Below are 114,602 nucleotides of genomic sequence, written 5' to 3' on the forward strand. Positions count from 1 at the left end.
TTTATACTGATAATGATCATTTTCCAGTAAATTTATACTGATAATGATCATTTTCCAGTCAATTTATACTGATAATGATCATTTTCCAGTAAATTTATACTGATAATGATCATTTTCCAGTCAGTTTATACTGATAATGATCATTTTCCAGTCAGTTTATACTGATATAGATCATTTTCCAGTCAGTTCATACTGATAATGATCATTTTCCAGTCAATTTATACTGATAATGATCATTTTCCTGTCAATTTATACTGATAATGATCATTTTCCACTCAATTTATACTGATAATGATCATTTTCCAGTCAATTTATACTGATAATGATCATTTTCCTGTCAATTTATACTGATAATGATCATTTTCCAGTCAATTTATACTGATAATGATCATTTTCCTGTCAATTTATACTGATAATGATCATTTTCCTGTCAATTTATACTGATAATGATCATTTTCCTGTCAATTTATACTGATAATGATCATTTTCTGTCACTGATAATGATCATTTTTATACTGATAATGATCATTTTCCAGTAAATGTCAATTTATACTGATAATGATCATTTTCCAGTCAATTTATACTGATAATGATCATTTTCCAGTCAGTCAATTTATACTGATAATGATCATTTTTCCAGTCAATTTATACTGATAATGATCATTTTCCAGTTATACTGATAATGATCATTTTCCAGTCAATTTATACTGATAATGATCATTTTCCAGTCAATTTATACTGATAATGATCATTTTCCAGTCAATTTATACTGATAATGATCATTTTCCAGTCAATTTATACTGATAATGATCATTTTCCAGTCAATTTATACTGATAATGATCATTTTCCAGTCAATTTATACTGATAATGATCATTTTCCAGTCAATTTATACTGATAATGATCATTTTCCAGTCAATTTATACTGATAATGATCATTTTCCAGTCAATTTATACTGATAATGATCATTTTCCAGTCAATTTATACTGATAATGATCATTTTCCAGTCAATTTATACTGATAATGATCATTTTCCAGTCAATTTATACTGATAATGATCATTTTCCCAATTTATACTGATAATGTCAATTTATACTGATAATGAGTCAATTTATATGATAATGATCATTTTCCAGTCAATTTATACTGATAATGATCATTTTCCAGATAATGATCATTTTCAATTTATACTGATAATGATCATTTTCCAGTCAATTTATACTGATAATGATCATTTTCCAGTCAGTTTATACTGATAATGATCATTTTCCAGTCAATTTATACTGATAATGATCATTTTCCTGTCAATTTATACTGATAATGATCATTTTCCAGTCAGTTTATACTGATAATGATCATTTTCCAGTCAATTTATACTGATTTATACTGATAATGATCATTTTCCAGTCAGTTTATACTGATAATGATCATTTTCCAGTCAATTTATACTGATAATGACCATTTTCCAGTCAATTTATACTGATAATGACCATTTTCCACTCAATTTATACTGATAATGACCATTTTCCAGTCAATTTAAACTGATAATGATCATTTTCCAGTCATTTTATACTGATAATGATCATTTTGATAATTTGATCATTTTCCACTCAATTTATACTGATAATGATCATTTTCCAGTCAGTTTATACTGATAATGATCATTTTCCAGTCAGTTTATACTGATAATGATCATTTTCCACTCAATTTATACTGATAATGATCATTTTCCAGTAAATGTATACTGATAATGATCATTTTCCAGTCAGTTTATACTGATAATGATCATTTTCCAGTCAATTTATACTGATAATGACCATTTTCCAGTCAATTTATACTGATAATGACCATTTTCCAGTCAATTTAAACTGATAATGATCATTTTCCAGTAAATGTATACTGATAATGATCATTTTCCAGTCAGTTTATACTGATAATGATCATTTTCCAGTCAATTTATACTGATAATGACCATTTTCCAGTCAATTTATACTGATAATGATCATTTTCCAGTCAATTTATACTGATATATGATAATCATTTTCCAGTCAGTTCATACTGATAATGATCATTTTCCAGTAAATGTATACTGATAATGATCATTTTCCAGTCAGTTTATACTGATAATGATCATTTTCCAGTCAATTTATACTGATAATGACCATTTTCCAGTCAGTTCATACTGATAATGATCATTTTCCAGTCAGTTTATACTGATATAGATCATTTTCCAGTCAATTTATACTGATAATGATAATTTTTTCGATATATTTATACTGAGAATGATCATTACTGACATATTTATACAGATATGGAGTATTACTCATACTTATACAGATATTATAATTTGGAACTGGAGCAGATATGTCTATCCTTTTGTTTGCAAGCTTAACTCAGAAGGCACACTTACTTAATTTATTTCCAACTTTATATTGACTACAAAATTTGACTTGCAAATCTTTACTTGGCCAAAACAGCTTAATGGCCTGTAGTTAAAATACAAAGTTATAGCTCTTTGCATGTTATGTGTTTTAATTCATTTGTTTGTATCTCAAGAATCATGTGTTAAGATTTTGGACAAATTTGTTAAAATCTTTAAACAACTTCTCATGAACTAAAAGGCCTAGAGGCACGATATTTAGCTGGTATGTTCCTTGGATGAAGCTTAAAAAATTTGCAATGAAAATGACCTTGACCTGTGTTTAAGGTAACAGAGGTCAACAGATTTGCTAAAAACTTTTTAACATCTGCCTAGAGGAATATTTAGCTGGTATGTTCCTTGGATGAAGCTTAAAAAATTTGCAATGAAAATGACCTTGACCTGTGTTTAAGGTCACAGAGGTCAACAGATTTGCTAAAAACTTTTTAACATCTGCCTAGAGGAATATTTAGCTGGTATGTTCCTTGGATGAAGCTTAAAAAATTTGCAATGAAAATGACCTTGACCTATGTTTAAGGTCACAGAGGTCAACAGATTTGCTAAAAACTTTTTAACATCTGCCTAGAGGAATATTTGGCTGGTATGTTCCTAGGATGAAGCGCGACAAAGTTTGCCAACAAAAATTACCTTGAATTATATTCAAGGCCACATCCTTTAACAGGCCTAGAAGCATGATATTTGGCTGGTATATATATATACCAGGTAAGTGCTGCAGGCCTGTTGGGCCTCTTGTTAAACTGAAACTGTTAAGAATTTTTTGCCATTAATTTACATAGGTCTTCAAACATTTTCAATTCTGTCAAAATCTATCGTTAGTGAAGATGGGTGAATGCTTTTTTTTATGAGGTACATGCCTATACTGTATGTTAAATTTGCAACTTTGTAATTTTAATCATATGATGCAAAAGTGTACAAAATTTTAATAATGAATAAAGTAATGTGTTATATGCTTCTAGTCAGTCTGTTTATTTTCAATCAGATAGCGTTGTCTTCTCTTATCAGCCTTTTTCATCCATATTGTCCAAAGAAGTACTTAACTCAAATTCCAATCTTTTTGTTTGTTTACGTCCAATGGCAAGAGGGAATTGTAGTGGACTCAGAGACTTTAATAACATGCTAAAATTTGAGAATTTTCAGGCCGACAATCGCTGAGGTTAGTAAATTATTTCTTGCCCGATATATTTCAATTCTCTATCTGAAAGACTGAAACTTAACCCAACAATTAAATACTGGATTTTGTTTTTCCACTACATACAAACATTATTGCAAAGTTAGAACTCTTAAATACAACTAAAATATAAAGAAATGGTGATAATTGTCAATCTTCTGTATATCAGAAATTTCTCCAAGAGAAATTGCTTTTATTTTAGGCTGTACTGCTCGGCAATGCTAGCATGTTGATGTATACTATTTACATTTAAAGAACCATTTCTATGTTTGGATGTAGGAACTACCCGACATGCCAGCTTTCTGTACTTCAATTTTTCTCTTCTCGCTTTCCTATTCTTAGTTCTGATCATTTTCCTCTTCCCGAAGTTTGATAAAAATTTTCAAGGATTAAATCCACTTCGCAACATTGACCTTGACCTTACAACCCTTTAAACTCAGACTTGTCCACAATATTATAATCCTTTAAAGGAATATGAAGTTTGATAGAATTCCCTTAAGGAATGACACTGCTCTAGAGCTGACAAGGATTTTCTAGGCCAGGAAAGAATAAAACAAAAGAATTTTACCAATTTGTATGTCTGCAATTTATTTCAAAGGAGATATTTCTAAGTTGATAGTGAATAGTAAATAAATCCCTTATTCTATCCTTCAGACAAAGATATTTAACATAAAAATATTAAATGTACATGTCAATTCAAAATTCTTTTTTACATACTTGATTGATGACAATTTAGGATCAAATAGCACATGCCGAATAACATTATGATAAAGATATACAACAAAAATATCATCAATGTATAAATTATTTACACAATCACAGTTTGATGTACATTTCTGTAATGTACAAGTATTTGAAATCCTGAACAATCTTTTTAACTTTTTACCAGAACTTAAATTGGTTGTGTGTTCAGTTTCAGGAACATACCAAGGTCCATGGACAGAATGGATACTTCATATTTGTTATAAGCACAATGTAAACAAACTAAACCTGTACCCAGGGCATCCTAAATTTAGATGTGCAGGAATACTCAGATTTTTCCAATTTCCAATACTGCATTCTAATGCAGAGAAAGCTCAGTATCAGGAATATAGTATGGTCCATTTTGTGTTTGTATTTTAGCACAATTCCTTGGTGAGACCTTTATCGAGTCAGCTTATCCTAAATTCAGACCTAATTTCGATTTCAGAATTATTCAGTCTGTACTGAACAGTCTGGAGAGGAAGGCTGTCCAGTAGGAGCACATTAAATTATTTGTTCTTTATTAACAAGGTCATAATTCTTTCATCATTTCACACACTTTGAATGATCACTTTCCTCTTGGAGTCACGAGAGAATCGGTTCGATTTGAAGATGTCACTGTCATAAAAGGATGCCAGGTTGCTGATGTTAATCTGTCGAGCCTGGAAAACGATAGCAAATTTGGCGATTAATGTATGTCTCGTACAAATTTCTCTTCTTCATGATCACACCTTTTGAAGTACTTGCATTGAATTTTAGTCAAAACAGGTTTATTATCAATAATTTTAGAAAACTTTTGCCAGTCAAAAGAATCTGTTTTCAATGATTTCCGTGGGTTGATGACATTAACTGAACTAGTAATTTGAGTGATTACTGAGGAGTATGGCTTTAATAGTAATAGCTGGTATACTAACCTTATCCTGAAGATCTTTCTCTGAGATTTCAATTGACTCTTGCTCCATACCAAACCTATTCCTGTTAAATGACATCTGGTCAGCAGCCAGCTGAGTGAGAATGAAGAGAAGGAGCTCATTGTTGTCCTTTCTGAAGGCAAGGTAGCGACTGAATGTCTGCAACAAAATAAAAATAGTGTTACTCAAGTTAGTGACTGAAAGTTGAAAACAATATCGTTATGCAGTGTTAGATTTACTCAAAATAACAACTGAGATAAAGTTCACTCATTGTAATGAATGAACATCTGCAAATAAATAGTGTTACTTTGGATAGTTACAGATTGTCTTACACAAAATAGTTACTAGATGATTACAATAAGATACATTACTCTTTGAAGCAACTAACTTCTGTGACAATTATCATTACTCAGAAATACAAACAGTATACAAGTCACTCAACATCTAAAACATCAATAGTATCAACTTCTGACAACATACATTTCTTCTAGATAAACCATTTCACACGAGACAATGTGACATGACCTTCAACCAATAAGTCTGTAAGAAAATTGGGGTCAAAGGGTAGTGGTGATCAATCACAACAGGCAGGAGAGGTCGGATTCATAGATTTTATTGTCTATCGGTTTCGCCCTACTTGGGCTTCATCAGGACACAAATTGGGGTCAGTGATGTTAACTGATCACGATCAATAAATGACATTTCATACCTTCCTCATGGTCCTGGTGATGCTGAATTTCTGGGTACTGATGAAACTCTCCAACATGATTCGGATTGCCATGTTTACATCATCTTCGTTGACATAATCTCGGAGATGCATTTTGGCATGACCCTCAGCCATTCTGATCATGGACTCTATGTGACGAACTGTGATGGGAATACTTCCCGTAGACTGTAAAATACAACATGGACTCAAGGTGAAGGACTGTTGTATACATGTGGACAGCAATAGATAACATGGACTCAAGGCGAAGGACTGTTGTATACATGTGGACAGTAAAAGATAACATGGACTCAAGGTGAAGGACTGTTGTATACATGTGGACAGCAACAGATAACATGGACTCAAGGTGAAGGACTGTCGTATACATGTGGACAGTATAAGATAACATGGACCCAAGGTGAAGGACTGTTGTATACATGTGGACAGCAACAGATAACATGGACTCAAGGTGAAGGACTGTTGTATACATGTGGACAGCAACAGATAACATGGACTCAAGATGAAGGACTGTCGTATACATGAGGACAGTATAAGATAACATTTTGCTTTCTTGGACAAATTTTTGAAAATCAAATCTGTCACTATGATTGTTTTTCAGAAGCCTCAAATCCATTCCTTAAACAACCACTGTAACCATATAAACTTAGTCAAGTCACCCAAACGTTTATATCAAACTGGAAAGTCAATGGACATTCTCCCCTTAAAAACTATGCTCTTGTTCAATCTGCGAGCTGAAAAAAAAGCAAACTTTTAAATTGCTAAATGAAACTTATTTTTTCCTGACTTACCATGGACTCCCTTCTGAGTTCTGCATACATCTTGGCTATTTTATCTTGGTCCATCTGGTGAAGTTTGGGATGAACCTTCTCCTTGCAGTAGGTTATATATTTCCTAAGCAGTTCCTGAGGAATTGGCTCCACAGAGGAACTTGTGTTCAGCATGTTCTGTACAAAAATACATTATAGCATTTAAGACATATTTTCTTTCTCAGTCAAGAAATTATTTGGTCCAGTTCATTACTGAACAGCTTTCAAAAGAAATTATAGCGAGCTAAACAGAAGAGTATTTATATGAGGGAGTTTATCTTTCATCTGTAAATACTATTTTACACTTACCAGATTTTCATCTGCCTGTGTCTCGCCAGCATCTGGGTGGTGTTTCATGTGGCTACCGGTAACAAACCTGGCAAGTCTCTCATCTTGGATCGGATCCACAGTATCCCTCACCACACACAAAATATCAAATCGGGACACAATTGGTTCTGTCAGATCAACATTCTCCGAAAATGTGAGTGAAGGGTCATATCGACCACCAATAGGGTTGGCTGCTGCTATCACAGCACACCTGGCCTGAAGGGAGGTTACTATACCAGCCTTGGAAATGGAGATGGTCTGCTGTTCCATGGCTTCATGTATACTTGTTCTATCAGCATCATTCATCTAATAGGGAAGAAAATCAATTAAAAGTTGTCACACATTACAAGGTACCAATTAAAAAGAGCTTTAAATTTCTAAGTTTTTCAACATTTCTCCTATCAGTCAGGAGGTTACTTTTCATATTTTCTACACCTTATATTACACCTTGTTTTTAATGAACAATGACCCTTCCAGCAAAATTTATGAATCCTTGATTGAATGAAAACTTCAGACCAAAGAGCTAGAGAACATCCCATACAACAAGTGCAATAGAAGAAAACACAGCCATACTAACATTACAGTTTGCTTTAAATCCTCTGCTATTGAAAAAACTTCCTAAGTTATTAATTTGTGCAATAAACTTTCTGGAACAGATCTTAGTATACTACATCAGTCGTTCTTTAAATGTTTTACCTTATCAAACTCATCAATCACACATATTCCTTTGTCTGCCAGCACTAGAGCTCCTGCCTCTAAAGTCCATTCTTTGGAAATTGGGTTTCTCTGGACATAAGCTGTCAAACCGACAGCTGAGGCACCTTGACCAGTTGTAAACACTACCCGTGGTGCCGTCTTCTCCACATATTTCAGAAACTGGGATTTGGCTGTGCCAGGGTCTCCACAGCATAAAACATTAATGTCACCTCGCACTTTATGTTTACCACCAGGGTTTTTAGGTTCTCCACCAAATATAGAAAGAGCCAGTGCACGCTTAATATCTTCATGACCATATATGGATGGCGCCATACTTGCAAAGATCTAAAAACAAATATTTGTGAAAATATGTAATGAAAATCTATTTTCACCTTCACATGAAGCGTTTTAAACTGTTGTGATAAACCATCTGACTGTTATATTCAATCAATTCCATTGCCATAATTATCATTCATCTGAGAGAGACTTTACTTTTGAAATCACATGAAAAACCCCATAAATATTAAAACATCCTAAATCCCAATTGTGAATGACATTGGAACCAAATTTTTCCAAGATTTGAAATACGTACCCGTTCTCCAATTCTTTCATCTTTAGATAACTGAATGATGGCTTTGATGTCTTCATCTGTCAAGCAGCTTGCAGCCATTTTGTCATCTTTCTTTGTGATGTGGTTGGCTTGAATAACTGTGGCAAATACTGGGAAACCGTTGGCAATGTTGAGAGACCCATCATAATTATTGTGATAGATACCTGTCAGTTCCTGCAACAATGAGTATCGATGTTGATTGTACATGGAATAATATAAAAATCATAATTCAAAAAATACATAAATACACATATCTTCTTAAGTTTCTGTTAAGCAAATATTTATACAATATTTCAACAGAAATATCTTTCAATGATAACAAAATATATGTTACAACAGATAATTATTCTTAAGACATAATTGAAATGCTACGAAGTTTTATAGCCTATTCAAAACTTTCTAAATGTACTTCGTACTCCCACAATTTAAGCTAATGACATTAACCTTCTTTATATACTTTAAACTTTCTTTTTACATTGGAGTAAAGAAAGAAGAAACTTGACATACTATTTCATCGCCAGGTTTACACATGTCTACTTGATCGTCAAGTAAAATGGCATCCTTAGACCGTGGTAATCGTCCTGCAGGAACCTTCCCTGGACTTTCTTGTAATGTGATTCTCTGATAATTTTTGTAAATGGTCTGAAAGACAAAGACATTTGTAAGGAATACTGATGTCGTACAAACACAACAAACTTGTATCAATAATTTGAACATCACAGTATGATCCTGGAGTTAAGAATTACCATTCAACACAAGATAAGCATAGATTAGATATTCAGGTTGAACTATGTGTATCCAAACACTTTTTCAAAGAAAATTAAGATTTCAAAAGAGTCATTTTGTAACTTTTATTTGTTTTCTCAACATTTTTCATCAATTACGTTTATTGCATTATTTATCAGTCAATCTTCACTTATAACTGATAGCCTTAAAATCATTCCAAAAGAAGGGATATGAAACAAGCATGTTAGTGCTGATTGATAGGACAGAAGATTTCTAATTCAGGTACAAAGTATTCAGGACTGGTCATAATAGAAGCAATATTCATGGACACTTGGTATCTGAATTTGACAACAACAATAAAATCTCGACAACAATCAAACCAAACAAACTTACCTGTTCCATATTGATTTCAAACGGTCCTGTGGACTGACACTCCGGACACGATCCTGGTTTCACCTCATTGTTTTGAGACTGGTAAAATGGACCAAGGATAAAGTTACATTTGTTACAATCATATTTGATGACACTCAGCTGAGGAAGCACACCAGTAGAGCTTGTCACAACACCACTAGTTCTGATCAGCTGGTTCAAATGAAGTTGACGTAAAGAACGAAGTTCTTCTATCAAAGGCAACTCCCCAATCCGTACATGGATCTCTTTGACGATCTTCTCATAATTGGGGTACATGCTTAACACCACTTCCTTTGCAGCCTGAAACAATCCATTTTACAAATCAAACAGAAGCAAATATTAGTACAGTAGTTTCAGAACAAAATTAATTCAAGTACAATTTTTCTCCAAATACACTCTAATAAACCATTTAAAATGTTTTGATAATAAATAAATCTTAACACTTTTGTTATATACCATTAAAACAGAAATCTATTTCAATAAAGCAAAACTCGTGATAACATTATGTAATATTGTAACACGGTAGATTGTGTAACCAGTGTCAATGTAAAAGGGATATGATTTTAGTCATCGATCTTACCTCGTCAAAGTTCTGTAACATTTCTGTTGGTGCCTCTGGCAAGAAATAGGCCAACACTTGTTCTACCGAAGCTAACATGTTATAGTCAATGATGAGACTTTCTCTGTTGGCTAAAAAGATAACAAAACCTCCATTAAACATTAAAACAATTGAAAAGTGATTTATAAAATTATAAATTGGCTCCTTTTAACCTAGTGCAACGAATAATTTTTAACACAAAAAAAGTCACGAAAGGTGATGATTGAATTACAAATTGGCTCCTTTTCCAAGTACAGCAAATAATTTTTAACAAAACTTCATCCCAAAGTCAATCAAAAATAGTCATTTCTGAATAGCATGAAGGGTAAACAATCTTAAAAGAAAGTAATGCACAATTCCATATTGATATTAAAGATAAAGTAAATGTTGGATATAAATAATATGAGCCGTGTCAGCAGGATTTCAACAAGTCTACCAAAGAGGCTAGTTGTCTCTTTATAAAATCATACACTTATCATAGCTAAACTTCACTCAAGAATAAAAAGTTTGCAAATTGTGCTATAATAAGACACTGAAAAGAACATTGTCACTTGTGTCTTAAGGATTAAAAGATAAATGTTATATGGATATACCTTCAACCATTTGTCGTATTTTTTCTCTGTACACATTATGCCCCTTTGAGTCGACAAACGTCCGCAGAAAGTTCTTAAATCGGTTTTTGATTTCTGTCTTGGGTCCTAACATAGATACCCATTCTCTGACGGTGTGTCCTTTCATGTCTTCAAGGTTCTCAATACTTTCAATCATCTGCAGAAAAAACGAAGTAGGAATAGAAATGTATTCGATAATCAAAACTGATGAGCATTGGAAGTGAAATGTATTTATCCACAATTCAATAACAGATTTTGTTATAATATAAAATAGAATTAATCTATGGTAAGTTTTCTAAAGTGGATATATTATGAGATATGTTTGAAAAGAATGGCCAAAACAGTTTCCAAAATAGTAGATAGCAAGCAGCTTTTAAATGTGGCCGATCAATGGCCAAAACCTCTGGTACTATAATATTTATCATTACCTCATCGTCCTCCATTTCCCCTTCTGCAGCTCGCTCAGCTCTTCGTCTCTTTCGAGGAGCTGCTTCATCCTCCTCATCAGACTCTTCTGTAAATTTGAAATTTTACCAGACTTTATTCAAAACTTTGAAAAAAGGAGTCTACTCTAAAACATCTATTATGTCTTACATTTTAATTAATCAGTAATTATGCCAAAATTGAACAATCTTTAAGAGTTAAGAATGAGATCCATATTTGATTCCCTTACCATACATTAAACCTCTCCTCATGCGACCTGTAAGAATTCCTTCCTCTCGCTCCCTCTGACGCATCTCTCGTTCCGCAGCATGCCTGGCTGTTTCGGACAAATCTGAAAAGTCTCCTTCATCGTCCATGCCATCCTGATCATACACATCCAGTGCTGGTATCGCTCGATAGTCTCTGCAAACAAACCACCATCAACCTGTATTGCTTTGATTTAAAATTTTACCATCATTTAGAAGCAATCACCATGATTTGTGATTCATTTAATCTGGCTGATAATGTCATCAAATCTGGGCTAAATCTCTTTTAAGTATCAATGGTTATTTGTTCGTGAAATGATCTATTTATTCAGAGCTTAACCTTTTTATATGAACAATCAAAATGATAAACTTCTCTTGCTAGTTCTGACATGGCTAAGTGTGCTAAAAGAACAAATACCAACCCATAAGCATTTCAAATTAATTTTAAAGCATGTATATTATACTGACTGTTCAAGTTGATCACCAAAGAGTTCCTCTCCATCTTGTTCTTCTTCCTCTCCAGCTGGATCTCCCAGGAGTTCGGACTCATCCTCGAACGGAGGAAGATCACGACCTGGACTTGATGTGATTGGGTCAATTCTCCTCCCTCCCCTGCCTCTCGATGAGGGTCTGGAGGGGCTGGTAGCAGTGGAAAATGGGTCTGAAGATGTTTCTTCCTGGGAAACAAATATTTTATTTATGCATCAGTTTACATTTGTCTGGAGCTTATTGTGGTTTATTTTGGCCAATACCCCGTAGAAATCGTATACAAAAACCCCACTAGAATCATAGATTTGAGATACATTTTTTTTTCATGCGTGTTTTGTCTAAAAATTTCAAATGGAAAAACATTGGTGACTTACATCAATTTAATTACATAAAAAGTCTCCAGCTCATCTTTTACGTGTGTATTATCATTGCAAAGTGTCCAATCGTGACATTGTTGGACAGCATAAACCATTATATTTTGAACGATACAATGAAAATGTCGGGAGTGTAGCAAAATGGCGTGGCCCAACAAACATCGGACTATTTTCTAATTTAGATCTATTTCAATAAATAAAACATTTTCCCATAGATATCAGTGCATATCAAACAATAAGCTCAAATCAAAAATGAAACACATGCACGACAGATCCATGTTTTTCTGAGAAAATATTATACTCACTGCCATCCTGTTTATTGTGTCCTCCCAAACAACGTGATCGTAAAGCGCGGGAAATAAGGGTTCATGACCCAGAGTTCAAGGGTGAAATGACATTCGGAACTAACACTTAAACGTCTCGGATTTTTACATCACTACACCATTATCAGAATAAAGAGTCCGCACACAAATCTGACTCAGAATTTCTTCAGTTTTAAGAAGAGTTTTTCATATGCTCAGCATTAAACACGCCGGGTATATCTGCTTTCATGTACAAATATCTTTTGCGTGGGACAAACGCTTTGCAATTTGGCACCGAATCCCCTCTGATACAATAGCTAAAATTTCGGGCAAACAGTCCTTACATTAAAAAGAAAATATCACGATAGTTCACAGAGGCGTAGCAATAATGTATGCTTTGTATGCTTAAACATACACTCGAATTCCATTGAGATATATTTGCCCTACTTTTTTAAAAAGAAAATATACACTCTTAAAAATGTTTTGCTACGCCACTGGTTCATAATTCATATTGTTTTTTTTTAACAATTGGTTTCCTTGTCCCGTCTACGCTGTGCATGTATTTGGCATTGTGCTACACTTATTGTATTAATTGTTAATCGCAATTATAAGCTTATTAAGACATTTTTTGCAGCAAATTTTGTGTTAATTACCATAAGCAAATTATTACAATAAGGCTTCCAACATAGTACGTACTGACGGTCACATTTGTAGACTTTCGAACCACATATTAGTTCAAATGTTAGAGGCACCAATACATTGACAAAACTGTAAAAATCTAGTACAATTAATTCTACTTGTTATAATGTTATACTTTAATTCAGGAATATGATGCGTTCCAGCCTACCATTTCTGTCACATTATAAACAGACGTGTCAAAACAGTGATTCCTACTTTCTATTATTTACGTCAAACGTTTATATTTTACATTTGATATTTAGATACTAGTCAACCATTTCTATCACATATACTTCCTGTCGGGGGACTTTACAGAATTAACTGGATAAGACCACGTCTTAAAAGAGTATACAATGACGTCCATGAATTGTCAGACAAAACCAAATTTGGCAAACATTTTATTCTCTTTAAACATCTCAAAGTTTCAGATGACTAAATGCTCAAATCTCTCTCTCTCTCTCTCTCTCTCTCTCTCTCTCTCTCTCTCTCTCTCTCTCTCTCTCTTCACTCTGCGTCGCGTATCATAGCAACCAATGAAGTTGAAACCAATATGATACTTTGACGTGGATTAACGATTATCATATCCTGAACAAAGTAGCCCATTTGACACTCGGCAATAAACAATGATACACTGGTAAGCCCGTTGTTACATGGCACATTGGCATTGTATCGCGTCCGCAATGGATTTGGTGTTTAAGCTGCTGATGATAGGTCAGGAAGCCCAAAAGATATTGCCATAAAACTTGTACTCCTGTTGGTCTAAAAACTTCGGAAATGCTTAGTGCAAAGTATCATATAATGTTTTCATTTTCTTCCGAAAGAGAATACAGTCAAGAATGCGATCACGTGATAAACTCACGTCATCTACGACGTCAGATATCAACACGTGTATTGATGTATATTTACAGCCTATGTTGACGCATTTTTATCACATGATTCTGACATTTTTACATCCTCACAGCAGCCGAAGTCCTATTTCGCAGACGATTTGGTAATTCGATACAATTTTTTAGTGTCATCACTCTGAAATATCAACATTGAACTATTTCCGGTCATCTTAAACCGGGAAAAATGACATAAAGAAATTAATAGTATTTAATTCTTTATTTAATATAGATATACATTACAACAAGAAGCACATTGATATATGTATATATATATATATATATCTATCTATATATAGATATATACATATATCATAAATTATTTTGTTTGTATGTAACAAAACACATGTTCGAAGTATGTATTTTGGTATGATCAAAGTGAGTTTTAAAATAGATGAAAATTAAGAACAAATATGATAAATAACACGCTTCACAAGATGTTAGAACATACAGATAAATTACATCAAAATTACAACGCTATTCTGGATCTTAGCACAAAGGGAAATGTCCCAAAATACAGGAAACTCTAGTAAAGTAACGTTAAACATATATAATAACACAATGAGGTATTACTACTCCATCCATCTCCAAACCTCTCTACTATCACTTCATTTTTACTCTTTCTAATAAATTTTCTATCTTTTCCCGTCTGACTAACGACCATTTTAGCAGGCACAAATAATGAATTAGAAAAAAATACCGTAACAATCTTACAAAATTTTAAAAAGACATTTATAGAAGGAAATACAATGATGTTTAATTTTTAAAGCAAATTTGACGCTCAAAATATATCGATTTTAACGGTCTCAACATACCTACTGCTGTGTAATACGGAGGTACAGAGGGAACATCCAAGTATATGTATATACGTTTAACGGTACCGATAATCCTCATAGATATCACATAACATTAGCACATTAAACTCTGCTTGGTATATCGGATAATTTTACAGGGCTATATATTGATTATGGTGTTTATGGAGAGCATTAATCCTCACTGTTTATCGTGTCATGTAATCATACGTGTTAAATAATATTAAAGATCAGAAGGGTTAATCTCAGTTTGCAAGTTGTTTATTCACGGGCTAAATGCTATGCTGTATGGAGCAGCGTCCGTAGTCTGTATGTCGTCAAAATATTTCTTCAAAGTTTATTTTTCTATAACCAAGATGTCAAGAACTATGTTTCACTGATAGTTTCTCGGATGGAAGCCCAACAAAGTTTTGACAATACATGTACATGTATATGACTTTGGCCCATTTTCAATGTCGCAGGGATAAGCTTTGTCACAAAAACAAAAACAAAAACAAAAAACAATGCCTCTGATCAGAAGGTATAGAAATTTTGTAAAAGTCTGATTAATCACATGACCTTATCGAGAAAAAAATAAAGTGTATGGGAAAAAACCCTTCGAATTGAGAAACACATTTACGCAGCCATGTCCATTGTTCTAAGGAATCAGTTCTACAAAAATCCTAATATTAGTTACGGTGAAATGTTATAAAATGTTACATAGTAAGTTCACATTGCAAAATCTCTCAAAAATTAAATGTACCACGCATAAAAAAAATGCACGCCTCCCGAAACGATTTATTCATTGGCAAGGTAGACTGGTATCAGTTTGGGTGCTGGTGAGCTCGTGACTACAGATGGTACGTACGTTGATGACAGACACCGTCTGCTCGGCTGTTTCCGGTCTTGATGGCGGCTCGTGGACGGCTGGCGTAGATTCTAATACTACATCAGATGGTAGGAAACCCTCTACGCGACGATTCTGCCGCGAACTTCTGTCAGTTGTATCGAGGAATGGAGCAATAAGCTGTTTCTTTTTGTACTTAATTCGTCGTGACAATGTTTTATTCCACCAACAAACGACAACCAAGAGAGAAAGTCGACACTCAGTGAACCGTAACGTGTACAACAAAGGGTTTACAATACCTGTACACGACATTATTACTACAGAAATTTGTCTGAAAATGTTCAACGAATCCACTTCAACTGGTCTGGTAACCCAGATTAAACGATGCACTTCAATAGGAAAAAGCATGGCCTGGTACAAGCATGCAATGAGTAAAAGTTTGAACGTGTTAACGAACTCTCCTTTCACTGAGGGAATTCTGTTGCGAATAGCACATATCTTGAGTAAGGTTCCAAGAGAAAACAGCAGAGTGAGTAAACGCACCAACATGAAACAACATACAAGTGTTATTTCTACGCGTGACGTTATGGTTTGGGAAGGTGCAATATTGATTTCGCGTGGACTCACGCGCATAAAGGTCGAAACGGTTATGAAGATCCATCCAATTAAATATATCGTTCGCACCCGTTTTTTCGTTACATACATGAGGTAGGATGTCTCAAAGTATAGGCATATGCATCTGTCTATAGACAGAAAAAATATCACTGTAGATGATAAAGTTATGGAGAAGAACAACAGAAATTGAAGAGCAAAACAACGCTGACGGCTGAAATCAATGATTAAAACTACAGACAAAGCGACACCGATCAAGAAATCGCCGACACACAAGTTCAGTAATGGCATTCTTATTTGTTCGGTGATCGACTTTGATAGGCACATTCCGACAAAAACACTTAAATTGAGACACATGGTTATGACTCCAGTCACTACGAAAAATGCCGGGTGAACGCCCACACCAGGAAAGCACACACTCGAAAAATTAACAGATAGGTTCATCATGGCTGTTATAAATTGTTACGTTTCCTTTAGGTGTGTCTGTTTTTATGGTAAAAGCCAGCGCTTGTCACACTATATCAGTTTACATTACTGATTCTGATATTCATCAACGATTATTGATATGTTACTAAAACCTGATTTTCGGATTAAGTTATTTTATCTTCCCCTATACATCACGAGACTAAACATCACTTCCGGTTTTAGTGGGGTTTTTTTACCGGTAATGACTTGTCCCATGTCAGCATCATGTCGCTGGACCCATCATCCACGGACACCGTCTTAATATGTCCTTACTGTTGTAACATCATGGCAACCTTGCCACAGATTACCCTTTATTTTGTTCGATTTAAACTTAAAAACCGAAATTTAATTAACACGTCATTATTTTTGTCTACCTAATTTCTAATGTGACAACATGCAGATTGGTAAACAATGAGTATGTTGTTCGTACATTAACAAAAAACAGCAAAGGAGCAAAAAATGAACAAATGAAAGATTCACATAGAAATTCCTGAAAAATAAAACTAAGAATACGAATCCGGAAGAGAAAGCGCACTCTACTTCATCGACTGGGAACATGCCCTTGAATTTCGAATCAGCTGCGACATAAGATTGGGATGCAGGAATGAAGGCATTAAAAATGGAGTATTCACAATAGATGAATTGAAATCATCACACTTTCACAACTTGGTTGAGAACTGTCTATGTTGGTTTCGTTGCAGGAAAATATCGAGATAAGCGGCATACAAAGACGAGTGTGACGTGACCGTGATTTCTCATTCTGTAGGATGGACGTGGTAAACGACTCTCTTGTTATTTATAAACAAGACGTCATCTATATATATATGAAAGTGACATTGTAGGACTTTGAACGGTCTTTGGGACCTGTTTGATAAGCTCTTCGATAAAGAATTTCTCGAACATAAAAAGAGAAACAGGACAAACATGGCAGAAATTCCATAGATATGCGAATAGCCTTGTTGGAAGTTCTTTCAACCAAACTCGACGAAGATGTTGTCAACCAGTCAGCCAGAAACGATCATTTTGACGATTTCGTCCTTAGTGTATTTCTTTTTTGATTTAGACGTATTTTTAACAACAATGTGTTTGTACCGTTTACCGTTCTTGGAGAAGCAAGTTCTCATAACAAGAAAACAAAGACGTTCTTTCAATTGAGAATAGGTTATGTTGGTATAGAATGTTGAAAAGAAGAAATTGTAAATGTATCTAAAATAATGTCTTGAACATAAGTCAGATCTCTGTAGAGTTGTTTAAACCCACATAATATTAATTCCACTTCTTGGATAAACAGTATCAAATAAGACTGTAATCCAGATAGTGCTTAAAATAGCAGTTAGAAATTTTGACCAAGATTAGGTTGACCAGCCAGACTAGCCAGCAATAAAACGTTGTTTAGATGAATTCTTGTGAAGTTTAGGAATCCAATACAAAAGTGGGAGGTCCGTATCCTGATCATTAATAGTCAATCTAAATTATTGCAATACCAAAGTATGATTGGCCAGTATTTAGTCTTTGGAAAGATTGCATAATACATATGTTGGATTTATTTCGTTATCAAGCAAACCTTTTTGTATAAAGGAAATGTAATAATGTCTGCAGACAAGGATCAAGTTATTGGAAGCCTTGTCTGCAGACACAATAACGTATCTGTCATGTAAAAATTAAAATGTGGATTTGACTTCAGGATCGAGGAACGATGACCTGTTTTTTGTTTTCATTTTAAATTTCAAGCTGCGCATTCTTTAAAGAATTATGGACCAAATGGATTTAACCCAATCAGAAAGTGAATACAACTGATTATGTTCTCGTTTCACCACTTCTCTGGTATAGTCTTCAACAGAATCCATAAGCACATTGAAATTCATATTCTGATTAACGGGCTGAGCTTCACGATATTCAGGACCCTTTATGAAAAGCTCTCTAAGCTTGGCATCTCAAATAATGCTTAGATCGTCAGGTACTATATGTCCAGTTGGACCATAGTGATAGGTAGAGGTACAACAAGGAGAAGATAAATTTATCGGTAGCCTTATCTGCTGGCACATTTCCATATCTGTCATGTAAATCGTTAAGTGGGTACGTTCCAGAAGAGTAAGCGTATTCTGCTTCATCGATGACACTCGCCATGCCAATCCAAGTAAGTAATGTCACGTTCTCAAATGAGAACAAGGTATACAACAACGGAACCAACAGGCAAACTAACGAGCATCAAATACGTTTAGCTTCATATCGCACAAAGAAATAGAAGGTTTCTCAATGGGATATCTATGATGACTATAGATCCGACCGACACTCGTTAGCTCGTGATATATGAACACATGTTTTGATCTGTACTTACACCTCATGTTTATATACTGTAATGATTTGATGATATGATTCTCGCATGTTGACATCCTCACAGCAGTCAAAGTCCTATTTCACAGCTTCAATCAGATATAGGTGGAGGTCAAAACACGTGTAAACGGCATGCTTTACATATTTATGCTGTGCAAAGAGAGATCGTATTCAGTCCTACATTCCATTTTCGTTGATTCCATGAAATCTTACTTGGTGCATTTCTAATTGATTTAATTTATTGAAATTTTAATCCCGTTTTTGCAACCATACACATTTTGTATTGCATTTGCCACGGCAGTTATATGAAGATCGCTGGTTAGATGTTGAGAGATAGACCACAAGTGTACATCACGCTTGCTTATCAAATTTAGATTACGTCATTCATATAACGTGGATAATAATTCATATCTTACTTACAATAGTGGTGAACTCCTACTTAACATTACACTAGATATAAAGGAGAGATGTGAAAGTACGCTTAAAAGTGATCTTAACCTCCCTTGTCCGGATTACACAACTAACTAACATGTTCATTTCTTTAGATTAAATATCATTCTTCTACAATAGATACAACTTATAATCATTTGATTATGGAGAATTTACCTTAATAATTGTATAATAAAATATATTCTTGTTAAAATGTTACCTTGACCTTTGACCAGGTGATCAAGTTAATTCCCCTTTGATTTTTGAAGATATATACTGAAGTGCAAAAGTAAATATACATTGGAGTTTAGGAAAGAATCGTTCTAAGGCAGAAATCTCAAACCAAAACATATTATGTATCTTTGGAAACTTCTTTAATTAGTGAATCATACTGTATGAAGCGTTAGGTTACGTTCGGTACACTGACGTCAGTTACCTGACAATGTGGTGAGGGGTCATTAATGGAAACGTCCAAAACAAAGTATATTTAATATCACGTGTGACCACTATTAATCACAGCGTTGATTCTTCTCCTGATGGACCTGGTATGTCGTAGGATAGTGTTCCTAGGAATGATTCGCCATTCCTCGTGGAGAACCTGCTCAAGTTCTGCCAAAGTTGTTGGTGGGTTTTGGCGTCGACATACACGGCGGTTTATGAAATTACAAATGTGATCTATCGGATTTAAATCCGGGGATTTTGATGGGCACGGCAGTGTGCGGGGTGGCGTTGTCATGCATTAACGTTAAATTTGGGCCATGACGTCTGAAATATGGTAAAACCTCTCGGTTCAGTACCTCAGCGCAGTACTTTGCTGCAGTAAGATTTCCCGGAATCGTGATCAGATCAGTTTTGTCATTATGTCTGTTTCCTCCCCACACTTACCCCTCCCCCAACGGCCGAACAGTTATCGTGAGAACGTTCTCCACGACATCGCCATACTCTACAGCATCCATCGCTCAAGCTGAGACAAAATCTCGAGTCGTCTGTGAAAACTACACGATTCCAGACCCACTCGTGTTGAAATTGACGTTGGCGAGCCCACTGAAGACGTTAACGTCGATGACGTTGTGACAGAACAAAACCTTTATATGGCTGCCGAGCTTTCAACGAAAAAGATTTCAGCCGTTTTCGAATTGTCCATGGACTGACACGATTCCGAAAATAACGTCGCACCGTCCGTGTCGACGTCAAATAACCATCCCTGAGATGACAAGGGCGGATATATCAGTCCTCTCTGGCGGACGTTTCACGCGGTCGACCACTTCTTGGAAGATATTTTGTGTTCTGTGAATCCTACACTTTCTCCACAATTTAACGATTGTCAGTCGGGTCACGTTGAACGTTCGGCAACGTCAGTGTGTCTGACGTTGACTAGGAACATTCTGGTAGACTGTAAATCCTCTAACCAATCCAAATGTGTTTATGTTCACGTGTAATGTTACTGAGCACGAGGACTGCAATTATATGTGAAACATAAAAAGAAGCTAGCTGGCAGTAATATCACATTCTATACCTAAAGAATTTCATGCATGCTTACACACAATAATAAGAAAGGTAGGTGACTGAATGCTATAAAGCATTTCATTTGAAGCAAATATTTGAATGGCAGCCATATTGTATTGCGACTGTTGGAATGAACCAGAATTAGGTGTCTTATATGTAAAATAAGAGTTCCTCGGAACTGTATGTGTCACCTGTATAAAGTGTCATGGTCACCCAGATATCGAACTGGATGTTCAACCATAAAGTTATAATACCAAATTTCATTTCTATAACTCGAAGCATAAAGGGAAAACTGCGCAAGGCAAAGAATGCAGTGAATCAAACCTTATCTGTAATGTTCGACCATGAAGCCATTTCTCATATTTCATTTCGAAAACTCTAAACATAATCAAGAAAAGTACAAAAAACCATATTCTTAGAGAATTTTCGAAAAGGCATAACTCTGCAAGGAAGGTGTCACAGACAGTCAATAATCACAACTGATCTGTACCCTTCGAACAAGAAGCAATATACCAAATTGCATTTCTATAACTCGAAGCACAACCAAAGAAGTCCAGAAAACAATATTCCCAGAGAAGTTCAAAGGGGCATTACTCTACCAAGAAGGGTCACAGACAGCGGAAATCAAACTTAATCTGTACCCTTCCAACAAGAAGACATATTCTAAATTTCACCTCGATTACTCAAAGCATAACCGAAAAAAGTCCGGAAAACTTTCATACGGATGCCGCCTACTTTTGACGACGGACAAAGTGATCCCTAAGTCAGCTCTGCAGGCGACACAAAAACTACCTTATATGATGATCGCAGTTAAGCTTACTCTGGATTCTAACAGCAAACATTAATTTTCATTCAAAAACCAACAAAAGGTTTTATTATAGCACCACAATTTATTTCTTTACATGTACAACAAATCACTACATGTAGGTTTAAACAATCTAACAAAATATTTCAGACTTAAACAACTTCAAGAATAAAATTTCATCTACAGACGAACTGGATTAAGTTTAGTTGAAGATTTTGACATTGACTTCATAAGTGAACTGTATCACAAAACACTAGTGTTACACAGCACTTCAATTATACTAGACATTATATTAATCAAAATATAATAATATAACGACAATAATCACTGTGACTGGAAAATTTATGTACTATGAAATCATACAAATTACTATTTGGATAAAATTTTACAGCCATTCTAAGGAATACTAATTTGTTTGCACATGAGTCTGTAGTACAGTATTCACAAAATCCAGCTGTACTGAAAAATGTCCATGCAAATTTTAAACTGTTTATAATTTCATGGACAGATAAATGCATGGATTAAGATTACTCACAAAATCCACCAAAATAACACTTCCACAAAAAATTGTGATTTTGCAGTGAATGATTTCACTTGTCATACCTCATTACATTTAACACAATCTACGGTTTTCTTATGTCCTGAATCAAACAATACCTTAATTGGTCAGATGTCATTATAGAGTAGAAACTGCAATTATCAAAATGTACCAAGTAATGCTTCTATAATGCTGATGTAGTAAGGGTTAGAGCATGATTAAGCTGTTGAGTCTTGGTACTGAAAATCATTCTATAAAGGTACTGTAATTGGTTCTGTAAAGGTTCTGTAATTTTTTCTGTAAAGGTTCTGTAATTTGTTCTGTAAAGGTATTGTAATTTGTTCTGTAAAGGTTCTCTAATTTGTTCTGTTAAGGTTCTGTAACTGGTTCTGTAAAGGAACAGTAATTTGTTCTGTTAAGGTACTGTAAATTTGTTCTGTTAAGGTTCTGTAATTTGTTCTGTAATTGGTTCTGTAATTTGTTCTGTAAAGGTTCTGTAATTTGTTCTGTAAAGGTTCTGTAATTTGTTCTGTTAAGGTTCTGTAATTTGTTCTGTTAAGGTTCTGTAATTTGTTCTGTAATTGGTTCTGTAATTTGTTCTGTAAAGCTTCTGTAATTTGTTCTGTAAAGGTTCTGTAATTTGTTCTGTAATTGGTTCTGTAATTTGTTCTGTTAAGGTATTGTAATTTGTTCTGTTAAGGTTCTGTAATTTGTTCTGTTAAGGTACTGTAATTTGTTCTGTAAAGGTACTGTAATTTGTTCTGTAAAGGTTCTGTAATTTGTTCTGTAAAGGTTCTGTAATTGGTTCTGTAAAGGTACTGTAATTTGTTCTGTAAAGGTTCTGTAATTTGTTCTGTTAAGGTTCTGTAATTGGTTCTGTAAAGGTTCTGTAATTTGTTCTGTAAAGGTTCTGTAATTGGTTCTGTTAAGGTTCTGTAATTTGTTCTGTAATTGGTTCTGTAATTTGTTCTGTAAAGGTACAGTAATTTGTTCTGTTAAGGTACTGTAAATTTGTTCTGTTAAGGTTCTGTAATTTGTTCTGTTAAGGTATTGTAATTTGTTCTGTAAAGGTATTGTAATTTGTTGTGTTAAGGTATTGTAATTTGTTCTGTAAAGGTACTGTAATTGGTTCTGTTAAAGTACTGTAATTTGTTCTGTAAAAGTATTGTAATTTTTTCTGTTAAGGTACTGTAATTTGTTCTGTAAAGGTACTGTAATTTGTTCTGTAAAAGTATTGTAATTTGTTCTGTAAAGGTACTGTAATTTGTTCTGTAATTGGTTCTGTAATTTGTTCTGTAAAGGTTCTGTAATTTGTTCTGTAAAGGTACTGTAATTTGTTCTGTAAAGGTTCTGTAATTGGTTCTGTTAAGGTTCTGTAATTTGTTCTGTTAAGGTATTGTAATTTGTTCTATAAAGGTATTGTAATTTGTTCTGTAAAAGTATTGTAATTTGTTCTGTAAAGGTACTGTAATTTTCTGTAAAGGAACTGTTTTTCATATGTTGGGGTATACATAATAAAATATTAAGATACAAGCCTCTGGATAGTTGATATGTTGAAATAACATGAATTATAAGCAAATGCAACAATTTCTTCAATTAAGTTCAAGTTTCAAAATGTGTTTCATATAAAGTACAGATATCTTAATTGGGAATGTTTCCTTATATTAACTATGTAGCCATACAATAAACATTTATACTAGTTCTGGAATTTATCATTAGCCAACTGTCACCATCAATTATCTCTTATTTGGAAATACACAATATCTTGCTAATGCAAAACATCAATAAATTTGATAACATATACGCAAAGACAACATTAGGGAGGATCACAAACAATTTTTCCTTCGGCAACACCAAAAGCATTACCAATATAACCTAGAACATATGACAGGTATAAAATATGATTTAACATTTATAAGGAAATATATAAACAAATGTAAAACTTTAATGAGACATTTTTCCAGCCACCACATCCAAACTTAATAAATTTAATCATAAGATCTTATTTACAGGAGTAACCATGACAAACCACATCAAATCTGTTACAAACATTACAATCAAACACTGAGTACTTATTAAATGGATTTCATCAAGTATGGTATAAATTTCATCCCGTTGTTCACTATTGTATTTATGTTAGGGCTGTGAAAGCTTTGATGTTGACCTACAGAGCCCCAGGTGAGGATTCAATGTCATGTGTGTAGTTCTATACTTCCTTCACCTGGCAGTTTTGGTACCTCGGGATGCGGAGTAACGGACAAGTCTATGCTGACTTAGTTGTGTCCATGGTCAAGTTACTCTAGCCTTATTATGCTGGATGGCACATAATGGGCCTCCAGTATACTGTTCAGCAAGGTAGCCACATGCTATAACTACTAAAAGGACACCCTGCCTCATAATGACTCTAAGTTCATCCAACAAATCCAGCAAACAAACAAATGTGTAGGTAAGAAGAATATTACTTACAATGTAGACAATATTCTCTGTCAAATTATCAAGGTGATCTGCCCCTTTACAAAAGAAAAATGCATTAGCCATCAAAATAATAGTGTCAGTCTGACATTCAAAGTTTAACATTTGAAACGTGACTATCTTTGGCCTTATGCAGAGGAAGGTTATGGAAATAAACAAAAATTGAAATGACCTAGAGGAATATAGGTGCTACCATTGTTTTGATCTTCATTTGTCCTTTCTCTTCTGTCCTCTTCTCTTTTAATGACAAGAAATTTCAGAATTCTTAACAAACAATAACAATAATTTTGAATTGTCAAATCAAAGATGATTGCCTGTATGCAATTTTGTTTTTCTGGTCAGTTACAAACTAAAAAATGCACAACTAGGAATCAAGGTACTTTCTCATGAAATTTGAAAAATATCTATCCGGTATTTCTCAGGAAATTGAGCTAACAAACTTTCATTGTCAAAATCAAAGATGGCCATCTGTCAGCCATTTTATTTTTCCAATCCATCCCAAAATCAACAGGACACAATAAGGCACCAAGGGGAACCTATTACATTTATATATGAAATCTGAGGCTGATCCATCCAATATTTCTCAATAAATAGTAGTAAGAATCTTTCATTGACAAAATTCAAGATGGTCTTGTGGCAGCAATTTTGCTTTTTTGAACAGTCCCAAAATCAAAAGGCTAAAACTAGGAACCAAGAGGAATGATTAATATGAATTTTGAGAAAGATCCAATCAGTACTAACAGCTGTTAAAGAAGAGAGAGAGAGACTAATGATTGTGGGCTAATAAAACATCTGAACACATATAATGAACTGTGGGATTGTAATCAGTATGCTCAATGTCATTTTGGGAGACACTATTTCCTCAGATATTGATAGTTAACAGTGAGTATAACTTTTTGAGTAAGTGTAAGTGAACAGGTGTGATCATCTGGAGACAAAATTATCAACATACTGCAAACAGAACATATCATGTGCACAGTTATTGTAGTTTTGTAAAAGCAAATTTTTGTACAAAGTAAATTCAATTAGACAACAGCCAGTTCCAATTACAATTACACCATATATCTAACAACAATCACATAGCAACTTTAACACTTAGGAGAGCCTATCATTTTCTCTAAAAAAACCCACAGATTTCTACATAATCTTACACATTATTCAATGTTGTATACAGAACTGCATGCAAAGCAGTAAAAATAAGGATGAATTTTGCCATTTACATGGAAACAAATACAATATCTTAAAATCACCATGTCGCCTGCTCTTGAAACTGTTCTTTTCACTGTTTCAAAAGATAAAAACAGTATATATCATTTATTTAAATGATGTCATGAACCAAAATAATACTTAACATATGACTAGACCAACCTTAGCTTCCTTTTAAAAACAAAATCTGTGTAAACTATATACAAAATAATTGCAGTTAAAATGTAAAACTAAAAAAAAACAACAACGTAAAATACAAGCTAGCGTACACAACATATTGAAATAAGGAAGTGTTTACCTGATGTTTGGCTGAATGTTTAAATATAAACATCAAACTATTTAAACAGTTTCACTGGTTATAGGAAGGACTAGTATACATGTATGCCTGAGGCTGGGACAGTGAGACACAAATCATTCATAAAAAAATTTAAACTCTGGTCATATTAAATACTTATTATAACCATGGACATTTTGGCGGGGGTTAATTTCACGATTTCTATGGTAATCTATACATGAGGAAGGTTATTTTCCCCATTAATTTTCATTTTATTTCGTCTATAAAATTCAAGCACATCACAAAATATTACTGCAGGGGAAATTTTCGCGATCTATCGACCTTTGCTTAATTAGCATAAATTTTGCCCCATCTTGAAAATTTCTCTGTTTACAGTGCTACAATACATCACTTGACTAAGGAATTTCTTTTCACCATTGTTAGTTGAGGATCAATGTTATCTAAAAAATCATACTCAATGTACACCAAATTGTACAGCTAACAAGGTTACAAAGAGACACTTTTTCAACAAATCTGACAGCACAAGTGACAAATTAAAAAGTAACTTTAAAACCAAATCAGTCAGATATTGATAATTGTCTCTAGGAATTTCATCCAGATCAGTTTAACAGCTGCACTTGGTCCTACATTTTCAATTTTTAGCTTTTATTTTTCATTATTTATAACACCCAATGAATTAAGACGAATATAGTGTATGTCTACCAAAGTGAGTGTTTTCTACAATATTAACATGTTTTATGTATATATTTACAGTTAAACCAACCATTAAAATTGAAATACTCTCCCTGTAAATGCATGCTTCAAGTTCCAATATTGAAATTAAAGTCTTGGTTTCATATATACTAAAATAAATGAACTAAATTCAAGTATAGAAAACAAATTTATAACGAAAACTTCAAATAATGATAATTATAAAATAACGGAATGTAAAATTTCAAAATATAGAAAAAAATATTGGAAAATGTAAAGATGATATCTAAACCACTGTAGGTAATTATCATATAACATGGTTTTGTTATCAAGCATATACATATAAGTATCTTTCTTATCTAAAACAGTAAATCATAATTACTTATATATCACATGACACTGTAGAAATTAATATAACAGTTGCTGGGAATTTAAAAAAAGTTTGTCAATGGAAATGCGTAGAAAACCTACTTTGAAATGCCACAATTCTTTAGAGATTTGAAATCATCTATTGATTCACATTAAAACTTTGGTTTCAAATTAAACATCAGACAGGCAGAGTGTCCACATCTTGACCTCCCGGGTACTTATGCTTATATTCAGGTAGACTGACTGCTCTGCCACCATAGAATGCATTACTTCGGTAAGAATGGGGTACAGTTGTAGTGGCTTGCATCTCTGGATCGACTTGTACATTTCCAGATCCAGGACTTGGTGAAACTTTTGAAGATATTGGACGGATTCTCAAACTACCAAGACTTAAACTTCGCTTTGTGACCCATGCAGCCAGGGACTCTTCCTTTGGTCTCTGCTCCAAGGTCTGTCGAATACATGCCCTCATTATTCGAGACAACTCACTTGGCTTGGGTTCATTAAATAACGCATCACGAAACAGATTCAGAACTTTGCCAGTTTCCTCTGGTTTAACCTGATAACACAAACCCTCAAGTTCTAGTCGTTCCAGTTGTGGAATTTCGTAATATTTAGTTGGAGCACTAATCAACCAGCTGTAATCTACTCCAGTTTCTCTGCGTTGTTTTTCTTGATCATTTTCCCTTTCTAACTTCTCCAACTCTTTGATTTGAAAGTCCAACTCATTCATGAGGCTATCGCTGACTTGAGACTGTTGATTTCTCTCAGGAGGTCGATTTGGATCAGCTGTTAATTTATTCCACACTGACTTAAGCGGAATCATCTTTAACTCATCTCTTGAAACCTGACCAAAATGAAAAATAAGTGTATGATAATTCTGTATCCAAAGTATGTGACAGCGGCACAATGTCAAATTAATATCAATGTACTTACTTGTAGTCTATAATTCATCAACAAGTACATATTACATACTAACAAGAAGAAGGAAAAACATGAACTGATAAAAATATCCCTGGTTTCACTTCATAGGCAACATCTTCATTAATCAAAAATGTTTTTATCATAAACAGAATCTTGTCACTTGATATACTGCACAAGAGATGATGGGATGTTTTAACTTCCCAATCTGAAGTCATTTTAGAGCCATACAGCTGATCTAGATCTAGTTTTATGATTTTTATGTCATAATAACAATTTTTTGATGAAATGAATGTAGTGTATCTGCATATACCTAGAAATTGACCTCCAAGAAAAGGACTTTCATCATGCATTCATGCTCAAGCTTTGACATTTCCATGATGATGTTTTATCCTCATGTGGTTTAATTCAGAGCTGTTCAGACTGAGATATATTCTTTCAAATGAGAAAAATCTGTTGATAATTGCAATCCCTTTCTTTGGAAGCAGTCAATTACCTGTAACCATTTTTTTCAATATCATTGCTAGCAAATATCACATTCCTGAATACAATGTAGTTTGGAATGGTCTGCTATGTACTGTTTATAAGCCTACCTTCAAAACAGACACAAATGACAAACTGTGATAAACAACAGGTGCTTGTAATCATGTGTCAATTTACCCAACACAACCAAATAACATACATTGATTTACTGAATACAAATCAATAAAGTCTAATACAAGAATACAAGAGTCGATTAACCCAATACTTCCCAATACAAATTAATCTAATCCGATGCAAGTAACCATAATGTTACTCGGTACAGTGTGCTTTTTTTGGGGGCAATATAGACATTTGGTTGTCATGCATGATATGGACCAGAAAACAAACAAATTCACATCTACAAACTAAAGTGTACACATGTCTATAATGATATTTCTTAATCTAGAAGCAATATCTGCCAGGCAAAAAAACTGTTTTATTTCTAATATCATTGTTGCTTTTTCTTTCTTTTTTCCAAATTTATATACCGGTACCGTAAATGTCTATTCCTCTAAACTATCAAATATACTAATTGACTGTTAATTATAATAAGAACTACAAATAATTTAAGAGCTCTGGTCAATATTTATGTCATTCCACTTTTCTGCTAACATCAAGCAATCCTAACATGTTTATGTAATAACACAGTACGTCTTTCGTAAAGCCAACGGAGATCATTATGTGACACATCTTTACACAACTAGTTCATTTAGTGACACAGTGTGATTATGTCAACATTTGATAGGATGGCTAACTAAGCAGCATGACGTGACTTTCGCATGTACGTGTAATTAATATATATTAGATATGGCTTTGGCCACTGTGATATGAACCCATTTTATACAGGTGATGCTTGCTAGATGAGATAACAACTTTGATATTTCTTAACAAATTTACAATTGTCTTTATTTCCATCTAATAATGGATCGCTATCACTATTTTTAGTATTCTCATTTCATGAACCAATAAACAAATCCACAACACTGAAATAATTTGCATGTAAAAGATTGACATAAATAAAGGCATATACATAATTTTCCTTCAAAATCAAATCACTGATATCATGGTTTGTGGAAGAAAAGTTCAGTCTGTAGAGTATTCAACAAAACAAGAGATACCAGACGGATCTTGGTGCCCATCATTGTTTGATCATTATTTGCTCTTTGTTGTTGGATCTGTCCCTGCTTTTCTCTACCCTGTTTTTGCTCTTAATGATAAGAAATTTGAACATTCCCTTGCAAAAATAGCAATAATATTATTTACCTGTCAAAACCAAGATGATTTCCTAAAAGCCATGATTGCTTCTGATCAGTCCCAAATCAAATGGACACAAGTAAAGATCAAAGAAACATACATATAAAATTTGGGAAAGATGCATTCTGAAGAAATAGGGACAACAATCTTTACTGGCAAAATCAAGATGGCTGCCTGTTGGCCATTAAATTTTTGTATTAGTCTCCAAATCAGATAGGCACAACTTTAGACCAAGAGGAATCTTTACATGAAATCTGATAAAGATTTATGCAGTATTTCTCAAGAAATAGCAATAACAAACTTTTGAAGTCAAAATCAAAGATGTCTGCCTGTTGGTCATTTTCTTTTTCTGGTCAGTACCAAAATCAGACAGGCACAACTAGAGAATAAGGGAAGCAAACACATGAAATTTGAGAAACATTTTTGTTGTAGTTTTCAAGAAATAGCAATAACAAACTTGTAAAGTCAAAATCCAAGATGGCTGTCTGTTGGCCATTTTGTTTTTCTCATCATACCCAAAATCAAACTAGGGACCAAGGGGAACCCATATATGAAATTTAAGAAAGATCCATCAAGTACTTCTCAGGAAATAGTGATAACTGGGAGAAACAGTAATTCATCTAATATTATTTAATGATAATTATAAAGAATATATGTATCCTTAGCACAATACATTCGGACCCCTTGTATTAATTTTTCGCTAGCTTTGCTATGTTGATGAACTGCCAACAAACAAATACATAAATGAATTAAAATGTGTTCATACTAGAAGATCTATTTAAAAACTGGTCAGTGAAATACCAATTTTTTTCTAAACAAGAGGCCTAGTAGCCTTGATGGTCATCTGAGATAAGCAATATTGAATATAAATGTTAAAGGGAAAGTAGCTTTCAAGTGTCATGAAAAAGGAATTATTACATTGGTGATACTAAGCCAGTGTCAATACATGCATACCATCAAAACTGTTATTCTATACTAATAAATCTTACGAAGTTATTTCCAGTGGGAAATTAACACTGTTATGCGAAAAAATTATTTTTTTTTTAATAAAAATTACAGCAATCTTAACCTCCTCTCCAGGAGCAAATGTGAATCTATTTTGATAACTAAAGCTCCTCTTACCTGGGTGTTTAAAAGAATATTTTTGAAATTTAAGTAAATTTGACCCCTTTTGGCCCTCCATAACAGCCCCTGGAGGCCAGTCAAGATCAATCCATTCATACCATCTCGCCATCATCCTTCATTCATAATTCTAACCAAGTTTGAAATATTGCTATGAAAATTAAACAAGTTATACTTAAAAATATATTTTTCATATATAAACTACAGTAAACTTTACCCCCTCCCCACAGGGAAATGTGAGACCCTTGGGCCATGAAATTCACAATTTTTTTTAAACCACCTAAGACACTTCAATCCATGAAGAGCAATTGATTCTATCATACCTGGGTATTGAAAAGAAGATTTTTGAAATTTGAATAAAACTGACCTGTTTGGTCCTGCCCCTCAGGCCGCCATGAGGTGTGGACCATATAAATCACTATTATGTTTTATCTTAGGCCTGGGAAGGTTTCTACAAAATTTTATTGAAATCTGTTAGGGACATTTTGAGAAGACAAAAAAGTTAAATTGTTTAAGGATGCATGATGCTGGATGAAGGTGATTGCAATAGGTTACCATGTGACTTTGTCTCAGGTGACCTGGAAATAACCACAGATATGATCTCAAATTTGCTCACCTGAAGTGATCAAAATGTGTATTGGGCAGGTGACTGCACTTCCATTTCTGATGACATCACTAAATCACAGAAATGCTGGAGTTAGCATAGTGTAACCCAGAAGTATACACGTATTACATAAAATCAGAATTTGAGCAGGAATGACATTTTGATGAAAATAAAAATCAAAATTCATTCATGGTGCGAAAGTGGTGGATAACTATGTTTATTTGTGCACCTTTTCTAAAGGGTTAAATTCAAGTTTTTATCATTAGATCTTTTCTTTCTAAAATGAGCCATATTTCTTGGTAAACTTCTTTTTCACAACACAAACTACTTAAGTAAAGCTGATTTTTCATCTCTGTGTACAACTACATATGTAGCTATTTAAGTAAAATCAGAAATGAGTCATCGAAAGTGATAATTTATAAAGGATCATTTTTTCAATTTTCAATATAAGGCGTGCAAGTTTGGACTTCTGTAGCCAAAGAATTGCGAGAAGGTGTGGCATTTTAATCATGGTCGATTTTGATTTACATAACAGACTACAGACTTCATCATAACTGGGAGGATGTTTGACATGTAAAAATGTGGAAAAATTACACAAATCTATCAATGGAATATATAGTCATAATATTTATGATGAATGGTTTAAATCGTCTTTCATTGTTCTTTCTGGAAGCGTGTAATGTTAAAACAACAAAAATTATCAAAATATCGAAAGTCAATTGTTTATGTGACACGGCTCGACAAATATATATAAATACGTAACAGCCTGGAACTGACGTCCAGACGATATCATAAAATATCATCGATTAATTCAGAAATAAGGTTGAAAGTTTCTTCTGTTGTCTTTTTTTAAGGAACCATAAGAATCCCATAGCGGGAAAAATTCAATTTGTTACACGTTAGCCCGATAAACATCTTCACTCTGTATGCATAGTGTGATTATTTGGCATATATCAGTTGTGTTATTGTGTAAATCGGCTGACCTGCTTATAATGATGAAAACTCTTTGGGCAATTTTCATTATTTTCCCTATCTCTAAACAGTATATTTTCATATTCTTATTAAATGTCAATCGTGCTTTTGATTGTCTTACCTTTCTATAACACCATAAACACTCACTGAAGGAGTTTTTTGCAAATTCTGTGGCTGCGTGATGATTTGTTCCGGTTTTTCAGTAAATAGTGTAAACACAAACAAAAGTCCTTTTCATTGGTTTATTTATTATATCTGACCAATCAGAGGTAGCGTTTCAAATTCAGTCACGGAAGCTATTGACATTTGACAAGATGGCGCATACGCAAGGTGCCCAAAAACCTATTCAGCAAGATTGGGCAAATAGAGAATACATCGAGGTTATCACTGGCAGCATTAAGAAGATATCTGACTTCCTCAATTCCTTCGGTAATATTAACAATAGCAATTCCGAAGCCAGATATATCGGAGACAATCGTCTCATTCTTAGCCCAAGCTAGTTAACACTGATAACAGAACATTTCAGAGTGAAAGCCAAAACAATACGTTTATTTACTTGATTGCTGGTATTTTTCTCATGTGAACAGCCAGGAACGTTTTGAGTCAATGATCTAATATGGTAGTATACGTCACTGAACATCATGCTGGAGGTCCTTCACATGATGATCAGAGCTAGTCAACAGCAAGATGAAGATGGGTAAAGAGCATTGCCAATGAACACCACAACCACTAAACACATAAATTACTAGAAGTGAAAGTAAGCATGAAATTAGTGTTTTAGAGTTAGAAATTTCCGGTGTGTTAGGAATATCACTTGACGTTATTGATAGAGCTAGACAAGTTAGATGGTTATATGATTGTTTATTTAAATTCTGTTGGTGATGCACCACTTACAAAGTGGTCCAGTAACCATCGTCAGGGATGTTTGTAGAGGATTTTTAAAAATGTGGCTTGCTCATGGTGGCCTGAAAATCACACAAGTGAACTCAAACTCGCACTGGTACCCTTCTATATGTTAAAGGAATATTCTCATCTGCCATAGGTAGTAATCTGCGTCCTGTAACCACCAATCTTACAGTAGTACATAGTAATTCTGGCACTGTTTATGTTGTCATGAAGATTTAGAGAGGGTTCTGACAAAAATGTCTCCAATGGCCAGAGTAAAATTGTGTAGAGGTGCTAAAAAATTGTCATAGTTGTCACATAGATATAAAGTGTCATTGTGCTGAGTGTGGTGGGACATAGCTAGATATAAAGTGTCATTGTGCTGAGTGTGGTGGGATATAGCTAGATATAAAGTGTCGTTGTGCAGAGTGTGGTGGGACATAGCTAGATATAAAGTGTCATTGTGCTGAGTGTGGTGGGACATAGCTAGATATAAAGTGTCATTGTGCTGAGTGTGGTGGGACATAGCTAGATATAAAGTGTCATTGTGCTGAGTGTGGTGGGACATAGCTAGATATAAAGTGTCATTGTGCTGGGACATAGCTAGATATAGTGTCATTGTGCTGAGCGTGGTTGGACATAGCTAGATATAAAGTGTCATTGTGCTGAGTATGGTAGGAAATAGCTAGATATATAGTGTCATTGTGCTGGGTGTGGTGGGACATAGCTAGATTTTAAGTGCCGTTGTGCTGAGTGTGGTGGGACATAGCTAGATATAAAGTATCATTGTGCTGGGTGTGGTGGGACATAGCTAGATATATAGTGTCATTGTGCTGAGTGTGGTGGGACATAGCTAGATATAAAGTGTCATTGTGCTAGGACTAAGGAAAAGCTCGCCATCGCACATTTGTTATTAGTTGTTATGTGTGTTTGTTAGAGCCGTTCGGTGAAAACAAAATCATAATGAATGGTTGTTTCTTAGCTTTTCTTGTTTTGACCATGTGTAATTCATTCTCGTCGATGCTAAAGAGAATTGCTGAAATAAGATAAAGAATTAAATACAAAACTTTACTTTGTAGAAGGGTTTGAAGTCAATATTATTTGGACATTGTTTAGTTTACAAACACCTGGATATTGTGAGATCAGTCTCGGTTTACACAAAATACACGAATTATATTTATTAAAAAAAATAATCTTACAAATTGTGATAATAGTTTTGGTCCCTGTTTGTTGAAACTTTTATTACATTTGACGTTTTGTTTGATATATTTTAGATACATCATGCAGATCACGACTTGCCAATCTAAATGAAAAACTCACAGTTTTGGAGAAGAGGGTTGAATACATAGAAGCAAGAGTAAGTACATCTCTGATTGTTTAATGTTGCTAAAATCAAATGGAATTTCAATATAGATCACAGTGGTGTAAGTGGTCAAAATGTATAGAAGGGCTGAATTTGCAAGAGAAATCCCAGGTACAGATCCATACCAAGGCTAGCCTTCAGAATATTTGGCACAAACAGTTTGAGGGATCCAGCCATACCCAGCTGAATACCTTAACTTTTCAGAATTTCAGCATAGAGCAGAGTCAGTGCAAACACATATTTCAAGAAATTAAGCTAAAAAGCAGTCTTAGCTTTACATATATCAGTTCCAACATCTGATAAAGGTGAATTGTATGTATGATAGAATAATTCCGTGCCACCTAAACTGTTTTAACTGAGTTATTTAAAAGTGATCCTAGTTTCACAGGCTAAGTGTACGCTGATGAATGAAGAGACTTCTGATTTAAGCTGATGAGTTTTACTGAGTGTAAGCCAGCAAACTAATTTCTCATTTGTCATTTCAACATATTTTATTGTCATGACAAATGGAATCGGGAAACACACAGACAAAAACCTGACACAACAAGGATGAACAGGATATTTACTTAAAAAAGATGTCTGGTATCAGTAAGGAATCTCTGAATCAACTCAAGAATGGAATTATTTGTAACTACATCTAGCTCATGGCAATCATTTAGAAATGTTTTAATGTTTAGAAGAATATGATCGCTCAGGTCAGAAAGAGAGGTAAAAAGGAGTTGTGTTTGGTTTGTGAACAATAACGAAAGAAGTGAGAACATTCTTCAGTTGCACTAGTTTAGGGTGGGTGTATCCCTGAATGAGATTGAGGTATCAGTTCCCACACCAAGACTGGAAAAGTTTTAAGCTAGATGAAGTAATCTTAAGACGATTTAGCTTTAACTTATAAATATATTTGCCCCAGATTGTCATCAGAGGTGGATAATGAGTGTGATACTGAAATCCTGAAAAAGCCCGATGTAATCATTGAAACTGGTCAACAAACTAATGAACTTGGCCTCTCTGCCTGTTGTGATTGATATAGAATATTATTAATTTACATTTTTACTAATTACAGTAAATTGTTATTTAGTCATATAATTATTATTAATATTGCATACATGTTTATGATTTCAGGTAACAAAAGGAGAGACACGACCCTAGCTAAATAGAAATGTGCTGATCAACAGAAAACATGAAACATTTGAGCAAGACGCCTCTGTTGACCAGAAATGAGAGTGTACAGACTCCATTTTTGATGATCTAGAGGTGATGCCAGGAAAGATGAAAACTAATTCATATTTATTTCTATGGAATTTTATTCTGTGTAAAGGTTTCATTCTGGAAAATACTTAACACTTTACAGATCTGATTACAGCCAAACAGATACTACAATAAGGATGAAAGGATCTGAACTTGTGAATGAAAAATAATTGATGTAACACATTTCGATTGGATCAAGTGACCATAAGATTAGTGTGATCATTGGTAAAGTAACTGTAGGCATCATCAGTGTTTTATACATCAAATCGTTAGTCTATCATTTATCATGATAAAATCGAATACCTGACAAAGTCCAGTAACACAAGCTTTATTTACTAGTAAACAGATTGAGGTATCTAATATTGCTTAGTTCATGAATGGATTTGAGACGATCACTGTCAAAGAGATTTTCATTTTATGTAATAGATTTGTTCATAAGTTAATTTATAGCATGCTCTGTATTTACCAATAATGGACATTCTGTTTATTTTGTTCTGTATGAGAGTTCATCACTGTGAAAGGAGGTAAAAATGTTTGAAAGTGTGTGAAATTGGAACAAGCTATATTTTGTTAAATGCAAAATGAATGCCTTTCCCCCCGCCCCCTCCCCACTCCAAATAATGAAAAGAATTTCTTCCTGCTACATTTTCAAATTTGAGGGTGTGAGTCAGAATCTGTTATAGTCATCATTAACAGTTCAAATCTTTTATTGTAAACTAAGTTTAATTTGTTGAGGTACATGTAAAGACTTCTTGCAGAAGTATCACATGTATGATTGTAATTCTGTTTGACATTTCGTTGCTCTCGGCTAACTTGGAAGGATACTAAGGTGTCTTGGGTACCAGACCCTTACTGACAAAATTTAACCGTGCTATATGTAGAGTGAAAGGTATATACTGTGTCATTTATGATTAAATAAACAAGAATAAATATAAACCAAGTTTTATTCAGAATTTCCAACTTAAGGTCCACATGCTGAAATGGTCATCTGGCATTAAAGATGACATGGCAATGAAAAGTATAGATACTGAAAATATGTATCAGCAACATCAAACAATAAATAAAGCAATTCTTGGTCAACATATACTAGTCTGATGCTCAACCAATCCTGCTAAAGAGATCTTCTCTCGAGTTCATTCAGTTGAGCATCAGACTAGTAAGCCAGGCGTACCGGGTCCGAATCCTAGCAAAGGCATTGAAATAAATTATGACCTCTGTTACAAGATATTAAAGTAGATATGTTGGCCAACAAATGCTCTAGTGCTTTATGTTGCTTAAAATGTGCATCAGGAAATTTCCTCTTCTGATCTGTGTTCTGGAAGTCATACTAACTTCATTTATACAAAATAAGTTTATCTCATTCCAGTGGTGTTTCAGACCAAATGTAGATGTTTGGTTCTCTTCAGTAGAAAGTAAATTTTAAAGCAAAATGTTCAATTAATCCTATTTTCCCCAATCTGATGGCCCTGAATTTCATATCATGTTTCAATATACCCAGTATTTTTATTGAAATAGAATTTTAAGGCAAAATGTCCTATTTCCCTATAGGATCCCACCCTCATGGCTGTAAAGGTCATACCAGCTTCATTGCCACTTCTTGTCCCAGTGATGTTGATTGTGAAGCGGGTCTTTTTATCACTGCCTAATTTCCCCTGTTGGCCTTCAGAGTCAGGCTTAGATAATACAAAATGTATTTCTCCTCCATTTGTATTTTAGATGGAAATATTCTGAGATTTCTTAGTGATTCTAGAAGATGATGAAGATTATGATGATGATGCTGGATTTTTGTCTCTGTTGACTCTTTAGGAGTAGATATAGGCTTGTATTGCTCAAGTTCACAAGCAGCAAAAGGTGATACATTATGCTAGATTATCCGGACTCTGAGGTCAGTTTTGGGCCTCTTGATATATAATCAAAGTTTCAAATTCAGAAATGGTTTACCAGATAATAATATGTGAAGTTTAGTATCTTGGTGATTCAATGGCACACTGTACCACGGAGTACCATGTTGTCGTAGTCCATACTTCATTCATCTGTTATCAACATCAGGAAACTGATATTGTCAACCATATTTTGACACTTTGTTTAAGTTGAAATTCGGAAAAGTCTAAACAGTTTTCCAGCTCCCTTGAATTTCGAGACAACATGCTTCAACTGTATTTAAACCACATGATTTACAAACAATTCTGACAACAGTTTACTTTTCTAGACATTTTAATGCGAAAAAAAGCATGAAAAAATTCAAATACATTATAATCTTACTTTCTACTCTATTTGATTACGAAGCTCTTTATAAAACACAAGACAAATGATACATATTCCCCATCTGTTTATATAGAATCTCCATACACTCGCACATAAAGCTGTCTTTTGACACATTAGAAACAGTAAAACGAGAGAACTTCCCATGAAACCATTCTAAAAATTGTTAGGATTAAGGATGGAAACATTGTTTTTATCCTGCGATAAACCCAAGGGACTAACACATAACTTCTAAACCTCAACGTAGTAATTACAAATCATACAGAATTCAATATTTCTGCTGATGGGGATGGGCTTAATGCCAGACATGGGTTTATTGAGGGATAGGACAACAATATCACAGCGATAAATCCTCATAGCATTAAAAATTGAAAAACCAGATGGTGAATATATGTACATCATATCTTACAACAATAAGGTTTTGAAAGATAGAATTCTCTAACAGTAAAAATAGAAGTGTAGACAACATCAATATCACATATTTTATGGACGGAAATGAAAATTAATGTGTTAATAGGAATGGATTTACATCATTTTCAAAACATATTCTTTGTTAAAATTAAACTTAATTGTATTTATTTAGAGTAATGCCTCTAGCAAATAAGTTTTATCAACAAAACCAAAATGTTAATTAACGTAATGATTCAACTTGTTGTGCAATATCATGTGGTGTACCTTTGGCTATTACAACCTAATACTTTATTTTCATCTTCAAATCTGTGAGGTCAAATGATTTTTTAAAGTTTGTGTCTAGATCAAATAAACTTCATACAAAACAAATTGTAATCAAGCATTGAAAAAGCATCTTCAGAAGAACAAGATGGAGCGAAGAAGAATAAAATCATGTCGGCAAAAATAATGCTAATGAATATTCATCAAGTGTTTCCTTATTGAATTCATAAGCAACGTTGATGTTTATTCATTAACCCGTTTTGTTTTTTTAGTGTAATACACAAATTTAATGGAAAGTTGTTTTTAAAAATTGATAATTTATTCATAATAGAACAAATTTGAAATCAATGTTCCTACATTGTTAAATTTTTTGATTGCAAGCAATTTTAGAATCGAAATTTTTGAAACTTTTGGAAATAAATTCTAAAGTACCCTGCCTTTTAATATAAATCTACACAATATATATATGTTAAGTGTATTATATCCATGCATGAATCAGTTCAACATAAGTAAAATCTAAGGTATACAAATATCACAGGTATACATGTTATTTTCTATTTCATTTTAAATCCCTCCTTTAACAACCAAACAAAATACTAGTAGATGTATTATAACAGTAATATCACAGCCACATTTATGTACACTATAAACAATGGACGGTAAAAGTCCAGCATATCAGAAATAATATGACTAAAGATGATCTTAACAACAAAACGTGTTAATAAGTTAACCTTGCTGTAGTTGAAACATTCACATAACTACAGACTGATTAAAAAAAATCACTTTCAACAGCAGAAATTCACATATCTAAATTTTTCATTTGTTTAAATATCAATCACAGGACTAATTAAATATACACAAGTTATATTTTCCTAACTAGACAGGTACTCTAGTGACATTGAAACACTCCCACAACCTCTCACAACAAACATCACACATGTATCTGTACCTACTATGTCTCGCCAATTTTCACATTTATAAAATTACTACTATGGCACAAAAATATCTACGACCAGTTCATGTGTTACTACCAAAGATAGTAGCATATTCATAAAATAATTCTTTTAATTTGTTTTTAATATATTAGTCAAATAAACAGCAGATTTTAATATATATATATTATCAGTAGTGAAATGACTCCTTGTAATTCAGCAATTTTTACTGCTGGCAAAGTACCACATTTTGTCCGAGACATTTGTCATGTAAAGGAGCCAATCAAAAAACACAACTGAACACTTTTTTTGAACTTTTTACCATGTAAAAGACAAAATACTTCTTTATAAATAAAAAGATCAAAAACAATGTATGTTTATATGTATATATATTAAGTTCTATTTTGCTGAATATACACAAAAGCCCATCACCTTTTTTCATATAACTGTATTAATATGATGATGTTTTATGATATGAATTTATTCTTTTCAGAAATACAACAAGAAATATATATGTAATGGTTGGATTGTGTTAATATCTCTCAGGAATTTGTTGGTTAAGTTTAACAATAACACTTGGTGGTCAAAACCAACCTTTAAAAAGAAATCCTATGGTTACTGGAAAGCGGTTCTTCAAAGAATTAGTACCAGGTACCTGGTAGGTAGTCTCGTGTTCCTAACATAAACATCAGCTAGTAAAAGAAAACAGGTTTTTGTATACTTGGCACTGTGTATTACAACATTCTGTCGAGTAAGCATTGATGAAATGCGATGACAGGGATGAATCCATCTGTTAAGAGACAATTTGTCCATAAAAAATCTTCGGTACAGTTGACTCCTTACGGAAACAAAATTTCCTTTTGAAAGAAAACAGAGACATTTTCTTACAGAGAGGTTGCCTATATTTATCATATCTCATAAGGTTTTAGAGTTTTTGATTTGAGAACTACTGGCGGGCTCCACTAGCACTGTTGGGCCTCAGCATTCTATTGAGGACCTTGGGAGAAGGCACAACCTGCTGCATGTAAGGACTTTTAAGAAGCTGCACGTATGTGGAGGCTGAGTAAGGTCGGCTGTTGACTGTTATCTGAGAGGAACGTTTCTTCTTGCTGCGGCCCTTTGGACTCGGCTTGCGTTTGAAAAATATCTGTTCTGGACTGTTCTCCATGATATTAGAAGAATCTTCTGTTCTGAAGAACTCCTCAGGCATACGCTGAATGGGGACATTCTTGACAGGTATATCATGTACCAGCAGTAACACTTGTTCTGTAAACAAAACATCAATCACGGTAGTGAATATACTGTAGGTATTTTTCAAACAAAAAAACGTTTTGGTGTAAAAGAATTATCAAAAATTGTTCTTACTTCTCATTGGACATAATTTAAACAAAAAGTGATGGAAAAAGATTTTTTAAAATTTTATGTATCATTTCTATTTTGTAATGTTTCATTCAAATACAAAATTGTATGATGTTGAAATTTACAATAGATCTGAAAAAAACCCAACAGTTTTCTCTTACCTATAGTCTGATCATCAATGTTAAGGTCATTTTGACAGCTGTCACATTTGAACACAGAACAAGCAGTTCCTGTCACTTCACAGAAAGTGTGTCGCATGAAGGCGGAGTAAGCAGCATAGTCAAACGCACTGTAGCGTCCATGCCATGCAATGTAACCTGTTGACATATTATATCATTACTAAGAATGTCTCTTGATTTGTTAATTTTATCAGGAGAAAATTTTCAAAATCAATTTCAATCAATGAACACAAATTTCAATTTGTAATCAATAAATTCTAATTAAAAATATGTTCATTATTTCCATTTCTAAATATTTTATTTTTCTAATATATGCTTCAGCAGTCTTTTGTGTCTCTATGGGAATAATTAAAAATCCTTTTGTCTTTATGGTAACACTTAATTATCCTTGTCTCCATGGTAACACTTTATAATTCTTTTCTCTATGGTAAAACTTTATAATCCTCTTGTGTCTACAGTAATACTTTATAATCCTTTTGTCTCTATGGTAACACTTTATTATCCTTTTGTCTCTATGGTAACACTTTATAATTCTTTGTCTCTATGGTAACAGTGTATTATCCTTCAGTCTCTATGGTAACACTTTATAATCCTCTATCACTTGTACAGTAGCCATTGACTAAGCATAGTAAACTGACCTTCAGGATGAACAAAAAGAAGAGTTGGCACACCAGCAATGCCAAGTATCTCTGTCAGGTCCACCAACTTATGGTTCCCCTCGTCATATTTCCTGGAGTGACCTAGAGAAAGAATATGGACTTAATAATTGCCATATTACAAATATTGCAATATTGGTAATCATCTCAAAAGACATTAATTGTAAAATGACATTAAGACATTTAAAAGTATTTTGCTTGGGACATAATCAACCAAACCATTTGCCAAGATATGCCTTTTCTTTGTCCAAAAACTGGCACTTATCTACACTTATTTGGAGTTTAGCCTGTCAATTCCATTGTTTCTGATATGTGATACATGCAGAAACAATTTGACATTCATTATTTTAAATTGTAGTGCCATCATCCTGAATATCAAACCATATGACAGATCTAAAAAAAAAAAAAAAAGTTTGGACAGGATACTGACCAGCAATGGAGTTACTAGTGGCCTCATGAATGGAGGAGGCACATTGACTGGTACAATGCCACAGGACATTGTCGGCACGGTAACCATTGGTGGTGATCTGGTGGATTAGAGCCTTCCTCTCAGTGGCACCCATAGCGTCCACACCACAGGTCACAGCTATGTAGTTGTACTGAAAGGTCAAGGTCACAATTTATAGTTTTAATGAAAAGTCAAGGTCATTGTAAGCAATGGAACATTACTATCCTTCAGTAGGTTTCCTGACTAGAGAATGTAACAGAGAAAATTCTATTACCGGTACATTTTTATTTGATTTTCAATTTTTTTTTAAAGATGTATCATAGATTTTTAAAAAAGCATGAAGTTATATTCATTATTATATAGATTGTAAATGGTACACCATGTACCTGGTATAATTACTTGGTAATTGGGAAGGTATGATTTCTTTGGGAATATAAACAGACTCACCTCCGTGGAGAATTCCCGAGCAAACCTGACAAAATTGGCCATCATCCTTTGAGAAGACAAACACCTGTAAAATAAAGATAGAAATTAATATTTTTCCTGGCGAATGTAACAACAAATGAACACACAATGGTAACGAATACCTAATCTTCTATACAGAGTAGATGCAAACGTGATACTATGATACCTGTTTTAGTGGTCAATTTATACACATATGCGGCACACACACTTACCAAGGTGTCCAGAACAGAACAACAGTGGGGAATTGTTTGTTGTGTGTCCCCATGAAGGGTTTGTATTCTCCATCAAACACGTCGAGCAGACTACAGGATGGTGGGGGAACCTTCTTCTTCAGGAGTCCCTGGTTGGCTAATTTCTTGGCAAGTTGTCTTTCATAATTGATAGAATCTAGATATTTACAGCATCCAGTGCTGGGCCATCTGTAAACAAGAGGAGAAAGACATGTCTACAGATATTTACAGACAGTTGCATTCATCAGTTCTTCTGACTATGAACATCAACAGATACATATCCTCTTGATCTTGTACAGGAAACATTCCTACCACAAACCCAGTATAAAATCTCCCTCTACAGACAACAATCTACAACACTAGACTAGTATGAAGAGGTCAAAAGATATTTTTCCTGTATGAAACCCTGGCTTTACTAACACGTTTATTGTCAGGAAGATTTATCCCGGCATGTATGATATTGGTAAAAGCAAGTTTAATATCATTATACTCAGTTATCAACCGAGAAATGAAACTATGTTGCTTTTAAAATTCTCCCAAATGTATCATCAAATGACAAACCTTCTTAAACGATAGATACACTTTTGACTGACAGGTAATGGATCAAACGGTCCATTTGATGTTTTTATGGTGAAAATGAAGAGTTTATTGTTGATATTCAACTAGACACATGAGATTTCTATCCTGGATACTGTTGGAGAAATCTGAGGATGATACAGGAAGGAAATACAGAGAAAGATATCTGATGTTTATAAGGTGGGAGTCAATGAAGACACATTATCTTTGTAAGGGAGATACCTAAGAAGGCACAGGAGATTTATAATATAGATGCCAATGAAGACACTTACAGAGAAAGACACAATTTGTTTATTGGGTAGGTAGACTTACCTGATGTTTTTCTGATGGATACTGTGGTAGCAGTAGAAGGCAAAAGGACGGAAGTTTTCTGACAGCAGTTCTATAGAGTTGGATTCTTCACTAGTTGCGTGTGGCTTTTCTGTCATCGATACCATGCTCAGTCTGTACTTGGGCTGGTCTACTGGCAACTGTCAGGGGCACATAAACCACAAGTTAAAACTTTGACAGATATTTCTTAATTTTTAATCCCTTATCCCATGCTAACATTCATTTATCATTAATACAAAATTGATTTAATAAGCAGATAAATGTAATCCATTGTTTTCTTTTATGTTTTTCAGTTTTTGATATTACTATAAAAATTAACAAAATCAATTGAACATTTATTTCCATTTCAACAAAATTGTTCCCTTTTTACAAAAATTCTTAATATCCAGTGTAGTATGATACACCTGTTACTGAGAAGAAAGTCATAATTTGAAGCAACATGTATAAACTTCCAATCTGACCTCACTCTGACCCCATTTGACCTTCCTGACCCCTGTTGTTCCTACATCACCTCTATACCTTGTTCAGTATACTTACACTAATCCTGATGGAGCGGACACCATCATGCATTGGACTGCCATATTGTTTACCATCGATAAGGACCTTGTATCCAGCAATTTGGAAGTCCGGTCTGGACTGAGGACACTGCCAGCTGATGTGAGCTGTGAGCTGACCTGTAACATAATCAACCACATAATTGGGACTGGGTTTTGTTTCCAATTTGTTCAATCCATCCTTTATGACAGACAGATTGTTTCACTTCAATTGAAATCGTGGGGTGCTGGAGTCTATTGGTGATTGGGCATCACTGGTTTATTTCATACGAGTGCTTGAACAGTGAATCATGTTAATAGTGAGAGATAGTGAGAGATAGTGAGAGATTCCTTAAAGATATATCACCATTACAGTTTTAAGGTAGATGATAAATATGAATTTCCCTTTTCAGGGATGTGTGATATATACCTGTGAAGTGTTCCATGGCTTGGAAACACTGCTCGAGATATTCCTCTACCCTTGTCAAAGTGTGGGCACCCTCTATCACTTCACGGTTCTTTTCTGCCCTCAAGGGGTGGGAGAGAGCACCAATCTCCTTCAGCTTGTGACCAACCTTCCTTATCAGCCTGCAATTATATATCAATTTTTTTACAATGGTTTTATTTTTTACCAGAAATGGTTGATAATTAACATGTACTTTGGTTTGTGTCTTGTATAAAACAGATTCACTAAATATAGCCTGGTTGATATCTATAAATTTAAGACTTAATACATGCATTACTCTTCCTAAAGCCTAGTCCTCATCTGTTGTAAGTAAGTGATGTTTGTTTGATGAAGACAGCTTTGACTTACCTGTCTCTCTTGTTGACAAGATCACAGGTGACTTTCTCCAGTTGTCTCCTCTCATCCAGTCCCACCACTGTCACTGTGACCCGGGGTGGATCAGGGGCTGGAGCGGGCTGAACCCTAAGTATATCAGACCGGATCACATCATTGGTTCCATACAACTGTGCGAATAGAAATATATATATAATACACAGAAAGGTGGGAATAGACATATATGCTATACGCAGAAATGTATATGTATGTACATTTATTCATGCCTTTGGTAAAAAATTTTACAACTTCAGGTGATTTTCTGTCAGTGTAAATGGTAAGTATTGAAAAGTTGATGCATTGTGTTTTATTTGTCGTTATTTACTGAATCTGATGGTAAAAAAATTGGTAAGATTGACATTATGGGATAGGATAAGAGGGCATAATTCACAATAATCCTGATTTGAATTTCATCTGATCTACCCTTATATGATAAGGCAATCTGAAATTTTAAATGCTTTCCAAAGTGGAAACACAATTAAACTTTGGGTTTTTCTGAATAAGATATTTGCAGGAAAAATATACTGATGGCTTGATAATTGGAGCATGTAACCACCAAAGACAAGATCAATGTTTAACATGTCACTACTTTCCTAAACAACTGTTCCACTCCTTTTCTCCCCAAAATATGTGTTTACTTACATGTACTTCCAAGAGAATAGTGTATACTCTGTTCTTGAGGTTGTTGAACTCAACTTCACGACTTTCTGGATGGATTGGGAAGTCATACACCACTTTATTTGTAGCCTCCTCAGTACATATACCCTGTAATATATATTTAATCCTTTAATTACTGTTTCAACTGCACACAGCTTTCTTAAAATCTTTTTTAAAAAGTCAAAATTCAGATAAAACCTAACATACAAATAAATTTCTGAATTATCTTAAGTTAAGATCACTAGTCTCAGTAAAGCTTAGGACTCTCACCCTGAAATGTTTGACTTTGGCCCCGTCGGACATGTTGAGGTCGTCCCAGCCAATACGTATGACAGAACTGCTGTGTGTGGGCAGTCGGTGGAGATGTGGACTCATGGCGCCTGGCCAGACGATCGTCAATGGTTCAGACACCTTACTATTTAGGCGTTCTATCGCTGTCAGAGCCTACAATAGGAAGAAGCAAGATTACTAAATGGAAATTACATAAAAAACTATTTATCAAGTAACAAAATCCCTGGATCTTCCACCTGTGTAAGTATCACCACCTTTGTAATTTACAACCATAATGAATTGCGAAATTAACAAGATACATAGATACAGTTAAGAAAAATTTGAATTAATCTACAAAATGATCCATAGATATAGAGGTCAGGATCCAGATCTGAGATAGAAAGTATATGAAATCTAATCAACCGGCAGATATAAAAGTAGACTATGTATCAAGGTACCATGTCTAGGGTGGTACCAATATTTGTTACTCAAAGAAACAGAAAGATGGCAACGTCAAGATTTCTGCATCAATATTATTTTTATTCTAAATGAAAATATAAAGGTATGTATGCCATCTATATTTCAGTAACAGGTGGAGCTTGTTTTTCTTTAACAGTTAAAGGACATACCTGGACCTGGAATGTATACTCGTGACACCACTTGCCCTCGGTGTAGGTATAGCTAGTTTGGTCTGCGTTGAGTGTATGTACAATGATGCCATTGACAAACACCTTGTAGCCTGTTACTAAAGCATCACCATATGTTGTAGGCTTCTCCCATTGGACGGAAATGTAACGGAAGTTACATGCCCTGAGAAATAAATTAATATCTATTGTCAACCAATTTGTTTATCTACATTGTCAGTATGTAATTGGTGTAAAATCAAACAAAATATTGCTGTTTGATGAAATACAAAATACATCTTATTTCGCTACGTCACTTTCTTACTTATGGTTTTGAGAGTGAGAGAAATGAAAACATTTTGGAATCATCCTTGTCCATACCTGACTGTCATAATGGGAGCCTCTGGAGGAGCAGATGTCTGTATAGTCAGCTGTCTCGACCGTTCAAGCTCTTTACCCTGTTCATCCAGGACAATAAGGCGGACAAAGTGAGTGGTACCAGGAAGGCAGTTGTTGATTATACAACTGTTATTGTCTCTCTCCAAGTTCAGTGACCTTTGCTGTAAACAGAGAAAACACATTATCAGTATTTAGCTACATGAGAGTCAACTGTTATATTCATGGTGAATACTTGAGACACATACAGGTATCTGAGATATTCATGGTAAATACTGGGGAGACACATACAGGATCTGAGATATTCATGGTAAATACTGGAGAGACACATACAGGATATGTGATATTCATGGTAAGTACTGGAGAGACACATACAGGATATGTGATATTCATGGCAAATACTGGGGAGACACATACAGGATCCGGGATATTCATGGCAAATACTGGGGAGACACATACAGGATATGTGATATTCATGGTAAGTACTGGAGAGACACATACAGGATCTGTGATATTCATGGTAAGTACTGGAGAGACACATACAGGATCTGAGATATTCATGGCAAATACTGGAGAGACACATACAGGATATGTGATATTCATGGTAAGTACTGGAGAGACACATACAGGATCTGTGATATTCATGGTAAATACTGGGGCGACACATACAGGATCTGTGATATTCATGGTAAATGCTGGGGAGACACATACAGAAACTGATATGAGCCTACTGCTGCTCCAGAGAAATTGGGCTCAAACTGCAGCAACTGGAGAAAAAAATGTCATGAACATAACTACCAGGTAGATTTCATGTACCATGTCCTGAAGAAATATCTGAGATAGACAGCATTTTATTAATCTTAAGGTTTTTAAATTCAAATTCTCAAAATCATAAGACAAGTTGTAGGTCCATTGGGATGATTGGACAAGTGACCCAATACCTTTTCTCGTCCAATCAGGAAATTAGAACCCAGCCATGTTTGTGAAAGGCAGGTATGCTTGATAGCATTGCCATTCTCTTCCTTCCTTGACCACAGGGTAATGATTTTTGTGGAGATACTGATGTCACAATACAATACTATAACAGGTGAAATTTGTTCTAAAGACTTGTACGTCATCACACTGAATGCAGGTCGCAGTAGAGATACACGTCATATCATCAGGGTAAAGTTTGCAGTCAAGAAATTCAGGTAAATATTACAAAGTTAGAGTTCTGACTAGAGAAGACATTTAAGTTAATGCTATTGAACAGTTAGAGTTGGGTCTTCAGACAAGAGTGCAGAGGTATATTCTGTGGGGTGCAGTTATAGCTATCTATTCTTTCACTGAAGAGGAAATGTCATCTACACTGAAAAAATGGCTTCTTCCAAGAAAAGACATGGTGTATGAATGGGACTGAAAATAAAGGTATAGATATACAGTAAACTGTATAATTTACATAGTGATTGAGGAAAAGTGAGTTAATGACCAAATGATGTCCAATAATGAAGTATTTACAGGTGTGATAATGAATATTTTAACTGTTGGGCATGTCTATGTACATAGATTGGTGTCATAAATACCAATATGTTGTAAATAACAGAATAATAACTGGAATAAAACAGTGTTAACGTCATTCACGACAGGTATCAGGTATAATCATATGATGATATATAGTACAGATTGTTGTATAATATTGATAGTACTGAAGGATAATATAACTTTGTGTTCATCTGAACATGCAGATAAGATCTATTCTAAATCATGCTGTTAGGGACTATGGTATGGTTATACTTCTGTGTCAGTATCTAGAAAAATTATACATTCTAACAAAGGGCTGTAACTCTGTATAAAGTGTTGCTTCTATGTTTTATCAACCCAAGAGGCCACAATAGGTCAAAGTTTAATATATTCTCAAACCAACTGACAGATGGAGTATAACCTTTTACAGTACCAAATGATGAATAAAAGCATTTCTGTTTGTTTAAATGTAAAATTACTAAACCAGTCTCATGCTTTACTCTATACTTTAGGTCAGATCTCCTGAGCATACAAGTATCCCCCCTGATGTGACACATGTAACTAGTGTCTATATCAGCCTGCTGGTGAGGTGTTGGCACTGGGTTAGAAGGTCCCAAATCTATCAGTAACATGTTAGATACTACAGTTCTCCTGCTCTATAAACTATCGAGAAAAATACTTCACTTTTCCTCTCTTGGATTTCTTCTGTAAAATGTGAAAACAGTCAAGTAAACAGAAAGAATGCTTTTTATTATATATTTTTCAATTTTCATTCACACAAAATATCATCGTGCATATTACTGAAAGTCTAACCTAGAGTGCATCACAGACACTGTCTTACCTTGTAGATGTTGGTATGCAAATTTTGAACTCTCTTTTTAACATTGACATCAATGATAAAATTACACCTTTATTAGCTTACCTTTCAGCTGTAACCTATATATAGGCCATGTGCTTGTTAACTTCAAAATGTTGAGTGCTTTGTTAAAAATCAATTTAATAACAGTATAATGTGAACTTCTAAAAGCAATTAAAATCATAAATTATTAATGAAAAAAATATTAATGCACTTCTGTGAACAAAGTTAGAATTAATGGAAACCTGTATATGAGATGGTATCAGAGTGGTACTCACTGTGGGCTGGGCAACACTGCTCCATTCTATCCTGTATCCAGCGACCTCCTCCACCTCTAGGTAACGACTCCAGTCTAGGTGTATGCTTGTATCTGTGATCTGGGCCACCTTTACCGGTACATCTGTATCATCAGTCTGCCACTCCTCCAGGGCACGGGCTTGGCGGGGCGAGTGAAGTGAGGTATTGACCAGGAGGACATTGGACTTGAGTGAATCCTCGTACTCCGGTTTGGAACTCAGCGCCACCAGGTTGATTTTGTAGGTCCTGAAACAAAAGTATGGATAACTTGAATGAAGAATATGCTGCCTTATACAAAATTTGTTCTTTTTGTATTATTAGGTTTACAAAGCTGATGAAATTGGGACACGAGTCTTAGTAGATTATACATACACATAATGGACACAAGTTATAACACCTGATTGTAATGGAATCTACCGGTGTAAAATAAAACTGTATAAAGTCAGTTTCTAACTTTGTCTTTAAGAATATTTTTATGCAGTACCACACATTGCAAATATTCTTGTTTTTTATGAGTTTAATATTTCCGCTATTTCCTGTAGGCTTCATATTTCCACTATTTTAATGGGTTTCATATTTCCATTATTTTTAATTGGTTTCATATTTCCATTATTTTTAATGGGTTTCATATTTCCACTATTTTTAATGGGTATCATATTTCCACTATTTTTAATGGGTTTCACATTTTTACTATTTTCAACCTGAATTTCATGAAAATAAAATCTCTTGTGCTTTAACTTTTTGAAAACAACACAGAGAAAAAATAACCTGAAGTGCTAAGTCAGCAAAAAAAAACACTTACTTGTTGGGTCTACATGGTATAACTGCTTTCCTGTGAGATGGACTCAACTCATTGCCAGCTCGCTTATCATTCATGTACACCTGGAACACATTTTGATCAAATTAATCTAATCTGAATTATTTCATGTAAACTTTTAAAATGAGACACCACATCAATCACCAAATACATTGTATAATATACATAAATGTGGAAGGTAGCATATAGCCTTAAGTGATCAAAATAAATATTTGACACTTTTTTTTGGTTTAACCAACGCTTTAATACCTGGTATCCACGGACTTTGACTCCACCCCAAAGCTTGGGTTCACCCCATTCAATGACAAACTCCTCAGGGGTGACAGATTTGAGGAAGATCTCTGGGGCATCTGGTGGACCTGGAATCACTATCTGTACACTCTGGGCTTTGTGGGGGAGTGTCTCTGTGTAGTAGTTTGGCTCAACAGTGATCTGGTACACAGACCTGGAGAAACACATCATACTCTCATGTACTCAAAATTTTAAAAAAAGTATTATCCAAAAAGAATTTTTTCAAAAATTTCAAATCCAAAGGCATATGAAACATTTTCAATCAAACTGAAATATTTTCGCATTTAACTAAATTTGACTTGAATTTTTTTTCCTGGAAAACGATCCCTGAAGTAGGTTTTGCTGCACAACAATGAAAACATTAGTGACTTACTTGAGCCTTTCCACAGGTATTGACAGCAGACGGGCGCTGGCACTGGCACCTCGCACCTGTCGCACAGTATCCTCATCCTCAATCATATAATGAATGTTAAAGTCTTTGATCAAAGTAGCCTCCCCTTGGATAGTCCACTCAACACGGATCTCCCCAAACATGTTTATTTCTGTGTCTTCCACATGCCTGAATGTTGCCTTGACAGAAGCTATGTAACCTGGAACATTGTATTACAAAATCAATTTTGAGGAAACATCTATCTGTGTAAATATCATAAGATTTTGGAAAGTTGCTTACAACTAAAAATATAATTATTGTGCTATCTAATATAGGACATCTAATAAATTACATTCCCAAATTACAGAAATTCTGATTAATCCTCATAGTTTTTCATCATCAGGATGAGATTGACTTGGCAATTAAATTTACCAGCCTCGTGAGAGTTACCTTGCTGTTAAGAGTTACCAGGCTTGTAAGTTTTACCTGGCTGTTAGATTTATCAGCCTTGTGAGTTTAACTTGGCTGTTCGAGATTTAAATACTTGACATTTTTTCATTTTCTACAGTAACAACACTTTAATACCTATCCATGTACTTTGACTCATTTAACACTTTTTTTTTTAAAGTTTTCTGGCTGTGAGATTTAAATTTCAGTTAGATTTAACAACATTGTGAGATTTATGTGACTGTTCCATTTATCAGCCTTGCGAGAAATATCTAGCAATTAGATTTATTTTCTAAACTTGTGAAATTTACCTGGTTGTATCCTTGGAAGTATCATTTCCACATCATCAGAAGGTGAAGGGTCAAGATTATCCTCATCGTTAAGCAGTGTTGAGTAATCAAGCTCCTCCTTGTTTTGCTGGGCATAGAATCCCTTATACTGTAAAAAAGCAATTAGTAAATTAGTTATCTTTGACTGTGTCAGTTGTGTGACATATAATTTACCATACAGGTTTTTACAGCCAGTGTCTATTTTTCTACTATTTTCCCCTTAAGATTGTATAGTGAATATTGTACTGGCAAATTTTTATAGAGAAAGGTAATAGTAAAAATATTACTAAAATTAGATATTCCTAATATGACAACCAATATAGTGCAGGTCTCTATCTATTCTCCGACCCCCTGTAGTCATCGTCACAAAAATCCAATAGTGAAGTATTTCAGAATTGTCATTTACGATGAAACAAGCTTTACTGTTTAACTTAACTTCCACTAAATTGGTGGCCGTTAGTTTAAGCAGACTCAATTCTACAATCACGGGTTATATATATCTATCATTGTGATGATACCTTTTTCTTTCTCTCTTTCTTGCCTTCGTCTGTACAGGTCAAGGCCAAAAGTCGGACAGTGTACTCCTTTCCTGGTCGACACTTTTTCAGAGAGCAGCTCTGTCTGGTGGGACCAAGACAACAGTGAGTTGCTCCATTGATCTCCAGCTTGTACCCTTCCAAGTAACGTCGAATGTACTTCGGCTTGCCGTCCTCCTCACGACCAATGGCCGACACAAGGCGTGGCTTCTCCCAGTAAAGCTGGGCTGTGTCCTGCGTAAACTCAGTGATATAAAGAGAGGGAGCTTCAGTAGGGGCACGTGACCTACAGTACAGGGCCTTGGACATCACATGGGCTATCCGACGGTATTTTTCAGTGTCCTTGTCGTTGGTATCCACCAGAGATGTCTTTACACTTACCACAGCCTCCACTACAACCTTGTACTGAGTGCCTGGTACAAGATCAATAATGTTGGTTTGGGTGTCTCTTGGATCCAAAGTCTTATAACTGGACATTTGGACCTCATCGACACCCTTCTTAGCATTTTTCACATCTGTCCATCTCACGATAATGTTTTTGAGTTGGTTTGAGCCGTAAACTATGGGAGATATCCATGACAATGTCATGGAGGTCGTTGTAGCTTTGGTGACCTTGAGATTTGCTGGAGGTTCTGTGCCAGCCGTCCTCTCTATAATGTAGTTGCTAGGTAACCATGGTGATTCCATGGGTGGCACCATAACATCGCGTGGCAAAACCTTTGCCTTTTTGAACTTGTGTTTTTCAGGAAGACGGTCAAAGTATTCATCTGTTACAGCGGTAACACGTATAAGGTATTCTGTTTTTTCTTTGAGGCCTTCAATATCTATAGAAACAGCATCGGGCAGAGCATCATAGCTAATATGGTGAGGCTCATTCTTGGCCATGGAGACAGCATCAATACGAACACCTACAAATATAACACATTTCAAATTAAAAGAACATCACACCAGTGTTTCCAGATTTAAACTATGGATACTTTTTACGTAAAGAAAGTTTTTGGACTAGCCAGGGCCATTTCAAGGCAGGGTCTCCTTGTCAAAGTGTTTGGCTACCTCACTGAACATTGTGCAAAAGGACTGTCACATTCTATCCATAGTGATTAGGGTACAGTGTTTTGCCCTAAGATGAAATCATGGCAGTCCACCATGGTTAAGGATGGAACCACACATCTCAGATCTTCACCTGAGATAGAATTGGTCTCATGTTCTACCAACAGTCCTGACTCAGGTTAAGTATATAAGATAATACATTTTACATTAACAGGTAAGATAAACCTTGGCATTTCATTCAATACATTTTTTTCAAAAAATATATATATTTCTTAAATTTAATGATAAATTATTTAACAGTCATTAACACAAACCCTTTGTTTCTATATGTAGATTGAATGACACTTAGATATACCAAAAATAAACAGAATAAGTTGTATAGCCTACCGATAACACTGGCACCATGTTCTCTGGGTGGGTTCCAGGCTACTCTCAGACTGTTACAGGTGTTAGCACTGACACCTAAGTGAGATGGTTTACTGGGTGGTTTAGCTGTCTTCAAGGTCAGGTAATCAGATGTCGCAGTCAAGGTGAAGGTGTTTTTAGTCTCCTCCTCCGGAACATCCGCTGAAGAAAACAATTTTTGCTTAATTAAAGCACTAAAAAATATATATCTATAAGAATTTGAAGTTATTTTGAAAAATTTTAATAAATTATCAAAAACATGAATATGCTGTTTTTTTATTTGTACTGTTTGTATTTCTATCTTACCTGAACTGACTTATTGTTATCAGAATATTAAGCAAACATTAAAGATCTACTTTACAACCAGCAATAATAGGTATTTCAGAATCTGTGGACAAATTCTGATAAAGTGTAAAAAGATATGTTTATATTAGAATTAAGATTATGCAGATGATCTATCAATTTATTTGCTACCAACAACATTAAGTCAAACTTGTCTATAAAGGCCACCAAAGGGAGCAGAGAAAAGTGGCCTTTATATACAGGTGGCTTCGGTATAAAAGTGGCCTTTAAAACAAGTTTGAAGGTATATTGTTAGATGAAGTTTTTTTTATTGTTTTCAGGACCTTACATTAAGTATTGTAAAACAGATAAAAAGTCAAACTACCTTGGTCTTCTTCGGTTGCCTCATTCTTCATGATCTCTGTCTTGACCGCATCCACCACAACAGTGTAGGTGGTGTCTGACCGCAGTCCAGAGATCAGTAGCCGGTTTTCTGAAGGTATAAACAATTCATCATCATTCTCTTATATATCACTTACTGTACAGTTTCAGATTGAAGCAAGTCTCTGCTGCAATTGTTACTGTCAGAACAAAATTCTTTTCATTTAAGACGAAAAAAAAACCAACCCAAAAAACCCAAAAAATGAATTTTTATTAGTAGAGCCAATTTTCTTACAAGAAAATCCACAAATTTGATGCCTTCTTATCAAAAAACAAACATGGAAAGTGAGTTAACTTGTGGAATCAATATTTGCAGACACTGAATATTTTTCAAGTTTTGAATGAAATACTAAGGTACTATAAAAGATAAATTGACAACTACTGTGAAACATTTCCAATCTGAGTCGTGAGCGTTCAGTCACATTTAGAGTATTCTAACTGTTACTTCTACATCACTCTGATTCTGTCACATCTACAGTACTCTGACTCTGTCACATCTACAGTAATCTGGCTCTGTCACATCTACAGTACTCTGTCACATCTACAGTGCTCTGTCATTTCTGCAGGTCTCTGTCATTTCTGCAGGTCTCTGTCACATCTACAGTACTCTGTCACATCTACAGTAATCTGACTCTGTCACATCTACAGTACTCTGACTCTGTCACATCTACAGTACTCTGACTCTGTCACATCTACAGTACTCTGTCACATCTACAGTACTCTGACTCTGTCACATCTACAGTACTCTGACTCTGTCACATCTACAGTACTCTGACTCTGTCACATCTACAGTACTCTGACTCTGTCACATCTACAGTACTCTGACTCTGTCACATCTACAGTACTCTGACTCTGTCACATCTACAGTACTCTGTCTCTGTCACATCTACAGTACTCTGACTCTGTCACATCTACAGTACTCTGACTCTGTCACATCTACAGCACTCTGTCACATCTACAGTACTCTGACTCTGTCACATCTACAGTACTCTGTCTCTGTCATGTCTACAGTACTCTGTCACATCTACAGTACCCTGATTCTGTCACATCTACAGTACTCTGACTCTGTCACATCTACAGTACTCTGTCACATCTACAGTACTCTGTCTCTGTCACATCTACAGAACTCTGTCACATCTACAGTACTCTGTCTCTGTCACATCTACAGTACTCTGTCACATCTACAGTACTCTGTCTCTGCCATGTCTACAGTACTCTGTCACATCTACAGTACTCTGACTCTGTCACATCTACAGTTTTCTGATTCTGATATAGAACTAACACCATTATTTTGTTTCTTATAAAATATCACAACTAAAAACCTCTGTATTCTGACAATATTTTGTTGGATTCCACCAGATGTTGGATTGCACAGGTATCTGTGTTTAACACATCAGACACATCGAAATTGAGTAATTTGGCATCTTTGAAATAACACATCTGAATTTTTTTTTTGAAATTGCAGTCCCACTTAAACTTTTACTGAAACTGATAACTACATGCTATTGGTGATAGCAAACACTTATTTTCTGCAACGAATGAATTTTTGTTACCTGTAGTTTCATCAGAAACAATGTTGTCAACAGGTTCCTCTCCGGGCCACCATCGGACTCGGAAACTTTCTGGGCGCACAAAATGGAATCTTGTATCGTCTGTCAAAAAACAGAGAAGATTGTCACTATATACAACAATATCATAATAATGATTCTGATATAACAAAATTGGTCCAAATCAAGGTTTGAGGAAAGCTTGTAAGCAATGAAGATCCAGGCTTCCATTGCCTTCACCAATGTCCAAACATCACTTCATTTGAGGAAAGCTTGTAAGCAATGAAGATCCAGGCTTCCATTGCCTTCACCAATGTCCAAACATCACTTCATTTGAGGAAAGCTTGTAAGCAATGAAGATCCAGGCTTCCATTGCCTTAACCAATGTCCAAACATCACTTCATTTGAGGAAAGCTTGTAAGCAATGAAGAGCCAGGCTTCCATTGCCTTCAACACCAACACAATATTGTATCAAATTTTCACTTTTTATAGGAAATAACATGAATTCTTCAGTAAAAACAGGAAGACTTATTAAAGAAATCAAAATAAAATTCCTGAATTCAATTTCAACCAACTCGAGGTTATAAATCAAACCGTAAGTTCTTTGAGAATAAGTTAGTTTTTAGGAGTGAATTTATGAAAGGTAGATACATGAACCAAATCCTATTCATAAACACACTGTCAAGATTTGAGCCTAAAGTTCTTGATATCCTTGTTCAGTTACAAGGATAACATTTATCAATACAGAAGTCTCGAACTTAAACCTTACCTTGATGACAAAGAGCTCAGTTTCCAAACCAATCCTAGTCTTAACAGTATATTGAAAATCTTCAGCATTATGAGAAAGCTTTGAAACATGTGTTAGACTTGTTTCATATCTTATTGTGTATAAGTGTATAGCCGTAACAGATAAGGTATATCAGTAGTGAGATTTATTCCATTTTTCCAGCCCCATCTGTATAAATCTGTGTAATGAATGTGTCTCTATACACAATTTCTAACCTAACATCACCTATTATTGGGCGTTAAGGGATTGGAAATCCTTTACACATCAGAGATATTTAAATCAAACATACTATGCCTAATATATGGTCTGTACATCTCCTCTATGGCAGAATAGACTTTACAGGACAATAAATCACATCCAACAATAACGCATGTTATAATTCAAACTAGAATGCATACATGCAAAAAAAATAATTTGATGTATCTACAGAAATTCTATAATTTAGACCTGTCAGTCTTTTAGAACCATCGGCAGAAGACAACAATATTGTCGGTAATTCTTATGGGGAATCATCGCATTGAGCTTTTATTTCATAGAGCCTATTGACAGGTATTGAATTTCTATGGGAAGGAAATCAGTGACTGTAAGTGAATTTCTATGGGAAGGAACTGAGTGACTGTAAGTGAATTTCTATGGGAAGGAAATTTGTGACTGTAAGTGAATTTCTATGGGAAGGAAATTTGTGACTGTAAGTGAATTTCTATGGGAAGGAACTGAGTGACTGTAAGTGAATTTCTATGGAAAGGAAATTAGTGACTGTAAGTGAATTTCTGTGGGAAGGAACTGAGTGACTGTAAGTGAATTTCTATGGGAAGGAACTGAGTGACTGTAAGTGAATTTCTATGGAAAGGAAATTAGAGACTGTAAGTGAATTTCTATGGGAAGGAAATTAGTGACTGTAAGTGAATTTCTATGGGAAGGAAATTAGAGACTGTAAGTGAATTTCTATGGAAAGGAAATTAGTGATGGAATTTCTGTGGGAAGGAACTGAGTGACTGTAAGTGAATTTCTATGGGAAGGAACTGAGTGACTGTAAGTGAATTTCTGTGGAAAGGAAATTTGTGACTGTAAGTGAATTTCTATGGGAAGGAACTGAGTGACTGTAAGTGAATTTCTATGGGAAGGAACTGAGTGACTGTAAGTGAATTTCTGTGGAAAGGAAATTTGTGACTGTAAGTGAATTTCTATGGGATGGAACTGAGTGACTGTAAGTGGATTTCTATGGGAAGGAACTGAGTGACTGTAAGTGAATATCTATGGGAAGGAAATCAGTGACTGTGAGTGAATTTTTATGGGAAGGAACTGAGTGACTGTAAGTGAATATCTATGGGAAGGAAATCAGTGACTGTGAGTGAATTTTTATGGGAAGGAAATTAGTGACTGTAAGTGATTTTCTATGGAAAGGAAATTAGTGACTGTAAGTAAATTTCTATGGGAAGGAAATTTGTGACTGTAAGTGATTTTCTATGGAAAGGAAATTAGTGACTGTAAGTGAATTTGTATGGGAAGGAAATTAGAGACTGTAAGTGAATTTTTATGGAAAGGAAATTAGTGACTGTAAGTGAATTTGTATGGGAAGGAAATTAGAGACTGTAAGTGAATTTTTATGGAAAGGAAATTTGTGACTGTAAGTGATTTTCTATGGAAAGGAAATTAGTGACTGTAAGTGAATTTGTATGGGAAGGAAATTTGTGACTGTAAGTGATTTTCTATGGAAAGGAAATTAGTGACTGTAAGTAAATTTCTATGGGAAGGAAATTTGTGACTGTAAGTGATTTTCTATGGGAAGGAAATTTGTGACTGTAAGTGAATTTGTATGGGAGGGAAATTAGAGACTGTAAGTGAATTTTTATGGGAGGGAAATTAGAGACTGTAAGTGAATTTGTATGGGAAGGAAATTTGTGACTGTAAGTGATTTTCTATGGAAAGGAAATTAGTGACTGTAAGTAAATTTCTATGTGACTGAAGTGAACTGAAATTAGTGACTGTAAGTGAATTTCTATGGAAAGGAAATTAGTGACTGTAAGTGAATTTCTATGGAAAGGAAATTAGTGACTGTAAGTGAATTTTTATGGGAGGGAAATTAGAGACTGTAAGTGAATTTGTATGGGAAGGAAATTTGTGACTGTAAGTGATTTTCTATGGAAAGGAAATTAGTGACTGTAAGTAAATTTCTATGGGAAGGAAATTTGTGACTGTAAGTGAATTTGTATGGGAGGGAAATTAGAGACTGTAAGTGAATTTGTATGGGAGGGAAATTAGAGACTGTAAGTGAATTTTTATGGAAAGGAAATTAGTGACTGTAAGTGATTTTCTATGGAAAGGAAATTAGTGACTGTAAGTAAATTTCTATGGGAAGGAAATTTGTGACTGTAAGTGATTTTCTATGGAAAGGAAATTAGTGACTGTAAGTGAATTTGTATGGGAAGGAAATTTGTGACTGTAAGTGATTTTCTATGGAAAGGAAATTAGTGACTGTAAGTGAATTTGTATGGGAGGGAAATTAGAGACTGTAAGTGAATTTTTATGGAAAGGAAATTAGTGACTGTAAGTGATTTTCTATGGAAAGGAAATTAGTGACTGTAAGTGAATTTGTATGGGAAGGAAATTAGAGACTGTAAGTGAATTTTTATGGGAAGGAAATTAGTGACTGTAAGTGATTTTCTATGGAAAGGAAATTAGTGACTGTAAGTGAATTTCTATGGAAAGGAAATTAGTGACTGTAAGTGAATTTTTATGGAAAAGAAATTAGTGACTGTAAGTGAATTTGTATGGGAAGGAAATTAGTGACTGTAAGTGAATTTGTATGGGAAGGAAATTAGAGACTGTAAGTGAATTTTTATGGAAAGGAAATTAGTGACTGTAAGTGAATTTGTATGGGAGGGAAATTAGAGACTGTAAGTGAATTTTTATGGAAAGGAAATTTGTGACTGTAAGTGATTTTCTATGGAAGGGAAATTAGTGACTGTAAGTGAATTTCTATGGGAGGGAAATTAGTGACTGTAAGTGAATTTGTATGGGAAGGAAATTAGTGACTGTAAGTGAATTTTTATGGAAAGGAAATTAGTGACTGTAAGTGAATTTTTATGGAAAGGAAATTAGTGACTGTAAGTGAATTTTTATGGGAAGGAAATTAGTGACTGTAAGTGAATTTTTATAGAAAGGAAATTTGTGACTGTAAGTGAATTTTTATGGAAAGGAAATTAGTGACTGTAAGTGAATTTTTATGGAAAGGAAATTAGAGACTGTAAGTGAATTTTTATGGAAAGGAAATTAGTGACTGTAAGTGAATTTTTATGGAAAGGTGTGACATGACTCTTAGTGAGCTTTAATGGGAAGGTACTTGGTGAATCTCAGTGAACACTTTAATATTTGCAAAAGGTTTATAATACTACAATGTAAAGACTCATAGCATAATATATGTACAACAAACCATTGTCATTCATCGGTTTTACCTATAGGACCTTGGTGCTTAGTTTATAAAATAAGGGCTTGAAAGCCGACTAATGTTATTGTGCTTTCTGATGAAAACTTTTAAAATACAGACGAATTGGTTTGTCCCCATAAAGGAACAGCCCTCTGGTGCCTGGACAGTTTCAGCCAGTGTTGTAGGTATAGGTGATCAGAAGTTATTGTATATAACAGGTACGGTCAATGTTTGACCAGTAGATACGGGTGATTAAGGGTTATAGATATGACAGGTATATTACATGTGATCGATATTTACCCAGGTAAATGGTTGGTGCGGTAACACTTTCACTGTTGACAGTAGCAACACTTAGTCACCATACGACCATTCATGATGTTTACCCACACTGACTTCAAACATCTCATACTCTCAGCTGAAAACTCTATACATCTGTACTCAAACAGAAACATTGGAGACTGCCTAACCACAAGTACATCCCATCACAGTCTACTCATTACTTTCTTGGTACTACAGGTATAATGTTCTTTCCTTGTAACTTTGGGTCACATAATTATTTGCATTAACGCTCTAGAATTTCTTATTTAGAAATAGCTATACCACAATGTTTTGTAAAGACCTCTCTGCTTATGAAATTAATTAAACACAAATTTTGTCCTGATCGTAAAATGAAAGTGACAAAAAAAAAATTATGCTTTTTGAAAGCTTATATATGATTCTTCTTAGTAATAATTGTTAATAAATACTTGTTACTATAAAAAGACGGAGTGGAAGGACATGCCTTAGCTGACAGTTACGTGGAGAAATCTTATTGTCCACTTTTATACTTACAGCAGTTCTTGTAAGGTCAAGAAAAAAGTTCCGCAGAAAAACATGAAAATGTTTTAAATCTAATTTGGACGAACAAAAAAACTTAAAATTATCATATATTGTGAACCCCTAAATGTTCAAAAGAATAATGTTTTACTTATCATTAACCAGACAACCAATCAGAAAACAGCTGATAAACAGAGGTTTACACTCTAATTACAAGATTACCATGGACTTTCATCAGAAGAATAAACTAACACAAACAATAGTTACCTTGAAACTTATAAATATTCCGCCATAATATTTCCTTATATTCAGTGAGGAATCAGTTTCCGTCCATTCCTGTTGTCACTTTCTTGATATAGGTATCACCATGCTTTCTAGTATTGTACACAATTTCACAACCCAAACATATGCATTACTCATTAAACACGACCCATGAACTTGTAATTTCTCTTCATGTACTTATACTGTATCAATTAGATCCATATACAGGGTACAATATACATTCTGGGTAAACACTTCATAGTTTTGTGAGTGGTCAGATACAAAGGTTTTCTAACACACTTTATTCAGGAGCTACTTCTCAGCTATATGGCGTCTTGTTTGATCTAATAGACACACATGCTCCTGGATTAATCCATTGGAGAGTCCACAAAACCAACATTCTGTATCCAAGAATTATTTACATGATAAGATTTGATTAAGACATTCTATTAAACACTGTTGAAATCACAAAAATATTCCTAAAACATTTTACTGAAAATTTCTTCTTAATATCAGGGATGTCCCTGTTAACATCTAGAAAATTATGCACAGAAATCCATAAGGATAATTCAGGGTTTATAATTTCCAATAACTGATCGTCCATGGGTTTTTGGAGAAGTGTAAACAGTGTTGTCTATATGATGTCACTCATACCTCGTCTTGCACAGATACCATGACACTGTAAATATTGTTGTGAACCGACAATCTATCCATTCATAATCCAATCCCTACTGCTGGACAACAATGCGTGTGTGTACACATATATCTGAGCCGTCAACTCTGTATCACTCATCACTCTTTAGTAACACAAATCTGATCCTATTGGAGTTAATATATCTTGCCAACAAAGACACACATAACTTTGAACTATTTGACATCCACTCCATGTGAGTAACTCTATACTTATAATTAAAATGTGTTTAATCGGTTGTTGCAGGCTAATTAACCCTATAGAATAACACGCCTACTTCAATAACTTTTCAATTCAAACTATTGGGACTTAACCATGGGAGATATTTAATAATTTTATTCTTTATTCATCGCGACAAGCCATGATGTTTAAAGGTAATACACTATACATATACTTACTTATTGTGAACCAATAGCCCATTGAAAAACTTTAATGTTTCGGTAAAGAAATTTTTGTCAGTTCAGAAAACGATAAATTCAATATTTTTTCTTTCGGAGATTTGACACAAACTTATTCCTTTAAAATTTTCCCGTTAGAATATGTCATTTTAATCCTATTTTAAAAAGGATATTCAATCTGAGATTTTATCCTGAAAGATTACTGGTAACACAAACTGTAGGACATTGATGTACAGTGTTGGAGGGTTAAGTGAGAGAATGCCTTACACGAGGTGTGTTGTTGTGGCAGTGTGTCACACTATCAGGAAATCTGAGATATGTTTGAACATCCATACAGATCTAAGTATATATACAAGACAATGCAAACAAACCAAGAACCTTTTAAAAGACAAACAACAAGTTGGTTTCGTACTGCAGACCGTCGTCTCCTATTACATGCGGCTTTCATAGTGCCAATACCCGAACTTCCACGTACAACAGGAAAGGAATGACCGAGCACAAAACACTATGTCATTATGATGTTCACAAAACATGAACCATTATTCAGGAGTGCTAAATTAATTTTTCATAAGCTGTGAAAAAAAGACCAAAGGCAAAAGCTGACATTAGATAAGTTCTAATGAAAATCCTGGATTACTTAATTACCTGTAATTATAGACGATGAATAGACACTTTTTAATTACATCATGTGATTTATCAATTTATCTTTTTCTGATATTATACTGTAATGTTAGCATATTACATAATTTTCAAATTAAAAAAAGAAAAGGAAAAAAAACAAAAAAAAAACAAAAAAAATAATTTGCTCGTGGTATATCACAAGGTTGAACTGCCAGATCAATCAATTTTAATTTGTCCAAGACTTACTGAAACTTCATTTTTCTTCAGATCTTTATTAAGTACTGTCTTCAAATCACAAATGACAGTAATAATAGCAATATAATCTTTATTTATTTTACAACAATTATGAAACAACTTATTTCAACTTATACTAAAGAGTGCCCAAGGAAAACCCACATGATAGGGCAGGTGACTTCCCTGAATCGAACCCAGGAACGGCTAGGTAAAAGGCGAATGTGTTATCACTGCACCACCCGACTATTTGAATGACAGTGTAACTAATTAAGCCTGGAATAATTTTTTCTCAATAAAATAATTATTTCTAATTGACTTTGATTTTGCAAAATTGCTAGAGAAATTTGATGGAATTTAACATACATGTACAAAAGTAGACACAGGCGGACCATGTTCTAAGTACAAATTTGATATATTTATAGACCAACTTAAATTCCGCTCGGACATAATCAAATTTTCTACATTTCTAATAATCAGGTAAAATTAAAAGTTGATCCTTCCACTTCTATAATTTCCAAATAGAATGTTTCCTTCTTTGTAAAGGGACAAATCCACTAACTATCTCAGGGCTGTAGGGGGAACATCTTATCAAAGGAGTTTAATGTACAAATCCAATCTCCATGAATCAATCATCCAATGAAATACACTAATACAAATCTACACTCCATCTGATCCAATCAAATTATCCGTTTGATAAATCACAACAGAAATCAGTGATAAAAGAATGACAGAATATTCAGATATCAATCAATCCTTGTCTCTAACCTTTGTTAATGCGCCATTAAATCCAGTGGTGTAAATTTGTTTACTGACGATCGTATCATAAACAATAGGTTTCAAGTTTCTATAAAAACATGCAAGTTCATGATCTAGACATGGTAAATTCCTGACTCCATTTTAAATGCTTCTAGTTCATGACCTTGACCTCATGATGACACAATTTGGTATAACAGAATATATTGATATCGCTACATTCTAGTTAATCTAATACCTAAGCTATTTTTTCTAAGTCACGTCAATAAACATAACTCTGCATATTTTAACTCAAGTGGTGCAGGTTGGTGATGATTATGGGGACATTTTATGATAAAAACTTTGATCTCATTCTGAAACATCTATTTCCTTGCACTTTAGGAAGTTGGATTTTTTTATGCTTGTTGATATGCCTGGTGGTTCTGTTGTTGTTTACCTTGTTCTCATTTGGGAACATGACATTTCTCACTTTGATTGACCAAGATATACATTGTGAGGGTCATTGACGAAGCAGAAGACGCTTATCCTTCTGGAACACCTAACCTTGTACTTTTTCAGAGGTCTCTTAATTTTTCTTTTGTTCATACTTTCTCATTTCAGAGAGTTTGAGTTTGAATTAAGATTTGACAGTCAGTATTTTCTTTGTTGTTTTAATGACATTGACCTATGACCTCCAATAAAGAACTAAATTAAGGCATGATATACAGTAACACTGATACATGTTTATTCTGTCAGTTAATGATAGAAAAAAAATCTCATCCATCTTATTTTTACACCATCAAACACTGCAACTTTAACAAACAATGATGACCTGTAAATAAATTCATGTATTTGACCATGATATATTTCAAACAGTTTAAATGCATCAAGCTGACTATAGAATCTTATATCTATCATCAAGTCAGTGAAACATTTCTGTAACCATGAATCAGTATAATAAAGCTTTTCTGTGACCTAGAAAATCTATCAGACTTGGTTTAAGAGCATGTGATATTTTGACCTTCTTTAAAAAAATTTTTACCTTTTATGTGACCTTTCAAATTTTAAGAAAATCAATTTAAGTATATATATAAAGCAGTTACTAGGTTTAATACATTTTATTTTGGGTATAACCTAAAATTTTGATAATTCACTAGTAATTGACCTAACTGATGTTCTTTTTTGTAAAACATTCACAATTTATCAGAATAAAAATGTGTGTGGACTTAAAAAATATTCTAACAAATATAAATTTATCTATATGGGAAATATTGACTATTTTTCCCTTACATGGATCATATATATCTATATAGACGCAAGTTTTTTTACTGATATAATCCTGATGTATAGATAAGACATGCATATCATTCATGGATAATTAAGTGTAGACAGCTGAGATCTAGATTTGTATCATAAGGTTGAGGCTTCAGGCCTTTGTAACTCAGTACACAAAACATGACATAACCTCATGGGGCCATGCTTTACAAATAACATGACGTAATCTAAATTGTACTAAGTCCTCCTTAATGATTATCTCTGAATTAGATCTTAAAATGACATTCATTCTATTTATACTCATTACAATTATATCTAAAGATCATAAGTTGAGACATTTTATATAATTTTTTTTTCATTTTATATTATTATCTAAAAAATTTTATGATCAGAGTTTAATTTACATATCTCACAGTGTTAAGAGATAGGTGATAAATAAAGTAGGTAAAATAACGTGTTTCTCCACAGAGCGCCATCAAACATTCAATCTTCATAATGGTTATTATATTTATATATTCTGTATAAACATTATTTATTTGACAACATTCATGAAAAAAAATTATTTCATTTATATTCATCACTTTTGTTGGCCATCTGGATGAAAATGTGTAAGGGTTCTTAATATAGGAGAAAACTGGTGAACATGGGAAAAACCCACACGGTCGGGCTGTTGACCCCTCACCTTTTCATGTCTGTTCAGGGAATCAAATCTCGGACGTCCAGGTGCAATGTATTACCCGACTACTCGACTGTGTCTATATATCATACATGTACTAATAACCAACTGTACCTACCTATAGTCCAGCCAATCAGAGCAGAATGGCCTGTCACCTGGTGAATTCTCACATGAGAGGGAGGCTGGACCAGGCCCGAATATACTATCTTTAGTTTACGTCCTGGACGACAACCTGCATATCTGTCACCCATGTGCTCCTCTAAAAATAGAAACATGTTTCTCATGAAAACATTTTTCTTCTGTTTTGAAATCCTTGTAAAGTTATGATAAATATTATTGATGAAAAACTGATATCATTCTTTAGATATAAAAATCTATACACAAAGATTTAAGATTTTTTTAGTGTAAGTTACGTGATTAAGTTCGGAGAGAATGTAAAAAAATCTGTGAATTTAGTCTTACTTGTGATAAAACAACAATATATGGAATCGTTAAATGTTTTAGTCAGCTGGCATTAAACTATATTTGACTAAGGTTATATATCGTGAATCTAACCATCACTAACTCAACAAAGGCCCAGGGATCATAAAAGACAATTTCAGTCCAAAAGGTCACTTTACGAGTTACTAGATGAATGAAATTTTTGATATGCAATGAAAAACAGCGTTTTTTTTTTTTTTTTGTAATATAATTGATAGATAAATTTTCAGTCTGAAAATTTTCCATGATCCTAAAGCCTCTGTCCAAAATACATTGTAGTCTTCTATAACAAAACTAAGTGTAAACACTGACATCATCAAAATGACAGTTTTGTATTCAATATATATCAGTTTTCTTCAGACCTTGACCTATCCCTTAAGTCAGCTTTGACATAAAAACATTTGCTTTCTATCAATCATGACTGAAATTGTTATTTTCTTTTTACTAACTCTTCCTTCACTTATTCTCAACTTTAAACAACATGCTATCATAAATCCCACATAATTTTTGTTGCTGTTAGAACCCTATATAATTGGATCAGTGTAGATCTATTTTGTGTGGTACTTGATTATGGATCTCTAAACATGCAGTATCAGGTTTGGGATACCTTATAAACCCTTGTACTAGCCTATCATATCAGCGGAGAAAAGCAGTGTAAGAGACCCAGAGGGATCCTGGTGCCCACTATGGTATGACCTTTATTGTTTCAATATAGATGAATCTTTATTTAATCTTCTGTTGGCTAGCTTGTTTTCCTGATCAGTGCCAAGTTTGTATAACCAGGGACTAAGAGGAGATGAGACAGATTCTTACAGCAATTCTCCACAAGCACCAATAACAAACTTTAACTATCAAAATCCATGATGGTTCTAATTGTCAATCAGTATTTCATTATTTTTTTTTTTGGTCATTCCAAAACTTAGATGTACATATGAGATTTTAGAAAGACCACCCAGTTCTTGTCGAAAAAATAGCAATAGCATGTTATTAACCTGACAAATCCTAGATGGCCACTTTTTAGGTAATTTGGTTTTTCGGTCAGTCCTCATGACTGAAGAACTCACATATGAAATTTCATAAAAAAAATCCCTATCAAGTACTTTTCAAACAGTACCAATCACAACAGAAAAACGATAATCTGTTGGCCATCTCATTTTTATCCAAAATTTTTTTCCAAAATTAGACATGCACAATTTCCAAGCAATTCCAAGCAATGTTTCTTTAGAAAAGTGATAAATATTAGAATCCAAGATGGTTGGCAGTCCCCTAAACTATCATTATCAGTTTATAGATTATGTAAGCATGCAGTATCGTGTTTGGGATATACTAACCCCACACTAACCTATCATGTCAGTCGATGGAAGAAGCAGTACCAGAAATCCCTGAGGAATCACCATTTGGAAATGGTGGGCTTTGAGGTCAAGAAAGGAAAATTGCATGCTGGGAAATGTAAGCCTCGTTTGACAGTCATACCATATATTGATTTTTGATAAAAATTGCTTATTTAGAGAAAAAATTAATCAAAATCTTAACAATTTAGTAATAAAATGAGATCATAGAATTGCTTCTAAAAGAAACTGAAAAAGTTAATTATCTTTTAAAGAATTTTTTTAATCATTTAATCAATGTGCTTATAACAGGACAATGAAATATGATATAGTGGCAATTTAATATTGAACTTTCCTCTTAAAAGCTTATTGCTGGGATAATTACAGTTTTGAGTAGAATATAAGACTAGCTTTAGGAAGGATTAACATCAGAATAAGGGTCACTAACATGTGTTTAGTGCACCAACCCTTGATGTAGTTGATTAATTCTATGTCAATATTGTTCATAATGACATTCCATTTATCATAAAAAATATTTCCACATATTAAGACTCACTTTTTCTGCTAGATGATAAAATATTATCAAATCTGATATTGTTAACTTGAATTTCAATAAATCAAGGGTTGGAACAGTAAGATTAAGGTACAGAAATGCATGAGGAAGCAGGATAAGGGTAGCTTGGATATACATGTGTGGCAGTGTTACCAAAGGGGTCTCGGGCAGACTTTGGCATCTTAGGCCAGCCCGTGGTGGGCATATCTTTGGAGTATTTTATCAGAGCACTGCGACTCAATGAAAATTCTGTTAATGAAAGTAGTGACAGAAATATACATAATGCTGTGTGTTAATGTAATACAAACAGACTAATACATCTGGTCCCAGTCGCTCAAAGCATGGTAAGAGCTAACAATTTTAATTGTTGCCAAAGACAAAAACAAGGACTTTCATAGCATAACTGGCACTTATCAAATATCAATCTGACCTGTCTCAACAAACTTTAAGCTTTTCTAATTTTGTTTAATTCCTATTTAAACTTCTCACTAACCACTGATTAACTATAACTAAGCTTTGAGCAACTGAGGCCTGGTGTTAAAATGATAACAAACCTTATACACATATAAATATACAAGGAAATATTCACCTTAGTTTATCTTTCATTTGATTCACCTGTTTATCAGAAGGATGAAATTAAAAGTGTGCTAACTGCAAAATTATATCTGTTGTGGGGTTAAATTTATATGCTTAATAAAGAAATATTGAACGAAATACTATGTTGTAGACATTTGATTTCGTGGATGAATAAAGCTCAAATTTCAATGACACTTAATCAGGCAGCTATTGGATATATAAGTCCATGATTCAGAGTATCAACGATATTGATGAAAATCGATATGATTGTATAGTTACTTAAAGCAGATAAACATGTTTTATCATTGTCAGGTGAATTCAACATTTAACAAAAACGAAGATTTTTATGGAAGGGAGAGAAAAAAAAATTGACAAATATTTCCTTGTATACAATATTAAAATTAGTGTACAGCTGAAATATTTAAGTGACAAAATTAGGATTAGTCAAGTGCAACAAAGTACTACACAATAAAAACAGGAAGGTAAACACAGCACGTGATGTATTAAAGAAACTAGAAAACTAGATAAAAGTTAGTATAAAAAGTATATCTAACAAGATTTGTTTTATTTCTCACTAAACTACTTAATTTAATACAAATCAAAGAAAAAAATATTTTCTGTTATTTATTTTTTACAATCTTGTTTATGTAATATTAAGAAATTTGTGTATATTGAACTCAAAATAATAATCCATGTATATAAACCCTAGACACAATCTGTAAACCTATGAAACAGTCTATTTAAGTATATCATGACATGAATATGATAGTAATTTGCATACAAGCGGCCCTACACATGAAATTGTTAAACAGCTCAAACAATATCATCATTACTGGTAGAGTATGGAGACACATTAAATCAAATATCAAGCAATGAATTTTGAAGATTTCGTTTCCCATTTCCAACATATGACAGCTGTTAATTATTTGAATGCTAGCTTAACAAATAAGTTAGAGTGAGAGACAGGGTAAATGTATAACACTTAAGAACAGACTGTAACAGACTTAAGTAATTGTCTGCTTTCAAATGAAAATTTACATATGAGAACCAAAGAATTTGCTTAGATATTCAATTGTATGTACTGTATGATATTGAGGTACAACTTTGACTTACCTGCATCATCCATTTTCCCGGACTTGTCCTGTTCGGCTTTCTGGCGGTTTGCGATCTCTGCCTCAATTTTTCCTATGGGATGCTCCGTCAGGGCAATGAGTTGTAGAGTAACAGACTCGCCTAGAGTGATGTCACTGATTGTCCAGTTGTTGATGTAGGGAGGGATTAGACCTCCGTACAAGTGTCCATTCTTCATCATACGGTAACCCTAGAAACACACAACAAAATATATATATATATACCAGCTGTTCTACATCACCCTGAAAACAAAACAATAATAATGTTGGAACAAATACAGATTCTTCAGAAAGGATCTTAACAAAAAAAAAAAGTAAGTAATATTTCAGATACACACCATTGCAATTTTGGAAAAATAAATTTCACAAAAAATCTTTTCCAAGTTTTTTTGCCAGCATTGAATTCAATTAATCCCCACACAACTAGACTTGCCCTCATAATCAAGGGTGAGAAAAATGAGATAAGGAGAAAATTTTCCGATTTTATATAAATCTATTATGTAAATCTTCTTCATGGTATTGTCAAATGGGCATCAAATATCATCCATGGTAATAAGTCTAGTAATTTTTTAAGCTTTTGAATAAAACAAAATGAATTAGTTATAAGCCCACTTTTATATGGTAACAGATATATGAAATGTTATGAGATACGTACAGAGAGCTTGACATCGCCTAGCTGCTGAGGGGTCCTCCATGTGACCTCTATGCCCTTGGTGGTCATAGATTCGAGGTAGAGGTTAGGGGAATGAGGTACTCTAGGAGCTATGACACGCAGTGTATTGGACGTACGACTCTCACTGCGGCAGAACACCTGGTCCTGGAATGGGTCAACATTCATACTCCCGGCAATACACTGTAAACAAATATATTAAACATACTTCAATATTTTTAATTCTAAGCAGAAAAGGTTCGAGACCATATGTATTGATCAAGCTTCATTTACCATCTAAATTGGAATTCAGAATCCTGAAACATTTTCTGCTGTTAACACTTCAATCAAGAAAATACATTTTCTTAGCAAAAACACTTTCCTGAAACTGAAATTAAAACCAACTAAAATCGATTACACAATAATCATGTGTCCTGATTCAGCGTTGGATAGGTATCATGCTCCTAACTCACCTTGACCCCTACGTCCACAGCCTGGTCAGCTGGTAGGTCATACAGATAGTGATGGTAACCCTGATGGTTACTCTTGTTGTTAGGTTTTACAATGTCCCTCTTCTGACCATTCTGATATATTCTACAAAAATATAAAGTCAATACTATACAATTCGGTATATCTAAACTATTTATATATTGGTTCAAATTTATGTACACAGAGGAAATATACCCCTATTACTAAGCTGACTTGTATATCTTCACATAAACTCTGAAATGAACAGAATATCATTATAACAATTGTCAGAGTGCAGACCTTGATATATGTTTTATCCAACAACCTTCAAAATAAATACTTTATCAAAGGTGGACAACTTTTTTTTTATCTCGGGACGAAAATATTCTGGTTAAGCTTGACAAATCAATAGACAGACATACTGGTAGTAGCAGATGGACTCTCCCTGTGGGGTGTGTACATGGCTCTCCGGTTTCTTCCAGCTAATCAGGACACATCCTGTCTTCATTGATGTCTCCTGTGATATAGCGGCTGGAGCAGGTGCTCTCGGACACGAGATATAGATTGGACGAGAAGCTTCACTCTCTATACCGTTACCTTGCTTGGCAACAGCTTTAACCTGTACACATATTGTCTTCCCTGTAAGATAAAGAGAGATTTAGCTACATTCTCCACAAATAGGGAACCCTAAAACACTGACATCAATTTTGTCTCATAACTCTTACATAAAACATTTACTATTTAAAACAAATTCAATAACATGAATTTTTCTTAAATTTATGAAATTTTCATTTTTTCTCAGTTTACAACTGTTCAAAAATAAACATTCTAGTGTCATTTCCTCCATAAAGTTACCAAGTAGATAATATTACAAACAAATTTGTAATCATCATTTTTGCTTTCTGGAATGGCTAGACAAAAATAAAATGTACAGAGACAACTGTAAGGGGACATCTGATAGTGCAGTCCATTTACATGGCAGACTCTATTCTAACAATGTACACATTTTTCACAGTCACATTCATATTTGCAATTTGTTTTGGGAGTTCCATTGGGGAGATGTACAGATTATTTTCAGGTTTAAAACACATTCATATATCTCCTAAATATTGTACAATTAAACAACTAATCTTTTAAAGTGTTTCTGGTGACTAATATTTTGTCAAATTCAAATTATGGAAGATAGAAAGTTTTACTAAATATTCTTGCTTCAAATTCTGATGACAAATCTAATATCTTTGATAAAAAAAAATTGGAAGCTCGTATATTCATACAAAAAATTATACCTGGTTCAAGTTTGTTAATGACAACGCTCCTCTTCTCAGGGGGAGTAAGTCTAAATGGCTTGTTGTCGACCATGAGTCTGTATCCCTTCAGTGACATCTCCTTGTGCATGGCTGGTTCATCCCACTCCACTGTAGCCTGTGTAAGGAAATTATCTCTGTACCTTTATGTCTATCTTAAACTCTCAAACTGCATCATACTTATGCCTTTCGGTATATTTAATGTTTTTCATGTTTGTTTACCAGGTTTAGTATCACTCAGAAGTTTTCAGGTCAGTAATTTTGCAGTAAAATTTTCAGGGATTTTTTTTTTCATCATTTTCAAGATCATTGCAGAACCATGAATGCATCTTCAATTAAGACCCTCAGTGACATTGGGGAAACCCAAATTTTTTCCAAGAGATTGTATTCCAGGAACATACAACTTAAATAACTCCACATTTCAGTCTCTCACACAAGATTCTTCAGCGTGATCCGTGTTTGTGTCATACCTGGTACATATTTTAACTAATACCTACCTCATACAGATCAACAGTACAGACCCTCAGACGAGGGGCAGTAGGGGGACCCATAGTAGTGTAGTATATTACAGAGGATGTGGTCTGGACCTCGTATGGCTGGTTTCCCTTTAAGGTGTTGTAGTTGGCGATCACAAAGATTCTAAAAAAATTCCAAAAACAAAGGCTTACTATACCCCTCAATAAGTACAGACAAAGGTGGTGAGGACATAACACGTATGAATTTATATGACGTTACAACAATACCTTAAATTGAATTTATATTATGTTTCAATTATACATTTAACTGACCATTCATTATAAACAACAGTAACATGACAAGAGGTACTATTGATGAAATGCTCTGAAGTGATATAGATAACTATTTTATCTTTTTGAGATAAATCATCTTTTTATATATACCTGTAGGTCATGCCTGGCATCAGACCAAATATGGATTTCTCCTGCGAGTCCTGGACATTCCAACAATGCTGCTGAGCTCGAATCTGTTTATCTCCCTCCACGATATTACAGTCAAAACTGGAAAACGACATATAGAGAGTGTATTACATAATTCATAGTTATGACAGAGGTAGTATCTCTTATACATGTCACCATCATTTTTTTCTTATTTTCAATGTCTTGTACCATGAACTTATCAGATTTCAAGCCCATGTCTGTTAGTGCACCCATCATATAGAACAATGTCTACATGTCCTTTTTCATAGTTCTGTAATTGTCTGGACTCCAGTCAGCAGTATTATGGTGGGCAATGGACTTGTTATAGAATAAATAAGCTAAAATAATCGTGACAATATTTTCAGAGAAATCCTTATAAACTCAAGATTTTTTTCTGTTTGAACTCTTTAACAAGATGAATAAAGAATCAGGCAGACTTCTGACAACTGTTTCATCATTGGCAATACCACTGAAATGATGAAACATACCTGTGGTCACTCTTCCTGAACTCTGGTCCAAACTTCTGACCGACGATGTTCACTACATACAACAGGAGGGTATAATCTGGTAGTACTTCATCCTGGAGCAGCCATTCCACCTTCACACCTGTCTTACTCTTGGAACTGACTTTAATGGCAGGGGGAGGAAGGGTGTTTTGTTCATGGGCTTTTTTGATAAGCTGTTGAAGAAAAAAATAAAATTAGTTACAAGAAAGATCCTCATACAGTGTGGAGGAAGATTTGCATGACTATTTATGGTTGTGCTCAATCAGTCTCTGGAATAGCAGGATTGATGAAATGTAAGGGCGATAACTCTTGAAATATCAAATAAGTTACATACTCAACAATCACTGATGAATTTTACCATACAGGATAATCTATTAATGTTACAAGATGCTAATAACTGGAAATAAACCAACCCTAACATATTGCAATGTCAGTATATTCACTTATTAATACGATATCATTGTATGTTAGTAGGACCACCCTCTTCTTTGAATCAGAGATAGTGAGATTGTGTTTTTAGCCCCTACTACTGGTACAGGGTAAACATTGGATCGTATAGATAGAAATCCATACATGACTTTAAGAAATAGCATGACAATATATATATATATATATATATCAGTTATTTTGACAACATGGTCCTCTCAATCAACCATTACACCCCTACCTACCAATTACCTTTTCTGTCCATAAGAAAAAACCTCAACTCTAATAACAATAATCAAAGTGACGTTGTAGTCAGACGAGATATAGGTAAAGGTACGTACCACTCCATCATCCACTGTCCTCAGCAGTTCCATCCTGTCTGCAGCAACAGCCACCCTTCTCTCCGTCACGTCCATGTCATCCAGTCGGGCTTCATCTAGCTGCACTGACTGCTGCACTTGTATAATGGCTGTTTTATTTTTCCTTTTTCCAATTTCCATGGCAGCCATGGTAGGATGAGGCTCTATAACTGTTGTCGGGACTCTAGATGTCTGGTGCTCACCTCGTTCCACCATAACTTCCTTTGGCGTCATTGAGTTACTCATACGAGAGCTAGTGCGGGACTCCTTTGTGCGTTTTATTGACTTATCATTGTCAGTAAAAGACTTGGAAGCATCGAAACTGAGATGATTGCTCTGACTTGGGATAGAGGCTCTGGACTGGCTGTCTCCACTGTCGGAGCTCGAGTCTTCATCGTCAGTGTCCTGGTCGGTGGTTCCATCCTCACTTTCATTGCTCTCCGAAACAGATCGGTGTGGTATACCTTTGCGGTACTTCTGGTACTCGATGCCATCCTCGTTGTAATCATACTTCCTTGGTTGGCGTGGCGACCTCTGAGGTGTCTCTGTTCCTACACTTTGGTCTGTGTAACAAACAATACCAAATTATTTATCACAAAACATTAAATTCTGAAATACCCTAAATTAAATCTTCATAAAAAATACCTTTCTGTTGATCAAATCTAAAACGAAATATTTTTAGAAATAACTACCTAGTACATAAATATACAAATAATTGATTTCTTGTACATTTGATCCCTAAAATAACGGGAAAAGTCATCTGGTCTGCAACACCTGTCAAACTAAACAATGTACATTAATGCGTTCATAACATTGTTATCTACAGGATTTTTCACTGATGAATTTCGAGAATTACAAAGACAATGGAGGATTGAAATTTCCAGAGAGCAAGTGGCAAAAATACTAATTCCTAGTCTGAATTCTGTATTTTTTCAAAACTGAAAAACAAAATATAGAAGACAGTTTCTGTGAAAACAACACACTCTTATAATACTCAATAACTTTAAATATCTAAGACAAGTAAATCTTATTTCCACATTTTAAGGTAACATAATGTATCATAAGAAAATTTACACTCACAAAATTACCTGTTGTCTGCCCCTACTATATAGTCCCTCATCCCACATCACAGATCAATTACAATTATCAGTCATAAATTACAACATTAATTAAATTTTTAAATCACAATTAAGTTTTAATTGATTCTGAATAAGCAATGAAAATGTTATCTTGTCAATGAGCATTGAAATGAGTAAAAATAAAATACTTCAATCTTAAAAAAAATGTAGTTATTTTTGATTAAATGATAAAAGAAAGTATTCTAATATCTAAATTTAAAATGTTAGTTAAAATAAAGACGTGACATCATATAAAAGAAGAATGAAATTTAAAGAAAATATTCAAAATGGATATGTCATTCACATCTAGTCAAATCTAGTAAGTGTTGGGTCACTAGTAAATCACATAAACTATTGAGATAATTACGGTATGTGTACCAATATATCATTTTTCCAACCTCATCTTTCACCAGAATGGCAGGAGTATTTTTATCACAGCATTGTAAATTTTAATACGACTTTTTCAGAACCAGGGAACACACAGATCCAAACAAGTTGATTTGAAGTTCTGGATTCACAGATACAGAAATATCTTGACCAGTCACTGAACATGTGACTTTTAATATTAACCAATTCATCATAGCAAGAAAACTTACCATTTATCATTAATTTAAACGTAACAAGTACTTAACTATTATGATAAGTGTGTCAAAGAAAAATTACCATATCTCTCCCAGGGACGTATCATATTATTTTTACAGGCACTCAAAGTTAGGTGGTGGGCTTAATATAAATAGCATTAGTTTATATCAATTATGGTGGGTTATCATCAGGCATGGTGTTTATAATGTTTATTTCAAAGAGATAACAAGTATTGACTGATTTTTAAAAATAGTTGAGAGTAAAAAAAGTAAACCGTAAAAAAGGAACTAAAAATAGAGAAAAAGTTTTAAAATAAAAGATTATTGGTCTCATATTTATAATATTGACAGTTCAGAAATGTGTGTTGATATACACTTTTCAAGATTCATCAGAAAGTGTTTAAAGCAGACAGGAAAATATTGACTCAAGTAATTGTAATTTTACAGAAATCTTTCAAAATCTATCAGAGTGCTATAAAATAAAGTATTAATATCTGAAGTTTATATAAGCCGCAATTTAGAGTGGAATTAAATCTTTGAAAAAAAAATAATAAAAAAAGCAAAACGCTTGGATTGATTTTGTCCAACATATAACATCCGACTCACCAGATGTTGATACAGTTGTTGTAAACTGTGACGTAGTTGTACTTTCTACTGGAACGAACAATTCAGTTTGTCTATAGTAATAGACGCAATGAACTTATGTAACAATGCCATTCAAATACACAAAAATATCTAATTAATCAGTAATTACATTAATATCATCAGAACTTATGTACAACATCAAATAAATGGCATTTAAGCATAAACCAATCAAAACTCAGTTGTAATACAGTCATGTGACACAAACTTGAGTTAAACACATTTAAGTGATGTGTTTTAATGTGAAAACATGACAACAGAAAAAAAGTAAGACAGTTACACTTGAAGAAAAAGATAAAGAGTCTTAAGAAATTTATACAGAGAAAAAGATCTCGTTGATGAAAGAGCAAGATACTTATTATAAAGAGAAACTTTCCACAGAGATAACTTCATATAAAGAGAAACTTTTTACAGAGATAACTTCATATAAAGAGAAACTTTTTACAGAGATAACTTCATATAAAGAGAAACTTTTTACAGAGATAACTTCATATAAAGAGAAACTTTTTACAGAGATAACTTCATATAAAGAGAAACTTTTTACAGAAAAAACAAGAAACTGATGGATTACCAAGATACTTCATATTAAGAGAAACATCATACAGAGAAAAACTTCATATAAAGAGAAACTAACTTCAGAGAAAATCTTTATATTAAGAGAAAATTTGTAAAGATAAAATATGTACTTGATGAAAGAGCAAGGTACTTCATATAAAGAGAAAGTTTGTAGAATTGAAATCTTCAGAAAATTCCATCGCAGGTCTGAAACAAATACATCCTTGGTATTAAGAAAGCTTATGGTAACATGTCTCTTAATTGCAGTGATGGTGATGAATGCATCCAAAAATAGCAGTATACATGAACAAGTGACTTGAAGAATACTCACATAGACAGTGAATGAATGAACATAAAATAAAAGGTGTATGCATGATCACACAGGTTCATTGTAAACATGAGAAATTAACATTGTGATAATTGACAATCAGTGAAAGATTTCTCTCCATTCCATTCATTGTGACACAACATAACTTAGACATGCCCATCAAGTCACAGTGTGATGGATGACTCGGGTCGATGAAAGATTCCATTCCATCAGTGGGCACATGCCCTGTGTGTTGCTAACATATCCGTGTATCATGCTCTGATGATGTGAGACAACACCGACCTGATGTAACACTGAATTTACCTTCTACAGCGATAGCATCATCCAGGAGATGGTTCCTCAGCATGGGACCATATGCCTGCAGGGACTTCATTGCAAGGTCCTCAGGAAACTTGTCTCCGTATATTTTAGAAAACAGTTTCTTCCTTTCCAGTTCCTCCTGCTGTTCTTCTGTCATCTTATTGAACTCCTTCATGGTAATGGCTCCGTTGGCCTGACCCGGAATGTCTGGACCACGCGGTCGATGGTAGGAGGATCGTCTGGGATCCTCGGGACTGCTGTCCTGAAATCTGTCGTACCTGCTGTCAGCCTCTGACCTGGGGCTCTGGTATTTGAATCGTCTACGTCGGAACTCTACCCCTGGATCATTCCTGCTCCTACTACTATTGGGTGGGAAAGGAGTGTTGTCATGGTAATCCGAATCTCCTTCCTCCATACCCCAATACCCTGTGTCACGGCCATCATACATGTCTTGGTCTCTATATGTGTCTTGTTCAAATTCAACTGTTCGCCCAGTACTTTGTCTGCGATTAAAATCTTGGGGTCCATTATCATACATGTGATCCCTTTGTCTTGTATACTGATGTCCTGATCTTGGTGTGTGATGTGACCTCGACCTTGGACTGTTCTCATAGTAACTATCATAACCAGACTGACCTCTGATCCGTTCAGGGCTAACACCATCAAATGACCTTGACTGATGCGTGAATTGTCTTGACCTTCCTTCTACATCAAGGGTATGGTTGCTAGGATACAATCTCTCTCTGTCCGGACTGATGCTTTCCATTGACCGAGACTGCTGGCGGATATAATCATCTCTCCGCTGACCACTAAGAATTCCACGCTCTGGGTATCGTGGCTCTTGGTCTTCATATCCCCTGTCGTTCCTGCTTCCTGACCTTACTCGAGCCGAAGATCGATGTGGTAGTCCTCCCCCGCTGCTGGGCTTTGGCATGGCAGGAGCCTGAATTTCAAACATTTTTGTTGTTTTCTCGGGTTCTTTAAAAGCTTCTGTGACTTTGACAAAATTCTTGAATTTTTTCCAATCAAATTTAAATTTTTGAATATACAAGCCTTGACATATCCCTTTTCTTAAGATATTTTCTTGCATGATAAACTTCCTCATGGTATTTGCTACTACCTTGAATGTGATGTGACTCTTTACATGCTGCTCTCTCATATCATACTGGGGAGCCCGCAACGCTGCAGCCACAGTGCCCATCATTTTGAAGGAGAGTTTGTGGTCCTTGGCCTGCTGTCCATTGCTGTGATCCAAGGAAAGTGGTGAACGGAGTGATGGTCGTCGGAGAGCACTCTGTGACCCTGGTCTAACCGCGTCTGGGGAAGTATAACGACTGCCGTATGGAGGCACAGGGGAGCCTTGTTCGTCACTGTAGTAAACGCTTTGGCGTCGGGATGAGAATTGACGGCGACCCGAAGATAAGTTGGAATCACGCCTATCTATGCCCTCGCGCATACTAGATCTTGCAGGGGTGGCCTGGCGACTAGGAATGTGCTGTTCATATGAGTCCCGCTCCACAGTCTGTCCATAGTCAGATTGTATCACAGGTTTCTTCAAGGGTCTCACACCGTCTGGGACCACACAGTAAGTAAAGTAATAAAGAACGATGTAAGATCTATTAATACCATATTTATCCTGTGATGAGCCCAGGAATGCAACCCTCACAGCTGATTATTACTGAACATCTAAAGCTGTGGGTGGGCCTATTACTGGGCATGGTCTTATCACTGGATAAATACATTGATTAATTTTACATCCTACTGTCGAACTCATTAAACCTGAGAAAGGCTTAGAAAATTAGAAAAGTATAAATTACACCAAAGTTGAGGAAAGTACAATAGAAAAGGTGAGAAAACCAATTACATAATATGTCACTCTTCAAATAATTGGAATCCATTTGAAATATTAGTATTAGATAAAGACAGATGAGTTGTAAAATAGGTCCATTACAATTCTCTCTTCAAAACTCCCTCAGTTTACATAATCCTGATGGTTTTACATGACTGATTACCAAACTGGTATTTTTATATCATATTGTCAAAATGACCTTGACTTTGAGCAGGTAATTACCTTTGTATCTTGCACTCTCTAATTCCAAATTTTCTGGACTCCTATCCTGTTTGTGATCTGTCAGATAGAAGCCATCATACGTATATCATCTGTTACTTGTAAACGGCTATTTCTAGCCTACTTAAACTTAGGTATACCAGCATGCACAGCTAGCCTACATACCTACCCATCAGGAAGTGATGTCATTGTTCAAGATCGTAAGGGAAGTCATTTGTTTGAAATTGTGCTGACGAATTTCTACTGTGACAGAGAGCTCATGTTAAGATTAAAGTATAAAGATGGCATCATGTGATACTACATGTAAATGACAACTTAGTCTCTAAAATATTAAATTTGTAGCATGTCCTGATTCTCTCAATATTATTTTCGTTCAACATCTTACATCCTCTTTTAAATTTGTACTATAAATAAAGTACCATAAAAAGCTCTCAAACTGACAAAACACTCCCGTCACTCCTTTTCTTCAACTTCAATTTTCAATTGTTTAGGATCTGTCTCAGACAGTTTGAAACAAAATCCTCATGTCTAGATACTCCAAGAATTTATCAGGTAAGTGTTGTACATTTAGGAAAGGCACAATAGCATTTTATAATACATCTATATATATCATACAATATTGACTACGTTATAGCTGTCTAATTTCACGCTGCAAATATTTCACGGTGGTCTGGGTTGGGTTTACATTACAGAGTATTTAATTTCACATTTGTCTATCATTTCACATCAATGTATTCTGGCATATAACACGTTTTCTGAGATTTTCATTTACTGTAGAAATATTCGTTGGATATCTAACTTTGCGTTATCTTTAATAACTGTGAATATTGCAATATTATATCTCCACGAAAATGACCAACAACACAACAAAAGCATCTTCCTATTAACACCTTCACTGCTTTTTTTGGCACCTTGTGAAATTACACATATAATGATACTGTATATACAAAGTAAAGATATGAAGCTATTCACCCACTAGCTTTCCATATACCGAGAGAGTGGTACACAAAATCAAATACCATGCAAAAAAAGTGACACATGATTTACTTTACAGAAAATGAAATGCCTGATACATAGTAAGTAAACATAATGTAATAATTTGTATTGCAAAACTTTGAACTTGACTAAATGAACATCTGATAGTTTAGACATTCTGTAATTTTCTCACATTTGGCTTGATCTATATTTTGTAAAACCTGATTTTACTGACATCCAATTATTAAGAATTAATATCAAATATCTTTTCATGAACATAAAATTAGGATTTCTTTGCACACATTTCATCATTTAATGCTGATGAATTTATCATTTGCTATGTAGGTAAGTGGATTATGAGTGTAGAAAGTTTTTCAGTAAGATCAGATCATCTTCCTGTCAGGATTTCATCAGGTTTTAATTAAATCACAAGACTAAATAATAATGGCCTTAGTGAATCAACTCCAGAAATAAGAAATAAAACCTGATTGAAAAAAAACAGTGTAGTTCTGACATTTTCTGAACAAATTTAGACTTTTTGAATATTCTCTCATACAAAAACAAAAAAAACTAAAAGATAAACATTCTATGAAGTTACATAAAAGTGCAGAAAATGTTTGTAATACAATCAGATTGTGACAGTAATGGCATGCATCATACTTCCACCAACAACAGCTCTCTTGTTCATGACCTTGATTTATCCAAGGTCACTATTAAGTTGTTTACCATGACCCCAACAATGTCACAATATCAAAACAAGGGGAGATAACCTGACAAACTATATTTACCAAGGTTAAATTCAATCTCATCAGCTTTATCATCACTGCACTGGCTTAAACTATTTTCTGTTCAAGTCATCAACATCAAAACCCAATATTAAGTTACTAGAACATCTTTTCACAACAATTTTACAAAATTTCCATGGAAACTAGAAAATGGACATTATATGGGCATTATATTGTATGCAATAAAGAAAGCACAATGGTATATTTGAGATGTTTGTGATTTTCTTTAAAATGATAGTAAAAACTTTTTGCAAAAATCTGAAAATAAAATATCAATATCACATGCCATTAAAATCATGCAGCTATCTAAGTATATATTCTAGATACTGTAGTGATGATACACAGCTAGTAATAGGTCTACAACACTAGCTAACTATATAAATCATACCATGTACATAAATAATGGTATTCAATAAAAACTGGATACATTCCAGCTTTAAAATAAGATATACATAATTTTACAGAGAAAATCACATAAAAACACGTTTCTTATACTCTTAATGTTGTACAACCTTAAAATACTTTCCATTGTAAACTTTCATCCGGCACCACTGATACGGACATTGATACTTAGGTATGTTTATGTATCCCACCAACAAACCAAGCCTAAATCTTTTCTACAGTTTGTGGTGTAAGTAAAAACTAAAAAAATTATGACTTTCTTATCAAAATGAGATATATATACATTGCAGGTTAAATGTATCATTTCATATAACTTTTTATAAAAGAGAATTGTCCACTGAATGGCAGTAATCGTGGATGTAAAAACCTGTTATGATAAATAAATAAATCTATAGAGAGAACTATTTTTAATTAATTCTATGATGGTTATACAATCCATACCTGGATTACAGATCCACACAGCAATCTCAAGTAACTACATAATTACCAATGAAGACAAAATTGCTAGTTCATTAAAATCTATCATCTTCATTACATGTGACTACATACATTTCTCTCCGCAACCCACAAAAAAATCTACAAATCCATTCCCATCCATAGTCTTAAAATACCACCACCCCATCCATCCCTCTCCCATTTCTACAACCCCTACATGCTTACCATCCATACTGGGGAGCTGGCCAGCTCCTTCTTGTATTTCGATGTACTCCTTGTAAAATTCTGCCTCATCCATGCGTTCTTCCTCAGGGGGAAGCTCCACTTGTTCAAAGTCCAGAGGCAGAGTAACTTCTAGAAGGTTGGAGGTCTTGGCATGTTCTATGTCAACTAATAAAGAGAATAGGTATTTCTGTAGATCATATCAACTTTGTAAAAAAAAAAAAAAAAGTACACATTTTTTTCATATGTCAAATAAACTTTCTCTGACACACAGGTAAAATAACTATGTATGATACTACCTCTTATCCAATTATTTCCAAAATATAATTTTTTGTAATCACAAAAACATACAATATATGTAAATAGCACCTGTCATTATTAACGTCCGAAATGTGCATTATTTCTTACAATAAGAATGATATTCATGACTGAAAGGAGATCTTGGAGACTGATCTCTGCTATGACACTGCTGTGCTATGTAAAGCCACATAAGGCATCTAAGATAAAAAACGACAAACTCTTCTTAGCAAAGCACAATCCGCATCTGCTAAATCATTCATGGAGTTTTAACCTAGCAACACATCTTTATTTATCCAGATAGAAATCTTTTCCTGTGTTTCCAACACCATCTCACCATTCCTTGTGTTGGTTTCATTCATGTTGTGCTGACATTTTCAAATGTGAATACTAAATCTTTTGTGAACTAATTTGATTTCAATATATTTTTTTTTTTGCATAATCTAGCTAAAGCTGGACTTGAATCCAGTTACTTTTTCCTACCACTGTTAAAGCAATACATGATTTCACTGCCACACCAAAAGCAGTCAGAGACTCGGCCAATCAAATCCTTACTGTATCTATTTTTGACATTTGAGGATTCTGAGGCACACAGAAACCCACAAGGTATGACTTCCTCTGAAACTTGACATTTTGAAGCACAATGAAATATTTGATTAATGAAAACAGTACCCTGACATCAATATCTATTCAAATTCCAACATTGATTAAAATAAAGATCATTTTTCTATCTGATGTGAGAAGTTTGGAATCATATGTATTTTTCTATATTTAAATAAAAACTTACCATTGGTAGCTCCTTTTGAAAAAAAAAGAAGGGAAAAAAACCCGATTAAAAAAATTCAAAACATGTTCAATAGATCAAAATTTATTCATATTTCAAAAGCATGAAGAAAGCTGATACCAAGCAGGTAACATCAACAAAAGAATAGACAAGATCATTTATTTCTTCATATTCAATGGATAAGAATTCCTAAGTCACCTTTTTGTGATGAATGAAGACAAATTAAGAAAACACTCATTAAATTAAGAAACACTCATTGGCAGTACATCAGGGATTCTTACCTTGAGGGAGGGCTTTCACATACACTTTGTGGAGCTGTCGCAAGGTACAGCCGCCGATCACAACTTTACATCTGTCACTGTCTGGACTCGGCACCAGCTACAGGAAACCATTAAAACATTACTTCAGCATCTTTAACATATCACTAACACAACAACATGAAAGTTGAAGAGGAGAAAATTCTCCAATAAACAATGTCTGTTAATCATTTGTGTATGATATGGTTCATCCACTGGGTTTCTGGAGGATCCTTTGTGAGATACAAAACCCTCATGAAATAACTTTATGCATTGATGTAACAGTTTGTATAGTAAGGCAAGGTAGTGATGATTTTCTCTTTACATTGTGCATTTGGTAAGCTAAATTATTAGAAGAAGCAAAGTCCTTCTTTTTTCAATTAAAAACACAAACTTCACTTTGAATTTCATGTTCTAAACTAAGCCTTCAAGGCCTTTACAGAACAGTTCCCACAGAAGCTGGTGACCACATACCCTACTGCCACACTGGACGCCGTCCAGGAAGATGAGATAACCAGATATAGGGTAGTCTGGTGTGTCAATGGCCATCCATACCACTGCTAGGGCATCAGGACGCTCCGTGCGCTCAAGGGAGATAACTGGCCCACCATCAGGAGTCCGTTTGGGACATTTCATTACCTTATAAAACAACCAATAGAGGTTTTCTTACAAGTTTGTTACAAATGATTACATTCATATAATTTAAATGAAAAGTTTCTTTTCTGGTTTTGAGAAATATTTTAAATAAATCTAGGTACCAAGCTGTAATACTTGTGGGGAAATCATGCCGATTCATATAAAACAGTCCAGTATGATAACACTATATCACTTTTTATAAGTCTTAATGAAAACACAATCCTCATCTTCAATAATATTGGAATTTCTTATTTGAAATCATTAGTTATTATATATAACAGCATTTTCATCTTTCATGTTTCTAAAACACAATACACAAACCAGTGTTTGTATGAAATTGAAATTCTACAAGACTATTACACACTCACCAGGACATTGGATGTAAGTGGTTTATACTGGTTGTTGGTGGAGTAGGCTTCAACTTTGACCTCATACATACGACCTCCTGCCATACCCCTAACATTGATGCTGGTGTTGTGTGGTGGAAACATATCACAGTAGGTCACTCCATTCAGGAAAAGCTGACAAGATTAAAACATAGAATTATTTACTAAACATTAACTCTGAACTTATTACTGTCAAAACTGTTATCTTAACACATCAAATCATAAAACATCATAAGTGACCTAATTGGTAAATAAACATTTTCTTTAAAACAAAAGAACATGAAAAGAAAAAAATCGCAAGACATACCTTCAACACACTCCAACATCTTTCACAAATGTATGAACTCCACATGGAACTTTCAGTAAAATGAGAGGAAATTTGATTTTTTTTCCTTTTCTTATAAAGTATGATTTTTTTATAGATCATCTCCCTATTTTCAACCAGAAGACTGCTTTTAATAATTTCTAAAGCTGATATAATTCATACATCAATGCACATGAGTAACAATCCTCACGGAAGCTTACCTCACAGCCTTTGATAAGAGAGAGCTGTCCATCTGGGGGTGGGTTCCAGAACACCTCCATCACACCTGGCTCGGTGAAACATGCTTTAATGTGTGGAACACAGTCCCACCACTCCCAAGCACCTTCCTTCTGTAACCAAATATTTCATTCTACTATAATTTCAAATATGTCAACACTTCTATAACACAAGGCAGATCATAGCTGTAAATAAGTAGTATATGTAATTACAAGAAGGTTGGAGATACAAACAGGTGGCAGCTACAGGCACGTATTACTTAAAGCTGGTGGTAGGACATATCTATAGGTAAGTGATGACTAAAGTACAGGTCGAGTTATGGACACATTTGAATTACACATTCAACTATCAAAAATTGGCAGTTACAGGCAAGGGTTGCCTTTCCTGACTGCCTTGATATGGCATTCACAAATCATCATAAAATATCAAGCTTTAGTGTCTTCCAGCACATGTGCCATTTATTTTGACTGTAAATGCCACACCACAAGACAGTTGGTTCAACTGGTTAACATTGTACAGTATCTGGTAGCACATGTCATTTATTTTGGCTGTAAATGCCACATCATAAGACAGTCAGTTCAACTGGTTAATATCCTACAGTGTCTGGTAGCACATGTCATTTATTTTGGCTGTAAATGCCACATCACAAGACAGTCAGTTCAACTGGTTAACATCCTACAGTATCTGGTAGCACATGTCATTTATTTGGGCTGTAAATGCCACATCACAAGACCGTTAGTTCAATGTTTAACAACGTCCTAAAAGATGTAAATATAGCATCATGATTTCCATTTGAGCAGTGGCATTTACTGTCATAACAATGCCACACCTGTTTTATAGGTTTATATAAAGGATCTGTCAATGTAATTGTGGACAGCTGGTGTTGGTGATAGATATCTGAGCACATGAATCATACACATCATTAACCCATTTACTGATGTCTACTGATACACTTACACTTGGTACTGGTCTTGATTCAGCTACGGAGGCTGCAGATGACAAGGACTGGCGGTCAGCAGCCTCATCATCAGATACCAGAAACCTCCTGTAAGAATAGACAAGTCAGATCAAAGACTCATACAACAATTAATACCTATAATGGCTATGTGCCAGTATACTGAAGGTTTGTGTTAATGATCTCCATTACAAAACTCTTTTAATTAGAATTTTAATGAACAGTTACATGTATTAATGTATTTCAGGTTTTCATTTGATAAATTAATCAAAGCTTATAATGTTATCATCATTGTTATTTTACAGTGGAACTCTTAAGAAATGAAGTCATATTATATGGTATGGTAACATGTATCTGTAATTCTACTATAAAAAGAAATCAGTTAGGCTAAATCACTCAACTTTTTATATAAAAATAACTTGATGAAATGCATTCCACAATGAGAATGAAATCTTTCTACACACATGTAAATTTCCTCTATGTATTCTGTACAAGTCAGTGTGACTTAAGACTTACTTGGAGGTAAAGATGCTGCTGTTGAGTGAGCGCTCCAATACCGCAATGGCGCGGACAAACTTGATACCAGGTTGTTTCATCAAGACTCCTTTGTCTTGCCTGTACAGCTGTAGAAAGTGAATTAGATATATCAGATGGTGAAATTTTATGACACAGTCAAACTTATATGATTCCAACTTCAACAATTCAAATTTCTCGATATATCAAAGTTTTTGTCCAGTCCCTAATTTTCTTTCTATATATTACTACTAACTTACCCCTTTTATGAATCAAAGTTTTATAAATCAAACTTTTTGATGTATCAAAGTTTTTTCCACAGACTGTTACCAATGATAACACAGTCATTGACACTTCATCATCTGAACAAATCATTAACCTGTCCTGTAAAGGTATTTTAGCTAAAAAAATCAAAGACAATGGGACACCGTGTGATGTTCACTGCCGCAATTGCAATAATGGCATACACTTAGGCCTAATTTACGGAATTGTGAAAACAATTTGAGGAAAATCTATCACTTGTATGATGACTTCACACTTTCCTAAAGCATCACTTTTCAGTTTTAAGTATAAAAGGATGAGAAACACGGTGATTTATCTGTCAATCATGCATTCTTCTATTGATTCAGACTAGCTATTGTCAGAACATTGGCAAACACCCTCATAATTTCGATGACTAAATATGAGTGATGTTAGTGCTATTCTTTCTGGACAGATTACATCATGACATTAATTTGCTCTCTTTAAAATTCATTAGTGCCTATAATGTATATGTATCAAATTTTAAATTATTACTTAACATGTGATGACCACTTAATGCTGTGTGTCATTTCATTTAAAATTGTAAAATACTGTATGACATGAAGGCACGAATGTAAACATAAGCATGCGTTGTCGATTTCTTTACAAAGTGATGTTTTTATTTTCTAATGAATGAAAATGTTTAAGATAAAAATGCATTTCTTCATTTAAACTTGTGTTTGGGTATTTGTTGTGTTTGTTCATGTAGAAATGGTGTGTCATCAACTATTATCATGAACATGAAAACATAAACATAACCCACCAGATATCGTTTGAAGTCTCAATGTATCAAAGTCTTTTTTGATAGTCCCTTGAACTATGAAACATTGAAGTTTTACTGTATATCAGATATCAGAGAAACAGGACATCTCTCCTACTCATATAACATTATATTTGAACTTATACTTATTCAAACTTCCATTTCCAACATAAAAAAAACACTGTAGTTCAAATTCTTGACGGGCCCTCCAAATGTCAACCAAGCCTTTCCTACCTTTGCAGACTCCAGGTGGAGAAGTGGAGGAGTTCCGTCAGTGGTGAAGAAGATCTTAGACCCGGGAGTGGAGCAGGAGAGTTGAACCTTGTCATACTGTTTCAAGGCTCCCCCATTGGATGTCTCAATAGTCGGTTCTTTTACCTTAGGGCCTGTATCACAAAGGAAAATATCATGTAACTCACCCATGTATATTCTCTCCTTTTGTCTTACACAACATAAACACAGGAAAAAGAAATTGAAATGAAATTCTCAAATAATACTACGACATTGCCTTTCTCATCCAGAAAATCACAAACAGAAGCTGTATTTTATAAGGTTATTAATGAATATGAAATCACGGATTTCCCCTAAAAAACAAGAAAGAATTTTCCTTTTTTTACCTGATCGGAGGACGTAGACGGTGCAAGCAAAGCCATCAGCTCCACGAGACACAACACTGTATGACCCAGGTTCATCAAATGTGTACAAGAAACTGTTATTCTTGACCTTCTGACCACTGTTAAATGACTTGGGGCCTTTTATTGGGTTTAGGGGGTCATCCTGCAATACAATAAAAAGGCATGGTTCTAAGATAAGGTTACCCACAAGTTAGATGGAAAGCCTACATATCTTTACTGGCACAACAGGAACTGGTGAAATAGACACACTTATTTATGCACAGAGTGGAAGACGATTCTAAGAGGTAAAACAAAAAAATTAAGAACAAATTATATAGGTACAAAGCCTAGAAATACAGCTACAAATAAGTAATTCCAGGTCTTTCAAAGTCACAGGAGACAGACATCGGGTGATGAGACAATCTCAATATTATGTTTCTAAGAAAACTCACCCTGGTTTCATCAGAGCCCACATGAACGATGTTGTGTTCCTCGTCTGTACCCTTCCAGGTCCACAGTACACTCTGGCCCTGAATCAATACAGAAATGTCAGTCAGGTTACCTACATACATTGACATTTGTATGTTAATTAACAAATTAGCGCATTGACTCTTCATATGTACTTTCTTTGTGGTTTTAAGCCTAAATATTTAATATACCCTACACTGTAAAGTTTGTTATTTCAAGCATTCAAATTTTCATGGTTTTTACCGAAATTTCACTTATGTCAGGAAAGAGACTTTAAAGTTCTTTATCAGTTATATTTTCTAGGTATCTGGTTTTGAAGCTTTTCTTCATCCACAAAACTTGCAAAAAGTAGCAACTCTTGAAAATAACTTTTACCATAAGTATGCTGAAAAATTTTCACCTAAAGTCCTTTTCATTAAATTCCGTTGAAATGCTTGGTCTAAAAATCTGCGATTGACAGCTTTTTTTTACAAAACAAATTGTCCATATTATACGATAACACTTTAAGGAAATCAGTATTTGATTATTTTTTTTAAACTTCTTTTATTTTTTTTATATTAAAATTAAGATGACATTACCTTGAGTATGTAACAAAACGTTGGACTAAATCCACCACTTGTTACACGGATCACCATGTTGTCATAACGCTCATCACAAATCACACTGCTGATTTTAGGGGCTTCCATTTTCTATTGGACATAAACAGTAAAGTTTTAATAGAATAATTCACACAGATACAAATTCTACAGCAAATTATATTTCCTGTATGTTTTGTCTTCCACTTGTGTTGAGGATCATTTGGAAATCCATTCATCAAATGACCAACTATACAACTGGAATGTATGAATGGTGAGTGAAATGCAAATCAATGTCTTCCATATATGGCATTGAAATGTTAGTCCATTATCAATTAGTCATTAATCAGTAATTAACAGTGAAATACAAATTATATCACAGTATAAAAATTTCATATCATATAAAGATAAGGACACAAGCATTGTCGGGTAATAACACAAAGCCTGTTCCCTGTGTTATCAGTCAGCAGATACTAGTTCACATCTCATAAATCTATAACAGATTTAGAAAGATATCTAATGTGCTTGAAGCATTGCTGACATCATAAAAAATTACATACTTCTTTATCACCGGTGCTCTGGAAGAAAGACTTGCTGTAGAATTGTGTTACTCCTGGTTGTTTGATGGCACGGCTCAAACATCTCCTACAAGTAAAAACATGAAAAACTGAAATCAAAATGGCTGAAAACTTTACTTTAAACTGGCATAACATTACTACATTTTACACCATCCCAAGGTCATGCGTAAGTACTATTTGGGGAGGTTTAACACCACCCCAAGGTCATGTGTAAGTACTATTTGTGGAGGTTTAATACCTTCCCAAGGTCATGTGTAGGTACTATTTGGGGAGGTTTAACACAAATAAGTAAGTTATAAGTACATACCGTTTCGGGACCTTCAATTCTTCCCCAAGGTCATTTGTGATCTGATCCATGCTCTGAACCTCCATAATGTCATATTGACGTGTGCTGCGGAAAGTCCATGCTACAATATCGTTCTGTTTGATCGTTAAGGGGTCAGGGTTGACTGCCATGCCAACTTTGACCTCGTGGACCATGGGTTGTGTTGACACAACAATGGCACCAAACACCTTGGAAATACTGGAGCTGAGAATAAAGAACAGCCGAAAATGTCAAAATTATGACCAGATGACATTCTGCTACATTTAAAAAGTTCCATGATGATACAATATAAGTTTATGATATTTTCATGATTACAAAGACATAACATGAAATCCTAACATAACTTACCAGATGCTAGCTCTCTAATATCAAACTCTCATTAACATTAATATGGCTTAAATGGATTTTCAAACTTTCCTATTTTCTGGTTCTAAACAACTCTCGTCTTTCTCTATAGGTGTTTTTTGGTCAAATATGGGCCCCATTCCCAACTGGCTTTATGCCATAATATGGCCAAATTCCCAAAGTATATAGTTTACTAATTAAACCTTCTTTCCCACCTGATAAATTTTCTTCCCTATATGAGACAAAATCTTCTTTACCAAAATGAGTCAAAATTAGCTGTGCAGCCAATTACATACCGGTAGTTTATTTTACAAACAACCAGAATCTTTAGTCAGAACTCGGCATCATAAGATTGTAGATCATTATCAACAGACATATGCTGTATCTAACCGATGATAATCTGAGTAACTGAACACAAGGAATACCTGATGAAGTAGAAGACGCCAGCCTCAGAAAACTGATGGACATAGGCAGAAGGAGGGTCACGGAACATACCACTACAAAACCCATCCTCTATATGGCTGCCTTGGTGTGACACCTGTACATAAAACAAATCATTAGTGTCATATATTGATTAAGTAACATGATAACATAGTCATCTGACAATACCTCAACATCTCTATCCTATAACTAATTGCTTATAGGAGATAACACACGTGGCTTATGGAAACATAACATACCTAAATCATCAAATGTAATTGGTCATGGAAGACTGATTTGTAGTTTTCAAATTTTAACTACCTTTATGACTTTTATTAAACTGTATGATATGAACTTAATAATGTCAATGTATGATCAAATGTATGATATTTGATAACCTCTTTCATTTTTGATTACCTGTATGATATCTGATCACCTGTATGATATTTGATTACCTGTATGATATTTGACTACCTGTATAATATCTGATTACCTGTATGATATCTGATCACCTGTATAATATCTAATCACTTGTATGATATTTCATTACCTGTATGATATTGATTAACTGTATGATATTTGATCACCTGTATGATATTTGATTACCTGTATGATAATTGATTACCTGTATGATATCTGATCACCTGTATGATATATCATCACCCGTATGATATTTGATTAACTGTAATAAGATTGATTGCATATATTATTTCTTATTACCTGTATGATATTGTGGGGTTTCTTTCCTCCTTGCCACACCCACCACACACGGTCAGTGGGTCGAACTGTAATTACCTTGGGCTCAAACCCACTGTCTGTCAGGTGGATGGTGTGATTCTGTAATTGAATTTAACATTGCTTATTTTATAACTGATTTCATGTTTTAATTCAATAATACACAAAGATTAAAAATCAACATAGTAGACAAGTAAATGATCATCAATATCGTGTCATTTTTGGAGAGAAAACATAAAATAAATCTATTGAATATAGCTACAATATTGCGATTTGTAATTCTTGGTAATCAAGCAATTTCGTAACAGTTTCTCATTTACTAAGTAAAAAAGTAACAACTGAGTGATATATTGTTATGTGTACCTTAGGTCCAGGATTGACAATCACAGAACAGGTGTTCATTTCCTTTGTGTTGATGTCCTTTGTGTCCTCTGTAGCGTACAGTCGGAAGTGGTACACACCAGTAGAGGGCACCACCGCTGTCGCTAGACCGACCCGAGCACACAGAGCCATGGCATCGGAGTCCAATGGGTCCTCCATTTCTGTTACAGATGTAGTAATAGGAGATGGTAAACAAATCATTAATACCATAGAGCATTAAAGTACTACATATGTCTGAAAAAACACGCTGAAAATATAGATCTGGATACTGCTAGATTAATCTTAAGATACAAGAGAATTTTTTTTACGGTTTTTAAAAGGCAGCATCATTTTCTATTTGCCATTTCTTTTTGAAAAAATTGTTTTAAAGCATATTATCTTAATGTGTTACAGTGTATGAAGTTTCATTGATGGATACCAAGGAATATCAAACTTACGTGTAGTTTCGTCGAGAGCCGATGTCGGCTTGGCAAGTGGGCTGAGACATTTGCCGACCTGGTTTATGACAAATTTAAAGTTATTCTTTGAAGCCTGATCTTTGTCCCAGTGGAACCAGAGTCTGTCCCCAGATTGGGCCTTCACCACATCTGAAAACACCATTTTGTAATCATGATATATGTACCTATATAATAAACACTACCATACACTATTGTCAAACATGGGCAAAATCCAGTAGAAACAAAACAATTGTAACCCAAGACACTGGATTAAATATGGGACAACCAACTAAAAAAAACCTACCTAAGTTACTGTATATCCCTTATATTTTATAAATGTGGGATTTATTTTCGTGTTAATACACAAGAAGCGTCAATTGCAAATTCTAATCCGTAACAATTATTTGTACAAAAGTAATAACTCCAGATGACATCTACTTGATTCTGTTACCAGAGTTTTGTAGAGTCCATATCCAATAACTCATCATTGGGCATTTAAAGATCAGCATTAACGAAATATATTCACAAAATAAAATATTCACGTAAGTGATTTACAGTACACACTAAATGACATAGTAAGCTACAGTTCTCACTAATAAAGAACTAAACATATTACTGGAATAAAGTAATAGATCGGTTGGTTTTACCTGAACACAATACCAGAAAGGCTTTTTTTCACACTGATACATAATTGACCTTTAGTCTATTCACCAAGATGTGAGCCCACCTTGTTCACATTGTTACATAATTAACCTTCAGTCTATTCACCAAGATGTGAGCCCACCTTGTTCGAATCCCTTCAGTGTAGTCAGTTCTATATAGTGTTCCTGTTGCTTAGGCTTGACAATAATAGTTCCTATATACTCCGCAGCTTCCTGCTGATTCTGATCAGAAAAGTAATACACTCCGGGCTTATAGAACTCATGGGACATCAATCCTTGTTTACTGAAAAGTAAGGAAACAAACTCAAACTAAATACAGGAATGAGAACTACAATATTCATTCTAAAACAAGAGATCACAGAAGGATTTTGCTGTCCTCCATTGTTTTATCTGTATTTGTTCTTTAGAAGTTGGATCTTTTTCCTTATTTTCGCTTCTCTCCCCTGTTTTTTTTTTCTTAATTATACAAAATTTGAAAATTCCTTTGAAGAAATAGTGATAAAAATACTTTCTTTGTCAAAATCCAAGATGGACATCTGTCGTCCATTTGTTTATCTGATCAGTACTAAAATCAAATTGGCACAACAAGGGACAAAGATGAGCCTAAATATGAGATTAGAAAAATATCCTTCTCGCACAATAGCAATAACAAACTTTCAACGTAAAAAACTAAGACAATTGGCAGTGCCTAATAGTCATTTCAACATGTTAACATTGATTCCTGTTATCAACTTTACAGTGCATGACCCCATTTACTTTCTCATTTCAGAACCCATTCAATATATTTCAAAATACTACAAGACAAATGGTCTTCTTTTCATCATCATAAATCAAAAGATTTACTATTTAGTTGTGGAAAATAATAAGAGAAATAACACAAAGATCTAAGATTAAGATAATTTACAAAAAATTCAAAATACATTTTTTTGTAAATCAGATAAATATTAAAACTTACCTTGGTGTTGCCCACCTAAAACCATCTTCTACTGGCTGTAAAAAAAACATGTTACTGGGTCATAATAATTGTCAGAGCTTTAGAGATATAATTTAAGCCATAGGGCTTGCAATCCCTAAAAACTGCAATTCATCACCATTTCTGCATTACTTACAATGATACTTAGTATTTGCCCAACATGGAATGATATTTGCTGAAAACTACCCATAGTTCAAAACCCTGAAAGAATTTCCCTTCAAATTACCTTTGAAAGTTTCACAAAAAGGTTATTAAAAAGTTCTACCTCCAATCATTTTAAAATACATGCTCTAATTACATGTTGCTTTGGCAATATCTGAACACACTTTGATTTAAAATTACAGATTTATTCAGCATCGTGATATTTCTCAGTAGAGGTCTGTCACCTTCCATGTGTCAGACACAAATGAAGAACATTTTCTGTTTTTTTTATCTCATTTCAAGATTGATTTACGGTATTTCAATTTCAAATATTAAAGTACTTTTTGAAATAGTATATAATAAATGACAACAGAATTGCTAATTTCTTGTCACAAGGTCTATTATTTTACCTGGTAAGGTTCTTCATCATCCTGGTCAATAGGAGGTGCTTCTATTTGGTACACACTGTGCGACTTCTTGCACTGTCAACAAAACAGCAGAAAATCTTCACAAATGAAATTTTCACATCAATTTTATTCCTGAATGATACTGGAGACATTACTAAATTTCCTCAGAACTACTTTTGTACTTTTGTATGTAACCATGACAGCACTTCTGTGTAACCATGACAATTTCCTTAGAACTATTTCTCACTTTTGTATGTAATCTTTCCATGTAACCATGACAGCACTTCTGTGTAACCATGACAACATTTCTCTGTGACCAATGAAAACACTTTTTTGTGACCATGATAACCATACCTTAAATTTATCCCAGGACCACCACACACGGTCTCCCTCCTCCACCAAGAGGATCATGGGCTGGAATGATCGGTCAAGGATCTCTACACGGAACTCTCTAAAATGAAAAATACAAACCATTTACAAAACGCAACAAGAAAAATATTACATGATAAAATACATTTAAAGCAATCAGATGATAAATTTCATGATAAAAATATTTAAATATTAAGAACACAACACCAGCATGGTCAATAAATTGATTCTTGTTCAGTCTTTTGTCCGAGTGTTTTTCTATTTCTTATTTAATCTTATTTCTAGAGAACACCTAGAGAATATGATGAACGTCTATAATATTTACCTCTGTGCTTCTCTTACATGTACCACACATAATGCATTGCTGCTTTTGTTGCTCTCAGTCTTGAAAAAGAACAGCCCTGGTTTCCTATAAAAAATTTAAACCAATCATTAAATAAACACAAAGCAGATCTATCATATTTTATAATTCTGTACAATCCTCGGGCAGAATAATGCCATACATTTACAATAACAATATATCTTTAAGATCTGAATGCCCTTCCTCCAATACATATAGGTATTGCCCTTCCTCCAGTATATAGAGGTATCAATTTGAAAAAGTTGTCAAACATGACCTTTGACCCTTTAACTTTGACCAATGGCCATGATCAGCTGTAGAACTTGATGTTATGATAGTATGGAGCAGTGGGAAAGGGGGTGTGTGTCTTAGATTCTTACTGTTAATTATCAATTAATATTGATACTTACGGGAAAGTTTCTCTGTATGAATCACTTGTTACTGGTGCTCTATGAAACAGATAAAGTTTACATTTTCAAATATAATGGAATTGATTACACAAACATCACGCATTTTAAATGAAATACATCATTACTTGAGATGAAATTCTTACATATCTGTGTTCTATCTGTATTTAGAAAGTAATGTCAAATTTTTAGTAAAAAAAAATTTAAAAAAAAAAAAACCTGTCAAATATCATTGTTCAAGTGTGGTTGATAGATTTGATGAGACAAATCTAGAAATAATCATTTCTTTTTTAAACAAATGACATTTCATAACAAACAAAGTCAACAGTGGCTGGTAACAACTCACTTTGAGGTCTCGGTGTTCCTTATAAAGCACTTCTTCTCTATGGAGTATTCCACCTTCTGGACGGCGTGCGGTGTTTTACAATCAGTCCAGTGCCACTTGACTGAGTGACCTTGGTCCACATATACAACAGATTGTTGGAATCCCTCATCTGTGATTTCTATCAGTAAATCAACTTTCCTTTTCACTGTCACGCTCAGTGGAGTACATCGAATACCATTACTGTAAGTAAGCATGCCAAAAAAACAATGATAATGAAATTTCATTATTCGTCTCTATTTCAACACTAAATAAATCTTCCAATTTTTAAAAGAAAAATTAATATATGTCATTTTCAAAAACCACTTGTACATTTGTGTAAGTATCTTGGAATCTCTAGTTTATAGGAATACAGTAATAACAATCAAACTGAAGCTACAAATACCGAGACTTAACACAACGAGACTTTATTTTCAAATGATAGTTCCTGAATTAGAAGATGCATAAAATATTGAAATTCAAAATTTTAATAAATTTCAGAATACATGCTATTTATTTGTTATTTTGTTTGGTGACATTTGATAATAGAGAGAAAAAAAAAGAAAAATAAGAAAACAATAATGACAAACAAAAAATCAAAAAGATTAGACAAATTTAAAAACCTGGATATGAATAGATTAATGCTTCACATTTTTTTTTGTTTTTTTTTGTTTAAAACATTTGTTACAACAAAGTATGGTTAAAGTTTGGTTAAACACTAAGTCAAAATAAAACAGTATTTCTATCAGGTTCTATAAACTAGGTCTACAAACTTATTTTGTTATATATAAGTTACTTTGTAAGGAATGAGAGATGTGCTATAATCTGATTGTACAATATTTACAAAAAAAAAAAAAAAAAGGACAGATTTTGCTAATTTCTAAAAGAAATACAACACAGAGTGTTTCAATGAAAAGAGTGTTTGCATAAAATTCCTGAAATAGAAAAAAAATTAGGTACAAGAAAAGAGAAAGATCTTGTGAAATTATTTACAAAGAATTTATCATTTTGAAAATCTAGGACTGTAACAACATATATGATAAAAATATTTGTATTTTTCGTAAGAAATATTATGAAACGAACTAATGACATAATAATTTATATATAAACCTCTAATGCAGAATTTATCATTGATTACGTAATTAAAGTTAAGCTTTCCACCAACCAGCTGACTTACGGTAAAACATGCTATTACTTTAAAGCCAATAATGTTCTGTTCGATATCTCATTCCGTGATATCACACAAAGCCACTCGCTGATACAACTGTGAAACTACTCACTATATACTGATAATTTACATTTGAAATTGCAACAGTAAGTTGCCTCCATATACATAATTTGCAGCTTTCCAGTTGAGGATAAACCAGTATAGTTTACAATTAGCTGTCTCTACTAATTGTAAAGTACAATATCTTGAGATCTCACATCAAATTTTCCAGTGCACTGCTACCAATTTTGTAATGCTAGAACATGGACACCCTACAACTCAGTGCATTATCCATGTCTGGTAATATTAACTTCACAGAAGCGACATACAGAAATATTCGAGTATGGACAGCATATGAAAGTAAATTACCTTGATTCCTCAACAAATTATTTTTTCTTTATTTCTTTTTTTCAAATGTTTTAACACATCTATAGAATTAAGAAATCATTGTAGACTAGAGTAGATTTCAAAATTCTTCAGATCACCAATTGGAATAAATTGTTAAAAGGTTTCTCCTTTAAATGTACACATTTAATATTTCATAATTATCTTTTCAACATCAAAGGTTTTCAAAAAAATTTTAAATTTCAATTCTGATAATTTTTTTTAAAAAAAGCAATATCAAAACAAATGATGAGGAGTTCAGAGCGATTTACAGTTTGAAAGTTAAAGGCTGTCGACACTGATCTACAGATAAAATGTTAGTAGAAAAAACGAATGAAGATTAGCACTCGTCACTTAGACAGTGATCTGTCTCTTACTCAGTTTCCTCATCCAACACTTCGGTTCTAACAGTACCATCCGAACCTTTCACCGTCTTTGCCCTTGAAAAGTTCAAGTCAATGTCAAAGAGCATACCAATATCATACAAGACTGCACATATTGACCTTTGACCTTGACTCCATGTCATAGTTCAAAGTCCTGACAACCACTTTATGTAGGTTTTTAAATGACGTTCAGTAGGTATATAATAATTAAGATGTTGACACATGGGTCTGTATGTTGAGGTCTTCCTTAGGAAGGAAACTCAATGGAAAAAAGAAATCTGAAATGAGTCTAACAAACACCCCCATGTCCTATACAAGGTCTTCAAACTGATGGACAAATCAACATACAAAATAATTTTTTTTTCTATTAGAACAATGATACATGACTATGTCAATAGGATATCAAACACAATTTTCTCCTGTTCCATATTGTCTCTGTAGTATCAAAATCTCTGCATAATCAACTTGGTTGTAAATTGAGAAATTAAATATATATTTCAACACATTATCTATGACCTTGTGCATCTTGTTAGTTTTCTTGATAAAAAGATCAATGATAAACTTACATAGCAAATTTGTACTCTCCCTCCGAGTTGAACTGCTGGTCATAGTGACCTTTAACCTCTGCGGCCTTTGCCTCATATCCACCAATTACAGGCCTTAGTCTTTCACCATCATGGACAACCTGCATTAAGAATAAATGGGCAAATAACAAAATTAAGAATCTGTTTTAACTTTTATAATTACGACCTGTAAGGACAAAATCAAAACAGAATGAATTGGAGTAAATACTTTTGGCCATTACAGAAAGCAAATGTTGACAACTCGTTGCTCGTGTGAATATTTGCTAAATGATTTGTTGCAATTTTTACAATCAGGGTAATTTTGAGCCAGGGTCTTCTCAAAGTAGCTGGTGACTACCTAACAGAACAACATACAGGAGGCCTGTCACTTGCCATCCAATTACAGACGTCGATGCATGGTCACATAAAACAAAAATTAATTCACTTTTTATCAAAAACACCATGATATTGGAAACTTCATTTCAAACTGAACATCGGAATTTAGTAAAGTGAAATTAAAATAATAGATTAAAGTTCAACAAAATCTTTATGCTCAATGAAATCAAAATATCCTTTTTCATCCAGCTGTTTAATTTGTATTGATATTCTCATTTTTTTTTTTTTTAACTCTATAGAACCCACAATCTGGATGTATCAAACACTAATACACCATCTGCCTGCATCATAGTCTAATAATGAGTACAATAAGAGTGTCCCAAAACTATTCAAAATATTTCTGCCAAGAAAACTGCTGTCACCTGTACCTGTATGACAATCACTGATAGTGTGTGACCCAAATATTACCCAGGTTTGAACTGATTCTATCACTTTTTGACCCGAGAAAATTAAACTGTTGCTCCTTTCAGAAGAAAGTGACACTTGACAAACAGTACAACAAAGGTTTTTTAAATATCAGCTTGACCTTTGAACTGTACAGCTGATCCTTACTAATTCTAATATTAAATATCATCTGTTATTAAACAAATATGGGATTTTAATCGAAATCTTCCTCTACCCGAGACATGGACATTTAAACTTGGTGACATACACCCTAACACTTATTTACGTGTCTAGTGAATAGTATGTCATTGTAAATTCACAGCCATGCTTTACTCATTTTGGACTAGGGTCTCATTTTAGTAGGTGGTGGCTACCTCACTGAACAACATACAGAAGGTCTGTAACATGTCATCCACAGCAACTGGGGTGAAACAATAACAGCACATGAGACCATTCCGTTTCTCAGTGAGAAACACATGCTGCCAGGGAGAGTTGAAGCATTCATTTCATATATTCACCAAAGGTTATGTAGGCCGATGATATACTACCTGAGTTATTGTGGCCCTCTCACAGTAAACTAATACATTATATAGTATAAATCTCATAATGTAAATTATGTTTAATGCTACGGTGATGTGTTAGGATTTTGTAGTGGAATCTATATCCTATATAGATTACTAAATCATGACCATTCCTATGCTTCGGATAGAACCCTTATAAAAATTGCACGTCCTCCAGGCAATAGGAAAACCATTACGTAATAATTCAATACCATTCCAACATGGCACTGTGTATCTCTATGTTATGTAACTATGTTTCTGTCAAGTAATTTATTTTTCAAGCAGCAATAAATAATTTACTGTATTTATTCATTAAATATGCAAAAGATTTTCCGAAGTTGAACCAAAGTTCCGTCATATTGTTCTCACCACGTCTCTAAGTAACCCTTGACTTGGAATCGCTATGTGTACACTTGGTCAATACCATTATACAGTATTTCTAATCTCATACATTATATAACATTTCATGTCTGCTGGGAATGGATCCTGGGACAGCTGTATATATCACTACAACACAGTAGTGATAAAACATGTGGACAATGCCTTTCACCTGAACACCAATTGTATATGTGTTTCTAATGTATCTACCACACACAATGTCTCAGGTTACACGTACATAAGTGATTACAAGGTACTCACAAGAACTTTATCTCTTCACTAAATTTTTTTATTAAAATCAAACCTCAATTTATCTCTAAAAAAATTGTACCCCAAATAACAGTCAATTAACTGCCTGGACTGGCAAACTTTGTTTAGTATATATCTAAAGACTGTTTCAATTTGATAAAAGATCAAACTTCTCTCTCAAATAATTCATAAGGGTATCTTATTCCTGTGTAAAATTTGTCTTATTGTATCGGTAAACCACGATACCGGTTTACCATCTGATATATAATCATCATGTCTTCCTAGAAAATGGAAAATACAACTGATATACTTTTGCTTCAACTTTGATGAAAATGTATAAAAAGACAAAAAAGAAAGTATTAGGTCTATCCAATAAATAAGAATAAATAAATAAAAAATATAGGTCATTGTGACCTAAATATGGAAAATAGTACTAGAAAGAATGTTTATTTTAATTATGAGGATAAGTGACATTTAAACCTTCATTGCATCAGGTGTCTGACGCTAAATGGACGAACAGATTGAGGAAGTATCAGTTGGTATTCCTTCTACTAAAGCATAAACAAATAAAACGTTAAATAGAACTGATAAATATCTGTGTTGTTTATATTTCTGATATCTTTTACCACATTTCTTTTTCTGACATCAAATAAATTTATCAATTGTAAGAAAGTTAAAAGGTGTTTGGTCTTACTTGACTTTTTAAGAGAAAACTTAGGAGAAAAAAATATTTATAGGCCTAATTTTTCATTCTCGGCACTGTAGTACAGTAGATGTCCCTTTTCAACATCTAAATCAATATCGATGTGTCTAAGTTAAAAGGTGTTTAATTTTACTTGACTTTTTAGCAGAAAACTTAAAAGAAAAAATTTATAGGCATTATTGTTTATGCCCAGTACTATAGTTGTGTAGTGGTCCTTATTCAATATCTGGAGTAAAGTTGTATTAAACACTCAATACAAGCTACCATAACCCTTGAAACTATTTACTTTCTCTCACTAAACACTCTGATACCTAACATTAACAACTGCCCCATCACTCAAATAGCTGTTGTAAATACCAACAGCCATGTTTTATGGCAGTTGATGGAGACTACAATTTACATGTGTAGCCTGACATTAAACTTGGATTTGTTTTACATGTAAACTGAGACAGGTTCATGTCAATACAAGGTTGAAACCAAAGCTTATGTAAGTCATACTGTATTCAGCTGGCAATAAATCCATGGCTTGTCATAAATCTCTTCAAATCTGTTGTAGATCAGAGAAATGACAAACAAATGCTATTTTCTTGTCCAGAAATAAGCCCATCTGGAGTCAGAAATACATTAACCTAGAGCCTACTATAGGAAAAATACAGTATTCAGAGATCATCACTTACATATAAGTTTAAAAGATATGATATAAATAGATACGAACTTTATGATAAAGAAGAATATTTCTGAGTATAACATTTCAATTGTCTTAAGAACGAAAATGTCTTGATTTAGAGTGTGTTTTTGAGGGTTGTCAATCCCTAACTTTTGCATATTTTTCCCCTTAAAGTTTTCAGTTTCATAATACAAAAAACACCTGTATTTGGATTAAGATGCAATAAATACCATCAACAGCTTAATGAATTTTGTATCTATTGCTGTTAGACATGTTTGGCAATGAAAAACAACCATAAGCATAAAATGATAAAAATTAATTTTTTTTTGAAAATGTCGCTAGTATCTACCGATATATAAGATATAACCTTCCACAGACTGATGATCCTTACCTACAAGACTTAATGGAGTTTACATCAACTTTACACCACTGATTATGGAACCTTTGATTCAGAGTTGATTTGTACCAACAGATGAAGGACAAGAACAAACACACTCTTATATCGAACAAGTGTAAGATTTAAATATTTTTTAACTTATGTCAGAGATAATCACTGCCACATGATCAAGGACTTTTGTATCAGAATCCTTACTTTACAAAGTCATTTTATAGCTAAATTCCAATATACTGAAGTCTCTAATAACAAAGAAAGGATATTTAAGCACCACAGAAAAACTGTATACATATATGCATTGTACAGTAGATACAAAGGTATATATGATATAAAATTCAACAGAAATGTCCCATAAAAGCTCCGACTCACAACACTAACATTAAATGTGTATGACCGTGAGTTTTTATTGTAAGTACACCTGTATTATATAGCGACTTTGGTGTTGTAATCAACAGCCTCTCAGGTGAGACATAAACTCTTTGTTCCATGTCTCAACACAGGTATAAAACACGCCAGTAATGAAAGAACAAAGTATGGAATACATTACTACAGAACGTAACTAATTCACCAAGGAATAGACTGACAGAAGCAAGCATAAGATGCTACTCAAACTCACCTGTACAATGTTCAACTTTGATTTCGAGTCCTCCCACATGAAAGACACAAACTGGAAATAAAAAATGATTCTGTTGTAAGGTATGCAATCAGTGTATCATTTTAAGTCACATTTTTTTTTTTTTTTTTTTGTAAATTTTACTGTTTACAGAAATCCTTTTTAAACCTCTAATAAAACATATACTGACTTATCCTCATACAACGGAACTGGCAATGAAAATTATTTCTAGGATCTAGAAAGAATTTATCCACAGCATTGATATATTTGTACGAAAAGCTCATATTTTTTTTCCAGAGTCATTGCCACATTTACCTATCCCTTTAAGATGGAAATCTACCATATCATATAAAGAATCTTATTTTTTTCAGATTCAATGTCACACTTACCTGTCCCTCTATGATGGTGATTTGTGATCAATGTCACACTTACCTGTCCCTCTATGATGGTGATTTGTGATCAATGTCACACTTACCTGTCCCTCTATGATGGTGATTTGTGATCAATGTCACACTTACCTGTCCCTCTATGATGGTGATTTGTGATCAATGTCACACTTACCTGTCCCTCTATGATGGTGATTTGTGATCAATGTCACACTTACCTGTCCCTCTATGATGGTGATTTGTGATTTGTGGTCAACATCACACTTACCTGTCCCAATATCACACCTATCTGTCCCTCTATGATGGTGATTTGTGATCAATGTCACACTTACCTGTCCCTCTATGATGGTGATTTGTGATCAATCAATGTCACACTTACCTGTCCCTCTATGATGGTGATTTGTGGTCAATGTCACACTTACCCGTCCCTCTATGATGGTGATGTATGGTCAATGTCACACTTACCTGTCCCTCTATGATGGTGATTTGTGGTCAATGTCACACTTACCCGTCCCTCTATGATGGTGATGCATGGTCAATGTCACACTTACCTGTCCCTCTATGATGGTGATTTGTGATCAATGTCACACTTAACTCTCCCTCTATGATGGTGATTTGTGATCAATGTCACACTTACCTGTCCTTCTATGATGGTGATTTGTGATCAATGTCACACTTACCTGTCCCTCTATGATGGTGATTTGTGATTTGTGATCAATGTCACACTTACCTGTCCTTCTATGATGGTGATTTGTGATTTGTGATCAATGTCACACTTACCTGTCCTTCTATGATGGTGATTTGTGGTCAATGTCACACTTACCTGTCCCTCTATGATGGTGATTTGTGGTCAATGTCACACTTACCTGTCCCTCTATGATGGTGATTTGTGATCAATGTCACACTTACCTGTCCCTCTATGATGGTGATTTGTGGTCAATGTCACACTTACCCGTCCCTCTATGATGGTGATGTATAGTCAATGTCACACTTACCTGTCCCTCTATGATGGTGATTTGTGGTCAATGTCACACTTACCCGTCCCTCTATGATGGTGATGCATGGTCAATGTCACACTTACCTGTCCCTCTATGATGTTGATTTGTGATCAATGTCACACTTAACTCTCCCTCTATGATGGTGATTTGTGATCAATGTCACACTTACCTGTCCTTCTATGATGGTGATCTCAGGTATGGAGAATCCTTTATCTGTCACTGTTACTGGCACATCTTGTGAATCACCTGAGGACAGCAAATTCATACAACAGTGTAAATGTTTTTTTGAAGAAAACAACATTTTCTTGAACAGTAAAGTCATTAACTGTAAATTGAAGTGTTTAAACCCTTTGCTGTTTGATATAATGATACAACTAAGCACTACTGTTGGAGATATTGAGAACACTCACCATTGGTATTCCTGATATACATAAGATATATGTAGATACACATCTACATAGAAGTTGTAACACTGCTGGACATAAACATGAACCATCTCAGAAATTGAGCAATATCCAAAGACTTCCCAAAAATTCATACAGATAGACCAATGTAACAGACAAAAACTAGATGTGGATTTGGGAGTTCAAATCCTTCATTGAACCTTGAGCTGGTCATGTTTTCCTGAGGTAGGGGTGGGGATCTATCTTGAATACTTAATACATTTACCTCTGACCATTCTGTAGACATAAACTTCAGCTGGCTCTGTTTTTTCTGAGGTAGGGGTGGGGGCCCTTTACATATCTTTACTGCCTCATTTGACTCAACCTTGAGTTGGTTTTGTTAAGGACCTATTGTATGCTTGTATGTTTACCTCTGTGTATCTGGCCGCCTTGTAGACTTGACCTTGAGGCTACCCTGTTTGCTTGAGAGGCACTGGGAACCCTCTCCGGAGGCTGTTGTTCTCCCTCATCATCCAACAGGACCTCTTCCTGGGATTGGCCGCTTCCCATGGCAACACCTCCACTGGTACCTGTTTCAGATACACTGTCTGCTTTGTCACTGAAAGTCTGGGTTACTGCGTCTGTAAAGAAAAAAAATAAAATTAGAGTAAAAAAAAACTGGCAATCCATATTCAAAATCCCTATGTCATGGACTTACTTATCTATACCAGGTTTACATAGCAGTCACAAAGACAGTCATAATGGTTTTAATATCCTAGTTATCAAAGATTTTTCCATAAGTTTAAAGTGGTACCTAATGAGAAAATTAAGTTGCGGAAAAAATATCTAAGATGGATTTCAAGCAGAAAAATCCTTCCAGCACAAAATTTTAATTCATCATTAATTGATGACATAAACATTTACATAAAGAACAAAAAAGAGTTCCATAGGCCACAGAACTGAAATGTGTTCAGTTTTCATGTCAACTGGTAAAACCTTTTAGTGTTCAGAGACAAAGTTCACTGATGATGTCCATTGTGTGTGTACAGTACCTTATATAAGCAGCCTAAATCCCATATATTTATTTATTTAACACAGTTAAAGTGACGTCCTAGGGTTTTTTCATATGTACACACTATACCACTTTTCTAGTCATCATTTAAATTCAGTGGACTTTGATAAATATTTAGTAATGAATAGAAATCCTATTTACTGGAAGTATTCAGATTTGAAGATAAATTCCATAAAAAAAAAGCATTCGTAAAAATAGTGATTATATATTATATAATGCCAAGTATGATTTTCAGGTCGGAATCTCCATACAATGCATGTGAAATGTGTGAAGTTACCTATATCTAACATCAATGCCATTCATTTCTGAATCTCATTACAAGGTATTCAGTAACGCTATGACCCAATATTAAGGTAAGTATACAGGTGTAATTAAGTCCAAGTGTAGTAAAATATGGGTCCATCAATGAAACCAGACCATTAGATTGCTGTAGTAAATTGTTTTTTTAACATCTATCGAACCTTCTGTACAGTGTATACGACTATATTTTACCGATATTTTACCTTCGTGTCTGCCACACAACAGTGAAATCTCGTTATCAATCACCTGCACAGTGCGCATTTGTCAGCAGCCATGCATGTGTACATAATAGTGTAATCTGTGGGTCAATCAAATCTCACTTTATAGACTCCAGTAAACGTCACCTGCATACTGCCAGATCTAATCATCCAGCTTGAAGTTTTAAGTAGGTATAGCACCTCCTTAGGGATAAAGTAATTTTTAACATGAAATTTAACTATTATAGTCTATTAACTTCTCGCATATTAGTTTAAATTTAAAATTCATAGATGTTTGATTACCGTTATGATAACTACCTAAAATGGTAATCATGATTATCATGCTATTGTGTTCATAACGATAATATTGTCAATTACCTTACCATACAATAATACAATAAAAGCTATTTTACATGAAACATATAATATAAACTATGTAGCAAAAGTAATGAATTGTTGATTCGAGATCTACAGCTCAGTTACTTTTTATAAAATACTGTTTTTATCAATGTAACAAATTTTAACTGTTTTACAAATGCAAATGATTTTTTTTCTGAATAGATTGTGAAATTTATTATTGTTTTCATTATCAATTTTATTTTCAATTTTTTTTTTCCACAAAATACAGAACCTCTCTAAATTAAAAACCCCTACAGTAACTCTCACAAATTTGAATAAAAAATACATTACAAAATAGATTATCCCATGAAGTATCATGATTACCTGTCATTTTGAATTATTTAATCAAACGATCCTATATTTATAAATCCGTCTTGAAAAATCACACCAATGTTTAATCCAATACACAGAATGACAAAATCTCTTAAAGAAGAAGTCCCTTGATTTCGATTACATGTTTTCATGTTTGGGGATCAAGGGTACTTAATTAATTGTTGACTTTAAATCTGCTGCTTTTTTCAATGAAACAAATTTTTGCTGTTTTACAAATGCTAATCAGATTCTCTCTTTGTGATGCTCATGAAATGGATTATTGGTTTCTTTATTAATTATATTTTCAATTTTTTTTCCAAAAAAGGAACCCCTCTAAATTAAAAACCCTACAGTAACTCTGACAAATTTGAATAAAAAATACATTACAAAATAGATTATCCCAAGAAGTATCATAATTACCTGTCATTTTGAATTTTTTTAAACAAACGATCCTATATTTATAAATCCATCTTGAAAAATCACACCAATGTTTAATCCAATACACAGAATGACAAAATCTTCTACAGAAGAAGTCCCTCGATTTTGGTTACATGTTTTCGTGTTTGGGGATCGAGAGTACTTGAGTCTATGATCAAACACAACTCCGGACTAGAATAACAGATAAATAGCACTATTACTCATCAGAACAGTCCATACACAGGTACAAACAAGTTTGTCCCTCCTGTAGCAACATGGAAGTCAGGATAGTCCCTGTACTTCTCGTATCCATACCACACAAACTCCCCTAGCTACAAGTAACACCCATATCACAGTTGCAGAATCGTATCAAATCCTAAACACAACTGCCTTACACTGATAATTCTGTTCATTGGTTAACTACGTTTCCAAGACTCAAGAATGTTGCAAGTATGTCTCTCAAAAAAAATTTCAATCTTGATCGATGGATCGATTGCCCTACCATTGAGGAGTAACTGTTGGAGCTGATAACAGGTAGGTATAGACTGTTTGCCCACATAAGATTATCAGGAAGTCTGTACATAATGCGTAGGGGACTTAAACCTCTACTTACCCTCAATGACAGACCACAGGTGGGACAACATTTAAAATGTCTACATGCACAAGTCATACTGTTTAAATGTTTATTAATTCAATCATTGATGATAGATTTTATATCTTACATTATCCTTTAAATCAATATGATGTTTTACTGAACAGAAGTAAAATTCAATACCAATTTGTGTTTAAATAACCAAAGATTTGATAACTTCGTGAGTTTCATTTATTCTTTTTTTATTTTCATATTTTTTCATTTTTCAAAATAACAAGATATGATACACACACCAACATTTACAGATATGACTCATCATCATCATCATCATCATCATCATCATCATCATCATCATCATCATCATCATCATCATCATCATCATCATCATCACCATCATCATTAGTATCATCATCATCATCATCATCATCATCATCATCATCATCATCATCATCATCATCATCATTCTATGTAACTCATTATCATAATAATTGTAATTATCATTATTGTCATGATGATCATCAAAATAATCAACATTATCACAGAGAGAGAGAGAGAGAGAGAGAGAGAGAGAGAGAGAGAGAGAGAGAGAGAGAGAGAGAGAGAGATAGACAAACAGAACAGACAGACAAAACAGACAGACAGAAGGACAGAGATGGGAAATTCAAAGGGAGTTTTATGGATAAAACTCCTCAACAAGACGTCACCTAGATCGTCCAGAATATGTACCCTGACAATAGTAAAAAATCAATGTACATGTTACTGGGTGGTACAATGGAGAAACACACGCCTTACACCCTGGCGACTGGTGTTTGATTTCCCAAATAAGTGTCAGTAACACAGCAAACACAACATCTCCTGAGGAGTAATTACAACATCTCCTGAGGAGTAATTACAACATCTCTTGAGGAGTAATTACACCATCTCCTGAGGAGTAATTACAACATCTCCTGAGGAGTAATTACAACATCTCCTGGGTTTAAATAAAACAGTAATTACAACATCTCCTGAGGAGTAATTACAACATCCTGAGGAGTAATTACAACATCTCCTGAGGAGTAATTACAACATCTCCTGAGGAGTAATTACAACATCTCCTGAGGAGTAATTACATTATCTCTTGAGGAGTAATTACAACATCCTGAGGAGTAATTACAACATCTCCTGAGGAGTAATTACAACATCTCCTGAGGAGTAATTACAACATCCTGAGGAGTAATTACAACATCTCTTGAGGAGTAATTACAACATCTCCTGAGGAGTAATTACAACATCCTGAGGAGTAATTACAACATCTTCTGAGGAGTTATTACAACATCTCCTGGGTTTCAATAATACAGTAATTTCAAGATCTGCTGAGTGTCAGTAATACAGTAATTTCAACATCTCTTGAGTGTCAGTAATACAGTAATTTCAACATCTCTGCAATTACAACATCTCCTGAGTGTCAGTAATACAGTAATTTCAACATCTCTTGAGTGTCAGTAATACAGTAATTTCAACATCTCTTGAGTGTCAGTAATACAGTAATTTCAACATCTCCTGAGTGTCAGTAATACAGTAATTTCAACATCTCCTGAGTGTCAGTAATACAGTAATTTCAACATCTCCTGAGTGTCAGTAGTACAGTAATTTCAACATCTCTTGAGTGTCAGTAATACAGTAATTTCAACATCTCTTGAGTGTCAGTAATACAGTAATTTCAACATCTCTTGAGTGTCAGTAATACAGTAATTTCAACATCTCTTGAGTGTCAGTAGTACAGTAATTTCAACATCTCTTGAGTGTCAATAATACAGTAATTTCAACATCTGCTGAGTGTCAGTAATACAGTAATTTCAACATCTCTTGAGTGTCAGTAATACAGTAATTTCAACATCTCTTGAGTGTCAGTAATACAGCAATTATATCATCTCCTGAGTGTCAGTAATACAGTAATTTCAACATCTCTTGAGTGTCAGTAATACAGTAATTTCAACATCTCTTGAGTGTCAGTAATACAGTAATTTCAACATCTCTTGAGTGTCAGTAATACAGTAATTTCAACATCTCCTGAGTGTCAGTAATACAGTAATTTCAACATCTCCTGGGTTTCAATAATACAGTAATTTCAACATCTGCTGAGTGTCAGTAATACAGTAATTTCAACATCTCTTGAGTGTCAGTAATACAGTAATTTCAACATCTCCTGAGTGTCAGTAAAATACTTGGTAAAAAAAGAGACTTTAAATTCATTTTTAATTATTTCTTATAAGCCCACTTAGTATTTGATTTGGGATTAAAAATGCACATTTTATATTGAATGGTAATGGAATTATTTTCTTATCTCAATACAAAGGCTGCTACTGAAAGTCTGGTATCAGTTTGATGTATCCAAGGTTCACTTTTTACAAAAAGGGACCACAGGAAAACGTATTGATTTATTAACATTAACGTTTCACAACTGTGCAGCAATAAATAAATCTAAGCTGAAAGGATGAGTATTTCATTGTATAAAAAAAACTTGAACCTCAATGAATCGGTACATGTGTATTGTATCATCTTACAACACCAAAGCTGTTGTTCAAGAATTACAACAGTATGAACAGATTTATACATCCTTAAACTTCAGCTACTCACAAAATTTTAATATTTCATTTCATAGAAAACTTATTGTCCTCTAAAGAAAATTTACATTTCTGTAAAACTTCAAGATTGGTTTTATATCAAGATAAATTAAAAAGTACCAGACTTCAATAAAAGACTTCACATCTTAGGAAGTTTGACCTCCATATGATCTGTAGGATGAATGGTAACCAGGGCTGACATTGACTTGGATACTGGACACATAAATGTGAAGAAAATGCTATTATTCTATATTTAAGTAAATGAAAACATGTAGATGAATAAAATCAACATGAATATTCCTGACCATGAGAAGAAGTTTAATTATCATGACTGGATCAATCTATCTACTGACTCTCCTCTCCTACCTTCAGTAACAAAGGAAAAATCAGAAATAAACCCTGTGTTCTTTTAACATGAAATTAGTTCCCTTGTTTTAACATGGAATTAATTCCCTTTGTTTTACAACATGTCGACACAATCGTGTGTAATGCCATATATTGGTTAGCCATTTCACTGTAGAACAAATTACATGAAAGAAATGAGTTTAAATCTTCCTATATATATATGTATATTATATGTATATATCCATATTTCCATATATAGAACCAGCATTCTGTAAGAGGTATGTAACACTTGTACATGTGTATAGACTTGGCTTAGTGTCTATGTGTAGTTACACTGGTACCAGTACTGGTCAATATTGACAATTAAATGTCTATCATGTTTAAATCTACGTTTAGAGCAAACACTCACAAAATATTATCTTAAGTTAAAATCATCCGATTAAAGAATTTAACCTATTAGTATATCATTAAATACACGATACTCTACAACGGACATAAAAAAAAAACTTGACTCTGATTTCAATGGCCTTCATATCGATAGACATCAACAACAAAAACTCTAGGTATATATACAATGTAAGTACAAATACACAAGTAACACCAGATTGCTCTGGGGTTATTCTATACCACATGATCAGGTCTCACTGAAGAATATCTTTCATTTTTTCACCTATACATGTATTTCAGGGAAGAAAGCAGGAACAGGACTCGAACCCTGGACCTATATATATGCAGAACATTTGATAGACTCTGTTGCCATGGTTAGCACTGATAAATCCTGTCCTATCCAGTCCTGGCCTATTTCACAATCATGAACTGTATTATAGCATCATAATTTGGATGTAATTAAGTAGACACCAAATGTAAAAGGAAAGAATTTTCAATCGTGAGAAGGTGAACATATCTTATTTCTGACCAGCAATAAGTCCACGTATGGAAATAAGCTAATTCATATATATATATGCTATTCAGCCTTATTTCAAACAAAAAGGTGTTGCTTTGCTGTTCTTCTGCTAACTAACTCCTTGTGTATGAGTCTGAGGTAATGTACTGGTCGCTGGGCTAACCGTTGAGATAAACACGGTAATAGTAGGCAAGTCTTACTTTCCATCAAGACACCAATCATGTCAAATATATCATATACTAGTGCTGTATAGATCTGGACAACGCACCCCGTTTATGTTTTAAACATAAGCTATATATGATTTACCAGCACAAAGATTTGTTTATTTGTTATTGTTTACCATTATCCAGCAGTAAATATCATATCTTGCTTAATTATTGAAAGTTCTTCAGAAAAAATCAATACAATGTGACAGCACTGGTGACATAAATGTCTCAAGACGACTTACTACAATGTAATCAAACATTACAACATAAAAGAGGCCTATCAGATTACACAATGTACACCTTCTGTTGATAATAGCAGTTATTGTCGGCCAACAATGACGTTAAGCTAGCTTAACTGATGTCCATACACGATAGGTGATTCTCTTTACCTGTTCAGTTATTTTAAAATATGGTAGTGAACATACACATCATATGTATAGGTTTTAAGAACAAAATATGTGTGATATGCTAATTTTACCACTAATTAGTTAAAAGATATAATTAAAGTTACTAATCAGCTGATTGGCTAGTTATT

At 34.1% G+C, this 114,602-nt stretch overlaps 4 protein-coding genes across 4 annotated transcripts; 1 reads left to right on the forward strand and 3 right to left on the reverse strand.

The window, feature by feature from the left end:
• Window positions 1-4,245: 4,245 nt before the first annotated feature.
• LOC132558616 (DNA replication licensing factor mcm2-like) lies at window positions 4,246-12,635 on the reverse strand. Its single transcript, XM_060223208.1, has 15 exons — window positions 12,627-12,635; window positions 11,927-12,135; window positions 11,443-11,615; window positions 11,198-11,283; window positions 10,752-10,926; window positions 10,141-10,250; window positions 9,543-9,860; window positions 8,931-9,065; window positions 8,406-8,597; window positions 7,814-8,158; window positions 7,100-7,423; window positions 6,773-6,928; window positions 5,970-6,152; window positions 5,264-5,419; window positions 4,246-5,011 (listed from the first exon to the last, which is right to left on the reverse strand). The coding sequence occupies exons 1-15, from the start codon at window positions 12,630-12,632 to the stop codon at window positions 4,901-4,903; spliced, it is 2,679 nt and encodes an 892-aa protein (XP_060079191.1). The 5' UTR covers window positions 12,633-12,635; the 3' UTR covers window positions 4,246-4,900.
• A 15,087-nt stretch (window positions 12,636-27,722) lies between these two features.
• LOC132558632 (protein RD3-like) lies at window positions 27,723-33,079 on the reverse strand. Its single transcript, XM_060223231.1, has 2 exons — window positions 33,061-33,079; window positions 27,723-28,391 (listed from the first exon to the last, which is right to left on the reverse strand). The coding sequence occupies exon 2, from the start codon at window positions 28,368-28,370 to the stop codon at window positions 27,723-27,725; it is 648 nt and encodes a 215-aa protein (XP_060079214.1). The 5' UTR covers window positions 28,371-28,391; window positions 33,061-33,079.
• Window positions 33,080-33,244: 165 nt separating this feature from the next.
• On the forward strand, window positions 33,245-37,365 carry LOC132558602 (protein BRICK1-like). The gene is made up of 3 exons (XM_060223190.1): window positions 33,245-33,368; window positions 35,099-35,181; window positions 36,304-37,365. The coding sequence occupies exons 1-3, from the start codon at window positions 33,254-33,256 to the stop codon at window positions 36,328-36,330; spliced, it is 225 nt and encodes a 74-aa protein (XP_060079173.1). The 5' UTR covers window positions 33,245-33,253; the 3' UTR covers window positions 36,331-37,365.
• A 3,360-nt stretch (window positions 37,366-40,725) lies between these two features.
• LOC132558588 (uncharacterized) lies at window positions 40,726-108,353 on the reverse strand. Its single transcript, XM_060223175.1, has 66 exons — window positions 108,296-108,353; window positions 107,152-107,361; window positions 106,507-106,583; window positions 104,957-105,007; window positions 100,613-100,731; window positions 98,058-98,276; window positions 97,715-97,753; window positions 97,290-97,373; window positions 96,950-97,046; window positions 96,599-96,670; window positions 96,030-96,064; window positions 95,197-95,357; window positions 94,413-94,562; window positions 93,958-94,136; window positions 93,580-93,696; window positions 92,865-92,977; window positions 92,077-92,298; window positions 91,752-91,836; window positions 91,195-91,305; window positions 90,601-90,678; window positions 90,152-90,311; window positions 89,769-89,920; window positions 88,478-88,584; window positions 87,964-88,051; window positions 86,991-87,119; window positions 86,448-86,600; window positions 85,918-86,082; window positions 85,429-85,525; window positions 85,151-85,162; window positions 84,070-84,234; window positions 81,251-81,307; window positions 75,638-76,218; window positions 74,853-75,043; window positions 74,329-74,445; window positions 73,927-74,068; window positions 73,412-73,547; window positions 72,548-72,764; window positions 72,131-72,251; window positions 71,664-71,861; window positions 70,992-71,199; window positions 69,456-69,551; window positions 67,060-67,200; window positions 57,030-57,128; window positions 55,421-55,528; window positions 54,736-54,915; window positions 53,281-54,206; window positions 52,745-52,871; window positions 51,990-52,206; window positions 51,575-51,770; window positions 51,311-51,390; window positions 50,490-50,754; window positions 50,040-50,060; window positions 47,841-48,019; window positions 47,466-47,646; window positions 46,837-47,010; window positions 46,552-46,674; window positions 45,886-46,040; window positions 45,502-45,659; window positions 45,076-45,212; window positions 44,521-44,678; window positions 43,615-43,821; window positions 43,385-43,448; window positions 42,920-43,088; window positions 42,472-42,573; window positions 41,816-41,971; window positions 40,726-41,561 (listed from the first exon to the last, which is right to left on the reverse strand). The coding sequence occupies exons 1-66, from the start codon at window positions 108,351-108,353 to the stop codon at window positions 41,242-41,244; spliced, it is 10,212 nt and encodes a 3,403-aa protein (XP_060079158.1). The 3' UTR covers window positions 40,726-41,241.
• Window positions 108,354-114,602: the final 6,249 nt, after the last annotated feature.

Source organism: Ylistrum balloti, unplaced genomic scaffold (assembly GCF_031769215.1).
Source record: "Ylistrum balloti isolate Yb309-2 unplaced genomic scaffold, AGI_CSIRO_Ybal_v1 Utg370800, whole genome shotgun sequence".
NCBI lineage: Eukaryota > Metazoa > Mollusca > Bivalvia > Pectinida > Pectinidae > Ylistrum > Ylistrum balloti.

Bases quoted from the DNA above. Each gene is read 5' to 3' on its own strand.
- LOC132558616 (XM_060223208.1), bottom strand. The intron at 8,598-8,930 runs GTATGTCAAGTT...TCATTGTTGCAG, and splicing joins GTAAACCTGGCGATGAAATA to GAACTGACAGGTATCTATCA. The intron at 6,153-6,772 runs GTAAGTCAGGAA...TGTATTTTACAG, and splicing joins AACTCAGAAGGGAGTCCATG to TCTACGGGAAGTATTCCCAT.
- LOC132558632 (XM_060223231.1), bottom strand. From the start codon at position 28,370: ATGATTCCGCTTAAGTCAGTGTGGAATAAATTAACAGCTGATCCAAAT.
- LOC132558602 (XM_060223190.1), top strand. From the start codon at position 33,254: ATGGCGCATACGCAAGGTGCCCAAAAACCTATTCAGCAAGATTGGGCA. The intron at 33,369-35,098 runs GTAATATTAACA...GATATATTTTAG, and splicing joins TGACTTCCTCAATTCCTTCG to ATACATCATGCAGATCACGA. The intron at 35,182-36,303 runs GTAAGTACATCT...TTATGATTTCAG, and splicing joins TTGAATACATAGAAGCAAGA to GTAACAAAAGGAGAGACACG.
- LOC132558588 (XM_060223175.1), bottom strand. From the start codon at position 108,353: ATGCGCACTGTGCAGGTGATTGATAACGAGATTTCACTGTTGTGTGGC. The intron at 94,563-95,196 runs GTGGGCTCACAT...TGGTGTTTTCAG, and splicing joins ACTGAAGGGATTCGAACAAG to ATGTGGTGAAGGCCCAATCT. The intron at 43,449-43,614 runs GTAAGTGTGTGT...TTTATTTTACAG, and splicing joins GTTCTGTTCTGGACACCTTG to GTGTTTGTCTTCTCAAAGGA.